Raw genomic sequence first — 140,162 nt, forward strand, 5'->3', positions numbered from 1 at the left:
ATGAAGACTCGATGATAACGTCTATGATGGCAGATTCAGCTACTGCCTGTTCTGTGATGCAGCCTCAGGGAGGCTCTTTGTGTTACTTAATATCTGCATCTGTAAGTCTGCCCCCTACTGGCAAACCTCACAACTACAGCGTTGTGGCTTTAAGTCCGTTTCTGGGAACTGAGTGTTTCTTGTGGGTGTTTTTCGAAAGAGTATTCAACATACACCCCAAATGGCTTAATTGCTGGAGGATGAACCATGTGGTTGTGATTTCTGTGCTCGATACCGTCCCCTGAGGAACATGAGTAGATTTTTGTGGTGAGCGGTATCCATGCAGCTTCTCACACATCATTAATGGCTTCTCAATAAAGCCCTGAGCACTGGAACCCTTTAAAAGACAGTGTGCTTACATAGGACCAGGAGAGAGAGTACAAGACGGCCCTGCCACTGCCCGAACGCAGTGAAAGATGGGGGGGGGTCAGAACAGCAGATCACGTCTGGGACCTACAGCTCAGCATGACCCCTAGCAGCCTGAATCGGGAGGGAGATCCAGAAAGGGAAGGCTGTAGCCTAGTCCAGGGGATGTAGAGAAAATGGTCTGGCGATGTGCTTTCAGCGTGGTGAAGAGACATTTGATTGATCCATCCATCCATCTTCCAGCTTCTTATCCTGCCCAGCGCCATGGGGCCATTTGATTAATGGTTTTCTTATATTGCTCAGTGTCATGGAATCTCAGTCGTGCCACTTTCAGACGGCCAGGATTTTCTGAATCTCCTTTACTTAGGAAACGATTTGAATGTAAAGTTTCAGACCAATCGGGTTAGCAGTTTGGGGAGTGGGGGGGGTCCTGCATTCGGCTGAACCACTTCTGGCTCCCATCGCTCAGCGACTTCCTCTGTGTTTTCTACAAGCCCTGAATGTAAAAGATAATTTAATTAAAGGTACATGAGCACAGGGGCAGAACATTAGCAGGAAATGACAATTCATTCAATTTGTCCAATGCAGCCACACACAGTCCCTGATGTATTACTGAAGTGGCTGCCATGGTAACCTTATCATCCCTTAAATATTTCCTGTTTATATATGTCACTGAGCGATTTAGCAAAAGCTGCCTGTCAATAAGACCAATTGCTCTGAATGGCCTTCAATTTAAATTCGTTTGGTCACATTAGTTATAGGGGATTTTTTTTTAATGTTACATTGTGTGACACGTTTATCTCAGTTTAGCGTAGAAATTGAACATTAAAATCTGTATTATCACTGCGTCCCCTCTTAAAGCTCCCCGAAGCTGTCCAGTAAATCTGAAGCTGGCGTCCAGACCTCCTGCACTGGCATCCTGAGCTGCTTCTAAGCATCTCACTCTGATGTTCTCAGTGGCCACGTTAATGTGCTTCGCTTACAGAAAGCCTGACGCTGACTGAAATTGCAGCATCCAGACTTAACGAAGTGGACCACTTGTCCACTGGTCTCTCTGCTGTGGAATTGCCAGACCATAAACACGTTTGTCTGTGTTGCGGCAGCCATGGCCTTGAGATAGCCAGACCCTGTTTCTTAGGAGGAGGTGATCTGCACAGGCGTGACGTGAGACTGGCAGGCATTTTCCTGTGAACATGAAGTTACATAAAAAGGATGAACTTGAGGAGTTACCAAGCATGGAAACATCAGCTTCCCCCAAGACTTCCTCAGTACAAAGAGTTACGCATTTCCCCTGGCCTTGGCTTGTGGGCCCGGCAGGCGGAGTGCAAAAAATATGTCTATTTATCACTTTGTTTGTTTGTTGTGCCACTCAACCATCAATCAGATTCAAGGTAGGATCTGAACCAGCAACATACAGGAATGTGTGTCCAAATGCCGTTCCCAGTGTTTCAATAAAGGGAACTCTAAATAAGAAGTGTTTCTGGGAGTGGGACAGCAGGATGGAACAGAGCAAAGTGAAACAGCCCAGAGTTTCTGTGTTACTGTGACTTCACCATACATGCCCAGCTGATACATGGACGTTACATGACACAGAAATGCTGGCAGGCCAGTGGTGCTCTGTGTCCATGTTCTAAGTTCATAGACTGATCTGTTGTTGAGTTTATCTTGTTCTCTTCCTTTAGATGTTCTAAGGGAGGCCAAGGGTTAGGGGCCTTGCTCAAGGACCGCCACAGAGGCTTAGCCCACCGACCACACACTGCCCTTAGCTGCCTAACTCTTGGCAGACGAAACCTGCTGAATTATTTTATATTAGTAAACTTGAGGTCCGTCACCTTGGTGGTAAACACTCCGCAGTACGACCTCCTCAGTCACCCTCCCAGCACTTTCTTTGTTGTAAAGAGAGACACCCTTGGAAATTAAGTCACGGTTAGCTGCTTTTGCACCCCGCCCCCCCGGAGTCTGCTCTGGGCTTTTGCAGCCTATGGGCTGAGAAAGATAACACAGAAATGACACATGGCTCCTTTGCAGGTCTGTCCTGTTTTGCTTTATAGCATAATAAAGTTTTATTTTACAGCACGGGCTGATAAGAGACGAGTTATTTTTATTTCCACAGCTGAATCTCTGAATCTGCTTCGGCGGACAGGTTATGGTCAGCAGCTGAAATAAACTCACTGGCTGTGAGTCTCATCAGTCAGAAGCGTTATTCAGACACATCATACAAGAGCTATAGAGTTATAGATGCTCGTGTTGACGGAGGCTTTGCTACATTATGTTACCAGCATGACAGCAGTGTCTGTGCATGCACTACCTGAGCACACGCAGCCCCAACTAGAGATTAGTGTCATTTCAGAACAATTTAAACAGAAATCAAAGTCACTAGCACAGAGTTTAATCATATGTAGGCCCATAGAACAATTTGCTAATGCTGATTGATTTGAATTTGATGAATGCATTAAATAATTAATATTAAGGCAAAAAACTGTAACAATGCCTGTTACTGTGAACAGCCTGTGATTTCAGACCAGTTGTAATCTTGAGGAGCTGCCTGTTTACGATCCAGCAGCCTGCCGTACTTCCGTCTGTAGGTCTGAAGACGGTAGTCGATTGTTTGTTGGTTTTAATGCAACGCTGTAATATTATACACGCTTTAAACAATGGAGAACAAAGCGGTGGCCTTAACGCTCATTTCCAAGGCTTTATGTCTCGTGCTTTGAACACGCGAGGAGAGTGAGAGACAAAGTGCGAACGCTTTATGTCAGCCCGCTTCGTTTGCGTTTGGAAGCTTTCTTAGATCTTGCATATATGTATATGTTTTAGAAATGACATAAGCATCAGAGCAAAAGCCCCAGTGGCGCAGTGAAGACGTGGAGCGAATCCGAACGGGCAGCCGCGACGCAGAGCAACAAGACGCCGATTCCGAAAACATAATGATCGCTTTGCACTGCGAAAGAAAATTGGCTTCGGAATAAAACAGCCACCCCTGGTTGCACTTGAAGCCGAAATGTATCGGTAGCGCTTGACAAGTGCAGGAACAAAAATTAGAGCATAGAAACATTTTGAAAGTCATGCTGTTAAATTGCCACTGGCTTATTCCAAATCGATCCGTGCAAGACTTTTAACAAGTTGGCGTGCGTAATATCTCAACAAATCCCTCCCATCTGGACAACTGACAGTGACAAAAAGGCTGTAGTCTTTTCCAGGCGGGAATAATAATGTAACTCGTCAGGTATCTTATATCGGCAGGACCTTCACACAGGCAACTGTTTTTCCAAATAATCTCCTTCCAAGAATGTCTGCAGCTTCTTTTCATTAAGAAGAAACAGCTGCGGCTTCAGTCTTTGCGGCGTCTTTGCGCTTATGATATATTGATAGTGAGTCCTGCTTTATTTCTCTGCGAGGCAAAGAACCATGCGAAGCGCAGTTAACCTCATGCCATTCCTCACATGGGAGTAAGCGCCTGCCCGTAAGTCCCGTCCGCCTGCTGCCAGTGTCTGCTCACACGCGACGTGGGTACCGAGCCAGTCACCGTCCGGTGCAGGGCCATGTCTCTGATCACAGCCCTCCCGACTTCACTATACCCAGGACACTTGATGGACACTTAAAGGCTGCAGTTCATTCAACCACCGCGCTAATTTAAAACAGACACAGTCTTAGTTTGATTAATGAGTGATGTGCAGATGTCGAAGTACAGCTGATGTAAACGCAGGGCGTATCTTTAAATACTGCGCGGTCACATTATGCGTTTCTTCGGTGCGGTTTCTAACTTTTAAATGAAAGATCAGTTTTCATAGTTTATGCGCAGCCAGTTTCGTTTTGGATGACTTCCCCGCCGATCGGGTGGCGTGTTTCGGCGTGTGTCTCTCTAGGCTATGAATCGGGGTAGCGCCAGTTTTTGATGGAAGAGGACGGTGCGCGGACCCGCCGGCGCTTGGCACTCATTTAGTTCGGTTATACTGCTTTTATTCGGCAGCACTTAAGTCCGATATGGGCTGGGTGGGGAGGGCTGAGGTGGGGAGGGAAGCCGGGACGAGCGGCGGGGAAGGGAGCTGGAGCGGAATGAGCTGGGAGCGGCACAAGCAGAGACGGGACGCCGGGGAGACGAACCGAGCAGCGGGGGGAAGCTCCGCGGGCGAGGGATTTTAAACAGCCCAGTAAGCTCACAAATGACAAGTTTAAAATGACGTGGGGACTGCCGCTCGTTATGAGTAGCATCAAATTGAAGTCTAAAGGCGACAAATCTAACAGTATTTGTTTATGCATGCCAGCATTTTGGGTGCAGTCGGTAATTTAAAAATATTGTCACTGGAACTGCATATTTATAAAACAAATTTTCAAGACCGACTTGGGTGTTTAATACTTAATAGGTACTTAATGTTTTGCTTATTATATATAAATTATTTGATCCATAATATTGCAAAATGAAAGGGCTCGCGCAGGTCGGCGTCACTGAGACCGGGACACCTCGCTGGGTCTGCGCCTCGCAGACGGAGCAACTCGTGGACGGAGCGCCTCGCGGAAAACGACCGAGCGCGCGCAAGGTAACGCGCTCCATGCATACATGTTTAATTAACTGAAAAGCCTGTTTAATTGCATTCCGCTAATTTTAATGTGTGGATGGATATTTTCAGACAAAATATCAATTTCAAAAGTAAGAAGAGTTAAAAATGCACTGGTATTTAATAATTAATGTTTCGTTGTGAACCTGTCTTGTGTTTAATGTACTTTCTGTGTATTAGATTTTTGTGTATAAATTCGGTACTTCCGAGGAATCCAAAAATGACGTAAATATAAACGGACCTTGGAAAACAGCCTCAGAGAATTTGTTGCGGATCAGAACATTTCTATCTATAATGAAAATGATTTGTAAATATTTTTCTCGTAGTGAAATTTTGCAGTAATAGTTACTTGATATGTTTACGGATGTACAGGAAATCAAAAGACATTAGTCGGTCAGTATTAGCAAAAGCAATGGCACTTATTTTATTCTGGTTAATTGGCTTTTCGTAAGTTGCGCGTTCGGTGGTATGACTGCTGTGTCGGGATCATTCTCCCTTTAGAGTGGGAATTGAGGTGGATACATTTCAGCTGTTTCATTAATCCCAAATATAAACCACCTTAATGTGTCTGTTAGCGTGCCCCGTTATCATACCTGCAAAATTAAGAGCTTAATTCCAGAGGTATTTAAATATATTTTGATGTAAAATTGTTTTGGTCAGTTTGTCACTCTTGTTATTAAATCATGAGGCAGTAATTTTGTTATAACTGTTTTTTTTTTTTAAGTTATATTTCAATACTTAATGACAGTTCAAGTAAGATACTCTTAATAAAGACAATAACTGAATTTTAACTTCATTGACACCCGGTAACACCTGTGGTGGAACAAGCAATTGTATTTTATAAAAAAATAACAAAGATAATATTAATTAGTTTTTTATTTGTTCTTATTCATGGAATTAACATTAGTCACTGGTGTCATAGATGTGGTGTAACACCGGTGACTGTAACACCGGTGACTGTAACACCGTTACTGTAACATCGGTGACTGTAACTCCAGCGACTGTAACACTTGTGACATTCTGATTAAAATAGAAGCTTTTAATTGCTGCCCCATGAGGATGAGCTGCAACTATTTAAAATCAATTATATAAAAGATATATGCGATTATTTTCACAAAAATTCCACTACCCAGCCCATACAGTGCATCAGATTTTGCTGCACAAGAAACAACATTATCAATAAATTTTATAAATAGAACAAGCAAGTATGGATTTACCTTCTCATTGCTTGAGATACTTCCTCTATGATGAGGTGGAACTGCTACAGTAAATGTAACATGTCTCCCCTTATCTGTGTCCCATAACTCCTGACAAATTTCATTTTTAAATGAGTGACATTTTAAAAAAGTAATAATGTATCTAGTAAAACTTGAACTCTGTAATAAGTAATGCTTTTTAAAAATAGTTTATTCAAAATGGTCTCTCTAATGTTGAAATCTGATTGTGTAATGGGCTGTTTTACAGGTGTGTTGGCAAACATGAAACATGTTAAAGGGGGAAAAATCCGACAAATCATAAGGGAAATGTGTTATTTAATCGTACCTTAACTTTGCATAATATTTTCAGCGTGTTTTTCTGCCGTGTCTCCTGTGTGTCTCTGCAGATGGGAAAGGAGCCGACGTGCATAAATCACTATATTTTTGTTAGGGGTCCGTGCTTGAACAATAGTGTCAGTAATTAACTTTTAAAAAAGAGAGTCACGCTTCAGAATGGCCTCCCCACGCCGCTGACGGCGTGTTTGCAGTTTCTCTCCCAGGTTGGCCTCTGCTGACTGTAAGCGGCTGTCCCTCCCATTGCAGACGAGTCGGCGTCCGCCATGCTCCGCAACGCCTCGGCCCCGGAGGAGTGCGCCGCTCCTGCTCCTCCCAACATCACATGCGTGCGGACGGACCTCTCCGTCATGATCTCGGTGGTCTCCATGACCGTCGGCATGCTCTCCAACACCTTGGCGCTCGTCATCCTGATCAAGGCGTACCGCCGCTTTCGCCTGAAGTCCAAGGCTTCCTTCCTGCTGCTTGCTAGCGGCCTGGTGGTCACCAACTTCTTGGGGCATCTCATCAATGGCTGCTTGGCTCTCTATGTTTATAGCTTCTGCATGGACTGGAAGAGCATCGACCCCCACAACGTCCTCTGCAGCTTCTTCGGGGCCTTCATGGTCTTCTTCGGCCTGAGCCCCCTGCTGTTAGGCAGCGGCATGGCGGTGGAGCGCTGTCTGGGTGTCACGCGGCCTATCTTCCACTCGGTGGCGCTCACATCCCGGCACACCAAGCAGCTGCTGGCGGCGCTCTGGTTCTTGGCCGCCGTGGTGGCCGCGCTGCCCATCCTGACACGCCGGCCTTACCGCGTCCAGCGTTCTCGCAGCTGGTGTTTCTTTGCCGAGGACAGCGGCCATTGGCTGGACCTTCTGCTGCCGCTGCTCTTCGCCTGCGTGGGGCTTCTGGCTCTCCTGGTGTCTGTTCTGTGCAACACGGTGACGGGCCTCACGCTGATGCGCTCCAGAATGCTCCGGCAGAGGCAGCGCCGTGGTCCCACGGCACACCACCTGGAGATGATCTGTCAGCTCGTGGCCATCATGCTGGTCTCCTGTGTCTGCTGGGGCCCCATCCTGGTGAGCAGCCACATTAATTCCCAAGCCTCACGCCTGTGAAGTCGGTCTGAACTCGGGCTCAGCTACAGTGCTGAATAGTTTGAAGGTTTTGGGTGACCCTGATTCCCCAGGGACGGAGTGGAGTAGCTGGTGGGGTCACTGTGTGACACCCTGAAGCACAAACCACCCCCCGATCAGCTGACAGGGGTCTCAGCTCTGAAAAGAAGGCCGACAGATTCCTTCCATGTAATTATCACCTTCCCAGAGAGTCGTATTCACACTATCAGGAGCGTCGTACGGGCTTTGAGGGCCGTGAATGAAAACGCGAGGACATTCGCGTGGAGAAATGACCAGCTGGAGATCAGCCGGAAAACAGCCACCCCTGCAGATGATATGACCTTCATGGTCCTCATCCCGCAAGCTCTGCCAAGCTGTAATTCTCGCCTGTTTTCAGAATAACGAGTTATAGCCTGTTAAAGATTTGAAATTATTTAATGATTAAGTAAAAAGGGGGTCTATGGAAAGGCCGTAAAAGTCTGTCTCTGAGATCAGCGCGTCGCAGACTAGCTGCCCAGGCAGACAGGAGGACACAGATGCTCCCTTTCGCCGAGATGCAGTTTGGCTTCCGTCGTCAGTCACATTCCTCAGTGTCGAGCTGACGTGTTGCCAGGCACGCTCTTCAGGGCATTGTGTTTACCCTCCGTTATTACTGTACTGCAGATCTAAAGGTAGATAAATACGGCACTGTACTGCAGTGCTGCGACATGCAGGCACGGACCGGGGAAACAGGGGCGGGAGTCGGGTGAATACGGGGTTTAATTGAGGGGAAACACACTCCGGAACACAGCACCGCCTTAATGGCCGCAGTCGGGAAACGTACTTAAGCGAGAGGATCGGACGAGCGGGACATGACACCTGCACCTCAGGCTGACAAGCTGCTGAAGCTACACAGTGTTTTCAGGAGCTTCTCGAAGCAGTGTGCCGTTCGTTATTACTAACCACTGTATGTAACACAAGTTATGTGACAGGATTTATGGCGTCCCGTTAGAAAGTACGAGTTGCCTCTAAGTGTTCTTAACTTGGGGACTGTCTGTTTGTACACACACACACACACACACACACACACACACACACTCACACACACACATATGTTTGTAATTATATCTTTGTGGGGACTCTCCATTCGTTCCTATGGGGAAACCTCTAATCCCACCATGACCTGAACCCCAACCCTGCCCTGACCTTAACCATAAGTAACCAAACTAATTACGAGACTTTTTATTTTTTTTATTACATTCACAGATCTTTGATAGCTTTTCATCACATTATTAGGGATATTTGGTCACCATAATGTAATATAAATCTAATTCTTTCACATACACACACACACACACACACACACACACACACACACACACACACATACATATATACACACACAAGTTCCTAAGTTCCCCTCCCTTTACATAGTGCTGCCCCCTGTTGGTTGTGTCTCCTTAGGTCAGCGTGGTCGTCCGCAGCGCCCAGACCGAGGGCCAGCAGGGCTGCGGCAGGATGCTACTGGCCGTGCGAATGGCCACCTGGAACCAGATCCTGGACCCGTGGGTTTACATTCTGCTGCGCAAGGCTGTCCTGAGGAAGCTGTTCCGCGTGGCACGTAGCTGCTGTGGTACCCACCTCCACATCCTCTCCAGCTGGAACTTCAGCACCGTCAAGGGCTCCATGCCCTCAAGCACCTGCCAGAGCTCCACCCCCGAGGGTGGGCAGGGCCTTGGCAAGGTCACCGTGATGGAGGTCACCGGGACCCCGCCACTGTGTGTCTGAATGTGGCCGGCGTGGGAACGCAGCGCCATGCCGGTCCGCTGGAGGCCTGCCTCGGCTGACACGGTGTGCCTGCGTGGATGGAAAGTCCCGGAGAAGTGTTCACCCTGTGCCAATGGGCGCAGGCCTCCATTTGTTGCATACCTCTGCATCACGTGACCAAAGAGGCCATGCCGAGTGTTAACCGTCCTGATGGGATGCAGAGCGAAGGCTGGTGGTCTCTGCGTGGGCGGTGTGGGAAGTCACACGAGATCCTGCTGTCCCTCTAAACCACGACCTCCCCTGCAGAGCCAAGGAGAGTCACTCTGGGACCCTCAGTCCTGGGCAGTGTGACATCCTGGGGGCAAAACAAGTACAAGCCATGGCAGAAACATCATGAGAGCTTGAAGACACGCTGGTTTCTGTGGGGGGAGAGAGGCACTGTGGTGACACTGGGCAGCGGCCACCTAGGCCCCCGCTGCCATCAGGCCCGGACCACGGTGCCCCCACATGAACAGCATGTCTGTCCTTAAAGCTGCCTTTATCCAGCCTTTTGCTCAGGATTGACGCCACAAACTTGGCTCCGCTCAGCCTGATATTCTCCGCTTTCAGTTGAGTTACTCGCCCGAGACCTGAGAGGATTATTGCCGCGTTTCTCTAAGCGTGGGGAATGCCCCCCCCCCACACTGGCACCCGCCATTCAGACCCTCGGTCACGACTGAACGATTTCAGATGCTTTATACAAAGTGACATACGCGTACTGTAGAGAGGGGGGTCAGTCAGGATCAGACCGCGGAGCGATTACAGGTTAGGGGCCTTGCTCAGCGGCCCAGTGGTGACATCACTCTGCTGACCCTGAGACTTGAACCGATGACCTTCTGGTCAGACACAATGTCCGAGAGCCACACAGTGCCCCAATTCCTTGTGCAAGTGTGGCATTATGGGACATTAAGGTAACATAACTTTGCTATCCCTTGATGAACCAAACTTATTTGGTTCATCAAGTTGTCAGTGAATCTATCAGTTTTGAACAGTAATACTGTGGAGGCGGCAAAGATGAATAAATACAGATTTATTTTGAAAGGGACAGTTTTACTCCAGTAAGAAGCTTAGATTTAATGCTGTACAAAGTGCTGCATGTTTCAGAAATGTCAGCTTTAATGTCAAAACTGTAAATAACATTCATAATGACACTTGTATGAAATGTTAGGTGTGCATTGGTGTAATTGCTAATTCTGAGGCATACTAATCAATTACCTCTCGTGTGTTTTCTGCAACCATGAATGAAACATTATAATAATATTGATTTAAAGTGACCGTTTGGCTCCTTGATGCTGAGGATGGAGTCACTCGCTGGTCGTTTCATCAGTTTTTTAAGAAGGGAGGAACTGAAAAGCTCCGGGATCCCTCATCTCCAAGTCATTTTCACTGGAAGTTTCACACGAATGTAAAGAGACGCATCTTTGCGTGTGGAGATTCAGGCTTGAAGTGTGCCGTGTCCGGGCCGTTTCCGGGTCCGTCGTCCGTGTGCATGTTTGTCTGTCCTGCCCTCTGCCTGCATTCCTGGGGCTCGCCACACACGCACTGTGAATGTACACATTATTCGCTATGCACATGTTCTCTAACGGAGAGACAGAGCTCTAATTAAACCTCTGCGGACTACTGTGTCCTGACATGTCCATCATTTTGATAAAACAAATGCAGCAGCATCATACTGACGTAACCTGCCGTGGGTTATTAGACGGAGTGATTTAAGGTAAACGGTCTTTTTCTTTTCAGCACCAGCCAGCTTCAGTCCAGCATTTGCTAATGAAGTATTACTTCTGTGTTTCGATATGATTCACTTTAGAGGTTCTGAATACACCTCTGACAGCACATTGGCAGCGTTAGCTGATACCGCGACTCATATTACATCGGGATTCAGAACATTTTAACGCCATCTTGTGGACACCCAAAGAACACCCAACCTAAGAGGCATAGCATACAGCCTACCTCAGATTAGTCTACAGTTGGGCAAAATCATTAACGCAAAGCCTAATATATATAAATTAGCTGAATATAATATAATTTATTGTAACTATGTAATTTATTGAATAACGTACTGAAAGAGGAAAACATTTTCACATCATAAAGTTGAAATATTGAGATAGGGTACAGCAGGAGCATCTGCGCTGTGTAGATTAGATATTAAGAGCTGAACGTAACATATTACAGAATACAATACACACTCTCACATACCAACATTAGGACATATATAACTTCAAGGCCATCTGTTGAAAACTTTATTGTAGACCTGACTGCATACATTATTGTAAAAATGCAATACAGAATGAGTCACATAGTGAAAAGGTTAGAAAGTGAAAATGAAAAGAAACATCACTGGTCATTTCATCCTTCTTTACTGTTTATAAAGACAGAACAGGAACATCTTTTTAATATTAGCAAGACAGTGTCCAGAAACATTTAGCAGTAACAGGCAAATATTTCAGTTTGTTAAACCCTACAGTCCCTTAGAGCAGATATTTCAGTTTGTTAAACCCTACAGTCCCTTAGAGCAGATATTTCAGTTTGTTAAACCCTACAGTCCCTTAGAGCAGATATTTCAGTTTGTTAAACCCTATAGTCCCTTAGAGCAGATATTTCTGTTTGTTAAACCCTACAGTCCCTTAGAGCAGATATTTCAGTTTGTTAAACCCTACAGTCCCTTAGAGCAGATATTTCAGTTTGTTAAACCCCACAGTCCCTTAGAGCAGATATTTCAGTTTGTTAAACCCTACAGTCCAGGAGAGCTACAGTCCAGTAGGTTTTCTATGCTACCTGGCTTTAGATGAGCTACACCCCTTCCTGGTATTTACCTGAGAACAGGTGTGACTCATCAGACGCCAGGTAGGACAGAAAACCTGCTGGACTGTAGCTGTCCTGGACCAGACATGGAGAGCCCTCGCTTAGGGTAAATTCCCAATTATCCTGATAGGAGCTGAAATGGCAGGACCCTCTGGTGTGAGGACTGGAGCTGTTCAGAAGGAAGGGTGCAAGCAGCTGGACACATCGTATGGTGTACACACACACACACACACACACACACACACACACAGTGTCATGCGTTTTCAATTCCTGTACAAATCAGCTGCATGTGAAGTTGATTTCGTCCTTTGAGAAGGGATGTACATACTGCCCTGGCATTTAAAGGAGACAAAAACAATTAAATATGCTAGTGAACGAAGAGGAGAAATGGCGGCAGCCTTCAGATGGACTAAAACCTGCTACTGAGCACAGAAATGTCACCCCCCTGTGTACTGAACACACTGTAGAAGCGGCTTCCCCAACATCAGCACTGACATGTGGACATTCAGAAAAGCAGTGCATTTATTTCCACTTTTTCTTGACTTTAGCATGTGCTTGTCTGCCACACCTTGGCAGGGGGGAGGGAGGGGCCCCTCCCTCCCCTCCAGACAGTCATAATGAACGTATCCAATGGGCAGTGGATATGGGAGCGGACCACAGCTACTGCAGCAGTTCAGAGGGGGCATGGCCAGCCCTCCCCAGCTCCGCCCCCACGACTTCACAGCTCATCGCCAAGGTGGGGGCGCCGATAGGCATCACCGGTCAGCTTCTCCTGAGCCTCCTTCATTCCAGACACGACTGCGGAAAACAGACAAGCCGATTAGGAAACACGGACCGCGATTTACTCTACCGAACACCGCGGCACACTGCACTTCATTACCCCCAGCCGGCATCCGAAATAACACATCATCTGTCGTTATTCAGTCACTGCTCCATTCTGTGTCATCAAATGTGCTCCTACCTTGATCAGCATTGCTGTAGAAATACTTATAGTTGGGATTCCCATTTTTGTTGGTGATTTCAGGCCGCACCTTCCCACTGGGATCTGGGAAAAGAAAAGCATAACTTAAGTTCAAGGGGATGTTATCCATCCGTCACTGCCGCCAGTGGGATGAAGGCTGATCACCAGGCACTGTGTGTGAGGTCGCCGGTCAATGTTTGACTTAAAACACGGGAAGGTAACACCACCGCCACCAAAAATCAACATATGCACATTGTCCGACTGACCTCCGTCATCCTCTCGTACACACCACCATTTTTCAGCACAACAGTGTTATTAGTTTTGCGATCTCAAGATTAAATACTGCGATATAACAGTGACAGAGCATAAAGGATCATTCCTGCTCCTGCATCACTCACATCCTCCCCGTACTCTGAGGGCCAGAGGGCACCAGCAACACAGACTCAGGTCTGGAGGCAGGTGAACATTTATTAGCGGTCAGCCCTGCACTTCAGCTTACCAAGGAAAAGGATTCTGGGAATGTAGCCACCATCGGGGCTGAACGCTTCGTCCTTTGGCTCCTCGTCATCCTATAGAGAAATATTTCTCATTTTAAAGCATTTTAACCTAAAGAAAACGATGCTCATTAACTCTTTAAGGGACAGCTGGGAAACGCCACAGCCAAAGATCACAACATGAATGAAAAGTCGGCACCATCTGGTGGGTCTGTAGAATAGTGTTATATAGTGTATAGGGGGGGGTGACTCACCACCAAGTTGACCATGATGAAGTTGTGGGACAGCTCGGAGATTTCTTTGGATTCAGCAAACTTGGGTTTCAGGGCTTCAAAGAGAAAAGTCAAATAAATAGCTAAAGAGAGTTTACAATAAGTCAAACACTAAAAACTGGTCAGCATTTTTTTCAGTTCAATTCAAATATGTTTGTATAGTGCATTTTCACAATACCACACTGTCTCAAAGCATTTCACATTATCCCTGCCCAAAGACCCCAGTGAGCAGCCAGAGGTGATGGTGGCAAGGAAAAACTCCCTAGAAGGAAGAAACCTTGGGAGGAACCAGACCCAAAGGGGGAGCCCGTCCTGCAGGGGGCAGCAGAGGAAGCCCTAACCCTAACCAGACCCAAAGGGGGAGCCCGTCCTCCAGGGGGCAGCAGAGGAAGCCCTAACCCTAACCAGACCCAAAGGGGGAGCCCATCCTCCAGGGGACAGCAAAGGAAGCCCTAACCCTAACCAGACCCAAAGGGGGAGCCTCTCCTCCAGGGGGCAGCAGAGGAAGCCCTAACCCTAACCAGACCCAAAGGGGGAGCCTCTCCTCCAGGGGGCAGCAGAGGAAGCCCTAACCCTAACCAGACCCAAAGGGGGAGCCCGTCCTCCAGGGGGAGGCAGAGGAAGCCCTAACCCTAACCAGACCCAAAGGGGGAGCCCATCCTGCAGGGGACAGCAAAGGAAGCCCTAACCCTAACCAGACCCAAAGGGGGAGCCCATCCTCCAGGGGGCGGCAGAGGAAGCCCTAACCAGACCCAAAGGGGGAGCCCATCCTCCAGGGGGCAGCAGAGAAGCCCTAACCCTAACCAGACCCAAAGGGGGAGCCCATCCTCCAGGGGACAGCAAAGGAAGCCCTAACCCTAACCAGACCCAAAGGGGGAGCCTCTCCTCCAGGGGGCAGCAGAGGAAGCCCTAACCCTAACCAGACTCAAAGGGGGAGCCCATCCTGCAGGGGGCAGCAGAGGGAGCCCTAACCCTAACCAGACCCAAAGGGGGAGCCCATCCTCCAGGGGGCGGCAGAGGAAGCCCTAACCCTAACCAGACCCAAAGGGGGAGCCCATCCTCCAGGGGGCGGCAGAGGAAGCCCTAACCAGACCCAAAGGGGGAGCCCGTCCTGCAGGGGACAGCAGAGGAAGCCCTAACCCTAACCAGACCCAAAGGGAGAGCCCATCCTCCAGGGGGCAGCAGAGGAAGCCCTAACCCTAGCCAGACTCAAAGGGCGAGCCCATCCTCCAGGGGGCAGCAGAGGGAGCCCTAACCCTAGCCAGACTCAAAGGGCGAGCCCATCCTCCAGGGGGCAGCAGAGGGAGCCCTAACCCTAACCAGACCCAAAGGGGGAGCCCATCCTCCAGGGGGCAGCAGAGGAAGCCCTAACCCTAACCAGACTCAAAGGGGGAGCCCGTCCTCCAGGGGGCAGCAGAGGAAGCCCTAACCCTAACCAGACCCAAAGGGGGAGCCCGTCCTGCAGGGGACAGCAGAGGAAGCCCTAACCCTAACCAGACCCAAAGGGAGAGCCCATCCTCCAGGGGGCAGCAGAGGGAGCCCTAACCCTAACCAGACCCAAAGGGGGAGCCCGTCCTGCAGGGGGCAGCAGAGGAAGCCCTAACTCTAACCAGACCCAAAGGGGGAGCCCATCCCAACAGCACCGGCAACAGAGGAAGGTCAAAATAGTCCAGTACAGTAAAATTGTGTATAATCCAGGCATAAATGTGGAAGGTCCAGCTGATTCGTCCCTCGTCTGCAGTGTAAGAACATGCATTTGAGGTCCTGACGTTGAGCTCACCTTTGCAGGCTCCACACCACGTCTTGTGGATAATGACCATCACTGGCAGGCCACTGTGGGAACAGAGCAGACAGACAGGCATCAGAGGGGGCAGTGGCAGCAGCAGCTGACCCCCCTGGGATGCAGAACAATTAACAGGCTAAATTTCTCTCCTGGTGACCAGCAAAGTGACCAGAGGAAACTGCAGGATTTCGGCAGAATACTGGAGCAGTGATGAGCAAAGCATATGGACAGGCACCCAGCTGGGCTGCAGTACCTCGCCTCAGCCTCCTTCTTCCCATCCTCCAGTGTTCTCCAGTGGATGTTCTCTCCAAATCCTGAGACGAAACAGAAAAAAAACATTGCACCAGATCACAACAGTACAATATGTCTCCTGTATCGCTCCTACAGACCACGGACAGCGCTTTTGACCGAATACATGTAAACAGCAGCCCGATCAAAACGATAACAGCAATGCTGTTCATTCATCGTTTGCAGAAATGCCCATTATGAAATGTGCATTATGAAAACAAGAATATTTCCTGAGCTGCAACCGGGAGTCGGCCGACTCTGCACATCGGAGACCCCAGAGCCTTAATGCTGGAGACCGGCCCTCTGGGGCGGTTCATAAATCACGAGAAGCAGGGTTGAAACATGCCATTAGCGATCCATTCGCCGGCATTAATGTCACAGCAAGAGGTGAACCAGATTCCACCGGCACATATTATTAAAAGCGAAATATTCCCCCGGGAAGAGGATATTATTATCCTCCGCATCCACGCCGGCATTCTGCAGCTCACCCACTTTGTATGATGACAATGTCAGATACCAACGGAATTACCGTGATGGTTGTCCCTTACCTCTCCCATTCCCTTCAGTGGCATCCTGAGCACAGGTTACGCTGAGAAACCCAACGAAGCACAACAGGGCGAAGTTAAAGAGAAGCTTCTGCATGGCGATCTTTGTTAATCTCTGCAATCTGAGCTACCACCTCTCACCTTCTGTCATTTTACATGGCTTCCAGGATCTTTCCACCCGGACGCGACGTCAAAGGGGGCGGGCCATAAAGGGATGCCAGACGGTAGCTTTTTAAATAGAAACCAAGTAATTGTTTTTATTATTGGTAGTAACAGACTGCGTTCTAGCGTGTGTTTATTTCACTGGCTTCTGATTAACACAATAAAGTCGTATAAATTAAAGTAGTTTAAGGCAATGAATGTGAATATCATACTTGTCGGACTAGAGCGCTATTTACATTATATATGTTAGATTTGGTGTAGTGGCGGTACAGTGGGCGGTGTCCACAGTCACAGAGCTGTTCACGTGACTTTCCGAATGAATGCAGTGAAGTATCGCGTTGTTCGGAACAACTAAATCGTATTCATAAAGATTCATAATTTAGTTCAATTTAGTCCTGCCTGTTTTATGTCAAATCGGTCCAGTAGGAACCAAAGCATCACGCCATAGGGAGCGTTTCTTCCCCACCGCAGCCCGCCTCAGCAATAAGGCCAGGAACACAAGCTGACTCTTAACCCTCACCCTGTACTGTAATTTTGCACGTCTATATAGCTATGCCATGCCTCATACTGTGAACCTTTTGCGCTGTTGCACATTCTTGATTTAAATGTACAGTTATTTATATATTTGAATCCATCATGTATACCATCTACCTCTGGCACATTCTTGCCGCCATCTTCCTCTTAGTGTGCTTTAACACCAGCAAATTACTCCTGTTGTATGCGCTATAGAGGTAAAAACCCTCCTTATCCTATACATTCGTTCCCACTGCTATATCATTATTTCACATTCTTCAGTCTATTTATATTATATTTGTGTGTGTATATACTCTATTCTGATCATGAATAGCAGATCTTGTATTTCGCAGATGGACCTACAACATCCTTGCAGTAGACGTAAAATGAGCCTCACCGAAATGCATAGGTTTAGTGAATGTCCCCTTTGCGTAGAGGGAAATCCTCAAAATGCTATTAACTGTTATAAAATATAAAGATCTGAAACATGGCGATGTATAATTGTCAGTTTATTCTTAAAAGAAGATACCTTTGGTGGACAGTATGTGGCAAGAACCTTGGACACCTTGCCCCGTTCAGTCTCAGCAGGGGCGCTGCTGTAGCACGTTCGAACTGTGTAAGTGGACTAGAACGTCACCAACAAAACATCCAGCAGCATAAACTGGTTTTGAAAAGGCCCTTTGGATAAAAGCGCCGAGTGCCGTCCTCGGTCAGCCTCCCGCCCCCTCCTGCTCCTGCGGACCAATCGTGGCTCCCGCTGCCGTCACGTGGCCCGTGACGCAGTTCTTCCTCAGCTCCGCCATCTTTGCTAGCTCGCCGCGTGTTGCTGCTGCTGCTATTGGTCCGGAGCGGTGAAGCTACAAGAGGAGAAGAGCTCGACCGCCCGCTTCGCCTTTGCCGGTAAAGGGGAATGGGGATGCAGTGCTGAAGGCCTGGTTGGGAAACGACGGCGCTCCGTTATTGCGGTTATCTCCAGGTGGTTAGTGGCTGGATTACCCAGCGCTGCTGTTAGTTACTCACGCCGTCCATGATAGCGCCGCGAGATGTTCGGGGCTCCGCGCCCTTACTCTCTGGTTTAGACAATAATTAGCACTGTCAGAAGGAACACTGCATCGTCATATTGGGCTAAAGTGCCCAAGAGTGGGACTTCCACGCTGCCGTGCTGCGCCACACCGTTCTGTGCTCCCCCCACGCTGACACCCTGTGCTTGCTGTCCGCCCCTTGTGTGTCCGGACGTGCCCCATGGCTAACTCCGGGCTGCCCATGCCAGCACCCAGATTTGCCCCACTTAGTAAGACGCCCTTGTTCGCTGGTCATCACGCACAGGACGGTTGTTGTCCAGGCTGGCTGCACTTGGCGTGGCCGAGGCCTGTGATGTCTCTGTGGGGTGCTACACGAAGGCAGCTCCATGTGCTTCGAACGGGCGATCCGTCCCGTAGTGTTGTACATGACATCGTCCACTAGCAAGGAGCTGGGAGCCAGTGGTGGATAGGTCATCGGCTGTAGCAGCCAGAGCCCTTGTGGACTTTGTGTGGCCACTTGTCTGACAGACAATCAATTGGGGTCCAGTCCACCTTTACTAGTATTAAAGTAGGATTTGTTTAGTGCCATATTCGTGACGCAATAGTTCGTGTGCAGTGAGAGTTTACAAGTGATGTTTACCATTCTCCTGTTTTAGGTGAACATGAATCAAGAGAAACTTGCCAAACTTCAAGCCCAGGTCCGGATAGGTGGTAAGGTACGTCAGCTTTCTATGCCCCCATTTGAAGATACAAACTATTTGAAGATACTACTATGCATTTCTAAAACTAATAACTGTTCAAAGGCATGTGACAGAATATCTCATTCATGAGTAAATTTTGTAAAATTAGTTAACAATGTTGCTTTGGTCCATATAACCCAGATGTTACCCATCTGGATAATGTGTTTGGTTGGGTAAATGTAGACTGTCTGGTTTGGCTGTGTTAATCCCTGCCTGTGATTGAGGAGAAGCCCCTCAATATATTTTGCTTCAGACGCTTGATGTGGAAAAACAGCTGCTGACAGGCAGGCAGCCCAAAGGACATTTCCCTACATCAGCACTCCTTTTATGGAGAGAGCGTTGACACAGTCAGTGACGCTTGCGAGACACAGATTGCAGTCGCCACGAGGTGCAGAAGGTTCCTGTCTCTGCATTGTCACCATGCGTCCAGTTAGCTGCCCTTCAGATGGAGCACTCTTGACCATTACAGTAGAAGTGTCAGGACCCCATGGGTGACAGCAGATGTAGTGATTTCTGGCTCCCTCTGGGTGGCACTGTCTTTTTTTCTTGGTACCTTGCTTTGGTCTGTGACATTGACTGTTTCCAGCAGCCTGGTGGCGAATGAGCTCCAAGCAGTTCTGTGTTTGACTTCTACGTGTGTTTTGGTTCTTAGGGGACAGCACGTAGAAAGAAGAAGGTTGTACACAGAACAGCGACCGCAGATGACAAAAAGCTTCAGAGTTCCCTAAAGAAACTGGCCGTGAACAACATAGCTGGCATTGAGGAGGTTAGTGAACGCCCTCACTATGTCACTTCCTGTTTGCATTTTCCTGTGAGGTTTAATAAAGGGGAACGGGGATGATCAGCATCAGAGTGCTGGGGGCGGCATGGTGGTGCAGTGGTTAGCACTGTTGCCTCACACCTCTGGGACCCGGGTTTGAGTCTCTGCCTGGGTTACATGTGTGCGGAGTTTGCATGTTCTCCCCATGTCGTCGTGGGGTACTCCGGTTTCCCCCCACAGTCCAAAAACATGCTGAGGCTAATTGGAGTTGCTAAATTGCCCATAGGAGTGCGTGTGTGAGTGAATGGTGTGTGAGTGAATGGTGTGTGAGTGAATGGTGTGTGAGTGAATGGTGTGTGTGTGTGTGTGTGCCCTGCCATGGGCTGGCCCCCCATCCTGGGTTGTTCCCTGCCTCGTGCCCATTGCTTCCGGGATAGGCTCCAGACCCCCCGCGACCCAGTAGGATAAGCAGTTTGGAAAATGGATGAATGGATGGGATGATCAGCATCAGAGTGCTGATATTGGAGAGCGTCTTTCCAACTTGGTTTTGTCTGGTCCAGGTGAACATGATCAAGGATGATGGGACGGTTATCCACTTCAACAACCCCAAGGTGCAGGCCTCGCTGTCAGCCAACACCTTCGCTGTCACCGGCCACGCCGAGACCAAGCAGCTGACTGACATGCTGCCTGGGATCCTCAGCCAGCTGGGCTCCGACAGCCTGACCAGCCTGCGGAAGCTTGCAGAGCAGTTCCCCCGGCAAGGTGGGGGGTCTGCCGGTGTCACGCGGGTGCTTGGAGCCTGGCCTTCCCATTCATAATCTCACCCAGATCCACTTGCAAATGGAATTCGGGTTTGTTTAGGAAATGGTCTTGTTCAGTGCCATAGAAGTGAGGGAAGCTTGGGGTTGAGAGCTATGCTCAAGGGTCCAGTAGAATACAATAGTTTCTCTTGCTAGGGGATTCGACCACTTTCTGGAGACCTTCTGAGCTCCCTGTTTCAGTAGCATGGAAATGTGGATCATCCCGGACCAGAAGGATATAATGTGTGCATAAAGAGTGTTCTGACTATTTTAATGTGGCCACAAATTTAATATATGTCTGCAGTGTATATTCCTCATGAGCAGAAATGCTGTCTCTACTAATGACTAGATCTGAGGCTCAGATCTAAGCTCTTTGTTTCTTTGCAGTTCTTGAGAACAAAGCTCCCAAATCAGAGGACATCGAGGAGGAGGATGATGATGTACCAGGTACATTCGGACCTTTTTTTGTTCCAACATATTCCTGGTCCTTGTTTATGTAAGAATCCTGTAAGTCTTTGTTCCCTTCTGTACAGTTAGCTTTGACGAAACATTGTTTATTTCCAGAAATGGCAGTATGAGGTACTTTACAGAGTGCCATCACATCATGATGTGGAGCGTGAGCGTTCTGCTAATTCCGGGTGTTTCTCTGTGTAATGCCCTTCATCCATCCTGCAGATCTTGTTGAAAACTTTGATGAGGCATCAAAGAACGAGGCGAACTGAATTTTCCCCGGAGACGAGGGCGTATCTCCGCTTCTGGGGGGTACTGCAGTCAAGATCTCTGTCCGGTGTTTTAACTAGAGGAAACCTGACAGCTCTTCATGAGAACCATCATCCAAGAGACCCGTTTTGTATTTTTTAACAGGTTGCCTGTGCAGGCATCTTCCGGAAAGGATGATTTGGGCACTTGGACCTTTTGGTTAAAAACGTTCCTTAAATAGCTGGCCCTGTCTATGGTGCAGTGGTGAGAGAAAATGCGAGTCTTATTTAAGTTCTTTTCTTCCCCTTTTTTTCTGTCTAAATCACAAAATAAAATGGATTGATTAACCTTTTGACACGGTGCTGTTTTTACTTTGCTCACTATAAAATAATTTTTTTTCCCAGAGGGATTTCAGTAGTTTCTTGGGTAAACACTTTAAAGTTGTTTTTCTACCCTATAAAGTTTGAAACGTATGGTTTTGTATGTGCAATGATAAATAAAGCATCACCCTTAACAAAAGAGGAAAGGGTTAGTGCTTGAATGCAGTGTTTCCAGTGAATGCAGTCTGGAATGGATTGGGAACAACAGTGGAACTGCATATATGGGCAGTATGTGATGTGTGGCGTGTGGATGGGGACTGTGTATGACAGCTCAGCTTGCTGGTAGGACGAGGAGTCCAGCACAGGACAGGGCTGCACCCTGGTTGGGATGCCAGTCCATTACCAGACACACACACCCATGGGATCACGCGCTATAGACGCACATTCGGCTGACTGCACAGTTTTGTACTGCAGAAGGAAGAAGGTTTAACGTGAATTCCTGAAGTGGAGAACCCCAACCGTGGATGGGTGACGCTGCTCATTGAGCCACCTAAAGTGGGCTTCGAGGATTTTCTTTCATTTCATTTGATCTATTACGTTTATTTGCTTGTCGTTTTTCTTTTTTCAACAAGGTAATGCTACTGTACAATAGACCACATGACCAATTAACCCGTGTAATAATTATTTATCATTACTATCATCCCACCGTTATTTGTTGCTCTTTCCTATATTTTTATCTTGCCATGTGTGACTGTACTATTACACCAGTGTATTGTTGCTGCTAGAAACAATTTCCTGGAGGAACCTTCCAGAGGAATCGATCAATCTATGTCTGTCTGTCTGCCATCTTCAGTCAAATGATATTTCATGATCAGTTTATTGTATCCAGATTTACGGATGTTACACCCAAGTATATAGATGAATATTTTGAGAAATTACGAGGTTAATTGTCTTTGTTAAGGGTACAGCAGCCTCCCCGGCTCTCATTACCCTTCACTGCATTAACGTCCTGCTGGTATTTCTAGTATGACTTGTGTACTTGTGTATCCCAATATTGAGCTACTTTTGATTGTTCTATTGGATCATAGATTTAACTGATGCGGTGTACTTACATTTTCTCCAGTCAAGGGGGCGCTGTCTGCTCTGCCGTCTAATCTGCGCGCTAATTAATCTGCGAGGCTGGAGAAAACGCGAAAGCGAGGAGGTTACGAAATTGCCGCCATTTTGGCTCAAGATTGGGTGGCGCGCGACTCTTCAGCCGCTACGTTTAGAGCCAAGATGGCGGCGGATTCGTAACCTTCTACACGCCAGTTGCCTTCACTCCAACTGAACGGCTTCTTTCCGCCGGAGCCCGGAGATATCGGAGTTAACAGCAAGGAGACTTGGATACGAATCGAAAGGGGGAAAAAGAGCGGTTGTGAAGAAGCTGTGAGCGATATCGCCAAGGCTGCCCCGCTGCAGGGCTCGCCGTGAAGCGCCGGACGCCCGTGCCGGAGTCGCATGATGAAGATGAGTGTTCCTCGGGTGAGCGCGCATGGACGACTTAGCTGTTTTGTCTCTAGTTAAAAATTTCTCGTCATTATTTTCATGCCGCACCGGTTTCCAGCCGCCAGGTTCTCGATAAGTTACGGTTAGTTATGTGCCGTTTCAAAATGGGGGATACTCATCACCCAAGTGATGTCCCACGGCCGGAGATGCAGCGCGGCGTTTGCGGGCGGTTCCGAAGCCGCATTACGGCTCGACATCTCAAGACCACGCCGGTTAAGGGTACCGGTTCGGCAGTAGAGAGCTCGGTATCGGGCAGTCCGCTTTGGCTCCCTAAGATTCCAGGCTGCACATGTTTCACTCGCTCCCTCATGCGAGGCAGTGGCTGCAGGGATGAGCCTCTGGTTCCCACCTCCTGTCCTCTGGTCTCCCTCCGTCCTCCGCTCCCTCTCTGGTCTCCCTCCGTCCTCCGCTCCCTCTCTGGTCTCCCTCCGTCCTCCGCTCTCTCTCTGGTCTCCCTCCTTCCTCCGCTCCCTCTCTGGTCTCCCTCTGTCCTCCGCTCCCTCTCTGGTCCACTGCTCCTTCTCTGGCCCCTCTCTGCTCCCTTTCCACCCTCTGCTACTTTTCAGTTCTCCCCCATATTGTACTCCTTGTCTGCTCCCTCCTGGGCCCTCTCTGCTCCCATCCATCCCTTTCTCCCTCTCTGTTCCCCCTCCACCCTCTACTCCCTCTCTGTTCCCCCTCCACCCTCTGCTCCCTCTCTGTTCCCCCTCTGCTCCCCCTCCACCCTCTGCTCCCTCTCTAACCCCTTACCCACGTATATTTTTCTTCCTGTACATCCTGTAAAGATGGTGCACACTGGAGCAAGAGGGTATCCTGGTCGTCTGTGATCAAGGCATGATTCACTAAGTGGTATCTTGTGCAGAATGTTTTCACACATCCATCCATTCATCCATCCATCCATCCATTTTCCAAACCGCTTATCCTACTGGGTCGCGGGGCGTCCGGAGCCTATCCCGGAAGCAATGGGCACGAGGCAGGGAACAACCCAGGATGGGGGGCCAGCCCATCGCAGGGCGCACACACACACACACACACACACACACACACACACACACACACACACACACACACACACCATTCACGCACACATTCACTGTTTTCACACAGAGTTAATTAATTTTTATAGATTGGCTCTGTCGCTGCCGAACCGTTGGTCTTTTGCCATTGTGTAACTTTGAAGTCCCTCACTGAATTCATGTCTCATAAATCACTTATTTCATTCCTGTCTGTCACATTATCAGAGGGCTAAATTTGATCCTGGTTTTTTCTGCCTGTATTTTCTTCTGGAAAACATTTATTTCCCAGGTTAAAGTTAAAGAAACTATGAAGCATGCCATGGTGGTGTTAAAGACCAGCATTTGACCCAGCTGTCCTCCGTTTTCTGCTTTCTGTCGCTTGCACTGCACTAATTGTGGAAACATTAGATGCTAGTGTGCCTGTTGGAACCTAACAATCGTGTGCGTGTTTGTAGAAGAGTAGAAAAGTTCACATTCATGCTTGGTTTCATTTCTTTATGCTATGCTAAGTAAAAAAAAGTTTCCTCATCATAAAGTGTCTTTTTCAGGATCACACTGGCCACCTTAGCTAGGACTCTCCCCTAGTTAGAGGAGTTCATGTAATATCCACTGTCTGTGGTAGTTCCTGTGTACACAGCCTGGTGTGCGGTGTCGTCTCACACTGGTGTCTTGCTCAGTATACTAGTATAAGCATGCATTTGGACTCGGAGCGTATTGAATTCTGAGAGTCTGGAACCTTCTGAAATTCCTACCCCCGCCCACTCGTTCCCATCTGCTTACCTGTCTTGCAGCACTTAAAAAGAGGGAGCTGTTTTCACATATGTCTGGAGAATCAGGTCCAGACATTTCCCAGAGTTGCCCTTTCACACATGTGACACACAATTGGAGAGTGTCCTTGTCAGATGGGTTCACATCTACTAGAAATACTCCAGGTTTTTTAGACAAGGGGTGGCGCTTGGGTAGAGCATGCAGGGAGCAGGACACGACGCCTGAAGTATGTTGCGGAAATCTGTGTTTTGTTTACAGCACTTCTGACAGAAGTCCCCAAATCACGTCGTCTCTCCAGCTAGCCATGTTCATTGGAGTCGTCTTTGTGTAAATGACCCATCTTTTTCATTCTTGCATGTTTTTATGCTTCTGTTTTTCTGCCAGTCGCATGATACAAATGCACTAACACGCCCACTTGCTCACGGTGAATTCTCTGGAATTCTCCCTCCTCCATTCACACTCGGGGGTCAATAAGAAATTATCGAGACTTTGTATTAGGGAGCTACCAGGGTAAAGTCCATTTAATGTCTGATATGACTGATTCAGACATTTGCGTTCACATAAACAGCCCCTCTGCAGAATATCTAGATAAGTTCAGGGTGGCAGTGCAGTTCTGAAAGGGGCGTAGGTGAGTCAGTGCATTTTCTGTTCACTGGGGATCCTTTTGCCTTTTGAGACTTTAACCTCCCATGCAGTCGAAGTGATGGTCTCAAGGCTGGGGCCCCAGGTTGCCAAGTCGTGGAGAGGCAGGTGACCAGCCTTCGCTGACGAGTCCGTTTACCTGGGGCGGTCGGCGGAAGGGCTGACTCCGAAGCAGCATCCGGCCCGCTTCGCTCAATCTTCTTGCCAGAGTCCCTGGGAGGAGATACCTGAGATGTTTGGGAGCTGTCAGCAAAATTTGCGTGGCCTCGACAGCCAGGCCTGCTGGTTTCCTCTCGCTGTATCTTATGTCCTGCTTTTTACTTGTCCATTCACATTACTTCCTGGTCAGAGCACTGCAGAGCTGCTGCGGGCATGTGCCCAGCGGCTCTCAGCTTCACATAGAAGCATAAGCTCTTTGTTTTCCCCTTTATTAATGATCCCCAACAGAGGGCCTCTCATCAGGCAGCCCTTGCACGTTTAAAATTGTGTTTCTGGTTCTATCATCTGTCCGTCAGCCATCTGCTTCTTGGACCTGCAGCGTAGGAGCTAATGAAGTAGGAGATGGGTCAGCATCTCACAAAGGCGAGCAGGAGGCTCTGCGGGCTCGCTGCCCTGCCCCAAAGCCGCGAGGTCGTGTAGCTGCCTTTCTAGGAGCGAGAAAATGTCGTTCGTAAGTGAAGGAAATCGCATTTCCCTTGGCAGGGATGCTGGGGTGGATTGGGAACAATAAGGGGAAGTGTGTCTCCTCCGTTGACGCTAAGGCCTGCTGCAGAGTCTGCAGTGCCATTTCAGAGGATAAGCAAGCGTAGCATCATGTGCTCTTCATGAACCCGCTTCCTTCATTCCTAGCTTGTAGCTTGAAACCTTTGCCTGCTTATGTTACTATTTATTTAGCAACACAGTTCCGGTTGTGTGTTTAGACTGCAGCACCGGTTCCCATGCCAGCATGTGGGCTCATTGTGTGTTGGTCACAAGTAAGAGACAAAGGATCAGCATCGATCCAGCCCCTTACCTGAGTTCCCTTACTAACATGGGTGTTTTTCATAGCGGTGGGCTTAGCATGACCACGCTGTAAATGCATTAGGCAGGAGAACACGATATCTATGCCTAGGTGTCATTTTAAGGTCACTCTCAGCATCATGTTTTATAGAGTCACATTTCACACAGGTACTTTCAGCCGAGTTCCTCACTAGCTTGTGCTGTTGGATTCAACTGGTCTGGTTAGTGTGTGTGTGTGTGTGTGTATTATATATATATAATATAATATATGCACATATATACATACACACACACACACACACTAACCAGACCAGTTGAAATAAATAAATAAATATATATTTGCTGTTTACAGTAAAAGGTTTCCACTCCTCTGTAAAAACTGGAATCTGGTATTTCCTGTCTGTGCGGCAAAGCAGCTATGATTGTTTCAAACAGTGTTGCACACGGCTGGGCTAAAAAACTAATTGAGGGTGAGATTTTGAATGCAAAGTCTGCCAGGAGTGGCGTTTAAGCCCGGTGAGCAGCTTAAGGACCACTGGGGTCGGCACACGCAGAATGAGATGCTGCTCCGAGGACGGCCCTCGTGTGTTTTCGAGGAGACCCACCGTCGATGCGCCACATTGGGCTTCAGTCAGCGTTCCTTCAGTCCGAGAGTTTCTGAGCCAGAGCACAGCGCAGGCCTTGTTAATAAATTATAGCTGAATGAACATCTGAGTAGGAACGGGAGAGACGACGGCTGCACCTGGACCTGGTGATCCTCACAGCAGACATGCAGTAGTGATGTGACAGGCTGTGGCTCCTCGTCGGTGTCCCTGTCAGGGGTCTGTTGGGAGGCGTTTTGTTAAAAGACGTGTGAAAAACTAGGGTGGACACTAGAAATAGCTACGCTGAGATGAGCTGCTAAAAATACATCACCTTCAATTATTTTGTGCTGCAATGTATAATTCAGGGTAAGCACAGAGTAATTAAATCTTAATATCTGTCGCTTTCCCTTGGGAGGAGGGGTTGAGCTGTCTTGATGTGTTCTGTGTGCGGCCTGAGGTTTGCCAGCAGGTCTCATTGCGTAGCTTTGGGATGTGAAATTTGGTCTTCAGCACGTTGTCCTGAGTGATGGGAATGTGCAGGACGCCTCGTGGTCATCGGGAGACGGAGAGCAGAGCAGGTTTCTGCGCTGAGCCTCGCAGTTGTGGCTCTTCCCCTGAGGCGGCTCATCGTGCAGGGTGGTGGCACGGTTTCCCTGAACGTCCTTGAGTACGCGTGACTCAGGGTCCGGTTTGGTCACTGAGTCAGTGCCTGTGATGTGCGGCAGTTAGTTGAATTTCAGCGCGGGGAGCCAAATTCGACGCTGCTGCAATCTGGTGGCCATTGCCTTCTTTACACTGACTTGTACTCTGTAATCAAGTTCTTTAATTACACACTGAACCCTAGCTGTGCCCAGCTGGTCAGCACTGGCTTCCTGTGGACTCGTGCATAGATTTATAGCAGCCTGGGAAGGAGAGTGCTGTTTGTGTTACAGTGAATGGCACAGAGCTGCTCCATCACTCACATTTGGTTGATGAAAGCCACTGATTAAAATAAAACCACGTAAAGTAATATGTGTCACTACTAGAAAATGTCTGTCCTAGCTAAAGTAGACTGTATGCATTTTTGTGTGTATTCTGCCCGTGTTCTCCGTCTCTCTCTGTTGTCTGCATTGAGTGTGTGTGAGAGGCCTCAGGTCTCTCTCTGCTCTCCATGCTGAGTGTGTGCTTGGTGCCATCAGTCCCTTTCCCTGCCCTCTGTGTCGAGTGTGTGTTAGGGTCCCTGGGTCTCTCTGCTCTCCATGCTGAGTGTGTGCTTGGTGCCATCAGTCCCTTTCCCTGTGCTCTGTGTCGGGTGTGTGTTAGGGTCCCTGGGTCTCTCTCTGCTCTCTGTGTTGAGTGCGTGTTCAGTGTCCTCTGGCCTACGCATTGCCTCGGATGTTGAAGGTCATCATTATTAATTTATGCTCCCAAGGGGAAGGTAGTAACATTTTTTTTTCCACTTGACTTCCAGCAACGCAATGAGGGGCTTTTGATATTCATTGACTCGCATATGTGAGCAAAATACTAAGTGAGGCTGACTGTCAACAGAGAAGATGCCTGTTTTGCTTGGAACATGCCAACATCCGGCGAATGTGACCTGTGCTTGCAAAGAAGCAAAGTCTAATCATGGTTGGAAAAAACATTTGTTTTTGGTTTTGGCTGTATGAGCGAGTTTTCTGTGCCGAATGTTCTAGAATCACCTCTTGCCATTGAAAGCAAAGTCTGTGAACAATGGTGGATCGGTTGTACGCACCTTATTAGGTGTTCATAGGTGCCCCTAAGGCCCGGGGAGGTGCCGTGCCCTGTACCACAACACTGGACATTTTGTGACTAAACTGTGGCCCTGACTGGCTAATTTTGGGGAGTTCGGAGCGGGGGCGGGGGGGGGGGGGATTGTGTGTCCCTGGTGAGGGGGATTAGGTCTGCACCCCCCTGTCATGCATCAGCTCTCCTACTGGTGGCAGTGCCTTCCTGCGTCCCGCTGTCTTCCCCCTCTGTTCTCGTTTTCCTCACCGTGAAGCCAGACTCTGCAGTTTTTTCCCCAGCTGTCCCCATCAGCAGAGTCACACGCGTTGCCTGTGTGGCCTGCTGCACTCTCTTCTGCGCGCACACTCATACTGGGGCCCTTCGCCTCCTCTTCCACTCATATCTTGTCTTCTGTCACAGGTACCGGCACCACATGTTTATGTGATTGGAAGGAGCAACTGCCCTTTGAGAAGTCCCCGAGCATTTGCCTGTGACTGCTGAATAGGACCTGTCGACAGGTGAGGGGCACTGCCAATCAAAACATTTAGCCAATCAGCAGGTAGACAGCAGCCTGATTTCCCCGGCTCCTCTGCACTCCTCTTGTCTTGTATGGTTGTAGTTTGAGCCTCATTCCGTGCCGCTGCTTTGTTTAGGCCTCAGTGTGCCGGTGTTTATCCTCGGCTCTCACATTTTGACCCTGCTTTTATGCGTTATGTAAGTTGTCCAAGGCTGCGTCATTTCTGGCCTTGGTTGTCCCACCCGCTCATGGCAGAGGCTGCCCTACCTCCCCCCCCGCCCATGGGCAGCGATCCCAGCTCAGTCCCGCTGGCGTGTGGCGTCATGGTGCCGCCCACTGAGGCCGCATCCTTGTCCTCTGTGGGGCGCCGAGGCTAGGCTCCTCAGGACATGCCTGACACAACCTCTTTGCACGATTCTGCAGTTTACCTGCTTCACCCAGAACTTTCTGGTGACTTGTGGACATTTTTCACTGGTCGCTATGACAGTAGGGGGTCGCAGTTGGTGTTAGAAAGTGCTTCACATTAATGTAAATGTTACCTATTAAGAGCTGGCAGTGATGACCTGAAGCAGTTCGATGGTCAGTGATGTTGTGGCGAGGTGCCCTGAGGAGATGCAGCTGCCGTAGAGGGGTGGCGTTATGCCAGTCTGATGCCCTGGGGCAACGATATGGCAGTGGAGGGGGGGCAGTCTGGACTCCAGGGCAGTGGGGGTCAATTTGAGGTCCTGGTCTCTGGTGTGTGAACCCAGGTGGGTGCACTGTTAGTCACTGTACCTTCCCCAAGCTGTGACAGCTGGCGTTTGGTCAGTCTGCTTCAAGAAGTGCGCAGTTCAGGGTGGAGGTGCTGCTCTAAAGGACCCCCCTCCCCTCGACTTCCCCAGGTCCGGACAGCACTCGGCAGGGTGGCGGCTCCTGACCCATGGAGAATTACTTTCAGGCAGAAGCCTTCAACCTGGACAAGGTGCTGGACGAGTTCGAGCAGAATGAAGGTGAGTGACTAGGGGCCTTGTTTTGAGTGGGGGTGTGTGGTTTGTTATTGGGGGGGGCGTGGCCTGCACAGGTTGTTATTGGGGGGGCGTGGCCTGTGTTCTTTAATTCCGCCGCCACCTCATCCTTCCCACAGCTGACTACCAGAGTCTAAAAACAGTGACTATTAAAGTGTACAGGAATAGTAGCTGTAGGGGGTCCCAGCACCTTGGATGTTGCTCTCTGGTGTTTCTTGCTCCTCCCCCTTTCTCTGAATCTCACACCACAGCGATTCGCGGTCTGTGGGCGTCTTCAGGGGCTTTGTTGGTGGGGAGGGGGGGGAGTGACCCACACAGCGTCGCTGGTGGGAGTGGGTCAGTGTGCAGTGGCCGCGTGGGAAGCCGTCTGGCTGGAGGTGGGCTCTGGGGCTCACTGACACGTGTACAGATTTGCCCGGAATGATGCCTTTGTGTGGAGGCTGCAGGCTGCTGCCAGCTCCATTGTGATGGGCTCTCTGGGTGAGATTTTCTATATTATTTATACATTTAGGGTGGTGGGGATTGGGGGTTATACATAATGGTTTGACCCCTCCTCCTGTGCTGAGGGTGTCTCAGTCTAGCTTTCAGAGCTGCTTTGCTGCATGCAACTCTGCTGCGATCTTTGTATTTCACTCAGTCCTTAATCTCAGTGTGTTTGAAGACTTGTGTGATTGCGTGATTCGCCTTGGTGGTTCCGTAGCATTTAATTCAGTAACTCCACGGATAAATGTCTCGGCAGGCTTTCAGGCGCTTTATTAACGGATGAAATGTTTCACGTCGATGTCATTTGGGAACAGCGAGAGCTCAGTACATGTGCAACCTGCCTTATTTAACTCTAACCCCCCCCCCCAGCAGCCTGTAAGGAGTCTCCAGAGCTGGAGGGGGCGCTCTGCAGTGTGCAAACCTACATATTAAAACAGTATTGAGAGCAGGTCAGTGGCAACAGAGTGTGGATTGGAAGGTATTGTGCGTGTGGTGTGTCTGTGTGTGGTGTGTGTGTGTCTGTGTGTGGTGTGTGTGTGTCTGTGTCTGTTAGTCTGTCTGCCTGATAGGATGCCCATCCTTGGCTGAGCACATTCAGATGTCAGCATGGTGGATTATCTCCTGGGTTAGGCCACTCAATTAGCAGGTCCAGAAGGTGGCGCCTTGCAGTGAGGGTGGAGGCCAGTGCCAGACTATATGGGCGATACCCGCCTCTGTTGTGAGACCTGCTTCTGATGGCATGGTGCCAGGAAGCTGGCCCAGGGTGCGCAGGACCCTGCGGGGATGGGTCTGCTGTAACCATGGACACAGCGCTCTGGGACCTTGCCTTCCTCTGCTCAGTGCAGGTCGCTTACAGGGGGCCCGGCTGCCTTTCTGACACAGCTGTGTCCGTTTGCTTATCAAATTGGGTGAATCCATATCACTCGGTTACTGCTGGGCTTTGCTCGGGTAGATCTGCTGGTTTGACTGCTCATACCGTGTAGCTGCAGGTTCTTAACTAAACCTGTTGATGTATGTGTGACCAGTCTAGGGTAGTTCTTCCGGAATTCTCTGCTGGGAGCCTGCTCCGCGTTCACCCGCCTGCTCACCCTGTCGTCCTGTAGATGAGGCGGACGCACCGACGCTGTCTGATGCCAAGTGGACCCAGATCCTGGCTCCTCCCACCCACCTGCTGAGCTTCAGTCCCGCCCTGGCGCACGCCGACCTGAGTCCGCTCAACCTCAAGCCCCCTCCCGAGAGCCCGGGGGGGCCAGCGGGAGACCTCGGCATGACCGGTGGCCCGGACCCCGCCGCTGATGAGCGGCCCCCGGCCCAGCCTAACATTGGCAAACTGGTAGGGGGCGACAGCCAGCTTGTGGGCAGCCTGGAAAATGGAGCCCCTCCCAGTCCTGCCCTCAACGGCTGCGCGGAGGGCTCTCTAAGCGATGATGGGCCCCATCAGGTGGATGACCCCCCCTGTTGCGCTGGGAGCCCCCCAGCTGATGATGCAGGCCCCCCAGAGAGCGCAGAGTCCTACTTTAAAGACAGTTATTTTTCTGTGGAAGATGGAGTAGGCAGCGGCGACCTGCCGAGTACCAGCGTGGGTCCATCCAAGCCCCCAGAGCACAGCAGCATCATCGGATCCCCGAAGGGGGAGCACAGCCTCGAGGTTCTGGCCCAGCCCGAGGCCCACGCAGATCCCGAAGGTCAGCCGGAGATGGTGACCAATGGGGGGACTGCTGAGAGTTCAGCAGCCAGTCAGAGTGAGGAGCTGGAAGGGGAATCCTCCACCTGTGCCGTCCCCAATGGCCTGGAAGCCCCGGAGCCAGGCCCTAGATGCTCCCGTGGCCCCCCCTCCAAGGAGGAGTTTGTGACTGAGGAGAAGGAGGTGGAGGAGAGCAAGCAGGAGTGCTCAGAACAGGCCCGTGGGCCAGAAGCGGGGGCCACTCTGGGCAGGGGAACTGGGCGCCAGCAGCCTGTCAGTGTGCCCTATGGGGGGGCCCGGCCAAAGCAGCCCACCGGCCTCAAGCTGCAGATCCCGCGCTCGCTGTTGGGCCATAACCAATCTCAGAGCCGTCCACAGAACCAGCTGGGCCCCCAGGGCAAAAACAAGAACCAGGATCCCCGGGGGCAGCCCGGGGAGGTGTCCTGCCCTCATGGCTACGGGGAGCAGCCCAGCTTGAATGGGGAGACGGCCTCCTCGGGCCCATCGGGTCCCGTGCCAGCCCCGGAGAGCCCAGATAATGACATACAGGCGGGACACTTAGGGGCACTGTCCAGAAAGCCCTTCAGCTCCCTGGGGGAGGTGGCCCCGGTGTGGGTGCCTGACTCCCAGGCCCCCTTCTGCATGAAGTGTGAGGCCAAGTTCACTTTCACCAAGAGGAGGCATCACTGTCGAGCGTGCGGGAAGGTGAGTCACCACTGCAGTTCACCACCGCGCCGTGTGAGGTAGAAAGAAACGTGGAGTTTGAAAATAAGTCTGGGATGTGTGTGTGTGTGTGTGTGTGTGTGTGTGTGTGTGTGTGTGTGTGTGTGTGTGTGTGTGTGTGTGTGTGTGTGTGTGTGTGTGTGTGTGTGTGTGTCCGTGTGTTCTGCGGTTCTGCAGATTCCCCTTCTGAACTTGTGCCTCATCCTCTGCCCCATTCCCAGAATTCCCGGCTATCCCGGTGGAAGGTGGCGATCACCTCTTGGACGCCTGACGTGTAGTTCAGTAGTTAGCGTACTATCTGCTGATGTGGGGGCCTGTTTGTGTCTGGGCTGGTGCCCACCCCCCTGTTGCCGTGGTAACCATGATGACGCTGGTCTCTCTGACGCCGCAGGTGTTCTGCGCAGCCTGCTGTAGCCTGAAGTGCCGGCTAATGTACATGGACCGGAAGGAGGCACGAGTCTGTGTCACCTGTCACTCTGCGCTGATGACTGGTGAGTACCCAGTGCCAATGCTCATCGTCCTCCTGGCCATGACTGGTTTTTATGCATAATAATTTAATAATCAGACGTTGCACGTAGTGTCTCCCAGACTGGGAGAAGCAGTATGGATGGATGGATCGTTGACGACTGTCTCGCCTTGACCCTGGCTGCCTCTGTCACTGTCAAGCTCAATCGTGGGAGAAAGGGTCAGGTGGAAGCGGCCAGACCCCCAACCCCAACAACCCCGCCGAATACTGCTCTACGGTGCCGCCGCTGCAGCAGGCACAGGCTTCGGGGGCCCTCAGCTCGCCCCCGCCCACTGTCATGGTGCCCGTGGGCGTGCTGAAGCACCCGGGCACGGAGGGTAAGCCGCCCGCCCTCGCATGGCCTTTATTTAACATGGCAGCTCGCACGCTGTGCCCATCGTGTGTGAGAAAGCCATGTGACCCTGTGCTCACGCCATCCTGCAGGCTTTTTGCCGGTCCAGGGTAACGGAGCAGACTAGAGCTTCACACGTCCCTCCCCCCCCCCCCCCCCCCCCCCCCCCCCCACATTCCCCCTCCCCAATAGGGAGCCTCCCACGGGAGCAGAGGAGGGTGTGGTTTGCAGATGGGATCCTGCCCAATGGGGAGGTGGCTGACTCCACCAAGGTAGCTGTTACCACCTCCCCTCCTTCTGGGCCTCTGCTGCTCTCTCAGGATACAGGCAAACCGGCCACAGCCGGCTCCTCGGAAGCCGCGCCACCACCAGCTGAGGTTAAGCCCCGAGCTGCCTGCCCACCTGCCTGTCATCTGTCTGCCTGTGTCGTTTGTCTGTCTGTGTATCTGCCTGTCTGTCTGTGTGCCTGCCTGCATGTCATCTGTCTGACTGTCTGTCTGTGTCTGCCTGTCTGTCTGTGTGTCTGCCTGCCTGTCATCTGTCTGTCTGACTGTCTGTCTGTCTGCCTGTCTGTGTGTCTGCCTGCCTGTCATCTGTCTGACTGTCTGTCTGTGTGTCTGCCTGCCTGCCTGTCTGCCTGCCTGTCATCTGTCTGACTGTCTGTCTGTGTGTCTGCCTGTCTGTCTGTGTGTCTGCCTGCCTGTCTGCCTGTGTGTCTGCCTGTCGTTTGTCTGTTTGTGTGTCTGCCTGTCTGTCTGTAGACCACTGGAGGTTCTGTTTGTGATGTCAGCGATGATGACGACGACTGCAGTGACCCTGGTCTGTTGGTCCCACCCCCTATCTTCGCAGATGGCTCCCCCCGCCCCCTCCCATGGCCTTGGAGCTCCCGTAGGAAGCCCAGTGGGCAGTTCAGTCAATCTGATTCCCGACGATGGACTCCCTCCCATCCTCATCTCCACCGGCGTCAAAGGAGGTACGCAGTGCCATGCCGCAGCAGCTCCTCCATCCAGGCCTTAATGATCTCCCTGTGTCCATCGCCATGGCTCTGGCTGCTGTCATATTTGTCTCTGTGTAGCGCTTAGGCATCCTCACCAGTGCGTGTCCTTGTTGGAGGTCTTCACCGTGACCTTTGACCCTTTTCATCCACACAGACTACGCCGTGGAGGAGCGGCCTTCTGAGATCCTCATGATGCAGCAGTTGGAGGACGGGACTCAGGATCCTCTGGTCTTTGTCCTTAACGCCAACCTGCTAGCCATGGTCAAATTGGTCAACTGTAAGTGGCCCATCTTCTCATTGACCTTCTCGTTCATCTCTGGTGCTTCGCGGGGTTAGTGGTGCTCCCTGAGTGGGTGGTTTTCACCTGGATACCTGTGGATTGTGGGAGATGGCAATGGGTTTCTTGACGTCTGCATTTGGAAACACAAAACTGAATATATGAAATATGTGAGTGGTTCACAGTGAAAACTGTGAATGATGGGACGCTTTTGGGAGATTTTTAATCAGACTTCATTTGTTGAAGTTCTCCATTGATGTTCCCAGCTTCGAGCAAAATCAGCCAATCATGAAATCTTGTAAGGTTCCAGCTTCTAGGACAAAGCTTAGAGTAGAGCTGGTGTGGCTGTCTTTTAGTTGGCTTGACGGTGAGCAGACTGGTGTCCCACCATCACCCAAGCTGAATATGTATACATCAGAAGTTTAAGGTATCTTGAGGTACGCAGTTTGGAGTGTGGTGGGGAAGCCTGCCTCCGACGTCTGAAGGTGCTTCCAGTTGTTTCACACCAGTGACGGAGGCCCTGGCGGGTGCAGATCTCACCTCAGCAGTACAGCTCATTATTCTTCTCCTGGGATATTTGGGAATTAACCCTCTGGAGTCGACGGCATCGTCGGTGATGCTGCGTATCTCTCTCGTGTATTTCAATTCATAACTCACTGAAATCTTATTGTAGAAACATGAAAAAAACACTGATTAATCCATCTTCTTTTCAAAACGTCTAATGTTGGAAGTATTAAAGTTTTTAAAATTAGGTTAAATTGGCAAAAAAATAAACCATCCCACCTTTCTTTGTTTTACCTGCATGGGGGCGTGTAGCCCCACCTTCACCTGAAGATCACTATTCGCATTATAAACAGCTGCATTACCGCGTATTCAAATCGCATTCGCATGGTAATTTGATGAACAACGCAACGGTGAGATGCGATCCAGATACATTCCCATCAGCGCCATAAAAGGGGGGGGGGATGTGGCCAAGTGTGAATGGCTCATACATACACATGAGAGCTCCTACATATTCAATGGCAGGAGGCCAGAAATAGTGACATGAGTTAGATTTTTCTTTATTTATCCAACTGAATGTTGCAACTACACCATTTAGTCATCAACATGTAGCCAAGACTTTGGTGATCAGATATCTGGGATCAAAACAAACTGACACCATCGCTTACTATGTACTTTTATAATGTTTCTGCAAGTGTTCCAGACTGCATTTTGAAATGTCTATATTCTGATGTCAAATTGCAAACCTTACCTAAATCTGACATACTTACAAAGTACATTAAAATATTTAATGCCAAAACAAATATATAAGAAATAATTTATTTGCCATGATTTGAGTTTATGATATTGAATGAAACGAGTGACCATGCCCCAGTGTAAGTGTGTTCCCTACCCCTAGAGCCCAGAGTGTTAAAGAACAGTCTGTGCTCTTCCAGGTGGATTTGTCTTTAGATGCATGAAGATCAGGTTCAGGAAATGCTCAGCAGGAGCTTCAAGGTAGTGGCAGGCACTAAGGAAGATGTGGCCATTGAAGGAAGTGCGGTGTGTATTCAGGGGTCTGTGCATTTGGAGCTATAGGAAGCCTCTGGAACTGCAGGAGTGATGGAATGGTGGAGCTGGACAGAGCAGGGCCTCCTGGAACTTCTAAGGAGCTTGTTGACTTGTTTCATTAACGATCTACTGTCACTGTTCACCTCATGTCCCCTTTTGAGGTGGCTGTTCCATGTACTAACTGGGTCACATGCTTCAGCAGCTCAGTGCCTCACGTAGACCTGACGTACTCCACGGTTCCCTCTCTCTGCCTCCCCCTACAGACGTAAACCGGAAGTGCTGGTGTGTGACGACAAAAGGGATGCACGCTGTGGGCCAAGCGGAGGTGGTGGTTCTGCTGCAGTGCCTCCCTGATGAGAAGAGCATCCCCAGGGACATTTTTAGCCACTTCGTGCAGCTCTACCGGGAAGCCCTGACAGGTGAGCGAGGCGTCTGGCTTCCTGCTCTGCGGTGCAGCTCTGATAACCCAGCAAGGTTCATCGGTCAAGATGGAAGAATGAAGGTGCATTTTTATGAAGAGGCAAGGTGGGGGCATAGCTGGGATGACGTGATATCGCGAATACAATAAGGTGATAACATGTAGGTACAAGAATCGATAATGTCGATAGTAATCTGCGGTAAAAATAGTTGATGACAAAATGTGTCATCGATTGGTTGCCTTTTTGTGGTTTGCTATGTAAATCTGTTACATAATTTTCAGTCCAGTACACACAATGAAACCATGGATATATTGCTTGACACATGTAGAACCTAAATTCACAAGATGTTCAAGATGGAAACATTATGGTGATTGTTGCTGGTCTTGTATATAGAGTACCAGTCAAAAATTTGGACACGCCGTGTCACCTGCAATGGAGAGTGATAGTGCTGCATCACATGACCTGGTCACCTGACCTAAACCCAGTCGAGATGATTTTGGAGGAGTTTGATCAGAGAGTGAAGGAAAAGCGGCCAATGAGTGTTCAGCATATGTGGGACCTCCTTCAGGGCAGCCCTGGGCCATTTTAACATGGATCTCAGAGTGTGAGTGTGTTTGTGCCTGTAATGGGCTGGCATCCTGTCCGGGGTGTCCCCCGGCCTCGAGCGGCAGCCTGCCTTGACCTACCTCCGGCGCCATGACCCATTCCCTGATGAGGCCCCTGGTGCGTGGTGGATGGGAGTGGATGTTGACTGCTCGGTTACACTCTTCTGCGTTTCTCTCGCTCTCCCCAGGAAACGTGGTGACCCACCTGGGCCACTCCTTCTTCACCCAGAGCTTCCTGGGCAGCCGGGAACATGGCGGTTTCCTCTACATCAGCCCCACCTTCCAGTCCCTGCAGGACCTGCTGCTGCCCAACCCACCCTACCTCTTCGGCATCCTCATCCAGAAATGGGAGACACCCTGGGCCAAGGTCTTCCCCATCCGGCTCATGCTGCGTCTGGGCGCTGAATACAGATGTGAGTCGGCTTGGGGGGGGGACGGTTAGGGCGTGGAGGGCCCTGAGCTTTCAGCCGCCACCTTCCCGGTCTTCTGCCTGACCCTTGATTGGGCAGCCTACACGTGTCAAACAATCTCGCGCCGTATTCAGGTCAAGCTGGCGCCTGTTTCCTCGAGCAAAATGAGCGTGTGCTGCAATAAACCGTCTGTCTCCTTGTGACCTACTTTGCTGAAATTGCATTGCATTTAAAGTCATTACAGCAGGCTCTTTGAAAGGACAAGCGGGGACTTGGGTCAGACCTGGAATTTTTGGCCTTTATGTTTTGTGTTAAGCGGTTAAATATGTGGGTCTGCTGATACAAGACCTCAGCTTGGCCCGAAGGTTGTTCTAGTTGGAGAACCAGTGTATCGGTCAAGCTTCTGAATCCTACATGAGTTGGGGAGATGTTCACCTGTCCAGACTGGGACCATGGTCAGTACGTGAAAGCGGATCGCAGAAGCTGGCTTCGTTTGCATGGTAGTTGTGTTACAGCAGTTCTGCTTCAGGTTGGGATGTTCTGCTCCTTCTTATCTTGGCCCTGTTTGCTTTTCTAGCCTCTTATCCCAGCTAACTGAAGGCGGGTGGTTGCTCTGTAGATCATGGCTGGGATTAAATGCCGCAGTTTCTCACGCAAGCTGCTGTCCACTGCGAAAGCCTCCTTCTGGACTCGCAACATGGAGACCATACTACGAACTAGCCTATCACTGTGTACTAGCCCGTTGCTATGACTTAGCCTGTCCCTGTACGCTAGCTCTCCGCTATGAGCTAATCCCTCACTATGCACTAGCCTGTCCCTGTACGCTAGCCCCTCACTATGCACTAGCTCATCCCTGTGCACTAGCCCCTCACTATGCACTAGCTCATCCCTGTGCACTAGCCCCTCACTATGCAGTAGCTCGTCCCTGTGCGCTAGCCCCTCACTATGCACTAGCTCATCCCTGTGCACTAGCCCCTCACTAAGCACTAGCCTGTCCCTGTACGCTAGCCCTTCGCTATGAGCTAACCCATCACTAAGCACTAGCTCGTCCCTGTGCGCTAGCCCTTCGCTACGAGCTAACCCATCACTACATCACTCCAGCGGGCCTGACATTGCCTGCTGACTGTGCCTAGTCTCTTTATGGTTTTACCTTATGAATATCTTGCAGTTGGTGTTCTAAGTCCTCTCACATTTTCAAAAATAATCAACAGTTAAAAATAATCTAAGTCTAAGTGAGAATAATGTTTTTTGTATCTGCCACAGTGAAGTATATGTGCTGTGTGTTAGGGCCACCACCGAGGGCCACCGCTATGTGATTTCCATCTCAGCAGCACGTTGCTGTGACGACCTGAGCAGGATTTGCACTCTCCTTACTCCGAGAATACCGTTTGGTGTCTGACTGTCTGCGTGGTTGCCATAGTGATCCACAGTCGTAGATGAGCGTAGATGTGTGTGCTGACTCCGGCTGCATTCCCCCCACCAGTCTACCCCTGCCCGCTGTTCAGCGTGCGATTCCGGAAGCCTCTCTTTGGTGAGACGGGCCACACCATCATGAACTTGCTGGCGGTGAGACCTCGCCCCTTTCTCCTGCTCGCCTGCCCCTCGCCCGCCTTCCTTCCCTCTCCTCTTCCTTTATTCTCACTCCTCTCTTCCTTCTTCTCCATCTCCTTCTGTCTCTCTCTGATCCCCTCTTCCCACCCACCTCCTCAGTGTGCGCTCGCCTCTCCATCCCGCAGATGGTACTGTCGTGTGCTCTCGCTTCTCCTCAGGCACGTTCTGGCGAGCTGCTCTCCCACTCGCCCAGGGCGCATGGTGCGCTGTGACGTGTCAGTAACGGAACCTTGCTTCTTCTCCCCATCTCTGGCCGCCCCCAATCCCAGGATTTCCGTAACTACCAGTACACCTTACCTGTGGTGACGGGGCTGGTGGTGGACTTGGAGGTGCGGAGAACCTGCATCAAGATCCCCAGCAATCGCTACAATGAGGTGGGCATCGCTTCCCCCCCCCCCTGTGTACACACTCACTTGTGTGTGTCTCAGTGAGAACTGGGCTTCTTATGAAGACAGCACGCTACCCTGGAATTCGCTGCCCAGCTGTCTTACTGCATTGTCATTATTTCAGACGTCCCTCTTTTTTGTCTTTTCGGTCAACATCGGTATTAGTTATTCAGTATTTGCCTTGTCAACCGTTTTGCATGGATGTTGTTTTTCATAGACTTGTGAATGTACAGGTTTAACATGGTACTATACTCTACTCCTGTGTGTGTGTCTGCGTGTGCATGCATGTGCGTGTGTGTGTGTGCGCGCGTGTGCTCATGTGTCTGTGTACATGCCTGTCCCCAGTTGATGAAAGCCATGAACAAGTCCAACGAGCACGTACTGGCCATCGGCGCCTGCTTCAACGAGCGAGCCGACTCCCACCTCGTCTGCGTGCAGAATGACGACGGCAACTACCAGACGCAGGCGATCAGCATTCACAACCAGCCCCGCAAAGGTGCGCCTAGCCGGGGGGTGGGGGGCCGGGGAGACCCGGCCTGTGACTTCCTCCGCTCCTAGCCCTGGACGCTACAGCAGCTGTTGGCTCAGCATCTCCTTCAGCTTTGTATGCTGAAGGCCTGAGGTGTCCTGGCTGGGTTGAGTCACTCTCCGTCTTGTGCTTTTATTCAGTGACTGGCGCCTGTTTCTTCGTGTTCAGCGGAGCCCTCAAAGTCTCTTCAGGATACCTGGCCAAATCCAGCATCGTGGAAGGTACGCGTGTCACCCACTGCTGTTTTTCCCGGTGCTCTTCCTGGTCCTGAGTAACCCCGGGCTTCCTCCCAGACGGCGTGATGGTGCAGATCACCGCGGAGACGATGGAGGCACTGCGCCAGGCCTTACGGGAGATGAAGGACTTCACCATCACCTGCGGGAAGGCCGACCAGCAGGAAAGCCAAGAGCACGTCCACATCCAGTGGTTAGAGGACGACCGCAACTTCAACAAAGGGTGAGCGGGCCTGGCCATGCCCGTGCGGGGGCTGCATGTTCTACCACAGGACCTGCAGCTTTAAGGGAGGGGGCACGTGTGGGCGAAAGCGACACAGGCATCCCCGAGCATTTTTCTTTGATAACCATGCATCTCCATGCTGTCGTATATAGTTTTCATCTGTAAATCTTACTTGAGCATATACCCCTGGAGATTTTATTCTGTCTGCATTTACATTTACGTCATTTGGCAGACATCCTCAGCCACAGCCTCGACTTGCATAAGTGCTTAGGAATCTCATCAGTGAACCCGGCTATGAATACGATCACTCTAAAATTCTGATTATTTATTTTAAAAATGAGTATAATCCTGGAAGTGCTAATCCAAGTGCTTCCGAAAGGGTTCGGTTTTTAGTTGTCATTTGAAGGCACACAGTAACTCGGCTCTTCAGACATCTAGGGGAAGATCACGCCACCACTTAGGTGCCAAAACAGAGGCAAGTGTAGATGCACGTCTACCTTGGCCCTTGAGAGATGGTGGGACCGGTTGAGCTGTGCTGGGGGGTTGCAGAGAGTGTGGTGCAGTGTGGGGTGAGAAGGTCTTTTAGGTAGGAGGGTGCTGCTCCATTTTCGGCTTTGTAAGCGAGCCTCCAAACCTGAATCTGATGCGGGCAGCAACAGGAAGTCAGTGGAGGGAGTGTAGCAATAGTCTGGTGTTGGAGAACTTGGGAAGGTTGAAAACGAGTCCAGCAGCTGCATTCGGGATCAGTTGCAGAGGAAGAATGGCGCTCAGAGGCAGACCTGCTAGGAGTGAGTTACAGTGGTCTAGTCTCAAGATGACAAGGGTTTGGAGAAGTACCTGAGTGGCCTGTGTGGAAAGCAATGGATGAAGCCTTCTGATGAGGAGGAGAATTCGACATAAGCGGGAAGGACTAGCAGTGCGAGAGGTGAAGGACAGGTGATTCTCTGTGGATATCCCGAGGTTACAGGCAGTGATCGAAGGACGGATCAGAGAGCTGCCCAGGGAGATCGCAAGATCATGGTGTGGGATGGATCAGCAGGGATGAATAGCAGCTCAGCTTTGCTGGGGTTGAGTTTCAGCTGATGAGCTGTCATCCATGATGAGATGCCATGTTCTCTGCCTGTCTATGTCCATGTGTAACAAATTGCTTTGCCATGGCCATTCTGACCAGCCAGAGAACATTTACCTCTGTTAACCTGGAAACGTGTCCTTCACCCAGGGTCATCAGCCCCATCGATGGGAGGTCCATGGAGTCCATCACCAGCGTCAAGATCTTCCATGGTTCAGAGTACAAGGCCAATGGGAAGGTCATCCGCTGGACTGAGGTACAGGCTCCGCCGGTCTCTGGGCTGTGTGGTGCTGTGATGAGAAGCAGTTTGCTTGCCTCATGTGAACTTCAGCTGGTTCCCTGTGTCCAAGACTCACAGACCTGTGACCTGTGTCTCGCAGGTGTTCTTCCTACAGAGTGATGACCAGTCCAGCGGACTCAGCGACCCAGCAGACCACAGCCGGCTGACGGAGAACATGGCACAGGCCTTCTGTGTGGCCCTCTGCCCCCACCTCAAACTGCTGAAGGAGGATGGCCTGGCCAAGCTGGGCCTGCGTGTCACTCTGGACTCCGACCAGGTGAGGGCGCTGCTTGTAGCACTGTCCCATACGGATAACAGCAGATGAAATAAAAGTTGAAAAGGTCTGTGTGCTGAGGAAGGGTCAGGGTGCAGGTAAAAAGCATGTACTTATCACACTGTCCTGTTTATTTATTTAGAAATGCATTAGCAAGAAAGCTTTAAAAAAGTCTTTGAGTCTAAATATAGCTACATGGTACTTGGCACGATCATAATTTATTTTGTTTAGTAGCTTACTTGATGGCCTTGAATTATTAACTGTATGGGTGATTTATTGTAACTGAACTGGATAGAATTTTTCACCATTTATTTGACAGCCACAAATAAATCCATGTAATGCAAGACATTTGACATTCCACACAAACTTATTGTAACTTTCCTACTCAGGGAAAGGCAGCTTGTAACTCTGCAGTGTCACATGACCTGAGCAGATTATTGGATCGGGGGGGGTGTCACATAACGAGGGCTGACATCTTCCCTGTACCGCACAGGTGGGATACCTGGCAGGCAGCAACGGGCAGCCACTACTGCCTCAGTACATGAATGACCTGGACAGCGGACTGGTGCCCGTCATCCACAGTGGGGCGTGTCAGATCAGCGAGGGTCCTGTCGTCATCGAACTTATCTTCTACATCCTGGAGAACATCTCCTAAAGGGATGAGCCCCCTTGCCCAGCTGCCTGTCTCCCCAGCCGCCTTCCTCATCCCCCTCGCTGCCTCCCTGCACTCTGCCCCCCACTGCATCGTGAGCCTCTTCCCTTTTGGAAGGAAGCACCCTGGACTCTCCTGCCGGGCCTCAGGTCACCATCCTACCCGCATCGGGCTTCCATGTGGCAGACAGATCCGCTTCCTACCCACAACCCCACTGCTGGCTAAAGTTGGCACATTGCACCCTGGGTAATCACACCTAGGCTGTAGCGGCCATGTGCTCACTGCCTGTCGGACTCGTTCACCAGAGCAGGTGGAGTGGGGGTGAGGAGCTGCCTCGCTTGTGCTGCTGGGGAATTCTTTCAGTTTGCAGAAATACTGCAAGGGGGGGTCGAGTGGGGGTAGGGGTCTGTTTAGTGTGATGTTTTATTTCAGTTGCGGTGCTCAGTGCCTGGGCTGTGATTTTCCTCACGGAGAACTGACTATCACCTTTATTTCATAATCACAGTGTGTTTTAATCAGCTCTGCAGCTGCGGATGGATGTCAGCCTCTGCTCACCTAAAGGTGGCGCTCTATGGCGGGACGTGGACCTGGGGATGGTAATTGGCCCTTAAAGTTTGCGGCCCGCTAACTGTGAACCTTAAGAGAAACACACATAGCTCAGAAGATGCAGTGGACTTTTAGAAGGACTGTCGATGGAATGAACGTTTCGAAGTGGAATAAACGGAGTCGATTACGCAGCTTTGATGCATCAGGACCATCCCAGAGGAGAGCGAGGCCTACCCTTTCTTCTATGCTCATCTCACGACCGGTGCACTTTAACAGGTGACTCTTGCACCACCTGCTGGCGGTTTTTAGCAGCACTCAGCGGTGTTGTGGCTCGCCGGCCACAAAAGGTGACGTTTGGAGCACAAGAGAGATGTCAGTGTTACGTATTTTTGGGTGTAAGGTGCCGGGTTACACAGGTTAAATGTCTTGGGTGTGTAAAGGTCAGGTGTTAATTAGCTTGGGCCTGGAAAATGCTGTGTCTGCATTTAGCATCTGTGTGACTTTTGTTTCCATGAAAAGGTTTTGCCAGTGTCAGACCTTCATCTTCATCTTAGCAGAGTGACCTTAGATGAGGGGGGCGTGGGAGCCTCCCTTCCGTTCTGCCCCTGCGTATTGTTGCTTTAGATATTACGTGGATAACAAGCCATCTTTTATGGTTGAGGTTGTGGCTTTATAAAGCAAGATTCAGGTTAGGTGTTAATTTTTGACGTCCTCAGACTGGCCCGTAGGCCTGAGCTCACTTGCCCACTGGACAATCAGGACCTGTCGGCATGTGTTTCGCACTCCAGCCCTGACCCACGCTGCTCCAGGTGTAAGCAGAGCACTGCTGTAGAGCGGGCAAGATCCTCTGCTCTTTGAGGAGCAGATTTGCCTCCCAACCTGGGTGTGCTGTGGGATATTGTGGTTAAATGTTGATCTGCATGGTGTGGGCCAGATGCCAGACGACCATATTTGGGCTGTTTACGGTCACTTCATAGATGTATGGATTATGAGTGAATGTGTGCAAGTCAGCCGCAGTGAACTTGGGACATGCAGTTACTGGCTGCCGTTTAGGCCAAACTCCCCTTAGACTACTTTACTTTCAGACAAACTGCACTAGTTTTAAGCTACAAGCAGTGTCTGGATTTCTGCTGTTTTCCATGAAGACTTACTCTTGAGGTTATGGGAGTGGTGAATCACTGCTGAATTCAAGAAATTGTGACATGAAGTCAGAAACGAAACCTGAAATGAATCAGTTCATGTTGAAACAGGCCGGGGCCTTTCTGGCTGAGTTTGTTTGGTTTGCTTTTAGGTGGAGAAGGTGGCTGATCTGCCATAAGTTGCCAGTCGGCGGGATGTGAGGGAATTAAAGGAAATGTTTACAGCAGCCTGACTGGGCCTCTGAGGGGTGAGTCTGTGTGAGTCAGAGTGGGTGACACACTTCCAGCCCAGTCCACCGCAGCAATTAACATTTCAGCAGAAAGAGCGAGAGATTCCCCAGGGATGCTCACTGTAGGTGGCTGTTTTGCCTGAATGTTTTTTTTTTTTTTATTAGCTCCCAGAATCCATTGCTGCTGCATGCATACAGGAACAAAGGCAATTTCCATGGTCAGTGATGCTCCCCTTCCCCAAACATGGAACAAGTGAAATTCCTCTGTACAAAAATTATATATAATGTTATATATACATAACCTGTGTAAATGGAACCAGCTGGGAAAAAGTACAGCTTCCCAGACAATAACACCAATCAACAGCTTAATGGGAAGAAAAAATAAGCATATTTAAAAGCCAAAAACTGTACATTTTTCTCCAATGTACACTACAATGTCAATAAGAGCAGTCTATTGAAAACTGTAGTATCTGTATAATAAAACTTATAGAAAACTGAAGAGCTTTACATTTTCTCTCCTCTGAGGTGTGTTTATTGCTTATTCTGTGCATGCAAACCTTTAATTAAAGAGAGACCTGCAAAAAGAGAAACTAACTTTTATTGCAATAAGTTTAAATCCAAGCCAGTACACAAGTTATACTAAAGTATCAAGGCCTCTGAAGAGTAGTGGTGGCAGAGCCGGGACAGCGGCCCGCTGGAGCTGATCCATGAGAGGTGTGGTCTGTACAGAGGGGGCTGTGGATGCCAGGTTAGGGGCGCACAGCGGCCCCGCGAGCCTCAGCCACCAGAGGGAGGCACAGTGCTCCAGGGGACATGCTCAAAGGCGAACTGAGGTACGGGAAGAACACGGTACCAACGTATTCCAGTCTCTTTACAGGTCAGCGATCAAACACGGTGCGCCCCCCCCCACCGGCTCGCTGCCTAGTCAGTCTGCCATGACTGACTTTCTATGCCAGGCTCACTGTGTCATTTTACGACATGTAAACTTTAAGGTGCTTCTTATTTAAATAAACCAAGAACTCCCAGAGAAAGATAGCGAGAGCTAAATGAAGACCTGTGATTATAAAGAGGCAAACTAAAGTCACGTGAAATCTCCTCCTGGAATGAAAACCAGCCTGCCTGACTGAATGGCACGATGCAGAAGGTACATCTCCCCCCACTTTGCCTCTGGGGGAGTGTCACAATCCCCAATGCTTTTTCCTGATAACATACGACCCAGGTTTTTGACACACCGTTCCTGGAATTTAAAATGGAACACTAAAGTGCACAGGTCTCCATTTCACCAGAATGCATGTGAACCATCCGAAAGTGCTGAACAGTGGATTCCCGGGACCGACTGTTGGCATCTGTATCTAGGTGGCAAGGTGCCTGCAAATAGGTGAGACTGTGATCAAACAGACCACTGCAGAAAGGCTGATGTTTGTGTGGCGGAGCCAATCGTACCGCATTGTTAACCTGCTCAATTGGTGGCTGAAGTGTACGTTATGGATATGTGTGTGTGTGTGTGTGTGCGCATGCGCTATTTTACTATGCATAGTATAGCGACAGTGATAACTTTGGTATTAGTGCCTAGGCATTTATCATGCTGACTTCCAACTTATCACCCTGATTCAGAAACAAATAGTGAGGTGAAGTCAGGTGTTTCCCCCATTCAGCCTGACCTGGAAGCCAGGCTGAAGGCATCTGCTGATTATCCAAAGTGCTGTTACACATCCAGTGAGACCCCCCCTGAGGAACTGGGGGCTGTGTTCCTCCTTCCAGGAGGGCCAGTGCACAGTGTGGGAAATGGTTCAGCCACCAAATTGCAGATCTCTGGTGGTGAGGCACTTGTTCACCTGGAAGAGGAATGTTTTATCAGGAAGAATAATGCCTTGTGCTTCAGTTTGTCACAGTGGAATCCAAGGAGATGGACAGCGCCTACCTTTCCTGACCGGCCATGTTTTTAAACAACGACCTAGAACAGAGAGGGGAACTGTTAGACCAGAGGATGTAGCACAGTGTGGTTCTCCAGAGCTGCAGTCACTCCCAGGTCTTTGCAGCTGTATATACTGCAGCTAGAGTTGGTACCTGAGGCTGATCCAGAATCAGCCAGTGCTCTGTAACAGTCTGTACATCCTGGCCACTGAGAGGCTCCCGTAGACGAACTCTGACCTCCAGCAGACCTCCTGTGGGCTTGCGACCCTCCATCACCTGGGCAACACAGGTCACAGTGTTTGAGGAGACTATTCCAGCCTTAACCTGCTTGAGGAACCACACAGGCCCCAAAAGCCAAAGCGTTTCTCTCTATCAAAATTGTTACCGGGGAAAAAAAAAGTAGACAGTTGCAGCTGTAAATGTGCAAAAGTCTGAAGCCTCCCTCCCCATGAACTGGCCTCCACGATCTCCCGCACCTCCCTCCCCATGAACTGGCCTCCACGATCTCCCGCACCTCCCTCCCCATGAACTGGCCTCCACGATCTCCCGCACCTCCCTCCCCATGAACTGGCCTCCACGATCTCCCGCACCTCCCTCCCCATGAACTGGCCTCCACGATCTCCCGCACCTCCCTCCCCATGAACTGGCCTCCACGATCTCCCGCACCTCCCTCCCCATGAACTGGCCTCCACGATCTCCCGCACCTCCCTCCCCATGAACTCGCCTCCACGATCTCCCGCACCTCCCTCCCCATGAACTCGCCTCCACGATCTCCCGCACCTCCCTCCCCATGAACTGGCCTCCACGATCTCCCGCACCTCCCTCCCCATGAACTGGCCTCCACGATCTCCCGCACCTCCCTCCCCATGAACTGGCCTCCACGATCTCCCGCACCTCCCTCCCCATGAACTCGCCTCCACGATCTCCCGCACCTCCCTCCCCATGAACTCGCCTCCACGATCTCCCGCACCTCCCTCCCCATGAACTCGCCTCCACGATCTCCCGCACCTCCCTCCCCATGAACTCGCCTCCACGATCTCCCGCACCTCCCTCCCCATGAACTCGCCTCCACGATCTCCCGCACCTCCCTCCCCATGAACTCGCCTCCACGATCTCCCGCACCTCCCTCCCCATGAACTCGCCTCCACGATCTCCCGCACCTCCCTCCCCATGAACTCGCCTCCACGATCTCCCGCACCTCCCTCCCCATGAACTCGCCTCCACGATCTCCCGCACCTCCCTCCCCATGAACTGGCCTCCACGATCTCCCTCCCCTCCCTCCCCATGAACTCACCTCCACAATCTCCCGCACCTCCCTCCCCATGAACTCGCCTCCACAATCTCCCGCACCTCCCTCCCCATGAACTCGCCTCCACCATCTCCCGCACCTCCCTCCCCATGAACTCGCCTCCACCATCTCCCGCACCTCCCTCCCCATGAACTCACCTCCACAATCTCCCGCACCTCCCTCCCCATGAACTCACCTCCACAATCTCCCGCACCTCCCTCCCCATGAACTCACCTCCACAATCTCCCGCACCTCACTCTCCATTTCCAGTTTCTCAAGCTTCAGAAGCGCTGTGCCCACGAGCTTGTCGCTCCTCAGGAATCCCCTGTGAGGTGAGAGCAGTTAGAGGCTGTGGGGGATGGCCTCGTAGCCCAAAAACACGCAGGCAGCTCCCAACATGAAGCACCATCTGGATGTTAGAGATCCAATCTGACCACTTTTATTTTTAAGACCACTCCCCCCCCACCACTATATCAGGTCGATACATTAGCTCAGTAGGTGGCACTGTAGCCTCACACTTCGAGGGTTATTGGTTCGAATCCCACCCCTGGCACAGACATGCTCTATAGTAGTAGTAGTATGTTACTGATCCTGAAGGAAATTCCAAGAGGCACAGTAGCATATGGGTGTGTCTTCAGACGGGCTGGTAAATCCTAAGAAGGGTGTTATGCCCTGTGTTGCCTGAGGGGGGAGCCTGGCTCACTGGATCAACTGCATGGAGGATAGATCAAGAGCTACCTACCTCCCTTTTGTGTGCCTGGGTATTTTTATGACAGAAAATCAGGTTAGGTTACTTGCTCAAAGGGACATGGCAGAACTCTACCTTCGACCAGCACTATTAACTTTCGGGTCCGTGTCCTACCTGCTGGCTTAGTGACCACCAGACTGCTGTCCTAGATTGTCAGAAGCTAGAGTCTCATTTATATTTACGGGGTCTAGGTCTGGTTTCGCCAGCAGGGTGGTGGTCTGAACTCACCCCTTGTGCAGCACCTCCAGTTTGAGACCTTTGGACTGGATGACTCTCCGGAAGCCTCTGTGGTTGCGGTTGATGTTGAGAGTAAAGCTCTGGTTATACTCTGCATGAAGCAGAAGAGCAGAAGGTGAGATGCCCCTGCAGTTCGCACACCTCATGTTCCCAGCCAAGCTTCCCCGTAGCCACTGAGAAACGTCAGAGCACGACACTCACTCAGTGTCTGCAGGATGTGCAGCAATGCCGGTGCTATGAGTTACCTGGACAGTTAGTGTTTTTAACCACAGCAGTTTTGTGTTTCTGAGGCTGCTCCTGTAAGAAAAAAAAAGTAAAAACAAAGAACCCTCTTGAGGTATCTCTCCGCAGAATCACCTGACCCTATAACAGCACACTCTGCACATGACAGGATGATGATTAAGTGTACAAACTGTGGCTACTACAGGTCAGTTACCCTACAGGTGAGCTGGCAGTGAGCAGAGCCTGTACCCTACTTCGTGAAGAGCGGTGCTCACCGTGCTGGGATACGGGAACTCAAACTTCACAAAGGCGTCCAGGTCATTGGGGGCGATGCCTGCAGATCAGGACCAGAGGGAGTGAGTGGAAACAGAGTGACGAATTGCATCTGCTCTGGTCACCAGAGGCAGTCGCTCTGCTCCCGCAGTCAGCGCTCGCTTGAGTCTCCCTGGACCCCTTAGACTATCCTCACAGATGTTGAGGTGTAGAGATGGGTGCTCTTACCGTGAGGAGCTGGTACATTCATTCCTTTCACAATCACAACCACCATCTCTGTGCTGCTGAGCTCGGGAAATATCCTGTGGAGAGAGAGTGAACCTTCGGAGTCTCCTTGGATGTTCTTCTAGAGGAAGAAATGGCTTCCTGAATGGTTTCGATTACAGGGGGTTAAATATGACCCCATGAGTCTTAAAAAGGAAGATTAAAGGAAGAGAGGATAAAAGGAGAGCAGAGATAGGAGGGCCTGCAGCATGGCCAGTGACCCCCACCTCACAGTCTTGTAGGTCCTGTCCTCAAAATGGTGTTTTGGGGGCTCCAGTCCCTGCACCTGTGCCAGCTTCAGGATCTCCAGATTTTTCTTACAACCTTCGGCCATCTTCTCAAACCTGAGAAGGAAACAGGAAGCCAACATGTAACCTCTGCAGCCCTAATCCTGCAGTGAGGACGCAGGAGACGAGATGCACGCTCTGCTGCCCGAGGTGAGTGTGCGGCATTCCGACCGCATGTATCCAAGGCACAACTCCTAGCTCCTCATCTGAGTGTTTCTGCTCCATCACCTTGGCCACAGCAGCTAGACAGCACCGTCACAGCAGAAGTGTCGCCATCTGCTGTGAGCATGCCCGGGGTTTTGTTAGCTCTCGCCATGGGCAGGGTCCTGCTGTATACGTACTTTGTGGTCTCCGTGATGTTTCCCATGTGGCTGAACTGTGTTGAGTACGTCAGGCATTTCTAAAAAGGGGAACAGCCAGTCAGATAGTTGGTATGATGAAAAGCCAGGGTTTAACTCTTCTGAAACCCTGATACAAATGTTCAGCCTCGTATCACGGTTCCAGGAGACAGAAGTACGATTCGCCCCGACAGGTGCAGCCCGCTGAGCTCTCATTACATTACTAATGTTACAAAAGTTACTTCTCATTTCACAATTAACACTATAAGCCATGTAAATCACAAAATGGTTTGGTATACAATTGTCCTAAATCATGTTTGCATATTTAATAATACATTTCAAAGCACATTCTGTTTTCCCTGCTGTACTGAAGCTGCAGTGAACGATGAACCCAAAACCATGTACCACACTGTGAATCTTTTGCATTGTTACACACCTACTGACCGGACAGCCTGAGGCACTGAACGGCTTCGCGTTAAGGTCTAGTAACCAAGGGCCTCAATTATGAAAAAAGTTTGTACATTCTAAAGGAAGAGGAAACGTTTCAATGGAAACTTGCCCTTCACACTGCCCTTTTTACATTTTCCTTCTTCTCTGAGGAGCAACATTTCTACCAAACGTGGGTGCTTGTCAAGCACTACAGAGGTACGGTCACCCCCACCTCATACTGCTGGTTCAGCAGCTTGAACAGCTGGGAGTACACCTCCTCTGTCTTCTCTGAGACCTGAACTTCACTGTGGTGCACCAGAATAAAGTCCTCATCCTCGTCTCCTGGGGGTGATGGCACCTGCAAAAGATGTGGGCAATTAGTAGAAGTTCTATCATCAGAGTCCCACCCTAGTGCAGCGGATGGGGCTACCTTGGCAAGGTCAACCGCCTTCCCACTCCTGGCTGCCTCGATGATGGGGTCGATGCTCTTAGCGACCCGCAGGAAGGTTTTAGCCTGCTCCATGTCTTTCTTCTGCTTGGCCTGCAGAGCTGCCTTCATGTACTGCTTCTTACGGCTCTCCAGGAAGTCCAGCTGCTGATCAGCTGTAGGGATCCAAGGAGACTTACAAACTAGAAACCATTCATCCAGTTAACGTGGAAAATCTCTTAAACCAGCAAGTAAGGGTGGCTGCTACAGTTCAATACCTTTGGATGAGGCAGGAGCCTGACCCTCCACAGAGGGCGACTGCATGGCACTGGGGACCTGCACAGATGGTGGCACAGCAAGCAAGGGCTTCTGGGGCTTCCCAGGTGTGGGTAGCTCGCTCTGGGATGGTTTAACAAAAAAACTTTAGACCAACGCTACATATCACGCTTGAGCTGCCTTGACCCCGGAGCAGCAAACTACCTCATCCTCATCTTCCGCCGACTCCTTCCCGTCATCTGCAGCAAGCTTGTTGGCCGCCTCCAGCACCGTTACCAAGCTTTGCTCAGATCCTCCCGCTACCTTCTCCAACCCAGGGATTGGTGGAAAGCCTGGAATCCGGAACCAAGTACCCAATCACTGGTAGGAATAATTCACCAAAAAAACAGCACAGCCCTTTACTGCACCAGTAATGGCAGAAAGCAAAATCCGTCGAGCCGAGACGCACCTGGTGGAACTGGAAGCTCCTCAAAGTTGACGGCTTTGCCTGCTTTGTGGGTACGTATGGCACTCTGGTATTGCTGTGGGGAGAGAGGTCAAAGGTCAAGCGGGGGAACTCCGGCGGCCCTGTGTGTGGCTTTGAGGTGATCGGCCTGGGCTAACCTTGGCTATGCGCTCATGCATGCGGGCCTTGCGGGAATCCCCGCTCTCCTTGGCTTGGGTATAGGCTTCCTGGTACTTGGCCATCCTTTGCTCCAGAGCCTCCAGGGTGTCCTTGGGCTGGGCTGGGGCAGCTGGAAGACAAGAAGAACATGCCCATCACGTGCTCCTTGAAGCGTGTGTGCTGGGCTGGCGTCTAGGCCAGTTGACATGCGTGGCTGACCTGCTGCGGCGGAGGCCGGCAGCGAGACCCGGGCTTCCTGTGAGGCAGAGGCTGCTTTCCCGGTGCCCGGCGGAGAGCCCGCGCTGGGGGTGTCTGCCGCTTCTGAATAAGGGACATGGCCATCGACCATTATTCCTCACAGCATCACATTCGAAGCATCAGCTTTTGTCTATAGATGGCTCATAGCTGAATTGCACTAATTTTTTCCCCAAACAAAAACTTAACACAATAAACAATATAATTACCAACATGACTATCTGACAAGCAGACAAACTTCAGGGTGTGCCAGTCAGCTTTAAACATACAACATGTAGGACATTTATGCTTTAAAACTTAATGTCGGCTCTGTGAAAATGCCAAGGAATTGCAGTGTGACAGAGGTTGTGAATATGAACTCATAAAACAGAGCTGATAAGCTACATTCAAATGTGGAAGTTCCGATAAGGCAATGAGGAAGCATTTCCGGAAAAAAAACACACACGCACACACAGGGCCTGGTGTCCTTCACCCATATGACAGGGCATGGAAAATACAGTGAGACCAGGCATCTGTAACTACCACTTACCTCCAGGGACGGGGGGCATGTTGCTGAGGTCGACTGGCTGCCCGTTCTCCAACGCTTCCAACACAGCGTCAAATCTCTGGACAAAAAACACAACAAGATCCTTGTCTTAACTCCTACATGCACAGCATGCCTGAGATAGTTTGGGAAATCTCTGGTAGGAGAGGATGCAGCTGGGTCCAGGCAACAAGCAGAGGACTGGCTTTGTGTCTGTGCCCCCCCCCCCAAGCCCCCCAATCTCTTGACCTGATTTGAGGACAATTCCAAACATCTCAGCAGTCTTTTCTCTGACAGCAGTTCTACAGTGGTACTGGATTCCGCATGCTCTGCCCATGTTTCTGTACGCCAGACATGGTGCGAGCAGAGAGAGAAAAGCCATGTGTGTAAGTGACCCGAGATCATCTCCTGTCCTGGATTCTGTGGACCTGTCAGCTTAGTCTGCTGATTCGGGTCACAGAAACCAGCATGAGAGGCGAGACCAGGGCTGCACGAGGTGCCAAAAACGGACGGTAGCATCTGAAATAATGCCGAACTCCACCAAACGGCATTTACTGACTGATTAATTGGCATCATTGTCTGGACAGGTAACATCATCAGCCACCTTCTGAAGGTGTGAAGCATCGGCTGATGACATCGATCTCTCCTGCAAATTGAGTGATATTGTTCAAGTCGGAAAATTACTTCAGCCGTTAATCAGTTGAGTGTCGGGAGAGACCGCGACCCTTCAGGGATTTGACTCCCCCTGCACCATCGGAAGCACACTGGCGGAGGCCTCGCTGTACCTTTCCCGTCTTCAGGAGGGCTCTGGCCTGCTCCGTGTCCCCGCTCTGTTTGGCTTTCAAAGCTGCCAGCTTGTATTCCCTCTGCCGTTCCAGCAGCATGGCCTTGGTGGCTTCCAGTTCCCCGCCTGTGGATGCAGAAGGCAGGACTGCAATGCCCTATATTCACAAACCAAACGTCTCTGTGCAGGCCCCTTAAACGACTACTAACCTGCCTGGACACCAGCAGGCTCCCTGGCCATGACACCCAGCTCCGGCTGGCTTTCCGAACTGCTCTCTACTGGCTTTTCCTGACTGGGCCCAGTTGCCGTGGAAACGAGCAGCGTCTGCTGCATGGGGGCAGTCGCTTCTGGTGGCTCTGGAGGTGCCCTCGTGGGGGCAGCACCACAAGCCCCGCTGACCACTGGAGGAGGTATTTCAGATTCGTTGACCTTGCTCCCCTTCTTCACGGCTGTGAGCATCGTCTCCAGGGACTATAAGCCAGTGAGGGAAGTGACGTCAGTCACACCCAAATGGAAGAACCCTCCCGCCCCCCCCCCCCCCCCCCTCCTCCCTCCTCATTGGATGGGGCACACCTACCTTGAGGCCTCTCTCATACCGTCGAGCCTTTGAGGCCTCCCCAGATGCATTGGCATTGGCCACTGCAGTCTGGTACATTTGTATTCTCTCAGCCAAGGTGTGCTCCAAACTTCCAGGGGCCGCGGAATCCTTAACCTTCCGCAGAGAGGAGGAAACACTTTAACTGCCAGTAACAGCCGAGAGTCAACACAAAGTCCACCACGAGTACGCAATTCACTCTGAAGCTCCGGCGGGCTCCGCGGGACGAAGGCAGGATTAAGGCAGCTGTGCCGAAGCAGCTGGTTTCAAAGCTAGATGTGAAAAATCTCACCTTCTCTCTCTTTCCTGAAATGAGAAAACGCTTCGTTCCATACATGCTGTAAGACTACGAAATAAAAATATCTACACTCAGGTTTATGTGGGGCTAAAATGGGAGAAGTGCCTCTGGGAGGGGCTGGAAAAGTAAAAGGAGAGACAAGGACCTCATTCATGCGCCTCCCACTCAGCCCAGGAAGAGGGGGGAAAAAAACACTGCCCACACCTTCAATCCAAAGGGCTTCACTTGGTAACAAATGAATACAGAATCAGCAAAAGCAACCATTTCTTTCCCTTCAGCCACGATGCTGCCAAACCCATGATGCTCCGTCAGACCCTGCCCCGTTCGGCACCTGCTGGGCGGATTCCCGTGTCAGTGCCGGAGTCGTGTGATCTTCATCCTCAGCTTCCTCATCACCCACAACCTCCTGTAACTCAGCCTGGGAGGGCGGCAGACAGACACCATGAGGTTCTGGATGCGCAGCAGTTCTGCTGAAGGTACTTCAGAACGGAAACCTACCAGCAGATCTTCATCGCCCTCCAGATCCTCGTCTTCCTCATCGTCCACATCTTTCATGCAGTCCTCCGCCATTTTTTCAATGTGTTCCATGGGTACAGGAGCTGCAGCATGATTCAAATCGGAAATCTTTAGTACAACTGTCCGAATAATAACACAGGTAAAGTCACCATTCAGGCCAGCGGGCTCCTCTCTCACCTTTGGCTTTCGGTTTAGCTGCTCCCGCTGCAGCACTCTTTCTCCCCACTAAAGCAGCAAACTCTGCTTCCAGCTCTGTGTCGTCCACATCGTCCTGCATGTCCATCATCTCCTCTGGGTCCATGAAAAGCCCCATCTGCCAAGGCGGTTTCCAAAACATCATCGGACATTATTAACACGCAGGTCACGTGACTGACTGAACTGCGCTTGTAACGGATATAACGAAAGACCTGTCCATGGAGAATGCGTTATAGCTGGTCTGAAAAAGGAGCATTCACCCTGGTTCCGGTAAAATATCAGCCAGTTCCATATGACACTCCTGCCTTTCATTATAAATGGTATTTGCATGTTTTGTGAAGCTAATGAATAAGGACTTCCGACAACAATGCCCACCTGTTTGGCCGCTGCGGCACCTCGGCCTTTGGCCCCAGGAGCTCTCGCTTTCTTCCGGCTCAGCATGACGTCCGGCTGCCGCCCACTCTCCAACGGAGAACACGGTACCTGGGATGTCCGGAAGGTCGGATTACATTAAGGCTAGGGCAGCTATATCAGCGGGGACAGAACCGCGGAGCTGGTACCGCACGGCCCCTGGCTTACCTGGAGGTCCACAGCTGTGCCATCAGACCGTTGCCTGTATTGTTAGACACTGCCCCGGCCCATTAAACCGGCAGCTGTAACTACGAAGCCAACTTTAAACGACGAGCTCACGTCGCAAGAGCAGTGTCAGACTGTCTGCAAGGTTTCGGAACTTTGCCGGGGCGTAAATAAAGGCGCGGCGTCACTGTTACCCAACCCGTGTTACTACGGTTATTGGCACAGCGTTTACCCCGTAAAGTGTTTTTGAGGCGCCGGTCAAAGTTATACACGTGAGCGACGGTACCTGTGAGCACGTCCGGGACGCGCAAGCTGAATCCAGCAGGCGAAGACCGACACCTGAAGCCGCCGGGCCGCTACCTCCACACAGCTCTAGCGGAGCGCGAGAACAGCGCTACGCGGAAGCACGTGACACGCCCTCGAGAGCGCGCCGCCGCACGGAGCACTATGTCACGTGGCTTGCAGTTCTTTTTATTATAATAGTATAAACGAGAATGAGCAAAAGGGGTGTCATCCGGCTGAAATGACACGCTCATATAGCCCGTCATTCCTGTTTTATGTGTGCTTAATAAACAACTGCATCGGAGCAGTTCTATGGCAATACTAAAATGCACGTCATTTTAAATGTTTATCCACACGGATACTATATAAGGAAACAGAACTTTATGTGACAGTTATTCCCTAGTCTGGCCAGGTATAATGTACAAATGAAGATTATAATGAAGATTATAATGAAGATTTGTACAAATGATAAATATTTGTACATAGAAAAATGAACTACGCAACCGAGCAAAACATGCGTGAATATTGGAAAATGACTTAATAACTAAAGTATTGTACACTATTGTACTATCATCCTACACATCAAAGAATTGTGGTGAAGACCGTGCTCTTTTTGCTATAGTATTCCTTTTACACCTTATAAACAACCAACAGACCAATTCGGAAACGCGTCACACTACGGAAAGCGTTTGGGAGGCGGGTCTAAAAGAATTACCCAGTCATATCGAATAATCATATACCGCTGCTAAGCAACCTCACGAGACGGTTTTTAAAATTAACCAATCAGAACGCGAAACCGGCGGTTTAAAAATGGCCATTGAGTATCCGTTGCACAGCTTCTTTTGAAACTTATAGTGGAGACGTGGTTGAAGGGTTTTGTGCAAGTTTTTAAACAAGTCATCTCGTGGGTTTTGGTGTGTGAAACCTGACAGAGTGTGATTTGGAATTCATTCTTGGAAGTCGTTATCTCTGCCGCAAATAACCTTTTTCGTGTGGGAAGGCTCTTGCAAGGCGTTCTGTTGAATATTTCATCCTCGTAAGGTATGTCATCTTTTAGGTAGCGTATTTATTTGCTACTATGAATTCTCCGCTTTTCTTAATATTTTCTTACCATGGCGACGGTTCTGTTAGGTTCGTTTTCAGGGTTGCCAACTCGCGTCTGGCGTGACACTCGCGCTTCGCTTTCAGACTCGCTGTCATGCAAGGAATATTTCCACTATTGCTTTAAGAACAGTAAAATTAGTAAGACTGTATATTTTGTGTTTTTTATTTCATTTGATATATATAATATATAATTACACCCCCCCCCCCCCCCCCCCCCCGATTGCTCTGTTCTTGAGAGCAAGCTGACCGCGAAGGGCGGCCCTCCTTAGCAGCACCCAGGGAACTGGGAATCAATATTCTGTTATAAAGCTAAAACTTACCCACTGCTCTTGATGTAGTTAAACTTGCAACGTGGTAAAACCGTTACGTTCATGTAAACACGTGTGCAAACTTGTCTGGAATTGTCACGCCAGCCAGCTGGCTGGAGCTGGCAGCCTCGTCACGGTGCACCGTGTGACCCTGTTCCCACTTAGCCCTGTGGCCCGGCCGGCTGAATGGCTCAGTTCGTGTTTGAGAACGACATGCACAGCCTGTTGAAGCTGGACATGCCGATCACGAACGCGCCCATGGCTCGCTGGCAGCGGAAGTCGGCATCTACCAACACCAGCGTCCTGTCACCGAGCAAGTCGATGAACAGGTCCCTCAGCAAATCAAAGACTCCCAATAAGACGCCAGGTAATGCTATCACTCTGAAGTGATGGATGCTAGCATACTGGGTGTCTGCCCCCTGGTCTCTGTTGGGATCGTATGGAAGATTTGCCTCAAGTGCTTTCAGGGGTGTGGGAGTCTTAAGGGTTGTGTGTTGTACATAGCTGGAATTTGTTCTAATTCTCCTGCAGGCAAGAACGGTAAACTGCAGTGCACACCCTCCAAAGTGGGCGGTGACCGCTACATTCCCAGCAGAAACAACAAGCAGATGGATGTCGCCAGTTTCTTGCTCTCGAAGGACAATGAGCCTGCAGATCCCAATGCGTCTACAGTGAGTGCATTGGGCTTTGTGTGAGTGACACACACACACACACACACACATCACTAAAGCAGAATCTTCCCTTGCAGGAGATGCAGAAGGCTTGGTCTGTGAACCTCAATGGTTATGATGTCGAGGAGGCAAAAATCCTGCATTTGGGAGGAAAGCCCTTGAATGCCCCAGAAGGTAGTGTTGAACTTGAGCTTTTCTTTTAATGGAAATCCAGAACTGTTTCTCCCCATCCCTTCCACACACACACACACAATTACCATGCTTGCAGGTTATCAGAATAATCTGCGAGTCCTCTACAGCCAGGTCACCACCCCGGTGTCTATGAAAAAGAGCAGATACATTTCCACTGTACCTGACCGAATTCTTGACGCCCCAGATCTGAGGAATGACTTCTGTAAGTGTTCTGGCCTGTGCTATAGCTTAAGTGGCTGCCACGCATTAGCTGATTTGTCAAGAATTCAGTGCAGATGAAGATGTGGTGATCTTGACTTAATTCACAGACCTGAACTTGCTGGACTGGAGCAGCCAGAACCTCCTGGCTGTGGCCCTGCACAACAGCGTGTACCTGTGGGATGCCAGTCAGGGGGACATCACTCTGCTTATGAAGATGGAGCAGGAGCAGGATTACATCTGCTCAGTCAGCTGGATCAAAGAGGGAAATTACCTGGCTATAGGCACAAGTGATGGCAAAGTTCAGGTGGGTGTGGAGCTGTGGGTGTGGCGCTGTGGCTGCCCATGTTTCCTGGTGAATAAGCACTAATGTGCTCTGGTCCACAGCTCTGGGATGTGGAGAAGCAGAAGCGTCTACGCAGTATGGCCAGCCACACAGCACGCGTGTGCTCCCTCAGCTGGAATAACCACATCCTGTCCAGGTACCCGACTTCCTGAGCAGTGCCCGCTGTGGCAGATGAATGCCGATGCTGCCGCAGAGGGAACGTGCATTGGAGCTCTGTGGTTCAGCTTGGTGCTACGTAACCTCTGGGGATTTTTCACATTCGGCAATGTCACCCATAACTGACATCGCCCACATGACCTAGCAATGCATATGCTGCAAGCTGTTTGGTTTTAATTGCTTTCCAAGGGGTATCACATTCAGTTCTTGTTAGAATTGACGACTTATCAAAGCAAATTGTGTGTTTTCTAATCACATTCAGGTTAATGCTAGTTAGTCTTTAGCTAGTGAAATTCAAAACTTTGTTCCAATGGGAACGAATTGCTTGATTCCCATTTCTGATATCTGGTCCTCTGCTCATTAGTCAAAATGGCATTTGTCAATTTTTTTTTTCCAAGTTCTAACTTGATCTACAAACGAACTGACACACCAGCAAGCCATACAATCCTTCTGTAGATGTATTCCTAGCTTGAATTCATGTGCAATTTTTTTATCTTGTTAGTGGCTCCAGGTCTGGCCACATCCACCACCATGATGTCAGGATGCCTGACCACCACATCTTCACATTGACTGGCCATTCCCAGGAGGTCTGTGGACTGAAGTGGTCACCAGATGGCAAGTACCTGGCAAGTGGCGGGAACGACAACTTGGTGTATGTGTGGCCAGGAGTGACAGAAGGTGGAAATCAGGGAGCCATCAACTGCTTCACCAGCCACCAAGGGGCTGTTAAGGTAAGCTTCTCCTGAGGATCTCCTGGAGGCGCCATAGAGTTGCTTTTGCATAAACTTTATCCATTTTAGGCTTTGGCCTGGTGTCCATGGCAACACAACATCCTTGCTTCGGGAGGGGGCACCAGTGACAGGCATATCCGCATTTGGAACACTCACACTGGGACTTGCACTAATTCCTTGGACACACAGTCTCAGGTAATGAATTGGCACTTATGAGAGAGAACTTGGTGTAAGTACGTTGCAGGAGATTTATCTTGTGCTCCCCTAGATTTCATCTTTGGTGTTTGCACCAAACCACAAGGAACTTGTGTCTGGTCATGGCTTCGCGTGTGATGGCCTGGTGATCTGGAAGTATCCGTCCATGACTAAAGTGGCAGAGTTTCTGGGTATGTTTGCGACCATTTGGACAGTCAAACATCAGATGAATATGGTGCCAACTTGTACAACCATGGGTCAGTACTGTTACAACTAAAGCCTGCTTTTACGTGTGTCCTGACTTCTAGGACACGAAGCAAGAGTTCTGAACCTGGCCCTGAGTCCTGACTGTTCCACCGTCGCTTCAGTGGCTGCTGATGAAACTGTTCGCTTGTGGAAGTGCTTTGAACTCGACCCCTTAACAAAGAAGGCAAAAGAGAAGATGGCGAAGTCGACCAACAGCATCATTCACCAGGGGATTAGATAACTAAATGGCTGTTCTCTGAATGTTGTGACTCCCTCTCAAATTTTAAATTTTCAGTAAATAAAGATTTGACTTCCAGTGCCATTTGATTACCCGCTTAAGATTGTAAAGACCTAATACTGATGCCAAAGCTCACTTTCAGGGCTGGCTTAAAAGCCTTTTCCCAGCGGGCTGTAAAGTCAGAAGTAACTGACTAAAATGGAAGGTGGTGTAAATTGCCCTCCATAAATTGGTTAATGGCATGCAGCAGTGTACAGCTTCATAGTCCTTGCTTGTACTCGTTCCAGTAGCAGACCCCCCCCCCCCAACTCTCACTTGCTTTTAAAATGGCCGTTATGCCCTTTCTCCATTGCTCCAAATTTTTAATTTTTTTGTGCCTGAAATGTTACTATGACCTTGTTCCTGTCAGTTATGGCGTTACTCCCTACTACTCGTACCACTGCTCATCCTATTACCTGAAACTATACTGTCGCCTACCTTTACTCTGCATTTACACTTATCTTGTGGTTTGGTCTGAATTAGGATTTTGTCATTTTTACCTGCTCTACTGTCTGCAGGAGAATGCACTCCTTCCTGTTTATCACCACTTCCTAACTTGGAGGCTTTGACCAGGGATACTGTGAAAGTGATGGGGGGGAAAAACCATTTTGTATGTAACCCGTGTGTGAGCAGCGGATAACTAGCACCTGGGGAGTTTATCTGTGTCATTGTTAGGTTTTCTGTGTCAAAACATACTTTGACCAAACGGAACTGTAAAAATTTGAAAAGTTGACACTAAAATTCTGGTGGTGAAAGCAAGCTTGCTGCCAAGGGCAGCCCTTAGGAGCTGGGAGTTAGGGGCTGGCAGATGTACCCAGATGAGGCTTGGACTTGTGACCTGATTACAGGCACAGACACTTAACCGCAAGGGGGAAACCACTTGTCCCCCAAACTTACACTCACTGCCAAAGGGGATCTTAAATTTATGTCAAGAACTATCAAATGCGACCTGGCTATTAAAGTGATTTTTCATGGCAGATGTTCAAAGGGTCTGTATGTGTATGGCATGGTGCTGTAAGTACTGGTGCCTCACACCTCTGGGATCTGGGTTCAAATCTCTACTAGGGTTGTGTGTCTTTGTCTTATGGATGAAAGCATGAATATTTGACTCAATGAAAAACAATAGTATTGAGCTAGCATCGGAAATTCATCGCAGAGTCTCAAAGCACTTATGTAAGTCGCTCTGGCTAAGGGTGTCTGCCAAATCCTGTAAATGTAAATGACACTATTGATGACGTGGAGAAAACTGTTTATGACACTTACCTCCCTGAACCTACTTTCAGTTTAGGGAGCTGGGGGTTAGGGGCCTGGCCGATGTACCCAGGTGAGGCTTGAACCAGCAACCTTTTGATTACAGGCACAGACACTTAGGCATGTGCCACCACCCACTCAAAAGCAAACTAGTAGAGAATGCTACCTGAGCTTTGAATGGTATTTAATGGCCGATTTTCAAAGGGTCTGTGTGCGTGTGGCACGGTGGTGGAATGGTGAGCACTGTTGCCTCACACCTGGGTTCAAGTCCCTTCCATGGCACAGTGTGAGAATATTCTACATTCTGGCCAGCGGAGTCAAACCCACAGCCATGTATTTTCCAGGGAGTTGCAGTACCTTTGAACTTAGTAGCGTAACATTCACAGTCGTCGTGACTAAGCCCAGGAGCGCCCCATCACTTTTGTTTCATAAATCATTAGTGTCGCGGCCTGTTTACACAAAGCGTCCAACAATGTCACACTGTGGGTGGTTATACAATTTGTAATATTTATGACTAGGCTTAAGCTGAAGTAACATACTCTATTTAAATTCGCCTACAGACTTCAAGGCTTAAAGCACATGCCTTATTTTAAAATTGGGTTTATTTCAAATTATTGCATTTAACTTATACAGTAGCAAAATGTCTCGACAGCACTTTCCCACTGGCTTTGATAAACTTTATTTACAATTATGTTCAAGTTTCAGTAGGAACTGTACAACTCATCTCCTCCCACAGCCATCATACTCGCCAGAAAGCAGGGTCAAAGGTGGTAGGAGAGTGTCAAGGCGGGAGTTAGAGGCCCCTCTGACTCCCTGGTGTAGGGACAGAAACCGCTAAATTGCTACAGAGGACTTCGGAGGTGGTCTCTTCATATGTCACACTCCAACAGCGCCCCCGTTGGACAGACAAGGGGAACATCTTTTTCTTAATCCAATCAGCTTTTTTTTTTTTTTTTTTTCTCCTTTTTTTCCAAGAAAAATTTCAGAACAAACATTTTTGAATCCATATTGGTCGAGGTTCCTTTGAGACACTAGACTTCCTTCACTTTGCCGTTCTGAGCGGACCCGTTTCCATGAGCCAGAGTACCGTTCTCTAGGTGCTTGCTGCCGGCTGCCATGGGACTTTCGGCCTTGACGCCGTTCTGGTGCGACACCGGCTTGGGCAGCCGCTTGCCCCTGATGTAGGCCTGGATCCAGAAGTTGGAGAAGAGCACAAAGAAGACGGTACCATAGATCCAGATGAGGTGGATGAAGAGAGGGACTTGGTAGTCACACTTCTTCATGAAGTAGTACTGGGAGACGTGAACAGACACCAGTACAAACTGGATCTGAGGTGGAGAGAGAGGTGTGAGTATCTCAAACATCTGAAGCAGCATCTGCATGGTAAAACCCTCAGGTCGGGTCCAAAGGCTAAACATCCTGCAACGAACGGAACCTGAAATGCAGCATTCACTCTGTAAAATCTTAACTTTTCACATCTATCAGTGTCAACTGCAAGTTTATGGTTACATACCAGTTGAATTGCTGTCATGTACTTTTTCCACCAGAGGAATTTCTGGAAACGGGGACCGGCGGCAGAAAGACCGTAGTAGAAGTACATAATGACATGGACCGCCGCGTTTACCATGGCATGGAAGGAGCCCATTCCCCCTGCAGTAAGTATTAAAAACATGCAAATAGTATAGTTCTCACATTCAGATGAGCAGCCCTGACTGTCTCTGGCCTTCTGGGTGGACAGCAGGAAAAGAGGTGACCAGGGACCTGCAGGCCCCCCAGGTCTGGGGGACAGAGGCCTGGACTTCAGCCAGCAGAATGTCAATCATTCCTGGAAGTGAATTTGGAATTTTTCTACCCATTATAAATTGCAGGATGAATAAAGACCAGGCCTCATGGGAGGGAGGGGGGTGACCCGGCTGCAGACAAGGGGATGGTGTTAGTATCCCATTGGTCAGCAGAGTCATTACAGGTGAGGGGGTGTGGGATTTAGGAAGTCCAAAGCTGCTCTGACTTTTCAACTCACTAAACAGGTTTAGCCACTTAACACCAACCCAAACAAGACCGTTTCCAAGGATACGGCATGGTGAGGTAGATTCCAACGCTGTTATGCCACAAGTTACTCAGTTGGAAAAGAGTTAAAATTTGGAACAGCAGTCGGCATCTACCCTTTGCTAATATAGTCTTTGCTTACCTGAGAGAGCCACTTCATTACAACCCTGATTCTTAACATAATCAGAGTAATTAAAGGAACAGTCATGCAAAACGTGCTCATGCATGGGAGGCAGAAGCAAAAGCTGTACAGCTTCAGACATGCTGCTTGTGTAACAAGACCAACGCTTTTAGCATGCGATTGACATTTCCATCCATCCATTTTCTGCAACTGCTTGTCCTATTCAGGGTTGCGAGGAGTCCAGAGCCTATGGGCACAAGGCAGGGAACAACCCAGGATGGGGCGCCAACCCATCGCAGGGCACAAGGCAGGGAACAACCCAGGATGGGGCGCCAACCCATCGCAGGGCACAAGGCAGGGAACAACCCAGGATGGGGCGTCAACCCATCGCAGGGCACAAGGCAGGGAACAACCCAGGATGGGGCGTCAACCCATCGCAGGGCACAAGGCAGGGAACAACCCAGGATGGGGCGTCAACCCATCGCAGGGCACAAGGCAGGGAACAACCCAGGATGGGGCACCAACCCATCGCAGGGCACAAGGCAGGGAACAACCCAGGATGGGGCGCCAACCCATCGCAGGGCACAAGGCAGGGAACAACCCAGGATGGGGCGTCAACCCATCGCAGGGCACAAGGCAGGGAACAACCCAGGATGGGGCGTCAACCCATCGCAGGGCACAAGGCAGGGAACAACCCAGGATGGGATTGGCAACTCCAATTTATCTCAGCATGTTTTTGGACTGTGGGGGGGAAATAGTATACGGCAGAAATGCCATCACGACATGGGGAGGACACGCACACGCAGAAGGGTGTGTCCGGGGGTGTGAGGCGACTGCTTACCACTGCACCACCCTGACTGACATTTATACAGTTACTCTCCCGGAGAATTCTGGGTTTTTTGGCAGTGCCTCTCTGGAGATCCTGCAGTCTTTGGGTTGCAAGCCCATGCCCCAACCACTCAGCTAACCAGCACTTCCCAACCATCCCGGTTCACAGCACTAAAACTTACCAGGTGCCAAGGTGACCCCCCACCACCAGGTCCAGGGCATAAAGGAATGATGGAAGATGTGCAGGAATGTGATCTGGCTGTGCTTCTTGCGCAGTACAAAGAACACCTGAGAAAATGCAACCCGAACAGTCACCACTGGGGGGCAGCACACAGCAAGACCCAAACTCTATATGTCAACATATATAGGACCTAAGAATGATGTTCTAAGATTAATACATACCGTGTCCATAAGTTCAATGAATTTTGAAAAATAAAACAACCAGGCCACTCGAACCATCTGCATGGGGGGAGGGGGAGAGAAGTAGATCATGCATTTTACTACAGTCCGACCCAAACACTGTAGAAGGTGAATCATAAAGCCAAAATGACAAACACGTGCCACTTACTCTGAGTGCCTCAGGACTGTCTGAATAATCACAAATGTCACATCTCCAGGTGTAGGTGGTTGCCCATCCAGACATCATGAACTAGGAAGGGAGACGTTAATCATGCATATCTGTACTGCCGACTCACTCGGTCCAGATGCCTGTGATGTGCAAGATGTCGTCACGCTCGGCCGTTTAATCGCAACGATGGAAATGCTCGTCTATGTTCACATATAACCCACTGTCGACTAGCTGTGAGATCTAAAATTCTCAGAAAGACGTCATGTCCTTTACACAATTCTGCAAACTGGAAGATTTACATTTCAGCCAGTTTATATATAAAAAAAAAAAAAAAAAAAAAAAAAACTGGAGCAGAGTAACGCGGACACTGTACCGTTGAGTCGGAGGCAGTGTTCACGCGGCGGGGTCTGTCAGGGTCTCACCTCGTACACAATAAATGCGTTGAGAACCACCATTGAAAAGTTATAGATTATCATGGCCGACGTGAGCTGGAACGGCTTGCGGTTGGCCATCAGGCGAGGCCCAGCGTAGAGCACAAAGAGCAGGTACCCCAAGAGGATGAGGGTCATCTGCACAGGGCTCTGCATCAGGGGGTAGTCCTTCACCCGGCCATCTGGGAGCAGGTGAGTCAAATAAATCAGCAGTTCCTCCACAATCCACAACAGAGAAGTAGCAGCCAGTGACTAGAACAGGAGTCATACCAGTTCTCCGTAGAAGGTACTCGTAGAACTTCATAATGTTGGATCCCACTTCAAGTAGCATTTTGAAGGCAGTCTAGGACACACAGGACAGTCTGAAACCCTGAAACAAGGAGTGAGGAGAGGTCGAGTTAATGCATCACCAGAGGATGTCGTCAGAGAGCATTAAACGTTGCTTTACAAGGCAGGAGGCATCCAGCACGTCCACAAGCTAATCAAGTGTCAAAACAGGCGCCAGTTACAGGTATCAGGTTCTGTACACAAAGCCAGTGCAGACCAAGCCCTTCTCTGGGTTTGGCAAAGAGCGAGCCCCTTGAACACTTCCTACAAATGGCAGAGGAACGGATCAAAGTCCTGTGTCACACCGAAAATGACCAAAGTCACAGGAACGAGACCGTCGCAGCAGCACAAGCAAACCTCATCCTGCGAGAACAGAAAGGATCACACTGGCAGAATGAGGAGGAATATCTTAGCGACAGACCATCCAGTGAGTGCAGAGGGCACTGCATGTCAGCCATCATGCAACTCTGAGCTAATCTTACAATCATTATTTGATAATTACTCACGACTGAGTAGCAAGTCATAACCCAACCAGTTTAAATTTCAGACTGATACCTTATCAGAAGAGTGAATTGCCTCCCAAAAGGCAGTTAGATCTTTGTGTTAAAAGTGTACATCAGCACAGCTGCTACCACAGCAAAACAAATACTATCCCCACGTAATGGGATCAGCGAGCAGCCTAACCCAACCCAGAGGGAAGCAGGTATGCAGGCGTGTCTGATTCACTGTGGTGGTTAGAAAAAGCAGCCAAGCTCAAGGGCTGGGGCTCATAGTGGGCAGAGCCTGGATTACGGCAAGACCACTTAAGCGTCTCAAACTGCAGTCCCATAGGCCTACTGGTAACAAGCTGGAATATTCCATGCAATCAGAGTCCAGCCCAAAACGGCAGAGCGCACTAAAAGACGTACCGCTGTGTCTCAACAGGCCTGGCCGGTCGCCTCTCGCCTACACCATAGTAACCTGGCAACTCCAGAAGTTGACAGACGGGTTCACCGGCAAAATATCATAAACTGCTGGAAAATATTGTCTCAACCGAGTCCATGATTGTGGAAAAGCTGGCCCAGTTTAAGAAGCCAGGTCACTTCCCAGTTCTTTGCTGAGGCCAGATTTACACACACAAGGAGTATGGCGACGTGGGGGGGTGGCCACAGGTCAGAAAGCACAGCGGGGGGAGCCGCCCAAGGTAAACAGGAGTAACGGCACACTTGGGAGGACCGTCGCAGGGCAGGAAGACTCCATGTCAGAGGTAGGGCCCCCTGCTGGGCATCCTAGGCGTTGCGTTCTGCCTGCAGAAGCTGTGCGTCACTGAGCGTGCAACAGAAGAGGGTGGTCAAACTGAGCTCCAACACATCCCACACTCATCATCTCGGCACCGGACACCACCTGCCCTCTCCCCATCTGAGAAACGAGCACGATACTCACTGAAACGTGTGGAAAGCTGGTGCTGCCTGGCATGTGCCAAGCCCCCCTCCAAAAAACAATATGTGGGCAGGTCCACAAGGCCTGCAATGGATCAGCAGTTAATCCATGCAGATGGACAGGAGGAGCAGGTCCTTGGACACTGGGCAGCTTTGTGTCGAGGGAATAGCCGGCCGTCTTGTCCACCCTCACACCCAGCGCAACACGTCCAGGGGGAGAATTGGCGGGGGGGGGGTACATGGCCTCGCCCCACTCAATGGGCCAGTAAGAGCATCCCCAAGGATTACATCTACAGAGAGGACATGGCACACACTGGAGCAGGTGATGCAGATGTAAGGAGACAAGGCAGCATTTGAAGCTGAAGATCACAGCGCCACCAACAGGCCTGGATGTAAAAGTCCCAAAGAAAATTCTACTTGTCTCCTGGGATGGTTAAGAGGCACCACAGACCATTAATCTGGATGAGGTGTGACACTGCGGGGTTACAGTACAGCTAACAGTGAAATCTCATCAGTGATGCTGCCTGTAGTTCCAACGTCAAACTCCAAGTCGCGTCCCGCTGGTCTGACCCTCCAAAGCTGCACTAACTAGGAAGCGAGCAGGGAAAATGGAGCACGACTGTGCGTGCTGGCCAGAGACACTGCCACGGCCGTAACGATACACAGCCGGCCCTGCGAGGAACACGGCGTCATTATGCAGGAATCCAAGGAGTGGCTGCAAGTCAGCTGACCCTCACACAGCTCTCATTAGAGGCTCGAGTTCAGAACGCCCCGCTGGGAGGACGCGCTCTGCTCCTGCCCAAGGCACAGGCCCAGATCCCAAGCGGCAGCTCGCAGAGGCACTAACCGCTATAGGCGCCACAGCAGAGCAGACAGCTGCGGCACGTGGGAAATGTGCAGCCCTATAAACTCAGAAACCCTCCTGCAGCAGCACACGGATGTAACACGCGAGAGTGACTCACTGATCCATCACGAGCCCATTGAGGCGCCACCCTGAGCAGCTCGGCCCCCACGACCAGCAGACGCGCTGAACGCCGGCTTTCTGTGACACAGGCAATGAACCCATCCGACAAGTTTACACTATCCACAGCGGCGGAAAGAGACTGTCAATGAATCACTAGCGACACACACACACACAGAGTCAGAGTAACATATTCCAGAAATGGCCACCCAACTTAGAATAAAACCTGCACTAAGCAGAAACTGCTTCAGACACCCGAACCACAAAACCAGCTGCTAGTTACAAGCTACTGAATAATCTGAAAGGAACAGGCTGCCAAAGGTCTGGGCGGTGATGCCAGAAAGGGCAGCTCTCCAAAGCCACACTCACCTCCGTATTCCCTTCTGCTCTAGAGCCCCAGTGCTGCGAGAGGCTGCTCTCCTGTGCCGACTGTCCACAGAGAAAGAGAGAGTGACTCTGACTGGTACTGTCGCCCTCTGAGCCTCCACCCTGCCTAACACAAAGTGGATGAATAACTAGTTCAGAGAGAAAGAAAGAGAGGGGGAGAGGAGAGAGAGAGAGGGAGAGAGAGAAACGGAAGGGAGGAGTGCAAGAGAATGTGTGCGAGTGACGGAAAGGGCGCAGCAAACAAAAAGGCCATGGCACCCTCCCCAATTTAAACATGCATGCAGAGTGGGCAGACTGACCCCCGCCCACTCCATCGCCGGGTCTAGAGCTCAAGCCCCACCCCACTGCTGATACCCCACCCCCGCTCAGCAGAGATTGGCTTGTGCTTATATAGGTAGAGAGTGTTCTGCCCACTTGGCTTTCAGAGACGGGAGGGGTAACAACTCAGCAGCAAGAAATCAGCAGCAAACGTTATCATGAAGAGCTCCATTGTTTGGGAACAGCCAGATTTGTTGAGGAGGGGAAAAACGGCAACGAGACAAATATCGCTTTCACGGGAGCCGGGAAAACGTTACACTGCACTCCCGCTGACAAACGTATAGAAAGTTACCCATCGTTCGGAGGACTGGTGTTTACTGTAGCTGACGGGGTTCAGGGTGATAGTCAGACACCCAACAATTAACTGAAGACATGAACATTAACGCTCAGCACAGATGTGCAGATACGCCCAGCCCGGCCTGTCTGCTTTGGTTTAAATCACCACCAAACGGAAGCCGGCCATTGTGCAGCGTGAGGTGCTCCGCAGAGCGAGCAGGGGCACGAGAGAAAGATGTTGCAGCAGAAGATGGGTTTCACTAGAAGCCAGCGGAACCGGTCTGACTTGACCCTCCCGCATAACCAGAGGGTGAACCGCAGAGGCCCGGGATGACACAGCCCTGCCTGCCGAGTGGGGAGCCCCGAGCAGAAACGGCAGCTATCCAGGGGCCCGAGAGAAGCCCCCTTGAAACCAGTGTGGGGGCCCATTCACACTGCTGCAGTAATGCCCCCCCCAAGCCAAATCAGGTACGAAAAACATTTCCGTTTTAACGGCAATGAAGTTCCACCTGACAAAACACCCACACACTGCTTCTCAAATTAGAAACATGCAGTTTATTTCAACATGGAGAAATATCCCAGCGTCAACAGCAGCCTGAGTGCTTCTCAGCCCGGGCCGGTTTAACTTGCTGCCACTTCAAATAAGTTAGATTCACATTTGTGCACGAGGAAGGCTTCCCCCCCCCACGCGACAGCGCGATAAATCAGCCATAAAACCTTTCGCAAATCACTGAACGGCAGCTCAGGCAGATTTAGGCCACAAATCTGGCGTCACACTTAAGAGCAGCGTGAACACGGCCCAGCATTTAGGGGCGCGGACGGGGGCACCGATCCGGACATGAACCAGCAGCACATGGTTCCGACCGAGAAGCAGCCCTGATACACCTGGAAACATCAAGCAGGAAGGGATACTGACGGCGCTTCATTCCGATGGGTGTAATCACTCACGGCGGCCTGCAGGACACAAAACCAGCCCTTATATAAACATTCATACATACTCTTCGATCCAGAGGAAGGAGAACAGGACAGACCAACAGTACCAGCTACCGCCACTTGGCACATTAACCTGTGGAGTCCCCCCACCCCCCCGCACGTGCTGCAATTTCCTTCTGGTAGAAACACAGGCAGCATATCAGGGGCCACCTACAATGATGGGGGGGGGGGGGTAAATGAGGCGTTACCCCCCCTGAAATACAGGGCTTCCTCTCAGGGGGGCAAGCAAACTGCATCCTTAACACTTTATGGTGGGTCACCTGACAGGCGATTCAGCCCCAGACGCCCAAGCTGCCCCCCAGCCTGGCTACGCCGAGGTACCCCAAGTGGTAGGAATGCAGCCGGGCTGCTCCCTCTAAGCCTTCCCCAGACAAGGGGGGGGGCAGCTGAAGACAGAGGGAACGGTTCCCGAATGAAACCGCCCAGACTGGGCCAGCCGCTCTGCTGAATACCGCGGCACCAGGTTCCAGCCGCACCCTAGGCTTCCCGAGACCCCCCCGCTTTCAGATGGGAATTCACACCCCCACCACACAGACACACCTAAGCATATGGGAGTGACACCCTGGGAGGTGCCTGAACAGCTGAGGAGCCTCACTGCAGCAGAAGGTTCCGCCCCACCAGCAGGTCCTCCTGGGTTGTCCCCCTGCCTCTTTGGATCCATACACAACCGTGCAGAACAGAGACGGTCACCATTTACTAAGACTTAACACTCTCCAGTTACCAGGGCCTTTGTGCTCTGGGCCACCTTGTAAGACTATCCCAGGCGGCTCCACACAGCATTCCTGGATAACTGGAAGGCGGGGTGGAGGCCGTCTGACTCACCCGCCAACCGCAGAGAAAACGCACTTCCTTACGTGCAACACTGGTCAAAGGGCACAAAAACAGGACCCTAGCAGGCTGCAGCCTATAGGGGGCGCTCACCAACCTAATCCTTCAGCCACCTGATGCAGGTCCTCTGCTAGGATATGGGTGCAGTACAGTCTCGAAAACCATACCATCCATCACAGACCAGTGTTCCCAATTCCAGTCCAGCACCCATCAGCCTGGTTAGCAGACTAGGAATGGGAAGGGCCGGGTTGAATTTCAGCGAGTAAACGGTCTGCAGTGACACCGTCACAGATACTGAACCACATCAACACACAGACGTGGCAGATCAGACTGACTGCAGGTGTGATCGGCCGACTGCCCGCACAACACACAAGCCCCCCAAAAAAGGGTTTCACACTTATCAAAGCTGGCGGTCTCACTTTACCACAGGGTCGTATACTGTGACCCACTGCAACATCAAAGAAATCGCATTCTCCCTTTTTAACATTTCCACACATTTGCAATAGATGTCAACATACCTCACATTTCAAAGTTCTGCTTTCAAGCACAGAGTCTTGGGCAACCTAGAGCCTCAATCCGCCCACAACACCAAGGGGTGGGGGGGGGAAGACACATGCACTCATACTCTCTGACCTGCTTGTGCTTCAGCAAGTCAACTGAAACTTCAACCATGACGACAGAGCCTGCCATCTGCTACCCCCCATCCTGCACCGGGGCAGCCCGCGTTGACTCCCGCCCTGGGCTGGAGGCTCACTGGTACAAAGACGTTATATTTGAGTCCAGCTGAGCCATAGCTTCCAGCATTCGTCTTTCACAGAGAGCAACCTGTTCCTTCACGGGTTTAAATGTGCTGGCCGTTGTGGTTTCTGACTAAATTAAATAAAGTAAATCCGTCTCCATTCCTGTTTAATGGGAAAACTGGGGGAACTGGGAGCTGAAGGCTGGACCTCGTGACCACAGATATCCAACTGATCTAATTTCCCCATTTCCAGCTAAATGAAAAGCATGCAAGATCCCACACAGAGGTGGCGGGGAAATACCCACACTGGCCGCGCAGCAGACAGCCAACCTCCACACGGCAGCAGCAAAGGCTGTTCAGGTCCAAACCAGGTATCGCCGGGCCACAAATTAACTGCCTGGTCATCACATTCAGGGAATTCTCGGCATCGTACCACATGACACCGCCAATTAAATAACCTTACGCTCATTTAGCATTAACAAACACAACCACTGTGTTCAGCTGTACAGTATTTCCGTACCCAACACCCCAACACAGCAGCGTGTTTGGGCCATAAGCTGCCAGACGGATGGGTCAGCGCTGCCCTGCAGAGTGCCACGAGCCCCCCCACGAGACCCCCACGCACTAAGGGCCCTTTCACAGAATGCCGCTGGAGCTGTCCGAGGAAACAAAGTGTTCATTTACCTCCCCCCCCCCTTTTTTTTTTAATTAAAGGGGCATTTGGAATAACCATGCATCTCGCTGTGTGGATGAAGCCTGCCCCCACCCCCCAAACGGGACAACAGAAGACAAAGGATTCTTGGTGTCTGTGACCTTGCTGACAGGCGTCAAAATGCAGTGGGAAGCATCAGAATACAGATGCCTTAGTTTTAGCTTAACGCTAAAAACGCTGAAGTGGGACCAGCTTCTCTGCAAACACACGGGCCTCGGATCAAACCCAGCAGCAGTGAGCCTCCCCCAAGTCAGCTACCATCCGGTACCAGACACTCAGTACTCACACAAACTACCCTATTTATAGATCTGGGGCGGCTGTGACATACTCCGCCGAACAGTACAAGGTGGACACCGTGGCAGTGTTTATATTCCAGTGTCATGCCACACTTTCACTAGGGGGCAGCAGCCTTACGCAACATGCCGCACATCTTGCTAAAGGCACCACAGTGACAAGTGTCACCATACAAGAGTGGCACATTGACACCAAACGAGGCCCTTCCCTCCAAGCCATCACAGAGCGCGAATCAGGCAGCCTTTCATACATACATGCAACAGTCGAGCTAAATCAACCCGTTCCATGAGTTCAAAATCTAGTGTCAATTTAAAACTGGCTTAACACTGCACTAGCTGACAATTCAGAAATGCTTAACAGGAACCTAAACAAGCTAGCAGAAGGGAATGCATTTTATGGCAACCACATCTGACGTGCAAGTGCGCCACCTTATGGTTGGGAGGGTTAGGTGTTTGAACTCCACTGCAGCCCGATGGATTGGCAGCCAGAGCCTTGGATTCAAGGCTTCAAATCCAGACACCGAGAGCACATCAGCAACCAGCCATCAACCTTCTGTGTGACTGGCCTCTCGCTCATGCAGACTGGACGCCATGTAAGCCAGTATACAAAGTAACCAGGAACTGAAAGTGTAAGTGACCTCCAGGTCATCTCTAATCAAAGATGAAAGGCAGCAGGAACAATCCGAGTGAAACCGCCCAGAGCTCAGCGGCTGAAGCTGGAGAAAGAAAACCAAAGTTACAGGAAGAGCAAACAAGCCCAAAGAAACCCCCTCCTTTCAGGCAGAGCTCAGCAGTCACACATCCTGCAGGCTGCCCACCCACCCCAGGCAAACACGGGCTCCGCCTGCCGACAGACTGCTGCCCAGCTACGGCTACAGGAAGCAGCGGCTCAGCCTCTACTCAATGTGCTGCTTCTGCTTTAAGGAGTTAACCGACATTTATGTATTCCTGTGCAGAACACTTGTCTGGACAGTATTTTGATTTATATATATTTATATATATATTTTTTTTTTTTGGGGGGGGGGGGGGAGTTGAGCCAAGATGCCCGCAGATCAGAATTACTATTAAAAAGAAACGCAGTGCATTTATATCCTCATGTGCCCCCCGTTTGCCATTAGTTTAAACTTAAATGAACGTTAAAATCCGTCAAAAAAAAGACCTATTCAAGGTCACGCGCTTTTAAAGCGTCCCGACCTTAAATGACGCAAAATGCGCACAGCTGCACTTCAGAAACGCCGGATCGTAACGCGCAGAGATGCGCCCGCAACGCAACGCAACGCAACGCCAATGACGCTGCAAGCAACAGCTTTCCGCTGCTGTGGAAAATAACATACAAAAAACGCAATTAAATGATAGACCGTTTTCTTTTTTGCGTACCGACTACTAAATAAAGCTACGAAAGTTGAGGGGAGGAAAAACAAAAACTTTTATCAGTCCAAAGTGATTGAATTTACATAATAAAGCAGCTTTAAACAAATATACAAATACTGAGCAAGCGGCGTGACGGCAGCAGCGGCCGGTTTCCGCGGCCGCTCAGGCTGTTTAAAGGGACGCAGGTCGCTCCATTTTGGGGCGAACAAGCCGCGACTGGCGGCATTGAAACAGGCGAAGCTGCCCGAAACGCTTCAGCGCTACAATTCATGCTTTAGTGGCGGAAAAAAAAGCGGAAGCGGGATACCCACCTCAGAGGCACATACAGGGCAGGGAAGGCTGAAGAGGAAATAACATGAAGCCCGCTCGCTTTTTCTGACGTGCAGCCTCCTCCCACATCCGAGAAGCCACCATTCCGGGGCTTATGAGCGCGCAGAGCCGGCCCTTCGGCGAAGGCGGGTCCGGCCCACGCCAAGCTGCACCCGGAGACGCCTTTCCCAGTATTATGGGCTCCATCGTTCCCTAAACGGACCTGTCAGTACAGTCATAAAGGAGCAACATGTGTGCGATGACAGGAATGAAGGAGGCGTCGGACTCCCCACCTCCACATCCTTACGGGCATCTCTCCAGTTTCTGTAGCCTGCAGTTTTACTGCGTAATAATATCCGTCGATTTGCCTTCCTCTGGATGTCGGCTAAGACCATCCGAACACTGTACTATTCTCATGTTAAAACTTATTAGATCATAACCTGGACTTATGTTGATATTTGTTATCATTTTTCAAACTTTTGAAAAAAATGTATAATTCATGAATCGTACCGTAAACAGATGTCTTTAGTTCCAGACGTGCCTTTGATGGCATTACAGTAACTGGCAGCCGACCGCACGATCACCATGGCTTTGGATATTGGGCCTAATCCCAGCTTAAGATGTTCTAATTGATTTCTGCGTTATTGGCATTATTTAACACGCGAGAATTAGTTTTAAGAAATATATTAATCCATTTAATGTAATTATTATGGAAGATTGCCACCCCAAATTAATTAACCCTTACATTACTTGTGATTTTTACAGGGAGCTGCACTAGGAAGGCGCACTGCCAAAAGCAACAAGCACAGATATGATCACCAAACAAGATAAGATAAAGTGTTTTGTTGGTAAATCGATCATCACAGTTGTTTCATAACACTATCTGGAATTCTAAATAACCATCTAATCAGTCTACCTTTCATCTCCACAGTCTGTCTTCCCCACACAACCTGGACGTAACAATGTATATTTCGAATGTTGCGTCAAAGGCTTTGCCTGACGTGGCTCCTTAAATGATGAAGTGTGAGTCCAGATATTCGGGCTTGTCCATGTCAGGGAGGATGATGTCTAACGTCCTGAACTAACACTTATACTGTATGGGCTGCGTTTAATGTGCCTAACAAGCGTTTCTCTCTCCAGCATCCTGCAGCACCTATTATGAAACCGTTTGAAGGAGTTACAGGATGATCCAAGAAGACAATGTAGAGAAGAATGAGAAGGGAGCGATCATCCCTCGCATGAGGCAAAGGAGGAGAAGAGCAAGTCAAAACCGTAACGCTTTCCTCTTCTCTGTTTGTTCTGTGTCCTGCGAGCTGAGGAGGAGGCTTCCATATGGAAGAGCACAGCATTAGACATGGTGTCTGAAGGGCAGGGTGCCGTCTTGGATGGGTGGGCAGTGTGGGTTGTCTGGCCACCTGTAAGACAGAATCGTCTGCACTGTGTCCGGTGCCACAGAACAGGTGTGATCCAGACCAAAAATGTATGTTGTGACTCCCCATGCAGAAGCATGGTTTGTTCTTGTGAATGTGTAGCAATTCGTTTATCCTTTATGTTCCATAAAAGCATTTCTGTCCTGTTCTATAATATCATCTCTTCCAATACATTCTGTTCTGTTATATTATACGTTGCATTGATTAGTTTGCCTCATCATATACATTGTACTGTTTTTCATGTGCTTATAATAAAGGTATTTGTATCCATCCATCTATCTATTTCCCAAACCGCTTATCCTACTGGGTCGCGGGGGGGCCGGAGCCTATCCCGGAAGCAATGGGCACGAGGCAGGGAACAACCCAGGATGGGGGGCCAGCCCATCGCAGGGCACACTCACACACCAGTCACTCGCACATGCACACCTACGGGCTATTTAGCAACTCCAATTAGCCTCAGCATGTTTTTGGACTGTGGGGGGAAACCGGAGTACCCGGAGGAAACCCCACGACGACATGGGGAGAGCATGCAAACTCCACACACATGTGACCCAGGCGGAGACTCAAACCCAGGTCCCAGAGGTGTGAGGCAACAGTGCTAACCACTGCACCACCATGCCGCCCCCTATATAATACACACTAATGATAATAATAATAACAATAATAATAATATACATAATACTAATCATGTCTGAGGCCAGTGGGGAGGGATTTCGGAGGAGGGACCAGCAATCAAGGTAAGACTTTAGACCAACCTGGTGGCCCAAGGTTTGAGATGTAAATGTTGGCTTGCAGGCACCGTGGTGTGGCCCCGAACCTGCTACTTCTCCAGGAGAAACCAGGGCCGTGTGACCGGACAGCAAACTCACAGAAACAGGGAGTTTACAGGAGAATTCCAGTCCAAACACCCCTCTTTTCACGCAGTGATGAAATCTGAAAATGAGGGTGCCAGTAAGAGGTTCCGGTGGATGTTAGTGCGTGACTCGGCGTCTGTTCTCAGCCACTGTCTCCTGGATGTTTCCGTTATTGCATTAGACATTAGACTTGACCCCTGCACAGTCTGCTCTTGCTCTAAGTCACCGCTAATTACATAGTTCACAGCAGCATTGGTGAGACTGATTAAGCTTTAGAAGAAACGGAAGACATGTAAGGAAATGTATAAGATGCACCGCTGCGCAACAGCAAATGAGCGGAAAGTTAGAACATAACGGCCAGTGAGTGTCCGCTGGCGCACATGCTGACCGATCCGCCAGTCCTGTGGGGCAGCTTAGACCCCAAAAGCTAAACACTGTGTCATAAAAGCACTTTTCACTGGTGGGGGGGAATCTCGCTCTTAATAACAAACAGCGGGGATCCCCAGCGGGCTCGCTACAACACAGTGCTGATATATTGTTCAGAAATTAATCCCTGGTTTGACACTGGGCATTTCACTGATGCAGGAATGAACTTGTCGACGATGTGCCGATGTGGGCATTGGCTCCATCCTTTATCTGTAAGCGAAAATGAATTCAGATTTTAATTCAGATTTTAAGTGCATATTTATATGATCACAGCAGAGATGAAACATCAAACTCACAGTTTTTGGTTTGCGTATAAACAGCCTGCTGTTGCCGTTATGGTCAAACCGGTTGAATTCCTCATTATTTCTGCACAGCAGATAGCTCACCTGATGGGGGGGAGTGAAAGAAGGTTGGAAAGAGGTGATTGAGAAACTGCCAAGGAGAACATTTGTCGTAGGTGGAGACCAGGACCAGCTTGTGAGGTGAATATAATTCATGTGTATTTTATCCATCGCTAGGTTCCAGGCCTCCTACCAGCTGGGTTAGGATGGATGCAGAGCTTCCTGTTAAAACCTGTGTGACCCTGGCCATAATCATCATTGGTGGGCGAATGAGAACTTTTTACATTATGCTAACAAATAAAGGAAGTGGTCTCCTTCATATGCATCCCAAGCTTAAAGTTCGCCTGGCTGTAAAATGCTCAGACCACTGGAAACTGAGATCATTCTTTCCAGTCAGGAAATGGAAAAATAGTTGGGCGAAACATTGCAATTCCTGAAGTTTACCTGTAGGAGGAGCTACGTGTGAAGTATTCGATAGTATTGAGCCTTGTAGTGAATTGTTTCTCTGTACGCTTTAGAGTGTAATTTAATTAAAAAAAAATACCAAGATATTATCATATAAAAATTACTGAAGGTCGATGCAAATGAATACATGTCGTTATTCAGTTCTATCTGGTGACCGTAATTGGAAGCGATTTTCAGCACTGGGGAAAAATTAAGTATTTTTTTTATTTTAAAAGAGACGTTCACAACAAGGAACGAGGTCATAAAAAATATCACATTTCATGTCGGTCTTGTATTAGTTCTACTATTGTTTTCGCTGGTGAAGAGCCATTTAGATTTACAACATATCGTAATCGCAGAAATTCCATGAAAACCTGTTTTGGCTGTTGGTGTCTCAGCGGTTGGGTCAGAACGGCCTGTAGATGTTCGCCGTAAATTAGCCCGGCTTAGTCATTACTTTCATTCCTGACTGAGGGAGTGGTGTCTTTCCGTAATGCCAAGTACCTGAAACATAAAATATGCGGGTAAAGAAAATTCTGATATTATGTAAGATATTATAAAATAATGAAAGTACAATCCTCAATAATAAAAAATGTAATTGAGTGGTTGCCGTCGATACAGAATTTCAAACTTGTTACAACCACAAAATCCTTCTTAAACATATCAGCGGGAGCTTAATTCCCCGCATTTTTTCCATTATAATCCTCAAACACAATGAGTTTCTGTTACTTGTAGTTTTAACCACTGGGGGGCAGCATTGCACAGACGTCCTTCATGTGGTTTTAACTCGAACCGTGCACAATACGGAGACTGACCAGCGCCGAGTGTCCGACCACTTCCAGTTCTGGGTTATGATCTGGGTGGTTTCTTCCCAGTACTGTTAAACACCTCACATCAAGATTCAAGATTCCACTATTTGACACATACATAGTTATTCAACATGTGGTTATACACCTGCTCGCTCCAAATTGGTGTACAGTATGCATATAATTAAGTACCATAACCTTGTATGTTAAAGTGCAGTGTGCAGTTGTTTTGAGCACTGCGTCGTAGTGGGAGGTGCGTGAGCGCCAGCAGATGATTCCATGTAATGAGCCTTGGTTTGTGCGGTGAGAATCCTCCATGCAGTTCAGACATCGTCCACAAGGGGACCGGTTAAAAGGTACAATTTGCTCAGCCCTGCAGCCTCAGGAAGGTCGTCTATAACCACGTTTTGATGTTTTGCTCTCTCGCGTTGGTCTTTTTTCACAGGATGATTGGCGTGCTGCTTCAGCCCTGATATTAGCATCAGCGAGCAGCTCACCTGTTAGTGACCGAGTGCTTCACACACCTCGGTGTATCTTCGGCTTGGACCTAAAGGGCCCCTAGACCCTAAAGGGCCCTTGGACCCTAAAGGTGTGATTCAGAGGCTCTCGCTGGCTGTCACTGTCAACCAGAACTGATTGTAACTTCTCCAGCTCACCCAGCTGCCTCGGAGCTGTGTTTCTTACTGGTGCAGGTTCGTGTAATGGTAGTAGGACCACAGATGGACGGCAGGGTAACAGCCAATCTTCTGGGCACCCCCCCCCCCCGCGGTGGAATACAACTCAGCGAGCTACGTGTGTTGACAAGGCCTCGCAGAACGCACAGTGTCTGTATTTATGTGTGCGTTTTGTTGTGTGTATGTATGCGTTTGTATGTGTGTTAATGAGCTTGTGTATCTGTTTATGTGTGTGTATGTATTTATATGTGTGTTTGTATATGTGCATTTATGTGTGTATATGTCTGTGGTTGTGTTTGTAGATGTGTTGTAAGGACATCCGGCCCGATAAATGAACTTCTCCTTAATGCCAGACGGATGTAAGAGCAGCGATTCTCCACAGAAGCTCAGCCTTTGATGCAGTAATTGAGGCCGTATGATTTAGCTGTTTGGGGAAACAAACTAATGATTTTAATTTGCCTGGGGGTGCAGCGAAATGCGGGACCTGGTAAATGATGGTAAATGACGGACAAAGAGGCAAGCGGTCGGGGGGAGAGGGGGCTGCTGCACCTCCAGATTCAGCACCAAACATGTCTCAGCAACAGACGGGCTGCATGCGATCTGCCGAATCATGCTTGCGCAGACGCATACAAAGCAGACTGTGCATCGGACGTGTGTGTGTGTCTGCGTGCATGTGTGTGTGTGCGTGTGTGTGTCTGCGTGCGTGTGTGTGTGCGTGTGTGTGTGTCTGCGTGCGTGTGTGTGTGTGCGTGTGTGTGTCTGCGTGCGTGTGTGTGTGTGTGCGTGTGTGTGTGTGTGCGTGTGCGTGTGTGCGTGTGTGCGTGTGCGTGTGTGTGTGTGTGCATGTGTGTGTCATCTCACACTGCTGTCTGCCTGCTTCTCCAGCTGCGTTACGCACCTGCCACAGTGCTCTGCTGACAGCTTTCTGCTGGACTGCAACAACTTTAAACCGAGTCTCACTATTAAACCAACAGTCCCCATGCTGTGCTCCTGTCAAAGCCTCGTGGATGTAATACTTCTGACGCGAGGTGGGTCTGTTCATGAAGCAGGACTGGGCAGCATTTCTGTATTGTTTACACAGCGCACTTGTCCCTCAATTCTGTAATTGGATTTAAAATATGGAAATCGGAAGACACGCTTCAGTAAGCGAAGCAGCGGAAATCCAGTACATCATTTGGTCTTAGCCTCACATGCTAATTAGGAATTACTTTTAATCTTCCCTTTCCTTTTCCCTCACGCCAAATCTTTAAATTGGTTTGGCTCTCCTTGCCCGCCTTCCCCCGGCCTCCTTTCTTTGATATGCGAGAGCTTCTGAGGGCTCACACTGTCTGGCTTTGTGGCTCAGTCTCCCCACCAAAGCTCGTCTTCTGGGTCAGTCTTCGGCTGTGAATAAACTGACAGTAAAAGTCCCTCCCAAACCCCCTTTTCTCTGAGAATAAAATCTAAGTTTTGGCTCCGCTGAGCCTTGTTAAGTCCAGCCCCCCCTTCTTGTGTCCCCTCCCCAGAAAAGCACGAGGGGAGGTGCTGAACTTCACCCATATCCCCAGCGAGAACCGACACAGGTCACGTGATGTCGGGTGACATGCCAGGGGCATGGCAGAGGAAGCCTCTGACCTGAGGATATTTTTGTCCTTCAGGCTGAGACAGTAAAGGCCAGAATGTCCTCGCTGGCCTTGGAGGAACTTTCAGAGAAGGACGCCGTTCTTGGCCTTGGATGAGTTGACCCATGTTTTCCAGGAATCTGTCTGCATTGTGGGATTGCGGCCACATCATAAGAAAAGCTGCAAAATAGTCCTGAGGGAGATCATTCACACATCAGAGGTGCTACACTGTCATAGCATGGGATGAGCCTGTTCACATGAACAATGTCATCCATCCCCATAGCTAGAACAATGCTGGATGGTGAATGCAGGCCGTGTTATTCTCCAGGTGTCCCTGTAGGGGGCAGTGCACACACAAAATGCCTCCCGTTAGGAGATGCAAGCGGAGCTGACTTGGGGCTGGCCCCCCTCAGATGTAAACTTCAGCATTTCTAGCATTACAGGCAGATATCTCAGTCTCTTTTACTTTAAACAGTACAACTGGCAGAAAATGCACCTTTTCCATTGTATGAAATGTATAATTAAGCAAGACACTTTAGCCAATCTGCATTAATGAAGCAATCAGTATTAAGTAGTAGCAGTTGTTTAGCACAATAATGCAGCCCATGAAGTCAAACAGCAAACCTAGTTATTCAGTAAATGAGCCATAATATCGGTGGCAAGAGCATGCAGACTCATTCGTATTTAAACTGACATCTACATCTGATTGGAGATTCATCGTTATATTAGCGTAAGATATCTGTGAGCAATGAGCCACAATGGCTGCCTGGGTGACCGTCTCATATTCTGGTGAAGGACACATCATGCAGAAAGTTGTAACTTTAAATGAGCTTGTTGCTCTGTGTCCTGACAGTCCTGGTTATCCATAGTGTCCCTCCTGACAGTCCTGGTTATCCTTAGTGTCCCTCCTGACAGTCCTGGTTATCCTTAGTGTCCCTCCTGACAGTCCTGGTTATCCTTAGTGTCCCTCCTGACAGTCCTGGTTATCCTTAGTGTCCCTCCTGACAGTCCTGGTTATCCTTAGTGTCCCTCCTGACAGTCCTGGTTATCCTTAGTGTCCCTCCTGACAGTCCTGGTTATCCTTAGTGTCCCCTCCTGACAGTCCTGGTTATCCTTAGTGTCCCTCCTGACAGTCCTGGTTATCCTTAGTGTCCCTCCTGACAGCCCTGGTTATCCTTAGTGTCCCTCCTGACAGTCCTGGTTATCCTTAGTGTCCCTCCTGACAGTCCTGGTTATCCTTAGTGTCCCTCCTGACAGTCCTGGTTATCCTTAGTGTCCCTCCTGACAGTCCTGGTTATCCTTAGTGTCCCTCCTGACAGCCCTGGTTATCCTTAGTGTCCCTCCTGACAGCCCTGGTTATCCTTAGTGTCCCTCCTGACAGTCCTGGTTATCCTTAGTGTTCCTCCTGACAGCCCTGTTATCCTTAGTGTCCCTCCTGATAGTCCTGGTTATCCTTAGTGTCCCTCCTGACAGTCCTGGTTATCCTTAGTATCCCTCCTGACAGTCCTGGTTATCCTTAGTGTCCCTCCTGACAGTCCTGGTTATCCTTAGTATCCCTCCTGACAGTCCTGGTTATCCTTAGTGTCCCTCCTGACAGTCCTGGTTATCCTTAGTGTCCCTCCTGACAGCCCTGGTTATTCTTAGTGTCCCTCCTGACAGTCCTGGTTATCCTTAGTGTCCCTCCTGACAGCCCTGGTTATCCTTAGTGTCCCTCCTGACAGTCCTGGTTATCCTTAGTGTCCCTCCTGACAGTCCTGGTTATCCTTAGTGTCCTCCTGACAGTCCTGGTTATCCTTAGTGTCCCTCCTGACAGTCCTGGTTATCCTTAGTGTCCCTCCTGACAGTCCTGGTTATCCTTAGTGTCCCTCCTGACAGTCCTGGTTATCCTTAGTGTCCCTCCTGACAGCCCTGGTTATCCTTAGTGTCCCTCCTGACAGTCCTGGTTATCCTTAGTGTCCCTCCTGACAGTCCTGGTTATCCTTAGTGTCCCTCCTGATAGTCCTGGTTATCCTTAGTGTCCCTCCTGACAGTCCTGGTTAATCTTAGTATCCCTCCTGACAGTCCTGGTTATCCTTAGTGTCCCTCCTGACAGTCCTGGTTATCCTTAGTGTCCCTCCTGACAGCCCTGGTTATCCTTAGTGTCCCTCCTGACAGTCCTGGTTATCCTAACTGTCCCACCTGACAGCCCTGGTTATCCTTAGTATCCCTCCTGACAGTCCTGGTTATCCTTAGTGTCCCTCCTGACAGTCCTGGTTATTCTTAGTGTCCCTCCTGACAGCCCTGGTTATCCTTAGTGTCCCTCCTGACAGTGCTGGTTATCCTAACTGTCCCACCTGACAGCCCTGGTTATCCTTAGTGTCCCTCCTGACAGTCCTGGTTATCACGGCTGTCCTGGTTATCTTTACTGTCCTACCTGACTATCCTGGTTATCCTAACTGTCCCACCTGATTGTCCTGGTTATCCTAACGTGTCCCACCTGATTGTCCTGGTTATCCTTAGTGTCCCTCCTGACAGCCCTGGTTATCCTTAGTGTCCCTCCTGACAGTCCTGGTTATCACGGCTTGTCCTGGTTATCTTTACTGTCCTACCTGACTATCCTGGTTATCCTAACTGTCCCATCTGATTGTCCTGGTTATCCTGATAGTCCTTCCTTACTGTCCCTCATTCGTCCCTCATCTTCGATTCCTTCTCCTCCCTCCCTGAATTTCCCCACCCAGGTCGAATGAGGGCTAATTAAACATTAAGGCTGACATTTGAATGGAATCATTACACTGACAGCACATGACATGAGAGTAATTAAAAATAATGATGCAGGTTGGCATTTATGGTGCAGGGGGGGTCTCTTTATCACCCCTCCCTTTGCTGATTGTATTTGTCATATACGCTACATAGCGAAGTGTAATTAGGGTTTATTATGTACCAGCCATTGTGTGTCCGTCTCATGCAGGAGTAAAAAGACACTAAAGAGACGCCTGGTCACTTTAGCCTCGCAGCTCAGTGTCGGAGGGGGGTGCTGAATTATTAAAGCGGGGGCCTTAGCTTGACTCGTCAAAAAGCATTTCCCTCATGCAGGCCAGCTGAGAGAGTGAGACGGCATCTCACCATCCCACAAAGTCTGGCAGGCTATGAAAAGCACTAATATTGTATTCTGAGACTTTGCTATATGCTAGAATTCCTCGGATTTCACAAACCGAATGATGAAATCTGGGTTCTTTTTAATGGAAACAGATGACAATCAGAGAGATTTAAGTTCATGAGCGTCTGAACGCGTGAGCGGCCAGCCCGCTGAGGAAGGGCCCCGCACACCCTGCTCTGCGTAAGGGAGCCATTCTGCTTTAGCGGAATGAGTGCTTGGGTCCTTTGCCAAGTCTCTAAAACCTTAGATGACATTGTTTTAGTTTCCCTGACAACAGCAGCATTTGGGTCTGAGGCAGTATAGGAAATGTTACAAATATTTGGGGGAGGGCAACTTATGTCCCCACTGTCCAAAAAATGGCAGCATTTGCACAATTTTAGGGGAACTTAAAAAATTTATTAATGCATAAAGTTTCTGTTTTCTGTTTTTCTGTATCTGTGCAGGAACCGTCTGTATCTGTGCAGGAACCGTCTGTATCTGTGCAGGAACCGAACTATTCAGCCCTTTGTATGTGTAATGCATTAGATAAGATTATAGATGAAGTGAAAACTTCATCACAGCCTTTTAAAAGAACCACTTTACTGTCTTTTTTAAAACATCCTCTTTAGAAAGTGTTTAAGGTCTATTAAACATATTTGGGAAAATGAAAGGAGGTGGTTTACAACTAAATGCAAACTGGGCCCCTTCAAGAAAACATATTGCAAATGACATTATTTTTGACCTGTAAGACATTCAATAATGTTTAAGATGAAATAAAACAAGCGTCATTTTTTTCTCACTCTCTGGTCAAACCCCACCAAGTTCCCCATGAGAAACTTACTGAACAGTCTCATTTTAGCTGTGGATTCTGGGAGTCTGGACGACATCATGACCGGAGCCTTGCTTACAACCAGGAAGGAATATTATTGGCCTCCATAAAATCTTTTAACACAAATTTTATCACACAATAAAGGTATGTCAATATACAGTAAGCAGAATTATGTCATATTATATCTTATTTAGAAAAAAACTGATCTACTGTGAAAATTCAATATACTGCTCAGGGGGGGCAACACAGAAACGCAACAGATCAGGGGCAAACAACCACAATGACCAACTGAGGAAGCAGGGCAAGCACAAGCACATATATACATGGGCAGCGAGGCTAACAAGGGCAGGTGTGGGCTGTTAACAAGCTCAAGGAACACGAGCATGGGTGAGGGCAATCAACAGGGAGACCAGAACAACAAGGGTAACTAAGCAGTGGAACACTGTAAAACACCACCACAGAATTAACCCAAAAATCAAAAATAAATACAATCATAAAAACGTCAATTAAAAAGGGAGCATGGATAGCCAAGTGCCGGCTTAGCCCATTAAGCCAGACGGCGGCATGGGGAACAGGGGAGAACACACAGGAGCAAGAGCAAGATAGCGAAAAGAGGAGCAGGACAGGGAGCGACTGGCACAGCTGTTGATTGGTGGGTGGCAGACGGACCGTAGCCATGGCTACGGTCAGCTTAGGATGAACACCCTTATTAAAAAATGAAATTGGCCTCTGACAGGTATAGTAACAGCGTTACACAATAGTACATAGTTACAATTACATACAGTTTTGTTTGTATGTAGTGTTAGCAACAGAAATGGGAATTAAATATAATGAATAAAAATAAAATTATGGCTTAATGTGTGCGTGTTTATTGTCTTGGGGCCAGTCCATCCCCAAGGGCCGCCCTTCGTACACCCCTGAGGGCCCCACTGCATCCTCCCCCAACCTGGGGGGTGCTCCATGAAAGAGGATTCTTCAGTTAGCTGGACTTAAGCTAGACATCATCGTCCAGTAAGAATTCAGGGTTGATATAAGTAATGAGCGTCCAATAAGAGTTTAGTTAAGGAGTGTTCCTATTGGACAATCATGATTTCTAGCTTAGAAAATCCTAGCTTAGAAAATCCTACTTTGTGGAACCCCCCCCTGGAGCAGTGAGGAATCTGTGATCAAACTAGGCACTTAGAATACAGGAGGAATTTGAGACGAAAGTGACAAAAAGTGGAGCTAATTCAGATGAGCCAAGATGCTCAGAAGAATCATACAGCGCCTCAGAACCTGGTCATCATCATCACTGAGGCGCGGATTTTTATGAAGGGCGGAGCTTAACCTGCAGTGACCCTTAGTGGCCCGTTGCCATGGTAGCAGCTCCATGGCCAGAAGGCCACGAGATATCTGCTGCTTTGCTGACATGAATCTTCATGAAGGAGGTGTATGTCACGTAAGGCAGGAGAGGTGCTCCAGCTCCCAGGGGCACGAGGCTGCAGAGTTTCCCCTCAATACTTTGCTATTATTACTCTGTTTACTCAATTTGGCCAATTTTCACCTGGAAGAGCAGGTCAGGTGACTTGCTGTTCAAACCAGCGACCTCCTAACTGGCAGAATGAATCGAATCCAGTCCATGCCAGTCTGACACCCCATGAAAGCTGTTTCACACGGCTCTGGTCCGCTGAACTCCTGGCCGGAGAGGCGTTACTGTGGCAACGGGCTGATGTGGGTCACTGCAAGTGTGTGCTGGCACCCAGCCATGGGAGCTGAGGCAGAAACATGCACTCCACATGGTGGCTGCTCTTTGTGGGATAAACACCCACCTGAGCCGGGGATGGGATCTGGGTCCAGCTCCCCAGCACAAGCCTGGACGTCCTCCTGTCCCCCTGATGGTACCGCTGAGCACTAACATGAAACGTGATGCAATGCAGTGTAAACAGGACCCCTAGGGGTAAGCAGTGAAATGTTTGTTATCAGTGGTGAAGCTGGGTGAAGCCGACCTTCCAGACAGCTGAAACGTAGGAGATCCAGGATCTCTTGGTTCTCACACAACAGTAGCTAGTGACCTACACCCAACAGACATACACTACAGAACATTCCAGAATGCCCCCCCGGTTATGACATGATGACAGTATGTCATGTGCTTTTGCCTTAGCTTGGTTTGTATATATTCCCGCTTGCACCTTGTGGGGTAAAGTGGGGTAAACATAAAAATTACATGAGTGGTTTTGCTGCTGTGGGCTCACAAGTTATATGGAGGCAGCGGCAAATTTAATAAACAGGATTAATTAAGACATTAATCAATGCCAAGCGAGGTCATTTAAGGACTAGCTAGTCAATCAAGAACTTAGACATGGAAGCCGTCTATCTCAGGCGCTACAAACAACACTGTTCAAACTGCGAATGTGTATTTCCACTCCAGCATTAAGCTTCACAAGCCTGCCAACGATTCACAATCGTCGCAGGCAGATGGCCAATGAAAACCAGCAACAGTCCTTACATGGGGGGGGGGGGGGTAGGGGTGTTGAGCTGTAGACCAGAGAAATGGGTGAAATAAAACAAACTGTGAATAAAAACACCGGAGGGATTCCCACGCTCACAAAGCGTGAGGTACACATTTCATGGCTGTAAGGTTCTGATGAAAGACATGAATCTCACAGCAAAACCATAAGACATGATGGGTATAACTATATACACAGAAAGGGGGGGGGGTATTTTTTTTTACAGCGGTTAATAAAATTTTAAAATAGTCTCCATTTTCTTCAGCACAATCACCCCCTCGTTAGGCTCCCATTGTTTGCATAACCGGCTCAGACAGTCGGCAGCGGCAGTGGCCGCTATCAGCAGGTGAGGATGTGTGGGTGCATGCAAGAGAGGCACAAAGAGGCAATCACGCCAGCGCACAGCGCCCCCCACAGGCTGAATTAGGCATAAATGCAACTGAGTCATTAGCACAATCTGACTGATTACCTCTCAGAGAAACCCCAGGGCAGGAGGGCTAGCGGCTAACGTGCTGTTTACATATCAGAGACGACCCAGTTCCTCCCATCAGGAGGCAGACCGCCGCTGCTAATTGGATAATCCAATTTAGCTGGACTCATACAAGCTAATGCTAAGCAACATGGAATGGAGCCCGGCCGCAATCAGCTCAAAGCTCTGTCACTAGGGCATTGGGACCCACAGAAACCACAGGATGGACTTCCCTGTTGGCCACAGTGTCCCCGTCACTGCACTGGGGCATTGGGACACACACAGACCACAGGATGGGCTTCCCTGTCGGCCACAGTGTCCCTGTCACTGCACTGGGGCATTGGGACACACACAGACCACAGGATGGGCTTCCCTGTCGGCCACAGTGTCCCCGTCACTGCACTGGGGCATTGGGACACACACAGACCACAGGATGGGCTTCCCTGTCGGCCACAGTGTCCCCGTCACTGCACTGGGGCATTGGGACACACACAGACCACAGGATGGGCTTCCCTGTCGGCCACAGTGTCCCCGTCACTGCACTGGGGCATTGGGACACACACACAGACCACAGGATGGGCTTCCCTGTCGGCCACAGTGTCCCCATCACTGCACTAGGGCATTGGGACCCACACAGACCACAGGATGGGCTTCCCTGTCGGCCACAGTGTCCCCGTCACTGCACTGGGGCATTGGGACACACACAGACCACAGGATGGGCTTCCCTGTCGGCAACAGTGTTCCCGTCACTGCACTGGGGCATTGGGACACACACAGACCACAGGATGGGCTTCCCTGTCGGCCACAGTGTCCCCGTCACTGCACTGGGGCATTGGGACACACACTGACCACAGGATGGGCTTCCCTGTCGGCCACAGTGTCCCCGTCACTGCACTGGGGCATTGGGACACACACAGACCACAGGATGGGCTTCCCTGTCGGCCACAGTGTCCCCGTCACTGCACTAGGGCATTGGGACCAACACAGACCACAGGATGGGCTTCCCTGTCGGCCACAGTGTCCCCGTCACTGCACTGGGGCATTGGGACCCACACAGACCACAGGATGGGCTTCCCTGTCGGCCACAGTGTCCCCATCACTGCACTGGGGCATTGGGACACACACAGACCACAGGATGGGCTTCCCTGTCGGCCACAGTGTTCCCGTCACTGCACTGGGGCATTGGGACCCACACAGACCACAGGATGGGCTTCCCTGTCGGCCACAGTGTTCCCGTCACTGCACTGGGGCATTGGGACCCACACAGACCACAGGATGGGCTTCCCTGTCGGCCACAGTGTTCCCGTCACTGCACTGGGGCATTGGGACCCACACAGACCACAGGATGGGCTTCCCTGTCGGCCACAGTGTCCCCGTGCATCTTTGGGAAACAACGCGATGTTCATATAGCTGTCTAGCAATATATCTTATTGCTTTTTCAAGAATAGAATAATTTTTTTTTTATTGTGATATTGTTATATTGCTAAATTATGATTTTTTTTAAACAAATATGCACTTTCTATGCAGCTAAGTAGCCTTAAACATGTTCTTTTTCTGCCTAAGACTATGTACAGTACTGAGTATGTGTCTATTTTTCAAAGGAGATGGGACATGCGGAGCACAAAGCATTCCAGTGTACGTGTGCATATAGCAAATAAAGCCTCATTTCACATTCAGATATAGATGCTTTTTTGGGCAGCTGGGTTGCCAGTACGAAGGTGATCCCTTCCTGAGCTGATGCACAGTAAATTTCCCCTTACAGACATTAGAATGACCTTAATGAACCTTATATAAGGCACCATTCAAATGTGACCCATCTACGCCAGAGCAGAGCCACTGGGGGACGTGTTACTCATTTTCTCTGCTTTTTACTTCATTTATTACCCGCCTCTAGCGTAAATCTCATTCACCCGCATCCCGGACAGTTGCCATGGATACACCATCCCTATAGCAACTAAGAACCTTTTCTGGAGTGCCACAAGCCCAGCGGAAGGCAGGGCCCAAAGTCCATCATGAAATGGTCCTCAGCGTGCTGCTGACAGCTTCTCCTCTCAGTTCAGCCGCCTAAAGACGGCAGTCGGAGCAGCGTTCCCAGAGGCGTGGCATAAAGGTCAGATAAGACCTCAAGGCTCGGGGGGGGGGGGGGGGGTTCACGGCCAGTCCGCCTCATCAAATAGGGAGGATTTGCGCGTCGTGCTGTGTTTACTGCAGCAAACACGGCCGCAAGCGAGACAAAGGGGTTTCCCGGGAACCTGCAGTACATGACGTTTGCGGTGCCAGCTGCACTGTGGGCTGTGCAGTGCTTGCAGGTGAGGGGTAATGTGTAACCTCCCAGACCTCAGTGCACTGCAGCAGTGACCCCGCAGAGGGGAAAACAAATGTTTGAACTTCCATATCAGATTTCCGGCTATTCCACTGGGAAAAAACAGGTACAAATATAGTTAATTATACCGGGTTATGTTACCTGCCGCCATGTTTAACAAGGTTCTTTTGAGGCCAGGGCAAGATGATCATGAGGTTAATGTAGGATTAGTGCATCGCTAGGTTGTTGGTTTTGAATCCCGCACTGCAATCATATGGACTGGTGGGGCTTGAACAAAACAAATGGACCCATGATTGTCTGATCTTTATGTCTCTTGGGGCTGTGTAATGGTTACATTACAGAAGTGGTAATGCTGGCTGGGTGTGAGCGGAGCATGAACAGCCCCCTTGGTCTGTATCACGCATCAGCATCCACACCACTGTCATGCCTCCCGTTTATCTGTTTGCTGTCAGAATCCCATGCATGTGGATGACTAAACTGCCACGCCAAGCCTTGCAAAGCTCGTACAAGAGGGCAAGACAGCAGGAGAGAGAGTGGAGCACTCAGGGAGTCATTTCCAATTCCCCTGTGCATAGAGGTGGAACCATCGTGAACCATCAGGGCTTCACCTCCTGAAAAAGAAAAACATCTGTCTGTGGGGGGCTCTTGGTCCAGTGACAGAGAGGTGCAGTGTCTCAGTGACGGTGGCAACCAATGGTGTACTGGTCATAAGCCCAGCTGCCAAAGCATGGAGGCTGGAGCTAATGAAAATGTAGGCTGACAAACAGGCCAATTGAATATCAGTCTGGCAAATGAGCGAATCACAGAGCAAAGCAAGAAAATGAGCGAATCACAGAGCTGGCCTGAAAAAAAATACTAAAATTGCCTAGTAGGCCCAGCTTTGAGGTTGGTGAGGTCCTGGCTCCTTCCATGATTTTCATCTGGTGACTGACAGTGGGAGTGAGTCGAGGGCCTTCCACTTCCCAGAGAGGAGCGGGCGGGGAGAGAGCCCAGAATCTGATGGCCCTGCGATCAGATCTGCATGTTTAAAGATGCATGAGGAGGCTGGAGCGTGGAAGCGCCAAGGGCTCGGGGAGCAGCGGCACGTCCCTCGTCGGAGGCAAGGGCTCGGGGAGCAGCGGCACGTCCCTCGTCGGAGGCAAGGGCTCGGGGAGCAGCGGCACGTCCTACATCGGAGGCAAGGGCTCGGGGTAGCAGCGGCACGTCCCTCGTCGGAGGCAAAGGCTCGGGGAGCAGCGGCACGTCCCTCATCGGAGGCAAAGGCTCGGGGAGCAGCGGCACGTCCCTCGTCGGAGGCAAAGGCTCGGGGAGCAGCGGCACGTCCCTCGTCGGAGGCAAAGGCTCGGGGAGCAGCGGCACGTCCCTCGTCAGAGGCAAGGGCTCGGGGAGCAGCGGCACGTCCTCGTCGGAGGGCAAGGGCTCGGGAGGGTGGCTCGTGGGGTGGATGAACGCCATCAGCATTGGGGAGTTCCTGGCCTGCGGGTGGGCTCAGCCCTGCTCAGCATTGTGGCGGGGTGCATCATCATCGGCGTGTCCCGCGAGTGTGACGCCGACGCTGTGGGGGGCATCTTCCTGGGCGCCGGAGGTCTGGGTGGAGTGCGGGGTCAGGCTGGGGAGGCAGAACTGGGGGCTTCTGGAGGGGGTCGTCCAGTGTGTCCATACAAGCTGTCATTTGCACTGAAAGGTGACACTGCAGTACTGATAACACCTTCATTTTACTCATAGTCAAGTCAAGTCGTTTTTATTTATAAGCACATTTCAGACACACAGGAGACAAGGCCAGAGAAAATAAGTGTGTTTTTAACTTAACTTTACTAGCATGTAAAAGAAAACTATTCCAACGTTTGGATGCAGCTACAGAAAAGGCATGATCACCTGTCAGCTTAACTGTAAGATCTGGGTACATGAGGACCTGAGGGCATGGTGTGGACAGTAACCAGGAGTATATCGGCCAGGTAGCTTGGGGTCCAATCATGTAAGCCATGTAAAGAAAATAAAGATGACTTACTCGTAGTACCACCTTATGGAAGTAGGTGGTGCAGTCATTGAGGACTCGGGTAGTTTTAAATTGTATCTGTAGTTAAGTGAATATAAACATTCTTTCGTTGCACTGTGGAGTCTGCTGGAAATTCCAATGGGAGAGAAGCATTTAGAGAGTCTGTGTCCAGTGAGAGTGAGATGCTGCCTTCAGTGACAGTGAGAGGCTGCTTCCAGTGAGTGTGAGATGCTGCTTTCAGTGACAGGGAGAGGCTGCTTCCAGTGAGTGTGAGATGCTGTTTTCAGTGACAGTGAGTGTCTGCTTCATCAGTGAGTTGCTCCAGTAGCGCATCCACCTCCCGTTTGCAGACCTATGAGAGCGCCTCACAGTCTGTGCAGTTTTCCATGCAGGTGTCTTATAAGCAGGCTGATCATTTGATCCCCCCCCCCCCCCCCTCGTAATCTTAGGACATCAGAAGCAAGTGTATCCGGTCATTTATACCAGGCACCAAGAGTCAGAACATGATAGCCAGTCTGCCCCAGGTAGGAGGCTCATTACATCCATGCGAATCGCGATATTGCTTTGGAAATTATCACGATTATCCAAATAATCATATTTTCTAGACTGTAGGATATAGCAGGAAGTATCTTACTGAAAAAAAACCCCAGATAAAAAGTAGCATATGATCATAACATATGATCGGCTCTGGTTAGCACAGGATTCTGAGGCCATGGAGACACAGCAAGTTTGTACAAAAAAAGGCAGAAATGAGAGAGGGAAATGACTCACTGAGGAGGGCGGGCAGACGGGGTACGGTTTGGTCACATGACTCACTGAGGAGGGGCGGGGCAGAGCGGGTACGGTTTGGTCACATGACTCACATGAGGAGGGCGGGGCAGAGCGGGTACGGTTTGGTCACATGACTCACTGAGGAGGGCGGGGCAGAGCGGTACGGTTTGGTCACATGACTCACTGAGGAGGGCGGGGCAGAGTGGGTACGGTTTGGTCACATGACTCTCATGAGGAGGACGGGGCAGAGCGGGTATGGTTTGGTCACATGACTCACATGAGGAGGGCGGGGCAGAGCGGGTACGGTTTGGTCACATGACTCACATGAAGAGGGCGGGGCAGAGCAGGTATGGTTTGGTCACATGACTCACTGAGGAGGGCGAGGCAGAGCGGGTACGGTTTAGACTTTGCTGAGTCCTGACAATTGCTCTGCTCCATGATTAACATGAACTTGCCCCTATGTTTCGCCCCAGGCCTACTCATCGCCGTCTACCCCTTCATCCGTGCCTGGCTCAACTTCCACCACATTCTACCTTCTCTTGGTAAGTCTCCCCTCCCCATCCCGCTGTGAGGGTGGGAAATGGGCACCATTGTGGCTCGCTTATGGTCATTACAGAACAAATGTCTGGGTTGAATAACAAAGGCCAGGACGTGTTAGCAAACAGCGACGTTAAGTGGACTGACCAATCAGAGGGGGTGGAGGGCTGGACTGTGGCTTCATTGTAGCGCTATGAATGTCCACAGATTTTATAGCATCTCTTTGCCTGGCTGATGATGATTAGAGATACCTTAGAAATGCCTTCAGAACTCACAGTTGGAAACATGCAAACAGGAAAGTCAGCAAACAAAATCACAGCATGATTTATTGCTGGTGAGCGTCATCGGGAAATAATGAATCATTAGACGTGACCAATTACAGGCAGATGTATGGGAAGCAGAACCCCGTTATGATGCAGCTGCCACATAAATAATTTACGGTGAATATTTACCGTGGGAAATCATGATGTCACCGCGACAGTTCCGGGGGGGGGGGGGGCAGAATCATCTCATCAACACACAGAGGATGCATTTCCCCCAGTACTGCTATCTGCAGAAAGCCACTTACAGTGGACCGTCCGCATGCTAGACGTGTGGATCTCAGCCACGGGCATTTCAGTCCATGGAAGCTGTCAGCGTGGGCACATGGGGCCAGCGGAATAAGGGCCCCCCGAAACCCCCGCGGGCTGCTTCCCCCAAGTCCTCTGCAATGTACAGCCCACCATGTTGCCATAGCAACGAAGCACAGATCTGCACTCCGCTTGGCCCTTCCTGAGGGAAAGGCTACAGGGCTCCCCAGGAGAGCCTTTACCTGGCTGTAGGTCTGACGTACCGCGGTACACTTACAAACAAGCACCTCAGAATAATCAAAAAGACAGAACGTTAGAAAAGAGAGTGACAGCACTCCGGCCTGGGGGGTGTAGGGCTTTAATGCATTATGAAGTGTCGATTCCCCCCCAGATTGTCAAACTGCAGAGGACAAATCTTCTCAAATGGATGCAGATTATGAAAGTGTACAGACCTTGATCCTAAGTCACTTTCGGCTTTTGCTACGGAACTGAGTGAGCCCGCACAGTGTTTCAGTGTGTGTCTGACTCCTTGAGGTGTAGCACAGTGACTCAGTGTGTGTCTGACTCCTTGAGGTGTAGCACAGTGTCTCAGTGTGTGTCTGACTCCTTGAGGTGTAGCACAGTGACTCAGTGTGTGTCTGACTCCTTGAGGTGTAGCACAGTGACTCAGTGTGTGTCTGACTCCTTGAGGTGTAGCACAGTGACTCAGTGTGTGTCTGACTCCTTGAGGTGTAGCACAGTGACTCAGTTTGTGTCTGACTCCTTGAGGTTGTAGCACAGTGACTCAGTGTGTGTCTGACTTGTTGGGGTGCTCACAGTGACTCGGTGCATGTCTGGCCACACAGTGACTTGATGCGTGTCTGACTCCTTGGGGTGCAGCACAGTGACTCGGTGCATGTCTGAAGTTTTGATGCTCCCCATTCTATGCCAGTGCTGGACCTCAGCTGATAATTTACCCATAATGCCTCACCAGTGGCCTCTCCCCCAGGGCACCTCAGAGTCCATCCCATGGCACCGACCCCAGCAGCTGAGCAGCCAGCAGATGCCATGAAGAGGGAGGGTGAGTGTATAGCTGGGGGGGGGTCACTGCGGTCTGACAGGTTTACGCTAAGCTAGCATTAGTGCTCAGGACGGCCGCCTCTGTATGTGTCGCTAGGGCTCGCCATGTCACTCACTGTCGGCTGTGCTTCTTCTGCGGCCGCGACAGAACGAACAGCAATTGCTAAACAAACGTGGAGGAGATAAAGGGCTTCCCGGCCGCCGCTGGCAGTGCACATGTTCCACATAAGAGAAACACGTGTGGATTCAAGGTGCTGGGCTCTTAACCCCAGGCTGCAGGTGGGAACTGGGCAGACTGAGGTCAGAGTTCTGCCCGAGTCCGGGCATCGGACATTGGGTTTCAGAATGATTACAGCCAGTGTCCAGCACAGGGTCAGCAGTGAGTCACACTGTCCTTAGCTGCCCAGTTTATTCACCACAGAGGTCTCCAGCCATGGCCTGAAACCTGTCAAATCCCTGACCTGCGCTGGTGCAATATGATAGAATTTTCTGGACAAAGAGGTTGTCCCAGGCTTGGGGAGGCTGCTGACGGAGGGCGGCGTGGAGGTCAGATGCGAGCTGGTATGAGCTATAAGCTCTCCAGGGATGCTTGGGGCTGATGGCGGGGGGGGTCTCAGCCCGGCGGAGCCCATGACCCACGCACCCAGATCCGAGGATTTGTCGTCTTTCCCAGCGACTCAAAGCCAGCTGAACCAGGAGCGATCCAAGGGCCGACTGGGAACGGAAGTGCCAGCGACTGCAGCCCAGCGGAGGAGGGGGTAAGCGCGTCCCCCAGGGCCCTGGATGCCCACTGCCTGCACCAGCTGATGTGTCCAAAGAGATGCTTATAGTCTCTAATGTGGCTGGAAATGGCAGCTTCTTACCTCTGTGTAATGGTGCGTGTTTTATTACCATGTACAGGGACCACCATCATCTCCAACCTGCTAGATATTAAAAACACTGCAGTAGGCAGTCAAGGAAAAATTACGATGTTGGTGAGCCTGGGTGGGTTTCTAATTTCTCACGATCTCCAGAGCTTCTGCCACCTCTCAGAGGCAGTGTGGTGTTCATCAGGAGCCATTCCGCTTGCTTGCCGCCAGTCATACATACTCTTGCTTGAATCAAATTCTTGTTTTGACACATCTGAGGCTCTAACATCTCCTTAATGTTCAATCAGCTTCTGCTGCCTCCTCCCCCCCCCCATGCCCCTCCCAGTCTCGGCCACATGGTCCAGATCAACGACTGCATGGCATCGGCGGCGAGCAGCCAGTCCTCACTTTCCATAGGATGTTTTCAGAATGGTGCACATTTCCACCTGCATTTATTATTAATGCAACAGCTTAGCTCACCTGTCAATTTGCTTTGTGCAAACAAGCTGTGTTCTGAAGGGCTGTTTTCTCGGAACGGAGGCAGGAAGCGATAGAGAGGGTCATGAACCCGATAAGGTAGCCAGGAATACCAAACCATGTTCCATTCGGCGTTTATGGCACAAGCATTAGTCTGAATGTAATCAGGTTACAATCTGACCTTCTCATCTGCTGATGGCATAGGAGGCTCACTGCGTCCGGCCGCGTCATGATGTTACATTCCTGCCCTCTCTGATGGAAGAAATCATTGTTTCTCAGTTTATTTCAGATCATTCAAATGAGCATCATCGGCAATTTTCTGTGCAGCATTTGTGTGAAGCAGATCAATCCAAGATACGTGCAAACAGCAGTTAGTAGTGCAAACAGAAGTTACTAGTGCAAACGCAGTTACTAGTGCAAACAGCAGCTACTAGTGCAAACAGAAGTTACTAGTGCAAACAGCAGTTACTAGTGCAAACAGAAGTTACTAGTGCAAACAGCAGTTCCTAGTGCAAACAGAAGTTACTAGTGCAAACAGCAGTTACTAGTGCAAACAGCAGTTAGTAGTGCAACAGCAGTTACTAGTGCAAACAACAGTTAGTAGTGCAACAGCAGTTAGTAGTTGATACAGCTATACTGGTGAGTAGTGCAGGTTAGGGTTTTGATAACATTCACGTAACATTCGCCAGGGATCGGACATGATAATAAAAAACACCATGGTGTCAGTCTGCACTACAAAGGATTGGCCTGCCAGGACCCACCCCCTCCGTGGTGAAAAAAGGATGTAAGATGAAAACTACATCTATCATTTACTAACTTGAATGACGTCAAAAGTCAGAATCAAAACCATACAGTAATATTAAAGCATTATTACTAAGGGGGTACAAGTATTAAATACATCAGTGAAAGTATATAACATCATTTATGGTTTACATATAATATCTTGGGGGGCGGCATGGTGATGCAGTGGTTAGCACTGTTGCCTCACACCTCTGGGACCCAGGTTCGAGTCCCCGCCTGGGTCGCATGTGTGCGGAGTTTGCATGTTCTCCCCCATGTCCTCGTGGGGTTTTCCTCCGGTACTCCGTTTCCCCCCACAGTCCAAAAACATGCTGAGCTAATTGGAGTTACTAAATTGCCCATAGGTGTGGCATGTGTGAGTGACTTGTGTGTGAGTGTGCCCTGCGATGGCTGGCCCCCCATCCTGGGTTGTTCCTGCCTCGTGCCCATTGCTTCCGGGATAGGCTCCGGACCCCCCGCGACCCAGTAGGATAAGCAGTTTGGAAAATGGATGGATATAACGTGTTACAGTTGTTTTGTTTAAAGATTAACAGATTAACTAGTTAACTTGCACGTAAGATGACAAATTTTTAAGGTTACCCTAAACTAAGCAATATTACTGCATGAAAGCTGCATAGATTATGATCAGTTCTGCATCCTGCTCATTGCAACCATCCAATCGTCTGCTGTGGATGCTGTTGCCATGGTTACCAAGCCCCGCCTCTCTAATTCAGGGTGGTCTGACGTGTCTATTGCAATCTGTTGAGGAAAAGCCATCGTGAAGTAGCCCCCTGCAAACCCACACGCACACACACACCCCTCCCCCCTCATAAAGTGCAGCTTAAAAAGCACATTAAGGACGGATGACAGGTAACTGATTAAACGTGTCTGCATTATCTCCCTGAGTGCAATAACCCGACACGCATCAGCTCTGCTCCAAACCGATTCTCTTTTCTTTCAGGCCTTCCTCTGATGTCCCGGATATTATCGCCCGGCGGAAGTTCAAGCAGCCTTCTGATCTAGATGACCCATAATCCCTCATTCCCCCCCCCCCCCCCCCCACCCCTAACAGCCATCTTACTACACAGCAGACAGTGAGAATCCCCCATGGATATGTTTTACTCTTGAGTTGCATTAATTTTATTTCATAAGGACAGTTTTGGGGATGTGATTGATCTCATTCAGCTACACTGCTTTGCATAGTGTCACCAGGAGCCCTGCGGCACTCTGATGTCACTCTGTCCTCCTTCACATGTGCTTCTGTGTTGCTAATATTATGGGTTTCAGTAGTAACACCGACCAAAGTACCAGCTCCATACTGATGCTATTTAGAAAGGGACGTGACTGTGGGTGTAACGGCCAGGTGTCCCGGTACTTTTGTCCATAATGTGCATGTGGGAATCGCTTAAAACTCCACACACTAGAGAGATGAGTCGCTCCTCTCACAGACTGGGCCTGGATTAACAGAGTAGGAAGTACTGTGATGCACAAATGACACAAAAAAATGAGACCAGAAAGAGTGAGCAGTGATGTCATGTGATGCGAATGTCATCTAAGCCCATCTGAGGAGAAACTCCAGACAAATCCAGGTGGGCTTTGGGTGGGGGTCATGTTAAGCACTGGGTAACGTGGTGAAAACATGCTGTACAAATAAAACTGAACTGAACTGGCCATGACATCACCAGAAGCAACACACAATTAATAAAAAAAGGCAAAGCTGTGAATGCTGTGCTAATAACAAGGTGTCTGAAGAGAATAAACCTTAAAATATCTCAGTACTATAATTTGATCTATGATCGATGATGATGATGATGATGATGATTTGATGATGGAGGGCGGAGGCACAGTGGTTAGCGTTGTGGTCTCACACCTCTCTGACCAGGGTTCGAACTCGTATATTCTCCCCAAGGGGATTCTTCCCGGTACTCCAGTTCCCCCCCAGGCAATACCAAACTACCAATAGGTGCGTACGTGTGAGTGCGCCCTGCGATGGGTTGGCGCCCCATCCTGGGTTGTTCCCTGCCTTGTGCCCTGCGATGGGTTGGCGCCCCATCCTGGGTTGTTCCCTGCTTTGTGCCCTGCGATGGGCCGGCACCCCATCCTGGGTTGTTCCCTGCCTTGTGCCCTGCGATGGGTCGGCACCCCATCCTGGGTTGTTCCTTGCCTTGTGCCCTGTGATGGGTTGGCGCCCCATCCTGGGTTGTTCCCTGCTTTCTGCCCTGTGATGGGTTGGTGCCCCATCCTGGGTTGTTCCCTGCTTTGTGCCCTGCGATGGGTCGGCACCCCATCCTGGGTTGTTCCTTGCCTTGTGCCCTGTGATGGGTTGGCGCCCCATCCTGGGTTGTTCCCTGCTTTCTGCCCTGTGATGGGTTGGTGCCCCATCCTGGGTTGTTCCCTGCTTTGTGCCCTGCGATGGGTCGGCACCCCATCCTGGGTTGTTCCCTGCTTTGTGCCCTGCGATGGGTCGGCACCCCATCCTGGGTTGTTCCCTGCTTTGTGCCCTGCGATGGGTCGGCACCCCATCCTGGGTTGTTCCCTGCCTCGTGCCCTATGATGGGTTGGCGCCCCATCCTGGGTTGTTTCCTGCCTTGCACCCTTCAGGATGGGCTCCAGGCCTTATTTGATGGTGGTGCCAGATGCAGCCACTAGACAAGCAAATCAGCACAACGGAAGCACTGATTGCCACATCTCACTTTCCGAGACACTGGTGTAGATCCATGTTAGCGCAGCATTCAGAGTCTGGCTTAAAATAAACAGTGAATAGCAGCCTGGCGGGAAGAGGAATGGGGGGGGGGTCATTATGTTTATCTGGCCACAATGTGCTGGATGGTTGGCAAAAGGAGAGAGTGTCAGGAGGGTGGGGAGAAAAGGAGACCCGACAGGAAATGAGGAGTGAAGGACACAGCGTCCAGACGCACCAGGACTCAATGGGGGGGCAAATGAGGGACTGATTAGGATGGGGCCGCTTGCTTCACCCTTTCATTCTGTACATTTCCTCTTTATGTCTGTTACTGGTGATTAGTTTGTTTCCTTATTATACATTAGCAGCCATGTAACTATGTGATCTGACAATAAAGTTATGGGTTCAAACCTGGGTCTGAATTCAGAGAGAGGAAGAGAGTTTACAATCCGAGCCGAACCTGTCCTCTGTGAAGACGGTCAGAGTCAATGTGACCGGCGAGATTCACCCCCAAACACGACAGAGCGGATTTACCATCAGAGTCATCCGATGAGTGGTCCAATCCCCACGCCACCGGCGCATGACAATTACAGGGACGCTGGCTATACAGTCTGACTTGGGATGATGTCATCGAAACCTGTGACAGGAAACAGGAAGGAAAGGAGACTGAGCATCTCAGCAGCAGCAGCCTGTCATGCGGGGGCAGGATCAGACCACTCACTGGCGGCGTGTCATGTGATAACAGGCATGCTTGTGGGGGGGTGCAGTCTCTCCGGTTTTGATGGGCAGTTACCCAACACCCCCCCCTCAACATCAGGGCAACATCACTTCAAAGACGCACCCTCCCCCCCAAATGTATTGTTGCCCAGATGTTGGGGGGGGGTGCAGTGTGCAGTGTATCCCCCCACCTTCACAGGCTGCGGCAGAGTGGGGAGTGAGGTGGGGGGGCAGGCACTGCCGTGGCAGATGGGTGTCATGAGAGCCCTGTCAATATGCATGTCAGTTCAGTCAGCTGCATGTCACACTGTGCGAGACCAGCCCTGCTTTGTATACAGTAGTATTTTCACAAGACTCTTCGTGGGATTCATGATTAAGTATCGCAAATTACATATTCAAAATAAAGTAATGCAATTAGTTTAGTTTTTTCCATTATCATTTTAAGGGAATACATACGATTGGTTATTTTTGCGGTTGTTTTTTTCTCTTTCCATTATTCTTCGGGTTGTAAATAGTCTGCAGTGCTCTTGTGACTCTGAGAAGCCACGACCGGCTCTGTTCAGCACCAGGCACTGTCCGCCGGAGCCGGAACCGAAGCCGGAGCCGAAGCCGGAGCTGGAACCGAAGCCGAAGTCACTCCCGGGGCCGGCAGAGGGTAGCAGAGTCCTTATTTCTGTTTTTACTATTTTAATCAATTAATCAATTCATTTATTTAAAGAATAAGAAGACCGCCTTTCCAAAACCATGGGATTTCTTAACATTAAAGTAAAAGTACCAACATGTGCGTGTAGCAGAGTAATAATTTAATATTTAATATAGGTGATATATTTAGACAGGAAGGCAGAGCTTGAAGGACTCGCTGTCACATGGCGCTCAGGCTGGGGCTGTATCTGGAGTACGAGCTGAAGGGAAATGAACGGAGCGCGTCCGCCGAGCCGCTTCGGCGAGACTCCTGCTGATCGGCCCGACCTGCAGCTTCAATAGACGCGTTTTCACACCGAGTTCCGCAGCTGATGCTTTGAAAGCGGACAGAGCGCAGGACAGGCTCCGGGTTTGCCGGGGCATTGTATTTCAGAGCCTCCCAGGAGCATACGGAGCCGCCGGCCTTTGGAGCTACGCCGGTATAGCGGTAAGAGCGTCCGGATCGGCCAGCCCGGCTGGCAGCGCACCGCAGGATGTCACTCTGTGGGACGCCGTGCGATGCGCATCGGGCTAAATGAGGGCAACCTCTGCAGACACATCGGCATGCGGTGCCTGTTCCGTCTGCGCACTCCGCCAAAATCACGCTCGGTGACCGCGGCCATAAAGCGGCTCTAACGTGCAAAACTTGATGTACGGTGTCGTGTTTATATGGATTTTTTAATACTGCAAAACCGCGAACGGTTACGAAAATCAATGGGCAGCACAAAGCTGTTCATTTTGCGCTGACAAATCCTAACACTGGATATCTGAATACTGAGTGCTGAAATACGCGCTTTACTCGGCTTTGCATTATCGTGCGCTTTCGGCGACACGCTTCAGTCTGTAATCGTGTGGGCATCTCCTCAGCGATCAGCCCGTACGGTTTGTGGACTTACTAAAGTATTTGGATTTTTAGCCCAAATGTAAATTAACAGTCTTCCTTAAATATTAGTTTTCAACTGCTTTTCGCAGAAACAATAGGGTGACTGAATGGTCCAACTCGGGTGACACACGACAGCCTGCGCTCAAAACAATCCATCCATCAATCCAGCTGCATGAAAGGCTGATAAATACGGACCCGCCAGACACCAGGCAGCGGGCGACTGTTTACGGAGTCAGAAACATGGACAGACAGGAAAAGAGCTTTAAGTGCGAAAGATTAACCGCATAAAACCTAGCAGCATGAAAAGAGCGGGTTGGCTGATGCCGGTCGGATGTCTGTCTCCAGTCCGCCCTGGACCGTGACAACGGGACCATGACAAATTTCTAAAATATATTCTGGAAATTGCTATATATATTTATACTGTATTACATTTGTTTAAATATTAAAAGTCAAACATACACTATTTCGAAACACCACATTCTGGCTTACATTAAATTTCCACGAACACTTAGCTCATCTTCGGGAGCGAAGCGTCACACCGGAGCGGGGGGGGCAGAGTGTGTGTAACATCTAAATTAAGTCAAATTAAAAATTAGCTGGAGCAGATTTACAGTGAATACGGCTTCATGTCAGGTCACTGTGTACATTATAAAAGGATTAACTCTGTGAGGCAAGCAGACATGAAGAGGAACACTGAAAATTAATTTAATAGTATCAGACTAAGCGCTTTCCAATGCATTAGATATTAGATTTCTTGGAAATGTTAGTCCATGAAAATACTAAGACTGCACAGCATTAATAGATGGGAATGTTATGGATGCACCCACAATTAGCAGCCGGAGTCACACCATGAGGCCATGCCTGACCCCCAGCACCAAGGTGAACCCCCCCCTCCCCTTCCTCAAGCTGTCTGAGTGACAAGGGGCCTGGGCCAGCTGACACAATGAGACGGACTCCTGTCCTGCAGGGCAGGGAGCCTGCGTGTCGCTTCTAGAAGGTTTCTGCTAAGCAGGACTCGGTGGCAGGCGGGGGAGGGAAGGTGTTCCTGGAACTTTCCCTAAAGCGACTTGGCTGACTGGAACCTTCTGCTGGTTGTTGCTTTGATGATGACACAGACTTTTGTGCGTCCAGTAGGTAAAAGTGCACTGAGCACCAGGAAACAGTGGATGCTGCTTGTTGTCTTCAAGGTGTCGAGGGCTCTGGGATATTTCATGCGAGCTGACAGCTGCCGAGGACAGTAAGGACTCCACATGTCACTCTGTTCTGAGGCCTCGCCGGCCACCCAGACGCAGCTGGGAACCACCTGAGCTGTGCATCACACCTCAGATCTGAATCCGACATCCCAGTCGGAGGATTTTTCACTCCAAAACGGTCCAAGCCGCTGCCTTGCAGACTGCCTCACACTGCCAAAGAATGAGCTCAGAGGGATCGATGTCGGGGCCAGTCGAGGGCTTCATCAGAGACTCGGAGCTGCCTTCTCCAGGCCTTAATGGCGTTGCGATGTGTAGAAACTGTCACATGCTGCAGTTCAAACGAAGGGATTGGGAATTCAGGTTAGCAAGACAGCTCAAATCAGAATGAAACAAACGAGGATCCAAATTGCAGTGATAGCGCTGGACGGAAATGAAGCGAAGGGCAGAAAGCTCGGTGCGCGTAATCACTGCGTGGGGAGGGGGTGGGGAGTCGCAGTGATGTCATCCAGACAAGCTTACGATGAAACTTCTCCTGGCATAAGATGTTATCGCTTATCTTGCTGCACACAGGAAACTCAACTGTTAGTGAAACCAATTGTTGAATGCACAGTCCAGTCACGTGACCTTTACTGAATGTGCGATCTAGTCATGTGATCAAGGCTAAATGTGTGGTCCAGTCACGTGACCACTGCTAAATGTGTGGTCCAGTCACGTGACCACTGCTAAATGCTGCAGGGCACTAACTCCTCTGGGGGTCTTTGGCTGACATGGGGCTCCTAAGTGGGCCATTTGAGTGAACGGGAATTAATAATGATGGAACATCAGTAGCATGCTAATCAAAGTGCAGTGTGTCAGTGGTAACACTTACCCATGGAGGTGGGGGGCGAGAGTGCTGCTGGTAAGATTCACTGATGGGGGAGGGGGTATATGCTACACATTATAATATTCCAAATAAAATGGTTAATATTATCGGTTTTCAGTGGACATGGGGGCAGTGTGTAGCTCGGCAGGCTGGGACACTCTGTGTCTATGATTGAAAGGTTGCCGGTGCGAGGCCCTTGTGCGAGGCCCTTGAGCGAGGCCCTTGAGCGAGGCCCTTGAGCAAGGCCCTTAACCCCCAGCTCTGTGGGCGCTGCTGCGGGCGGCTGCCCTTCGCTGCCCTCTGCTGCCAAGCTTCTCCCACCTACGTGTGTCTGTGTCACGGAGAGCAAGCTGGGAGAGGCGAAAAGAGGATTCCCCAATGGGGATTAGTGAAGTATTATTATTATGTCATTGTTTTGTTACTAAAAAAAGTGCAGATAAACAGGCACCCCCTAGAGTGTGGGGCCCAGGGTTGTTCGCCCCCTCCACCAGCCTAAAATTCCACCCTTGCTCTGCTGTATTTGTAGACGTGGACCAATGGCAACACCTGTGCTGAATATGTGGACCAATTGCATGACTTCTGTTGAATATCTGGACTAATCACATAACCTGTGCTGAATATGCGGACCAGTCGCATGACCTCTGCTGAATGTGTGGTTGAACTGCGCAACCTCTGCTGGGACATAAAATTGCATATTCAGCGGGAAGGAGCGCTGTACGTTCAGACCTTCAGAGAAGCCACCAGAGAAAGAGCCACACGTCCTTTAACTTCCACTAGAAGGCACTGCAGGCAGAATTACATCTATTTTTATATAGCTGCCTTCCCAGAGTACTTAACTCTACAAACAGACAGTCTCTCCTGGTTTTTATTTACTGGATTACTGGATATCTGTGTCAAAGACGATTATTTTTACACCTTTATACCTATAAAGTATGTCATGTTATACTTGGGGGCGTCTCTCAGGCACATGTGTTACAATAGCGCCCCTCTGGGAGCAACCTTGAGAAGCGCATGGCCACCGTGCCACGGGCTGGCAGTGGGGAGGGGGGGGGGGGGCTGGCAGGATGTCCTCACAACGTGCAGAAACCTCTGCTGATGCCAGTGGCTTTGGCAGTGACCCTGCGGACGGGCCAGAGTGCTGGCCGTCCAACAGGCCAACAGCAGCAACTTTCATGACCGTGAATGTCAAAGTGGCAGCTGAGAGTGACACATTCTGCATGTGGGGGGGGGGGGATGCATTCCAGCCTGCACATTAGCCAGATCTTGCAGCTACTACCTGACGTTACCAACATCTCCCTGGCCGGTACCGCGCTCTGACCTACCTGACACACGCCACGTTCCACGTTTCATAATGGCTGACGTGTCATGCGGCACCTTAACGCTGTGTTTTTCTGTGCCAGGTGCCCCCATGCTCAGCCCGGGGGGCCTGCTGCCCGCCGTCCCGCCCCCGAGGTAGAGGAAGCTCCCCCCCCCCGCTGCGCCTCCCACACCGAGAGCGATGATGTTCACGGACAGGAGCTCGAGCACCTCTGTGCCCAAGAAGCCCCCGAAAAAGAAGACGCGGCCGCAGGGGCTGCCGTCACCGGCGCTGTGCTGCGCATGTGGCCTCTGCATCATGCTGGCAGGCATCAACATCACGCTGGTGGGCGCCTTCGCGTTCGGCACGCTGCTGCCCGGCAGCAACCCCGCCATCGTCATCGGGCCTGTGCTGCTGCTGGTGGCCTTCACCTTCTTCGGCGCGTGCTGTGTGTGCAGCCGGCGCCCCCCCGCCCAAGGCTCACGCAAGCTCAAGGGGGGGGGCGGTGGTCTGGGGCTGACACGGACGGGCGGTGCCACCTTCGAGATTGAGACCAGCGAGCACACTCTGCAGGACACCACCGCCGTGCAACTCAGCCCCACCAACTCACTGGGCTCGTCCCGCGCCTCCAGCCCCCCCCCCGATGCCCTGAGCCTGGCCGCTGGCCCGGGACTCCCGGAGCTGACCCTGGACCCAAACCTCGCCCCCGACCCGCGGGCCTGCAAGCTCTTCACCATGGAAGGCAACGGCCTCACCTCCGCCTGCTACTCCAGCTCCATGGCTGGGGGGGGGTGCGTCCGGCTCAATTTGCCATGTGACCCAGCTGCCACCTAGCAGGGGGGTGGGGCACTCGGGACCATGATGCACCTGGGCCTGTGGACCTGCCAGCTACCCATGGAAATATCTACAAGAAGCTTTCTGCGGCTGGCCCTCCATGCCCACCAGCCCACATGACGTTACAGGCTGTAGGCCACGCCCACAAAGCTCCACACCCTTTCTACCGGCCTCCCACCTGGCCGAAGTGGGGGTGGTTCAGAGCTGTAAGGAAAACACTGAGACCCCCAGCCGGTGGTCCATCACCTCCACTCACCTCCTGATAAGATTCAGCTTTGGAGAAGTGCTGCCGCTCTGAAGCAGCTTCACAGCTTCACAGCTTCACAGCTTCGCAGATCCCAGACGACACAGTCCAACCTGATGCAGAGATAAGGCCGCAACTGTTAATATGCAGAACATTATGCTCCAACTGAACGTGTGACACCTTTCCGATACTATGGTGGCGTTTTATAATCACTGTGTTTGCAGCTATGTAACATTTCTATGGTCCAGTACATGCACATGCCTACTGCTCCCTAGTGCCAGACAGCTGTGGGCAGCTGAATGTAAAGTAGCTTCTTCTACGGATGTATTTTCACTCAGAATGACAGCCCGGACATCAGTGATCTCTTAATAATGATAGAAACGTCTGAGGCTGCCAGTGGGCCTCCATGTTTGTGTTCTGAGTCCGTATGTGTTGGTTGCAAGACATTCATGGGGCTGTTCTGCCCCAGATGGTCATTATTCAGTATCAGGGCCTCCCCCCCCCAGTAAATATGGCCCCTAATAGGAGAACAGACACTGACTGTTGAGATCTGTATGTTTTGCACATATACAGCATATTGGCTTCAGTCACCTGCTGCAGTTATTCTGCATTGCCGTCTTTACCGATTGGGTTTATTAATCACCATTTTTAGGTGGAAACGTCATTAACCATAAAGCTGAACTGCCAAACAAGTAACTGCCCTCCGAGTTAAATACGCGGTAATAAGAAGTGGCTGCGTGTGTAACCCGAGATACGCAGCATCACAGAGAGCAGCTCACAGCGACTCCTGTGAACCCAGACGCCAGATCACAGGCGCGGGAGACGACCTGCGGGACCAGAGCCTGTGGCTCCACTGGGAGAGTCAGGGCTGGGAAATAGCTGGTAAGGAGGCCCCCCCATCCCGGCTCCCCATCTGTCTGTCCCTAACGAGTCAGTTTTTCCCAAAGGAAGGAATGGAACGAGTGATAAGATGCCAAGGAATGGCTGAGGTGTGTCGGCGTGGAGGGAGGAAGACGGCGGGCGAGACCCCGCCCTCCTGAGACCCCGCCCTCCTGAGACCCCGCCCTCCTGAGACCCCGCACTCCTGAGACCCCGCCCTCCTGAGACCTCGCACTCCTATGACCCCGCCCTCCTGAGACCCCGCCCTCCTGAGACCCCGCCCTCCTGAGACCCCGCACTCCTGAGACCCCGCCCTCCTGAGACCCCGCACTCCTATGACCCCGCCCTCCTGAGACCCCGCCCTCCTGCTGCCGTACAGTCTGATGTAGATAGAACCTTCTAGCATGACGGAAACATGTGTTTCGGACACCATCTCTGCTTTTATATTTTGTGAGGCGGTGAGTCTCTTTTGTCCTCTTTTGTCCTTTTGGCTCACAGACATTCTCTGTGTTTTTCGTGTTTTTGTGAATTGACTGAAAAGCAGCACAGTGACAGGCAGCAGATCTTAGCTCCTGAAGGTGAGAGGCACCCATGTTAGCGGCCAAGGTCGGCATCCATGTAGCATGCTGCGTTTAGACTGAATGGTGTGTCCAGATAAGGCGCCCCCTTCAGGCAGCGGGGATGCATCTCCCAACAGCAGCCGGCAACTTTCCTGCGACTGCGTCTCACCCTGGACTTTGGGGGGGCAGCTGCTGAAATATCACGTGACCTGTAGCTTCACCAATCACTGAGCTGCAGCCTTAGCCAATCATCGGGCTGCCCAGACTTCAGCACTCTCCCCAGTTAACTGCCCCCATTTGGGGACACAATGTGCCAATTGTCTAGGTCCAGTGACTTAAGTGGATGGTATTTTCATCTACAAAAGAACCATCCAGTAAAAATAATGAGAAGAAAAGGCCCATAATGTGCTTTAAATTGCCACCAAAGGCAGGTCTGGGAGGAAAGGAGCATTTTAAACTAAGGAAGGAGGGAAATCACATTAAGCAGCTCGCAGGAGCGGCCTTGCGTCTCAGGCTGCCGCGTGATGTCTGACGCTAAACGCACCTCCTGCTTCTCCCCAGCATTCGCACATTTTAAGTGTTTTTTTCTTGTGAGACATCATATTTTGTTGGGGGGGGGGGGGGGATCGATTCCTGCAGGGTCTTGGAGAAGCATTATTCAATCTCCTCTCCAAGGTTCTCAGGGTTACTTTAAGTTTGGCTCACTAGGGGATTTAAGCTGTAAAAGCCAGAGATGATCTAGAGCATCTCAAAACCAAAAAGTAAAAAGAAAATTCTGCTTCTGATCTGACTGAAGCGTTTTATTGTCCCCATTGTTGAAATTCCAGGAGTAATAATTTAAAATAAATTAGATGCCACATATAAGCCTGATTATATCCTCCAGCTTGCAGTTTCCAGACAAACCTGGGCTAGAAAGGTTCTGGGTTTATATCATCTTACGCAGACAAACTTCTCCCAAACCCCACTGCAGATGATGATTATAATGGTTATGATGGTTATAATGGTCAGGCACCCGGAGAGGTGTGACCTGAAGCCGTAGCATGGCTGTGTGTAGCTTAGCGTGCGCTCAAAGCGCCTGTGAGTACATGACCAGGATGCTTAGAGTTTGGCCACCAGCAGGGGGCGCTGAGGGTGTGCCGCTGGCTGGCTGGCTGGCTGGCTGGTTGGCTGGCTGGCTGCGCTGTCCAGGAGGTGTTTCCTGTGCCTTTAGCGGCAGCCAATCGGGCATCTCCCACGCTCGCTGTGCCATTCTAATTATTTGCTCAGCTGAACGCGGTACTCTGCCGCGGGCTGGCGAGCTGGGCCGGGCCGGGCCGTGATGTGCGTTTCTGAGAGAGGCTGGTGCAGTGTGGCGCTCTGGATGCGTATAGAAAGCTCTGGCGGCTCGGTGTGGGTCAGAGCCCCTGCTAACTCAGTTAGCGCCCGCGAGCCTCTCACACAGATGTTCTCGCACCTTCAGCTGGAGGTCGTTCGCTGTGTTTTCACACTGTCTCCCATGTCTGCTGAAGGCGCTGTCAGAGCGCAGCTCTCTGCCCTGCACTGGCTAACCCTCACTGCAGGGGTGTACAGGCAACAGCAGCTCACCTCACAACCACAACCTTTTACTCCACCTCTCCAGCCTGTGATGATCAGGCCCACAAAAGCTTCCCCCAATTGGTGTTTTTTTACGTTAGGAAAGCGTCTGACCTTTAAAGCTTTTTGACATCCTACAACTGCATGGAGAACCGGTGACCGAGGTCTCAGGGGAAATGTCACGAGGGCTACTCAAACGTGTGTGTGTGTGTGTGTGTGTGTGTGCCTGCATGCACAGACCCCACGGGAACAGAGTTTACTGTCACAGATATTGTGGGGACATGCCAACAAGACACTGCTTTAAAAAGTGCCAAAACATTTCATGTATAAATTTTAGAATTTTGTGGGCCATTGATTACAAGTGCTGACAGTGGGAAGCCTCTGCGAGCTCTTCACATCTGTGTCTGTCCGTCTGTCCACAAACAGCCAAACTGCGGCCAGTGTAAGCAGCTGTGTTACTCTTACTGTGGCCCACTGTGTTATATATGTGTTATATGGACTGTTCTTCTCTGTCGTTTCTAAATCCTCTTTGGATTTCTCAGTTATATTTGACTAATTTGACAGTTTCTATAGCGGGAGATGTAAGGGAAAGCACTGGAAAGCTGTGATTGATTTTTTTTATGCTGTGTAACATGAACTTTGAGCAGTTACTGTGTATTATGTTCCCTGTTGCTTTAAATGTGTTCATGTGTGTGTAAGCAGTTTACCGTGTGTAACTACACAATATCTACCTGTGATGTGTTGATATCCAAACTCAGCTGAGCTATCAGCGAAAAGCCTCTGTGCTTTAGAAGGTCTCATGAATAAACACAGAGAGAAATGCCACGTGTAACTGCTGTCAGACCTCAGTTCTTATGGAGGAATAAAGGGGGCTTGACAGACACACAGGAACAGAGAATCACCGAGAGACACAGACACACAGGAACAGAGAATCACCGAGAGACACAGACAGAGATATACTGTGAGACACCAACACGGGAACAGAAACACACAGACAAAGTAACAGAGACACTGACACAGGAAGAGAGACACAGACACGGGAACAGAAACACAGACAAAGTAACAGAGACACCGACACAGGAAGAGAGACACAGACATGGGAACAGAAACACACAGACAAAGTAACAGAGACACTGACACAGGAAGAGAGACACAGACGCGGGAACAGAAACACACAGACAAAGTAACAGAGACACTGACACAGGAAGAGAGACACAGACATGGGAACAGAAACACACAGACAAAGTAACAGAGACACCGACACAGGAAGAGAGACACAGACATGGGAACAGAAACACACAAAGTAACAGAGACACTGACACAGGAAGAGAGACACAGACATGGGAACAGAAACACACAAAGTAACAGAGACACTGACACAGGAACAGAAACATACAGACAAAGTAACATATACACACACAGATACACACAGGAACAAAGATACACCGACAGAGAAAGACACACACAAACACACACAGAGATACACCGACAGAGAAAGACACACACAAACACACACAGAGATACACCGACAGAGAAAGACACACACAAACTCACAGAGAGATACACCGACAGAGAAAGACACACACAAACACACAGAGAGATACACTGAGAGACACAGACAGAAATACAGACACACACATCCAAGGTAGCTGGTCCACCTGCCAGATGCTGGTTAACACCCTGATCTAAGCGTGTTGTTACAGCTCCTCAATGTGACAAGTGACACGTCACTGAGGGAGAAGGATTCAGGCTGATTCCAGAGTGGAATTAGAACAGAACAGGATGGGACGAGTGGAAAGAGACAGAAAAACACACAGAAAAAATAGAGTACAGCAAACTGTGGCAGGTGGTGATGGCGACACTGTGTGAGGTCACACTGCAGCCGCTGGGGTGGCAGACAGAACCACCTCATACCTGAAACGGGCCCGGAAACCCAGCACCGTCTGGAGCCTAGCAGACCGAGCTGAGTGCGGGACGCAGGAACCGCTGACCCTCTGGCTGTCAGCTGACAGGCCACAGCGCTGACAGTGCCGCTAAACGTGGCTTCTAGCAAGAATTAAAAAGCCATGACATCACAACAGCTCACTGCTGACTGCCAACACTGGAACTGCCAGTGGAAATACGACTGAAGGACAATATTCATGATGACAGTGAGTGTCCAGCCGTCTGCCTTTACCGTGAATGCTTGGGGGGCACTGGTCTCTTTTCGGAAACTCCCTCCTCACTGCATCCACTGCATGTCTGTGAGGAAGCATAACCATCCGGGAGGAGCTCTCTGATTGGGTTTAATCACTTTACTCCATACAGCAAGTAGTTATCACAGGATGTAGAATAACAGGAGAGGGTGACAAGCTGATCAATGACATGGTCACAGTCTGACTGCACATCCTGCTTTTATAAAAGCCCCCACTGGTGTCGTGGGCTGGGGACGGTGGATCACATTGGAGCTTCACCCCCCGGTGCCATCAGACAGGCTGCTTAGGCATTCTCGCCTTCTCATGCCCTTACAGGAGCGTTCAGTCATCCGAAGAACCCAATCGGTATGTGGCGTAATTGGTTAGGAGTTAGTGCCTGTGATCAGAAGGTTGTGGGTTCCCATCCCATGCTTGACATGTTGCAATTAGACCCCTAAGTGTCCCTCTGTGAGGGTGTGACTAGATATGCAAAAAGAAGTGTTACAAATCACCTGTACACATGCCATGATCTGCAGCAGAATTGAACTGTGCAGATGTTTCTGGGTTTTGACCAGCTTTACTGATGCAGAATCACATTTCACAATAAAACTACTTTCTGGCGAGAAGTGAAAGGGTCTCTTAGCTTGTGCTCTGTCTCATGGGGCCGAACTGGCCACACACAGCATTCAGGGGGCCGCAGGCTGCCTTGTGGGCTGACCCAGCTGCCCAGGCCACGTGCCCCAGGCGTGATCCTCGGACCCCTGGTGTCTGTACCATTTCAGTACTCAGTCACTGAACATTCGACTGTTTAGCTGAATAAAACAGACAGCGGCTGGTCGCACAACAACACACTCCCATACGCAATGGCAAAAATAACAGGGGGTCGCGATTAGTGTTACTAGACAACAGCACGTCAGAAAGTGTGCTGGGCGCGTGCTCAGTAACGGCAGCGCGTGACCCAGCGTCCGGGACGGGGACCTGAATCAGCACGTGTGAAAGAGACCTGCCATAGCATGGACAGCTGATGCGCAGCTAGTCCAACACTCAAGTCTAGCATATTTGTGTATATTGCATTTATTCATATAAATATGTATAAAATGTAACTTATTAGTCTTTGAAAACTTGTGACAGCAAGGAGCCAAATCTGCTCCTCGAATCACGAAAAAATACTGCGTGCGTTATGTATCGTTGTACTGTGGCTCCCCCTGCTGTTTGATGTTAAAATGACACGCCCTATTCTCCACAGCACTCTTCAGTTCCAGCAGGATTACCGGGATGCTTCTACGTTCCTGTAATGAATTTTCCTTATTATGCCCCTGAAGGACGCACACGCTTAACAGCTGTAAGGATGTCAGCGGTGGCTGGTATCCGCGATCCTCTGAGACGCGGCTTGCTGCCGTTTCAGGGCACTGCGGTAATCTGCCGGCAAGCATGGAGCAGTAATCATCACATTATGGTTATTATCAAATCCCCCCTGAACCGAGGACTGAAATCGGAGACACGGGATAATTACGACATAGTAAATGAACCGAGCCGACCCAATTAATGCCACTGCCTCGATTTGGGGGGGGAGTTAATGACCTCCCACCCAGTAAAGGGACCCGTCAGGGCTGCCGCGATGCACCTAAAGCACAGAATTTTGTGAGGCCATAGCAGCGGGCAGTATACCCTCGGCCGCATGGCTTACAGACGGGACCCCACAACCGTGTGCTGCCTGGAAGCGCTTGGACGGTGGATATGTACAACTGGCATTGTGAACTCAGTGATATGCAAGACATAAGATTATTTTGCGTATATACTTTAAGAAATAAGTGTACGACCACGTGATGTCTTCTGTGTGACGTGTGTCACTCATTAATTCTAACCATCACGGGCGAACCTGACCCGTAGGGGTGTACGCGGGTCACAGAATCGCTGCCCAAATTATTTTAGGTGGATGGGAAATAATGTGATTAGAGGGGTCTGTCACTCATACAATTTGTAGGAAGCAGACGCTGGGTCAGGACGCAGAGCCACTTGCGTTTTTTTCATCTCACTGTGATTAAGTTTCTTATGCGGTTGCGGATGTAATTTCATCCCAGCTGCTAACCTCCTTCCAGGCACTAGAGGGCGCTAAGCTATTCCTAATGAAGAAGAAGTGGTCTGAAGTTTACATGAAGTTTACACTGGTGAGAAGCAGAATTCCTGCTCACAGAAAAAGTGCGCACGGGCAGCGGAGGATTCCTACCCTAATGAAATGTAATCCTAATTCCAGTGATTTGATCTATGTGCCTCAGGTAAATTCCAGTTACAAACTATGCAGAAATCTTCAAGTCCACCTAGATCTTCATGTTGCTTGATAATAAATGGCAATTATTTATTTATTGAAAATTAAAAATTATTATTAATTTTTATTAATATTATCGTTATATGGATGCGTTTTAACAATGAGACGCTAGATCTCGCCTCATTCCTTACGAACAAATGAGTCTTTTGAAAAGGGTTAGGCGACATTTCCCCATTAAAAACGCCCCAGGGACTCACAGCAAAGAGGAGTTTCTGCTTTTTTCGTGACACTATATTCGCTGTGTCTGCTCATGAAACCCCAGCATTTAACAAAGAGAACTGAAAGTCCTTTTCATACCGAAGGGAAACAAGGTCCATCTCAAACTAAATTAAAAGACAAAATACATTAAAAGAAGATGGCAGTGGTCTGTGAGCAGTTTACCTGGAGGCGGAGCGTGTCTCAGTTATGTTCCGAGCCACCTGAAAACAGGCTTCCCAGAGGAGCTCAGTGCCGCTCCAGCTGTGGTACATTAGAACAGAACAACGGCAAGGTTACCGCAGTGTCTTTGACGGGCCGCGGCTCCCATCGCAGTGCGCACCAGCGGCCTGCAAGCATCCCTTCCATTATTTCCTCCGTAATGTGTTTTCTCGGGGTGAGCCAGCGCCCCGAGACGGGCCGTTTGGCATCGGCGCGGTGTAGCATCGAATCAGCGAGCGGAGTGTCCCTCTGCGTCTCCGTGACTTTGTCTGTCTCTTGTTTTACGGCCGTCAGTTTTCCAGTGTCCCTCCAGTGTAACTATTGATAAGAATAATTATGGTGGGGGGGGGGGGGGGGGTTAATAAACAGATAACATGTGCATATCGCGACGCACGGGAAGCAGGAAGAAGCCTTTCGGGAGCACATTCTTACCTGCCATTATTTTCAAATGGTTTATATCCATTATGTCTTATGACATGAGACTCCAATATTTACATTCTCAAAATCGTTTTTTCCACTACAGGCAAAGTACCTCCACCACGACCAGAATAAGTAGTTATAAGATGGATGGATGGAGAGTTCGGTGGGTGGGTGGATGGATGGATGTGAGGCACCATCAACCTTATGTTGTGTAATAAGTAATTTCATCTGAGGACCAAGTAATCTTATTTATGTCCAGTAGTGTGGTAACCTAACCTGCCAAAGCAACTTAAAGCATGACCAGTTCCAAGCCGATCTACGGGAACTAGAGGTCAAGACAGAATATCCAGCAATAAAGAGCAGCCAGCTGAAGATTTATGCTGGTCTAGGAAATTCCTTAAGAATCCGTTAACCCTCCAAGGGGTAAGTTAAAGAGCAGAGACACTGTGGTGTGCAGCAGGTGAGGAGAGGGTCTCCACTCTAAACAGGCAGAATATAGCCTGGATGCCATTAGTGAATTTCTGAGGAACAGCCAAGACTGAACGTCAGGATTTCCCAAGAAAACCTTCAAAGCAAAAGATTGAAGCTGCATGATGACAAGATGAATCTGGAGGTGGCTGCCACGTGAGTGGAGGAGGCAGGAGAGAGCTTCTGGAGGTGGGTGGAGGAGGCAGGAGAGAGCTTCTGGAGGTGGGTGGAGGAGGCAGGAGAGAGCTTCTGGAGGTGGGTGGAGGAGGTAGGAGAGAGCTTCTGGAGGTGGGTGGAGGAGTCAGGAGAGAGCTTATGGAGGCTGATGGAAGAGGCAGGAGAGAGCTTCTGGAGGTGGGTGGAGGAGGCAGGGGAGATCTTATGGAGGTGGGTGGAGGAGGCAGGAGAGAGCTTCTGGAGGTGGGTGGAGGAGTCAGGAGAGAGCTTCTGGAGGTGGGTGGAGGAGGCAGGAGAGAGCTTCTGGAGGTGGGTGGAGGAGGCAGGAGAGAGCTTCTGGAGGCGGGTGGAGGAGGCAGGAGAGATCGTCTGGAGGCGGGTGGAGGAGGCAGGAGAGATCTTATGGAGGTGGGTGGAGGAGGCAGGAGAGAGCTTCTGGAGGTGGGTGGAGGAGGCAGGAGAGAGCTTCTGGAGGTGGGTGGAGGAGGCAGGAGAGATCTTATGGAGGTGGGTGGAGGAGGCAGGAGAGAGCTTCGTCTCGCCACAATAATCCTCATCTGTTTCGTGACAGCAGCTACTTTAAGAGGAAGCAGGTCAGGCAGTGACAGATGCATGGGGGGTCCGACGTCCTGCTCCAGCGTCCTCCTCTAATGGCCTGATTGCTCAATTAATTTCCCGCCTCATTCTGCCCCCCTCCCTTTTAATGTGAAAATAGTCATATTTCGTCCCAGATTAGTATAGATAGAGGCTGACAGTCCGTACTGCTCAAGGTATTTGGGCGACGTAATTCATTCATAAAGCCGCAATGGACACATCTATCATTGCACTTTCTTACCCGTCACTGCTCTCCCCCCTCCCCTGCTGGCTCCAGCCTCTTAAGGGGCTGTGGGGGGCTGGGAGCCGGGGGGGGGGGGGGGGGGGGTAGCTCACGGCTGCTGATGTATTAGCTGCATATGCAAGCCATGAATTATCAAGTGAAAGGAGTCAATTATCCACTCCACAAACGAGTGCCCAGGCCAGCGTGGCCCGGGGCCCCAACTCGTATTTACGGAATCATTTCCCGGGAAGTGGATGGAGGGATCTGGGGACGGTTGAGTGGCAAGAAGGGACACAGGCTACTCCCCCCCCCATATTGCCCATCCGCCCCGACAGCCAGCTCCCCCTCTACCCAGCTCCTGTCCCCCTCCCCCCTTTACCCAGCTCCCTCCTGTCCCTGGCCACCACCTAGACCTGGGGAGGATCAGCACCAAACCCATAACGAAATAATCCATATTGCCCCCCACCCCCCACCGATGGCCAAGCAGGGCAATCGGCAGCCATTTTGCGGCAGATCCCTCGGTGGCCCAGCATCCAATGAAATGGGGCCCCGACTGACCGGGGGCCGACTAATGGAGTGGGAGACGCCCGGCCCCGCGAAATAGACCCCCCCCCCCATCCTCTCTTCTCCCCGCTCTGAGTCCCAGGCCAACTTGCCTTGTCATTTTCCTTCCCACCACTGATTTCTCTAACCTCTTTTTTGTGCAAGATGGGGGTGGACGAGACCCCCCCGGACACAGCGGCTGGCGGCGGCCCGGCCTGCTGACTGACACAGCTGACACTTAGGGAAATGAGGTCATTAGATGGAATTACAGGAGGCTTTGATAGCTTGGTAATGGGTTTTAATGATAGAGTTTAACACGCGCCCCCCCGCCCCCCCAAGGGACGGCCCCCACGCACGGGCCGACAGGTCGTTTAATAACGGCGCAGGGACCTTCGCTCCGGCGGCGGTGGCAGAATGGGCGGGACCACGGCGCCTAGGACAGGCGCTAAAAATAAAGTGCCTGAGCTGTGGATGGCTGGGGCGTCATGGAGGGACAGGAGCAGCACGGTGGCAGCCTGACGGCTGACCTGATTTTTTGTGTCTCCTCTCCTCCCAACAGTAGACTTAGATTCCCTCTGAGCGGTGCCGGGCACACGCACTTCCAGTCACGCGTGACACATGCGTGCATGTCTCCACACACGCCTGCACCCTCACGGATCCATCCCTGGGAGCGGAAGTGGAGTCTGTTCCTGGAATTCGGTGGGAGTCGGGGAGCGTGAGCTGCAGAAGCCAGCCTCTCTACAGCCACCTTTCAAGGATGTGTGTGTGTGTGTGTGTGTGTGTGTGTGTGTGTGCGCGCGCGCGCGAGCGGGTATACCTATCCTTACACAATGTCCCCATAACGTGATAAATATCCGTTTTTTTCCCTTATGGGGACTGATTTCCTGGTCCCCAAAAGGGAGAACTCTATTTTATAAAATCAGTGACTGCTATGAAAAAACTAAAAATGCAAAAACTCTTAAGGTAAGGGTGGGGGTTAAGGTTGTCATAGTTAGCGTTAGCATTTTTCCCATAGAAGTGAATGAGCGGGCCCATAAGGATAGGTATACCCTGCATGTGTGTGTGTGTTTGTGTGTGTGTGTGTGTGTGTGTGTGTACGCGTGCATATACGCTACATGTGGAGATATGGGTCATACATACCATCCATATATAATTATATATGTGTGTAATATATGACTGACACCAGTGCTGATGCCCCCACCCCCCGGCATTGCCGCAGATCACTCCGCCATGACGGCCGTCCACCCGCCCGGGTCCCTCAGCCTTTTAAATCCTTAAGTTTTGAGGATTAAAATGAAAACAAAGTCGGTAAAGATCCTTCCGTTAAAGGATGATAAGTGACGTGAAGGAAAAGCCCCTTCGCATGGCGTTGGGGGGATTAGCGCAGGGATGTTAGCATGGCGCTAAGAGGAAGTGACATGGGCTACAGCCTGGAACGGGCCACGCCTCCTCACAGACGGTGACGCACGCGGTGCCGCGTGGTCCGAGCGCATGGTGTGACCCATTTCGAAAAATAGACCGATATTTTCCCCCTTTATGATTTGGCCTGCCATCCAGTAAGAGGCTCTGGGACGTGAAGGCCCCTCGCTCCAGCCCCCCCGCCATCAACCTGTCCCCCGCCGGCCAATCCCAAGGATTTCCCGCTTCGCAGATGAGAAAGGCTAACAATACAAATCAAGTTCCGGATCCCGCAAAGGCCGTCCGCGGCCGAGTCTCTCACCGCGAGGCAGCTACGGCTCCACAATGCAGGAAATTACTCCAGAGGACGGGGGGGCAGGTCAGGGACAGAGCTGTCGGATGATACAGATTGTGATACAGAGAATGAAAGCCCCCGCATGTGAAGCCCATGACTTAATGAGCTCCTTGCAGATATCACATGGTGCGGGGGGGGGGCAAAATAGGAAAGGCTCTTCTTTTTGGGAGGGGGACACACAGCTCAGGCCCAGGTCTGTGGGAGGATTCTGGGTAAATACCGCAGTGATGGTGCTACTCTTGTCGCACTCAGACACTAAGATTCGTTCACGTCCAGGCTGTGCTCTCATCCTGCCTCTGCCACCTCTTCCTGACCTCAAAGCGTCACGCGAAAATGTGCTGAAAGCGTCCAGAGTCTCGTCTACGTCGTATTGGTGCGGGAGACACTTTTCTCCGAAGCGGCACACATTTCTGACAATGCCGGGTCAGACAGTCCCTGCAGCAGCTACGGGTTAAGAGCCTTGTGAAATCACTCTGCTGACCCTGGGATTTGAACCAGTGACCTTCCGGACACAGACACAGTGTCCTAACCCGCTGAGCCACACTCCCCCTCTGTTAGAGGGAGCCGGACATAGCTCCCAGGTGGGGCCCCCCGCACAAAGTGAGGACCCCGTTGTCCGGCAGCAGGTAGTAACTGCAGCTGTCACCTTGGCAGCAAAGAGCCAGTCTTCACTTCTGGAAATTGCACTTCCTACTGGAAGGCGGCCCCAGTGCCAGACCAGGCTCGGTTGAGGTTGCGACTCTCCTTGGTTTGGGTCACACTGCATCATCTGTGAGGTCCAACAGAACCGCCTAAAGATACAGAGCTAAATCACTCCAACCCTTCCTGAACACACTGGCACGCTTCTGAGCCTGTGAGTGCAGTGAATAAGCAAGAACAAAACCTGTCACACGAGGCAAAATGGGTCTCGTCCAAGTTGTCATTCCTCCTCCAGGCACTAACTGTCTCTGCCACGAATTCGAAACCAAACCAGATGGATGGAATGAGGTTGAGTTGAGTTTCCTCTGCGTGCTCAACTACCCAGAGGTTTCCTAACCCTAACCCTAACCCCCCTTCTGAATAAGATCAACCCCCTCCCTATCAGCAATGTTAACCGAGTCATAACGCAGAGGTTAACAAACAATTCAGCAATTCCAGTGAATTTTCATTTGTATGTATTTCGGAGACACTTTTGTCAAAAGCAGGGTCTGACTCACAGTCGTGGGATTTGAACCAGCGACCTTCCAATCACAGACACAGCAGCCTAACCTGCTGAACCACGGTAATAACACGGTGATACCACTGACCTCCCAGGCGTCTCTACATGTGCGGTGGTCAGTGGTCTTTCCCCCTGAGTGAGCGTCACTTTCATCTTCTCACTGAGCACCACATTCAGCTGGCCGCATGTAGGGACATTTCCAGCGTCTTGGTGCGGTAAACCATAAGGTGGGCGCATTACTGCTCTGCAGCTGCATCGGAAAATGCGAATGCGGCATGCGTCCGGTCGGAGGATGGGGGAGCCGACGGGCCGGCGTGATTCGGCCCTCCGCTGGGGGGACACGCTTTTATTCCTCATATATGCTGTTCAGAAACAGAATAACAGGTTGCATCTGTAGGCAGATGCTTCCATTCCCGCCTTTCGCTCTGCGAACATAAAGCGCTCATTGAGTGCGACCGAGGACTGTGGGAGAGCGGCTCGCGTTTGAGGAGGTGCGCAGGATCGCGGGCGGCGCGTAACTGGCAGGTAAATTGCTGGTTAAGTGCAGAACGCAGCCTTTTAACAAGAGACTACAGGCTGCGGCAAATCCCCTCAGTCTCTAATCTGAATACAAAAGGCTGCCTGAGGATTAAATTTGACCCCTGAATATGCTGTTTGTTCCCATCCCAGGGCCCGATTAGCCAGGATGAGAGCGGGACGGTTTGCATTTCCTTTTGTGTTCCTCGGCAGTATTTAGAAACAACAGCGCCCACAAAGCAGGCTCCTTAGACCCTAATTTCCCTACAACAAAAGCAGCCCCCCCAGCCACCATTTCAGCCCACTGCTGCTTGTCGGCTCAGGTAGGAACAATAGCGAGGGAGGCGTCCCTAAGGACTGATTATCTAAAGGAGGTTCGAGCGCAGAGACGGGCTGCTATGGGCCACAGCTGCCAGCTCCCTGCCATCAGCAATCAGGGACATGAGCCCACGCTGGTCCCGAGCAGCAACCCACAACCAGCGCAGCGGGAACCGGAATGTTACCAGATCGAGTCCTATAACGGCACTTGAGGCACCAGAATCGTGTCAATAAAAGGAGGCTGTAAAATTTGAGGGACTTTGAATGAAAGTGTCAACGAAGCAGCAGAATAATAGTGAGGAATGGGAACTAAGGGCCAACGAAGCAGCGGAATAATGGTGAGGAATGGGAACTAAGGGCCAACGAAGCAGCGGAATAATGGTGAGGAATGGGAACTAAGGGCCAACGAAGCAGCGGAATAATGGTGAGGAATGGGAACTAAGGGCCAACGAAGCAGCGGAATAATGGTGAGGAATGGGAACTAAGGGCCAACGAAGCAGCGGAATAATGGTGAGGAATGGGAACTAAGGGCCAACGAAGCAGCGGAATAATGGTGAGGAATGGGAACTAAGGGCCAACGAAGCAGCGGAATAATGGTGAGGAATGGGAACTAAGGGCCAACGAAGCAGCGGAATAATGGTGAGGAATGGGAACTAAGGGCCAACGAAGCAGCGGAATAATGGTGAGGAATGGGAACTAAGGGCCAACGAAGCAGCGGAATAATGGTGAGGAATGGGAACTAAGGGCCAACGAAGCAGCGGAATAATGGTGAGGAATGGGAACTAAGGGCCAACGAAGCAGCGGAATAATGGTGAGGAATGGGAACTAAGGGCCAACGAAGCAGCGGAATAATGGTGAGGAATGGGAACTAAGGGCCAACGAAGCAGCGGAATAATGGTGAGGAATGGGAACTAAAGGCGAACGAAGCAGCGGAATAATGGTGAGGAATGGGAACTAAGGGCCAACGAAGCAGCGGAATAATGGTGAGGAATGGGAACTAAGGGCCAACGAAGCAGCGGAATAATGGTGAGGAATGGGAACTAAGGGCCAACGAAGCAGCGGAATAATGGTGAGGAATGGGAACTAAGGGCCAACGAAGCAGCGGAATAATGGTGAGGAATGGGAACTAAGGGCCAACGAAGCAGCGGAATAATGGTGAGGAATGGGAACTAAGGGCCAACGAAGCAGCGGAATAATGGTGAGGAATGGGAACTAAGGGCCAACGAAGCAGCGGAATAATGGTGAGGAATGGGAACTAAGGGCCAACGAAGCAGCGGAATAATGGTGAGGAATGGGAACTAAGGGCCAACGAAGCAGCGGAATAATGGTGAGGAATGGGAATTAAGGGCCATTCGGGTCGCAGGGACACGGTGACGTCAACAGGGGGCGCAGGGTGTCCAACGGTGCCCAAGGTCAGCAAGGAACAGAGAGGTCACATGGGATGGTCGGGTGGCAGGCTGGGGTCTCCATCACCCATCACGGCCCCCCACCCTCAGCCCACTCGCCATTACCACATCCTGGGGCCAGCGGTGTCTGCCGAACCCCTCCATCAACTGAAGGAAGATGGAGCACCCTGCAGGTAGGGGAGGGCTGCAATTACCCAAGGTGAGGGCTTCCAGGGCAGAGCGCCCAGGACTGAGAGGCTTAGAGCACATATCCAGTGCTAAGCTGTCAAACGCGCCGGCTGTAATGGTTTGTTTAGCCACGGAGGCCGGGCCGGGGGCCGCTGAGAGCCATATTTTAGCAGGTATCGATCAGCCCCCCCCCACAAGCCCAACTGCTGCCAGCAGCCATCCTGCTTCTGTCCCTGATCCTGTAAAGTAATAACTGTACTCATGTCAGGGAGGTAATTATCATTGATTCACTGTAAGGGTGACAAATTTTCACAGTCATGGTGCGTGATTCATGGCCTGGTGTCGCTGGCCGGACCAGAGCCGAGCCGGTTACTGGGTTTACCGGCTCGCCGTTCCTGGGTCCGGCAGGGTCCCCTCTGCTCGTTAGCCCTTTCTGGGGGCACAGGGGATGGCTCTGCTAGTCATGCTTTTGATCCAACAGTCACACCCTCAAGCTCGGGTTCAAACTGCCCTGTGTAATGAGCACATGGCCCATTGCGAACACGCAAGCCGAGGGACATCAGACAGCAACACTTTGTCGGTCTTCAGTCGTCCCAAACTGCCCGTTCTGTCCCTCCCTGTCACTGTGACGTCTTCGGAGACTGAATTCCACATCGCGGAAAAAAATCAGCCTTTTGACAGGTCAAAAAATCATCTGGACAGGGCAACGCCAGGTATATTGGAACATTTATCAAAGGAAAAATAGGCGCTGTCACGAAAGCCGTGTAATTGTACCTACACAGGTGGGACGGCTTCACTGCATCTGCGAAGTCCCTCAGACGGGGACCTGGAGCCCCCCCCCCGAACGAGGCCGCTCCTCCCTCCCCTGGGGGGTGCTCCGGCCGCGGCGCTGGGCTCGCCCAACCCCACCGGGTCTCTGTTTTTCTCCACTCCACCCACCAAGCTGAAAGCTTAACCGCCCTTATTTAATCATTCCGTTCGACTGGCTTAATAATCCACGGCGCGTAATTACGAGGTGGCCGTGTCCCCAGGGGCCACCGGCTGCGGTGGTAATTCCCATCGAGGGGAGCTTCCATTGGGTCATGGGTTGAAACTGAAATACAGAAATAGTCCAGTATGTGTCCCAGAAAAGGACCATTACCACCATAGCAAACAGCATCTCCTTCAGGCCCCTGCGCGTTTATGAATGATGCTGGAATTATAACACACTTGCCCAGAACTCCATACGCGTGTGGTTTCCACCTGTAGGCAGGCTCTGAAGACATCCTTGCTGTTTGCTCTGGGTCTTTGAGGCCTGAAATGGTGATCCCTCGTGCCACTAGGCCGCGCGGAGCCCCAGCCTTTCCTGCGGATGGGGTCTCTGGATGAATCTCTCATCTGTGCACAGCGGGCACCGCCCTCCCCCAGAAAGGGCACAGCGTTTGAACTTCTTGTTCCCGGCCTAGACCCACTTCCAGAGCTTAGCTGTGCCAGCCACCTCTGCGCCCCCCCCCCTCACCATGACCCCTTGCCGAGAGCTGATGGATGACTGATCACCAGGGTGGCCAGGAAGATTTATTACTGTTTATCCACCTCTCAGTGGTCACCTGCGGCGTGAGTGTGTGTGCGGGTGTGTATGCACAGAAGGGCAACATCGATACACATCGATACACAGGCAACCTTCAATGGAACATGACTGGGTTTGGGATTTCCCACAATGCACGCTGCCAGACAGCTGTTTCAGAACGGCACCGGGTCCCCGTCTAGAGATCCATCTAAGAGGTGAACGAAGCTGAACTCCAAGACACAGACCACTGAGAGACCTTCAGCCTCGCTGAATGACCATCTACAGCTAGCCTGCAGTCTGTAGATGAGGCTGAAGGTCAGTAATGTTCATATTACACATTCATCCATAGAACAAACTGCATATGAACTCAACAGCTCGCATCTCACCCTTCAGGATCTCATATCACAAGGACCATCTTCATGTTAAGGTGATAGCTTCCGATACACTGTTCCTTAACCACTGCGGCATCTGCTGCTCCTGTGCTGCCATCGTCCATGAGATGGAGGCTCACATGAAGCAGTGCAATGTTTCCTAATCTGGTCCTCAGGGGCCCAGTCAGTCTAGGATTTTTGCTCCCTCAGAGCTCACTACCAGACAGTCCACATTTTTGCACCCTCAGAGCTCACTACCAGACAGTCCACATTTTTGCACCCTCAGAGCTCACTACCAGACAGTCCACATTTTTGCTCCCCGAGGACCAGATTGCCATAGTGTGTTTCCCATCTTAAAACAGCAAAATGGGTTTGAGAGTTTACTGGGAGCATAAAATTTAGTCATTCAACCCCTGAAAGACGACTTTCACTGCAGGGCTGTAAAAAGTACAAGGTCCCGACTGAGCTGCTGATATAAAATCCTTAAATGTGCCCAAAGTCCAATAATTAAGCAGGAATCACTGTGTCCCCTTAATAGCACCGAGGCGCACAGCTTGTCCTCGCGTACAGAGAGTGAAGTGGCATGGTGGCCCTTAATGCCTGCACTTCAAACTGACTGCTTTATCTCCCAGAGTGCCGCTCTGACATGTTCAACCAACCAAATAAACCAACATGACAATTTCTATTAGCTGGGAGAGCGCTGAGATAAGGGAGACTGCGGCTGGCGTCCGGGAGAGACCCTATACCCTTGTGCGGTGCCAGATGGCCCCCGTTGATCAGCGGGGACCGTGGGATGCCTTCCTGTGTGTCTCAGTGCCTCCTCTGGCCTCTCCCTTATAAATCTGAAGGCTGAAGCAGCTACATCCCCCTCATAACCTTCCCTGGGTTCCACGACTGAGCGAGGGGCGGGGGTGGGGGGGGGCAGGCAATCAGTCCTCTCTTTGCGAGCGAGCGCTGGAGCAGAGAGACGTGTCACCCGCTACCCAAACCCCATTTCCTCTGATTAAGTCCTCCAAAAATATTCCATTTGTCAGTGCCAGACCCCGGCACAGCCAGCTGCCTGTGTCTGTTGACTGTCGTCCCTCCGATTTACATCGGCCACTGACAGCGTCGCGGCCCGCTAATGTCCTTCTGCCGCCTAGGTGCCCGCTCTCCATCCTCACCACGCACTACAGCCTATTTTTCTTTGATTTGTCCTCATTGCAAGGTTGGCTGGCATGATTTCCAAAGGAAAAAGGCGGGGGGGGGGGGGGGGGAGAGTAACAGACAAGCAGGCCTTCCGATACTGTCATGGCCCCTCTCAATGTCATAAATTTCAATTTCCAATCTCCCCGCTCCTACCTTCCACGCCCCCACCCACCCTCTCCAGCACACCTATTACCCATTACGTAGGCTGCGCTTTTGCAGCCTTACAAATAGAATGCAATTTCGACCCTCGCGTTGCGCAAATGAAACTCGAATGAAAGATCATTAATATTTCGTTTAAAACCCCTGAATGAATTTCTGCATCTCTCTGTCCTGTTTTCCCCTTTCGTCTCGTCGTCCCGCTTTCTCACTTTCACCTATGTGCCATTTGAACATTTGTTTCTATGACTACTAAAGACCAGCCCTCGGCATCTCGGCCAACACCCCCCACCTCCCCAGCACCCAAAACCATGGCACGCAATCCGACACTCGCGCTGCTCGGCTGCGGGACGTGCGTTTCAGAGCACAGGGTGATGACATTATCCGGCAATGTTCCATTTTATAATTCATAAAAAAATAATAATAAAAGAGATAGAAAGGGAGGAGGGCAGCCTGGTACCGGGCCGTCCCATTCTGGGCTCCACGCTGCAGCAGCCATTTAAATAACGAGGCGCAGAGTATCGCTGCAGGCCGGGCCCCGCTGACGGCTTTGGCCACTGTCATTAGCATCATCTCACGGGCTGAAGCACCACAGCAGAGAGGGACTGAGCCCCGACATGCCCCCACGTCTGCAAAGGGACATCGCGCATCACACAGCACATATCCTACATTATCCATTATACCGTACAACACAAAGAGCACAGCATATAGATCCATCGAATTAACCTTAATAGGTTTGGAAAATGCTAATAAAAATAAAAGAATCAAAAAGACATGAGAATGTGGTGAGAAATGCTGGTGCTTTATTTTAATGATATATAATGTAAATACACCCACACACACACACACACACACCCCCACACACACACACACACATACTGGGTCAAATCGCTTTAGATAAAAGCATCTGTTCAATAGATGTTCTGTATCCTGCGGATCGTAATTCCCGCTTAATCATCTTCCAAATCCTCCCCGGGCCGAGTCTCGTCTCACGGACCGGGATCCTTAACTGGCATCCCACTGGTCTCCATGGGCCTTGTTTGTGCACATGACCCTTGAAATAACACAAAGAAGCTGGTTGCAAAAAAAAGTTGGTTTTAGGGAAAGTTTCTGCATAAAGAATAACAAGAAGTGTAGGACTGCCTTAGTGCTCTGCTCTTAGGACAGGGGATCTTGCCCCACTGCGCCATCGGTAGTGGGTGTGGGGTCCGTACTTAAGGGTATTACGAAGCACACTAATGAGGGGCTAATGCCACAACGCCTGTGCCACACTCATGGTGGATCCTTCAGAAAGTTAATGTTAATTGGGACGGCTTCCAGAGCTCGTTACTTTGGTGATGCAGACGTGGCATATGATCGCCTGAGAAGGACGGGTGTTTTACAAAGACTTGTTCTGGAAGTTGTACTTAAGGGTGTGAAACAGTACAGCGGGGGGGGCGGGCGGCTCGAAAAAGAAATAAAGCAAAGAAAGAAACGCAGAGAGAGTGAGCCGCCGCAAAAGGTAATTTGGAAATCAATCAGGAGGCGTTAGCCCTGCAGGCGGGGGGTGGGGGGGCACAGCGTTTGCCGCCTGCTAACCTGCCTCTCGCCCGGCACGCGCCCGCGTACTCACTGCTCACCGGAGCGGCGCCGCCCGCCCGTCGTCTCGCAGCACGCTCCTTAACCAAACTTTACCCGCCTCCCTCGCCAAATGCCTCATCTGCATGTCATTAGTGTCTCGTTAGTTCGCCAGCCAGCCAGCCTCTTTCTCTGCCCTTTTCTAAACTCCCCTTACTTGCTCCCATTTTCGCTTCATGGCAGGAGGGGAGATGGGGGGGGGGCTCGAGGGCACGGGCCATGTGTCCAGAATTCCCCATGCCCGGCCCCCAAGTGGCCAAACAAAGCAGACTTCTGGCCCCCATGCTGTCGACCCACCACACAGCCAGGTGGTACGGTCCACATGCACCCCATTTGCCAAGTTGTGTGGGGGAACATTGGAACCCCCCCCCCCCCCAAAACACACACACACACACAGCCTCACATACTACTCAGAGCCCCCCTGCTCCCAGCTCTAATCACCCAACAGCGGGGTCGACCTCAGCCAATTAAAGCGCAGCTCGACCACTGCTGTGCCAGGGAGAGAGAAGGGCCCACACAAACGTGCGGGTATGCACCCCCAGCCCACCCAGGGGGACGGCTAATTGATTGAAGAGGGACAGTGAGTATCTTGGCCAGACTCGTTAACCCGCCAGCCTGCCACGTCCCACAGCGCTTCGCTCCGACTTGTTTACAGGTCACGTCCTGAAGTGTCACCTGCGAGCCAGACCTCAGTATCCCTGTGAGCACAGTGGAGTACAACATCACAGTATGATTACTGATACTTGCAAAAAATGGTTTATTGACATTCATAAATCAACTGGAATGTGTTTTCTTTGTGGGGACCGCTCATTCATTTCTGTGGGAAAAATGCTAATGTTAACTATGACAACCTTAACCCCAGCCCAGCCCTAACCATAACCAAAAGTAACCAAACAAAATACAAGATTTTTTGCATTTTTCTTTTTTTTAATTGCAGTCACTGATTTTTAGAAAATTGAGTTTTCCCTTAAGGTTAAAAAAAATAGGTACTCATCACGTTGTGAAGACATTTGGTCCCCACAAGGTAAGGTATATCTGCACCACATATACACACAGACAAATACACACACACAGACACAGAGAGTGAGACACACACACACAGAGTGAGAGACACACACAGACACAGACACATGCAGAGTGAAGCCTGGAGCCCAAGCAGAGGGTCAGCCACATATCCGGCTCGCCAGAGCAATTTTCAAGGGGTTAAGGGCTTTGCTGAAGGGCCCCATAGAGATGTAGTTACTCCACCAACTCTGGAATTCAAACCAGTAAACTTCCAGTCACAGCCACAAAGGCCTAACCCAGCGTCTGTCAAACTTACCGGTAGGAACCCTCTCATGGACCAGCAAGAACCCTCCCATGGACCGGCAGGAACCGTCTCATGGACCGGCAGGAACCCTCCCATGGACCAGCACCATAGTTTGAGAAACACTAACCTAACCCACAGAGTCACACCCCAGTAAGGTTATTAAATAAACAAACAGAAAGCTTGATGTTTCAGATTCCATACGCAGTGCCCTGTCAGTGAGCTGTGATGACTGTGACGTCTCTGATCAGCACAGGCTGAAGCTGAGCAAGCTACCTGATGGAAGCTTCCTTCTGCTGGCCAGGGCTCCTGTGCACATAAAGCCGAAATCTCCGCCCCGTTGGCCGTACACACAAACTCTCGTCCACTCGCGGGCCGGGTGGAGTGCGTGGCAGATGACATGGAAACATCCGGAAAGAACGGCGTAACTGCCTGTGTGACCTGAAGAGATTCTCAGGGATGAAGCAACAGGAAAATATACGGGAATAGATGCTGAACAAACACTCCCTCAAACAGATTTCAATGTGTTTACATATAACACGGCGAAATATTTTAACGATAATTCTCTTCATATTCTGAGAAAACCATTCCTTGCATTCTAACAGTCTAAGTGCTTTTAAATAAAGGTGCATTCTCATTAGTTAAGGGAATGCCCAGCTGCCTTACTCCCATGTGGGGGGGGGGGTGATTTTTCGGACCTGTCTCTCTCATAATTCCCGGTTATCACACCCGCCCCCCACGCAGCTTCAGGTGGTACTAGCTGGGCACACATGTTCAGGCTGCTTTGGTCAGCTTTTCATTAGAATATTCAGCTAATGTCACTGAGCCACTGTTTACAGAGTAATCTGCCCTCCTTCATGGCACAGGAGGGGTGGGAGATAAATGGACAGGGGGGCAGAGAGAGTCTGTGACCTGCCCCCTCTTTTAAAGCCATTTCAAAGCACACTGTGCTACGCACACACGCAGCACGCTTCAGAGGGGAATGAATTTTCAATCTCCTTTCTATCATTTTCAATATCATTAGTCCAAACCACTCCATTTTGCATGCTTGCCAACCAAAGCCCTCGAGAGAAGGGGAGGAGGAGGAGGAGAGTGAGAGAGATAGAGAGAGAGACAGAGGGAGAGAGAGGCTCCAAGGTGGCACACATTATATATTATCCATCCCTTACTGTCACAACACGAAAATGAACGGAGCGAAAAATCAAAGAAGTGCAGATATAATATTAGCGGTGTGTTATCACCTCGAATCGGACGGCCCCTCCCAGCCCTATCCCCCCCCCACGTAATCATCTCCTGACAGGAGTGGGCCGGGGCGGGCCTGCTCGATGACTCGACTCGATCACCTGTGACAGTTTTGATTTGATGTCACTTTCGCTGTCCGCGCTATTTGTTTGAACGGTTAAGAGGTAATTGTGTGACATTAGCATGGCGTCGGCGGCTGAGGCTGCCTCTGCGAGCGCGCTGGACCGCGCCGGACGCAGCGCCACGCACGCCCGTTATAAATGGCTCCTATTTCCCAAAGCACTCCATTCCATTGTGGAAGCGGTGTCGCCGCGGGGAGGGGGAGTGTGGGGGGCGGGGGAGGTGGGGAGGGAGAGGAGGCCGGCCGGCCGTCCCGAGGGAAGCCGCAATGTGGAGAGACTCACCTCCAGGTTCCCTGGCCCGCTTCCAAACGGGCCCGGCGGCACCCCTGGGCCGCGCGCCATGTGAGGGTCGTCGCGAAAGGGACTTATTCTCTGCAAAGTGACCACATTTTTCCGCCTAATTCAGCACAGACAGCAAAATAAATGAAGCGTGTCGAGCGCTGCGGCTTTGTTTCCAGATCCCGCCGCACGCTCATTGTGCTCCCGCCGCTCGCCGGCAGGTATGTGCGAAAGATCACGCAGCTCGCGGGACAGCTGCGCCACTTCGGACACGGCCGTAGTCCGAACGAGCCGAGGACTGCAGCTTTTCACACGATGAACGGTGAACTACAGCGACAGCTATGTGTGTGTCCGCACGCCATCCACGCGCCGAGCTCCAAAGCAGGGGGCTCCTCTGCCAAGATGTGCCTGCTGGAGCATCAGCTCTGAAACTTCAGGATGGATGATTAATGCTGACCCCCCCCCCCCCCCCCAACCAGGTCAGAGCCCCGAACCCTCGGGCCTCTGTCTGTGAACGGGTACTGGCCCAGTGTAGTTTGCAGGCCTGTGATCAGCCCACCCCCGGGATATTAAACACTACACATGGCGTGTGAACAAACGCCCCCCTAAAAGGCTCTTAAAGACCCCTAATGAGTTGCTGTAATTAGCCATCACAGAGTGAATCTTTTGTCTCCCAGTTTGTTTGCTGGCTTAATTTGTCTGGTATGGATTAGCAGGACCCCAACCCCCCCAATCTGCCCGCTTCGCTGTGCGAGGTGCCTGATGGCAGTTAGATCATCTCAGGCTATGTCCACCATGCTACGCTCAGACGAAAATTATCTCCATCCACGCCTGTTCACATTCTACCATTTTCATACACAGTGAAAGCAGCAAAAACGTAGGATGTAGCTATTAGCCTGCATTGGGCATATGTATATTGACAATGGTCGGTAAGTTAGCTTCTTTTTGTGCAAACGCACAGCAGTCACACTATGGAACATGGTATTACAGATCACAACATAGACTGCATACAGGTCAGCAACATAGACTGCATAAAAGTCAGCAACATAGACTGCATACAGGTCAGCAACATAGACTTCATACAGGTCAGCAACATAGACTGCATACAGGTCAGCAACATAGACTGCATACAGGTTAGCAACATAGACTGCATACAGGTCAGCAACAGGGAAAGCGCCGTTGTAAGCAGCTCCTCCGTATCCATCCATATTTGAATACTGCTTCCTTCCATGTTTGGTGACCAGGTTACTAATCAGACAGGGTAGTATGAAGGAAAGGTGAAAATGGAGTCATTTCTGCATTGTTAAACAAAAACAGAGCAGTGTGGCTATAAGCTCAGGCACATAGTAAAATTAGGAATCTGAACCCCCCCCCCCCATAGATCAGATGCACAGCCAGTAACGAAAATCACAAGTCTGAACTAACTTCGAAATCCGCTTCTGTCCCCGAATTCGCGAAATCTACTGGGGGGGGGGGGGGGGGGTGTAGCCTGGAACTTCTGCAGGCATCACTGTGGGCCTCACTTTGGCCTCTTGCTGTGCCGCTTCTGTCCTGCAGACCTGAAGGCCCTTTAGTTTTTCATGTTATTTATATTAACAACAGAAAAGAACGACAAAACTAGGATTCAGACGCAAGCGACAATGAGGAGAAGATCCCACACATCTCCTGGCCTTTCCAGAAGAACTTCACGGACTGTGCTGCACACAAATAGATTCTCTGCGGTTCCCACAATCTGGCGTCCTGCCAACTGTGAGGGCTACACCTATCCATCAAATCATCGATTTGGAGACCCTCTGCTTGGGAGGAAATTTCACCTCCTTAAAGTTTGCTAAACACCCACTGAGGTTCCTGCGACCTGCTGAGGGCAGGACATGCGCGTCCTCCTCCCCCTCCGTCCATCTTTCTCATAAGAGAGTGACACCTGAGATGAGCGTTTACTCAGATGGGGTGACTGGGCAGCGTGTTTGGATGGTGTGCATGGTGTAAATGACAGGCAGTGCCAAAAGCGGCCACAGGATGGCGCTGATCTTAATGGGAGTCTAACAGCGTCACTCCACAAACTTAGGCAAGTTAAGTGAATGCCAAATGTCTCTGAAGGATCTCCCCTGTGTCCGCAGTGAGGAAGCGGAGAGTAAACCCGCTCCAACAAATCTGATAAGACTGCCGGCTATTGTGAGACGATTTCACACAGAAGGACGATCGGAGATCCTCCATCTGAGAGCCTCCGCTCCTCCAGCAGCTTGGAATGCTACCAATAATCTCCAATCCTCCTTTCTCCTTAAAAGAAAGAAAGCCTGCGGGACTGAGCCTCAATGCCACAAAGCTGACCGGGAGCCTTACACCTCCCCTTAGCATGCAGCGTGCTGGGGTGCTAGGAATACTGTGAAGAGAGGGACTGCGGACCTGTCCGAGATAGAAGTTGCCCCCCCGGCGGTTGTTGCCCTTCCCACCCTGGGACAGAGGCGAGGGCGACGGTGAGTCGTGCATCGGGCTCATCCCTTTGTTTCTTATCTCAATCCCGGATTTGTGGAGATACAAAGCTGATTAAGCCACAAAGCATATGGGCAGATAAAGGGCACTTAGGTAATGTGCTTAGACAGCCTCTCTGGCAGCGCAAAGACAGCCGCTTTCTCTGCTGCTCTAAATACGGTTGTTATTCATCTCTCTGCAAAACTGCTCTGTTGAACAGAAGGCGCATTTTGGGGGGGACTGGTGTGAAAGAGAATAGAAAGAGAAAGGAAAGAGATGGGAAAGAGAAGGCTCTGTCAAAGAAGCCCGAGGGGCATGAGAAACCCATACCTATACACACCATACCTATACCTACCATACCTATACACACCATACCTATACACACCATACCTATACCTACCATACCTATACACACCATACCTATACCTACCATACCTATACCTACCACACCTATACCTACCACACCTATACCTACCATACCTATACACACCATACCTATACCTACCACACCTATACACACCATACCTATACCTACCATACCTATACCTACCATACCTATACCTACCACACCTATACCTACCATACCTATACCTACCACACCTATACCTACCATACCTATACACACCATACCTATACCTACCATACCTATACACACCATACCTATACCTACCATACCTATACACACCATACCTATACCTAGCATACCTATACCTGCCATACCTATAAATACCATACCTATCACACCAATATACACCATACCTATACACACCATACCTATACCTACCATACCTATACACACCATACCTATACCTACCATACCTATACACACCATACCTATACCTACCATACCTATACACACCATACCTATACCTACCATACCTATACCTACCATACCTATACACACCATACCTATACCTACCATACCTATACACACCATACCTATACCTACCATACCTATACACACCATACCTATACCTGCCATACCTATAAATACCATATCTATCACACCAATATACACCATACCTATACACACCATACCTATACCTACCATACCTATACACACCATACCTATACACACCATACCTATACCTACCATACCTATACCTACCACACCTATACCTACCATACCTATACCTACCACACCTATACCTACCATACCTATACACACCATACCTATACCTACCACACCTATACACACCATACCTATACCTACCATACCTATACCTACCACACCTATACCTACCACACCTATACCTACCATACCTATACACACCATACCTATACACACCATACCTATACACACCATACCTATACCTACCATACCTATACACACCATACCTATACCTAGCATACCTATACCTGCCATACCTATAAATACCATACCTATCACACCAATATACACCATACCTATACACACCATACCTATACCTACCATACCTATACACACCATACCTATACCTACCATACCTATACACACACCATACCTATACCTACCATACCTATACACACCATACCTATACCTACCATACCTATACACACCATACCTATACCTACCATACCTATACCTACCATACCTATACACACCATACCTATACCTACCATACCTATACACACCATACCTATACCTACCATACCTATACACACCATACCTATACCTACCATACCTATACCTGCCATACCTATAAATACCATACCTATCACACCAATATACACCATACCTATACACACCATACCTATACCTACCATACCTATACACACCATACCTATACCTACCATACCTATACACACCATACCTATACACACCATACCTATACCTACCATACCTATACACACACCATACCTATACCTACCATACCTATACCTACCATACCTATACCTACCATACCTATACCTACCATACCTATACACACCATACCTATACCTACCATACCTATACCTACCATACCTATACACACCATACCTATACCTACCATACCTATACCTACCATACCTATACACACCATACCTATACCTACCATACCTATACACACCATACCTATACCTACCATACCTATACCTACCATACCTATACACACCATACCTATACCTACCATACCTATACCTACCATACCTATACACACCATACCTATACCTACCATACCTATACCTACCATACCTATACACACCATACCTATACCTACCACACCATACCTATACCTACCATACCTATACACACCATACCTATACACACCATACCTATACCTAGCATACCTATACCTGCCATACCTATAAATACCATACCTATACACACACCATACCTATACCTACCATACCTATACACACCATACCTATACCTACCATACCTATACACACACCATACCTATACCTACCATACCTATACCTACCATACCTATACACACCATAACTATACCTACCATACCTATACACACCATACCTATACCTACCATACCTATACCTACATTACCTATCATACCTATACCTACCATACCTATACACACACCTATACACACCATGCCTATACCTACCATACCTATACACACCATACCTATACCTACCATACCTATACCTACCATACCTATCATACCTATACCTACCATACCTATACACACCATACCTATACCTACCACACCTATACACACCATACCTATACCTACCATACCTATACACACCATACCTATACACACCATACCTATACCTAGCATACCTATACCTGCCATACCTATAAATACCATACCTATACCTACCACACCAATATACACCATACCTATACACACCATGCCTATACCTACCATACCTATACACACCATACCTATACCTACCATACCTATACACACCATACCTATACCTACCATACCTATACACACACCTATACACACCATACCTATACCTACCATACCTATACCTACCATACCTATACACACACCATACCTATACCCACACCATACCTATACACACCACACCTATACACACCACACCTATACACTCCATACCTATACCTACCATACCTATACCCACACCATACCTATCATACCTATACCTACCATACCTATACCCACACCATACCTATACACACATACCTATACCTACCATACCTATACCCACACCATACCTATACCCACACCATACCTATACAAGCTATACCGTTACATGCCATTTTTTGCAAGTTTTTGGAGGAGTAGCATGTCCTGTCCCTTTATGTAAATTGTAAAAAATATATTTAACAATATATTAAATACTCTTTAATTACTATTACAGATGGGTATGTGCGGTCTTATTTCGAAAAGATAAAAATGTCATAGGTAATGTTTTCTCAAATTTATTTTATCATTGTCGGAGCAACAGTGTAATTTCAAATAAAAGGCAGGGTTTCCAACTTTGGTCAGCTGGCTGGAGTTAGACTTTCAGTTCGAGAAAAGTCTGCACACGCATTCACATGTATGTAGCCGGTTTATTATCTTTTAAATAGCTTGTAGGGTTTGCAAAGTACCCCAACGCTTTTGATGTCGCCTTTGTAGTTATATAATAACGCTTTTGTAGTTTTATAATGGAATAATATATATTTGCCGCAAGATTTCTTGGGTGAGCATCAGTCTGAAAGCTTCAGAGTCACACCAGATGCGTGAGAATTGGCAACCCTGAAAACGTACGTTTTTCTCAACCGAGTTGATCTGTTTGTAGCATTTTATAAAATACTGCGTTTGACAACTTTCCAGCTTTGCGATTCCAGGACAGAGCAGTCACTATGACGGCGACATTACGGCTTTTTGGCTGAGGGTGTTAGATTCGCTGCTGTTATTAACACTAACGGCACATTAATGCAAACAAAAGGGCTGCATACGCCGACGTACGTCTCGCTTGGAGGTTAAAGGTTTTTGATGATATGTGCTGATTTACCGAATATATTTACTTTTTAATTCGCTACTATATATGTAACCAGGTTTGTTTAATGTGTACAATTGCACAAAATCTGTTTATTTTGAATTTGTTAATCTGCTGTTGCAACACTTCGTCGGAGTGCGTTTGATATCAAATTCCCACAACGCAAATAAACCGGTTACATATACTATTTAAGGACCAGTCTTTAGATTATAAATGAAGCTTTGAAGAAATTGAAATGCTTTATTTTAATATAAATAAGCCGTTGCATAATTAAAATGTTGAATTCTCGCAGTATTAACAGTATAGTGTTAATTTATATCGTGGTGGAAAATCACACTGGTAATAACTACGACATCCTAACCTACACACACCATACCTATACAGACGTGGACACATTTGTTGGTACCCTTACAGCTCATTGAAACAATGCTTCATTTCTCCTGAAAAGTAATTCAGTTAAAAGCAGTCACTTTCTGATCACACCATCCATTGCATTTTGAACAATAATGGGCTCCATGGATGAAGACCCAGGAGGGCTCCACTACTGACAGAAAAACGTAAAAAAGCCAGAGTGGAATTCGTCAGAATGCATGTTGACAAACCGCAAAGTTTCTGGGAGAAAGTCCTTTGCACTGATGAGACTGGAGCTTTTTGGCCAGTCACATCAGCTCTATGTTTACAGATGAAAAAATTAAGCTTTAACAGAACACCACACCTACTGTGACACATGGAGGGGGGGGGGTCGGGTTTGTTTTGGGGCTGCTTTGCTGCATCTGGCACTGGGAACCTTGAATCTGTACAGGGAACAATTAAATCTCAATACTACCAAGGCGTCCTGGAGCGAAACATACTGCCCAGTGTCAGGAAGCTCAGCCCCAGTCACATGGGTCCTCCAGCAGGATAATGACCCAAAACATACAGCTAAAAGCACCCAGGAATGGCTGAGGAAAAAAAACTGGACTATTCTTAAATGGCCCTCCATGAGCCCAGATCTTAATCCTGTTGAACATCCATTGAAAGATCTAAAAATTGCACTATGGAGACGCCGCCCTTCAAACCTGAGACAGCTTGAGCAGTTTGTCAGGCAGGGTGGGTCAGACTGCCTGTTGGCAGATGCAGACGCCTCACTGTGAAGGGCAGTGATCGCTGGTTGGCAGTGACTGCTGCAAAAGGTGGTGCCACAAAATATATAATTAAAGGTGCCATCTTCTTTGTGCCACTTTCATTTTTTTAATTATATAAAATATTAATCTGAATCTATAATCAAAAGCAAAGTCTGATTTGTGTTAAATAGGAATATACAATAATGGATGCCATTAAACTTTGGTCAGTTTCAAGTTATTTCAGAGATCGTTGTATTTTTTGGGGAAGGGTACCAACAAATTTGTCCACATCTATACACACCAATCCTATACCAATACACATCATACCTATACACACCAATCCTATACTAATACACAACATACCTATACACACCAAACCTATACCTGCCATACTTATACACCCCAAACCTATACCAATACACACCACACCTATACAAACCTATACCAATACACACCATACCTATACAAACATACCAATACACACCATACCTATACAAACCTATACCAATACATACCATACATATACACACCAAACCTATTCCAATACACACCATACCTATACACAACTTACCTATACACACTATACCTATACCTATCAAACCTATACCTACCATACCTAACCCTATACACACCATACCTATACACACCATACCTATACACACTATACCTACCATACCTATACACACCATACCTATACACACTATACCTACCATACTTATACCTACCATACCTATACACAACATACCTATACCTACCATACCTATACCTATCAAACCTATACCTACCACAGCTAACCCTATACACACCATACCTATACACACTATGCCTACCATACCAATACACTCCATACCTATACACACCCTGCATGGACCAGCACCTGAGCGGGTAGAGGGCTGCTCGTATTTGGGACCTGGGATCGATTCATTAGTTAATTTTGACTCATCATTAGTCAATTTTGACTTATTGTCCTGCATAATTTTGTTTTAAGCTCCAGTGCATTAAGACTGTGTGGAGCGACAGCCTCCGGTGCAGGTGATGCGCTATTTCAAAAACTACCATCATACAGTATAGAGCATTTAGGTGCCCTGTGAGTGGAGTGACCATGAGAAACTGCATCCACCGCATCGTATATCACTGCATTTCCATCTGCGCTCTGGGAATCATCCGTCACACAGGACTAAACAAACCCAGAAGTCATGAAGTGTGTGAGATTTTGGAGGTCTGAGTACAAAAGCCTACAGTAGGAAGCTTTAACATTTCAAAGAAACCTCAAGATTTCTTGACACATATAAGAATTTTTTTGCATACATGTATGTTCCTTTAATGACATGGGGGTTAGTGACTGTTTATATGCAAAAAGACACCAGGCGCTTCTCACCAACAGAAACTCCTAGTCGACGCCTCCCCTTGTCACCTGACTGAAGTGAGCGCGTACACAGAGTGTTTTCGGCCCCTGCTGTTTCCTCATATGCTAATAGCCCT

The 140,162-nt window shown here is 50.1% G+C and overlaps 9 protein-coding genes and 1 long non-coding RNA gene across 22 annotated transcripts; 7 read left to right on the forward strand and 3 right to left on the reverse strand.

The window, feature by feature from the left end:
* Positions 1-3,354: 3,354 nt before the first annotated feature.
* Positions 3,355-11,010, forward strand: ptgfr (prostaglandin F receptor (FP)). 3 transcript variants are annotated; one of them, XM_048990042.1, is made up of 4 exons: positions 3,355-3,868; positions 4,831-4,943; positions 6,761-7,569; positions 9,049-11,010. In XM_048990042.1, the coding sequence occupies exons 3-4, from the start codon at positions 6,778-6,780 to the stop codon at positions 9,370-9,372; spliced, it is 1,116 nt and encodes a 371-aa protein (XP_048845999.1). In that variant the 5' UTR covers positions 3,355-3,868; positions 4,831-4,943; positions 6,761-6,777; the 3' UTR covers positions 9,373-11,010. The 3 variants fall into 3 exon arrangements, with proteins under 3 accessions (XP_048845999.1, XP_048845998.1, XP_048845996.1); XM_048990041.1 differs by having other exon boundaries at positions 4,842-4,943; XM_048990039.1 differs by lacking the exon at positions 3,355-3,868 and adding an exon at positions 4,454-4,556.
* A 606-nt stretch (positions 11,011-11,616) lies between these two features.
* On the reverse strand, positions 11,617-16,732 carry txndc12 (thioredoxin domain containing 12 (endoplasmic reticulum)). Its single transcript, XM_048989772.1, has 7 exons — positions 16,539-16,732; positions 15,956-16,016; positions 15,700-15,752; positions 13,902-13,975; positions 13,653-13,722; positions 13,154-13,237; positions 11,617-12,990 (listed from the first exon to the last, which is right to left on the reverse strand). The coding sequence occupies exons 1-7, from the start codon at positions 16,630-16,632 to the stop codon at positions 12,911-12,913; spliced, it is 516 nt and encodes a 171-aa protein (XP_048845729.1). The 5' UTR covers positions 16,633-16,732; the 3' UTR covers positions 11,617-12,910.
* Positions 16,733-17,958: 1,226 nt separating this feature from the next.
* Positions 17,959-21,583, forward strand: btf3l4 (basic transcription factor 3-like 4). The gene is made up of 6 exons (XM_048989769.1): positions 17,959-18,110; positions 18,889-18,948; positions 19,625-19,738; positions 20,293-20,494; positions 20,920-20,979; positions 21,208-21,583. The coding sequence occupies exons 2-6, from the start codon at positions 18,895-18,897 to the stop codon at positions 21,252-21,254; spliced, it is 477 nt and encodes a 158-aa protein (XP_048845726.1). The 5' UTR covers positions 17,959-18,110; positions 18,889-18,894; the 3' UTR covers positions 21,255-21,583.
* A 1,233-nt stretch (positions 21,584-22,816) lies between these two features.
* zfyve9a (zinc finger, FYVE domain containing 9a) lies at positions 22,817-46,031 on the forward strand. Of its 7 annotated transcripts, none has more exons than XR_007384436.1 (20): positions 22,817-23,075; positions 29,254-29,351; positions 30,232-30,339; positions 31,941-33,226; positions 33,636-33,735; positions 33,911-34,087; positions 34,294-34,478; positions 34,951-35,074; positions 35,253-35,375; positions 37,190-37,345; positions 38,139-38,363; positions 39,844-39,926; positions 40,241-40,345; positions 40,703-40,853; positions 41,027-41,107; positions 41,180-41,342; positions 42,562-42,667; positions 42,792-42,968; positions 43,459-45,550; positions 45,698-46,031. XR_007384436.1 is itself a non-coding variant. In XM_048989757.1 (20 exons), exons 5-20 carry the CDS (start codon positions 32,105-32,107, stop codon positions 43,618-43,620), a joined length of 3,240 nt encoding a protein of 1,079 aa, XP_048845714.1. In that variant the 5' UTR covers positions 22,817-23,075; positions 29,254-29,351; positions 30,232-30,339; positions 31,207-31,286; positions 31,941-32,104; the 3' UTR covers positions 43,621-46,031. The 7 variants fall into 7 exon arrangements, 6 of the variants coding, with proteins under 6 accessions (XP_048845714.1, XP_048845716.1, XP_048845715.1 ...); XM_048989757.1 differs by adding an exon at positions 31,207-31,286 and having other exon boundaries at positions 43,459-46,031; XM_048989759.1 differs by adding an exon at positions 31,210-31,286 and having other exon boundaries at positions 43,459-46,031.
* Positions 46,032-46,112: 81 nt separating this feature from the next.
* cc2d1b (coiled-coil and C2 domain containing 1B) lies at positions 46,113-56,997 on the reverse strand. 2 transcript variants are annotated; one of them, XM_048989761.1, is made up of 26 exons: positions 56,868-56,997; positions 56,381-56,488; positions 55,988-56,123; positions 55,793-55,893; positions 55,626-55,712; positions 54,979-55,113; positions 54,611-54,872; positions 54,403-54,527; positions 53,624-53,699; positions 53,059-53,160; positions 52,839-52,969; positions 52,684-52,756; positions 52,440-52,567; positions 52,238-52,358; positions 51,963-52,135; positions 51,765-51,890; positions 51,107-51,165; positions 50,706-50,822; positions 50,443-50,516; positions 50,217-50,275; positions 49,965-50,016; positions 49,711-49,810; positions 48,969-49,059; positions 47,600-47,722; positions 47,454-47,486; positions 46,113-47,367 (listed from the first exon to the last, which is right to left on the reverse strand). In XM_048989761.1, the coding sequence occupies exons 2-25, from the start codon at positions 56,444-56,446 to the stop codon at positions 47,475-47,477; spliced, it is 2,529 nt and encodes an 842-aa protein (XP_048845718.1). In that variant the 5' UTR covers positions 56,447-56,488; positions 56,868-56,997; the 3' UTR covers positions 46,113-47,367; positions 47,454-47,474. The 2 variants fall into 2 exon arrangements, with proteins under 2 accessions (XP_048845718.1, XP_048845719.1); XM_048989762.1 differs by lacking the exon at positions 56,868-56,997 and adding an exon at positions 56,585-56,801.
* A 682-nt stretch (positions 56,998-57,679) lies between these two features.
* Positions 57,680-61,332, forward strand: cdc20 (cell division cycle 20 homolog). Its single transcript, XM_048989764.1, has 11 exons — positions 57,680-57,904; positions 58,441-58,642; positions 58,807-58,946; positions 59,024-59,120; positions 59,215-59,340; positions 59,447-59,643; positions 59,724-59,818; positions 60,341-60,569; positions 60,639-60,764; positions 60,838-60,955; positions 61,073-61,332. Exons 2-11 carry the CDS (start codon positions 58,462-58,464, stop codon positions 61,249-61,251), a joined length of 1,488 nt encoding a protein of 495 aa, XP_048845721.1. The 5' UTR covers positions 57,680-57,904; positions 58,441-58,461; the 3' UTR covers positions 61,252-61,332.
* A 1,790-nt stretch (positions 61,333-63,122) lies between these two features.
* elovl1a (ELOVL fatty acid elongase 1a) lies at positions 63,123-75,596 on the reverse strand. Of its 4 annotated transcripts, none has more exons than XM_048989766.1 (8): positions 75,467-75,596; positions 66,803-66,902; positions 66,524-66,714; positions 66,102-66,182; positions 65,936-65,992; positions 65,716-65,821; positions 64,052-64,191; positions 63,123-63,866 (listed from the first exon to the last, which is right to left on the reverse strand). In XM_048989766.1, the coding sequence occupies exons 2-8, from the start codon at positions 66,861-66,863 to the stop codon at positions 63,570-63,572; spliced, it is 933 nt and encodes a 310-aa protein (XP_048845723.1). In that variant the 5' UTR covers positions 66,864-66,902; positions 75,467-75,596; the 3' UTR covers positions 63,123-63,569. The 4 variants fall into 4 exon arrangements, with proteins under 4 accessions (XP_048845723.1, XP_048845722.1, XP_048845725.1 ...); XM_048989765.1 differs by lacking the exon at positions 75,467-75,596 and adding an exon at positions 69,608-69,869; XM_048989768.1 differs by lacking the exon at positions 75,467-75,596 and adding an exon at positions 69,608-69,866 and having other exon boundaries at positions 64,052-64,188.
* A 75-nt stretch (positions 75,597-75,671) lies between these two features.
* On the forward strand, positions 75,672-77,168 carry LOC125716924 (uncharacterized). The gene is made up of 3 exons (XR_007384437.1): positions 75,672-75,810; positions 76,230-76,312; positions 76,605-77,168. It is a non-coding gene; the product is annotated as an uncharacterized LOC125716924 (long non-coding RNA).
* Positions 77,169-92,706: 15,538 nt separating this feature from the next.
* kncn (kinocilin) lies at positions 92,707-96,956 on the forward strand. The gene is given in 5 exon segments (XM_048990085.1): positions 92,707-92,731; positions 92,734-92,853; positions 94,503-94,571; positions 96,124-96,195; positions 96,868-96,956. Coding segments are annotated over 5 exon segments (375 nt in total).
* Positions 96,957-106,813: 9,857 nt separating this feature from the next.
* tmem275a (transmembrane protein 275a) lies at positions 106,814-108,663 on the forward strand. The gene has a single exon (XM_048989528.1). It carries the CDS (start codon positions 106,814-106,816, stop codon positions 107,444-107,446), a length of 633 nt encoding a protein of 210 aa, XP_048845485.1. The 3' UTR covers positions 107,447-108,663.
* Positions 108,664-140,162: the final 31,499 nt, after the last annotated feature.

The sequence above is a fragment of the Brienomyrus brachyistius genome, chromosome 21 (genome assembly GCF_023856365.1).
Source record: "Brienomyrus brachyistius isolate T26 chromosome 21, BBRACH_0.4, whole genome shotgun sequence".
Classification (NCBI taxonomy): Eukaryota; Metazoa; Chordata; class Actinopteri; order Osteoglossiformes; family Mormyridae; genus Brienomyrus; species Brienomyrus brachyistius.

Excerpts from the sequence above, each read along its gene's own strand:
- cdc20 (XM_048989764.1), top strand. The coding sequence starts at position 58,462 with ATGGCTCAGTTCGTGTTTGAGAACGACATGCACAGCCTGTTGAAGCTG. Across the intron at positions 58,643-58,806 it reads GACTCCCAATAAGACGCCAG|GCAAGAACGGTAAACTGCAG; the intron begins GTAATGCTATCA and ends ATTCTCCTGCAG. Across the intron at positions 59,644-59,723 it reads CAAGTGATGGCAAAGTTCAG|CTCTGGGATGTGGAGAAGCA; the intron begins GTGGGTGTGGAG and ends TCTGGTCCACAG.
- tmem275a (XM_048989528.1), top strand. The coding sequence starts at position 106,814 with ATGATGTTCACGGACAGGAGCTCGAGCACCTCTGTGCCCAAGAAGCCC.
- zfyve9a (XM_048989755.1), top strand. The coding sequence starts at position 30,270 with ATGGAGAATTACTTTCAGGCAGAAGCCTTCAACCTGGACAAGGTGCTG. Across the intron at positions 39,927-40,240 it reads CCATCATGAACTTGCTGGCG|GATTTCCGTAACTACCAGTA; the intron begins GTGAGACCTCGC and ends CCCCAATCCCAG. Across the intron at positions 42,969-43,458 it reads TCACTCTGGACTCCGACCAG|GTGGGATACCTGGCAGGCAG; the intron begins GTGAGGGCGCTG and ends TGTACCGCACAG.
- txndc12 (XM_048989772.1), bottom strand. The coding sequence starts at position 16,632 with ATGCAGAAGCTTCTCTTTAACTTCGCCCTGTTGTGCTTCGTTGGGTTT. Across the intron at positions 16,017-16,538 it reads CACTGAAGGGAATGGGAGAG|GATTTGGAGAGAACATCCAC; the intron begins GTAAGGGACAAC and ends GTTTCGTCTCAG. Across the intron at positions 13,238-13,652 it reads TCCCAGAATCCTTTTCCTTG|ATCCCAGTGGGAAGGTGCGG; the intron begins GTAAGCTGAAGT and ends TTCTTTTCCCAG.
- btf3l4 (XM_048989769.1), top strand. The coding sequence starts at position 18,895 with ATGAATCAAGAGAAACTTGCCAAACTTCAAGCCCAGGTCCGGATAGGT. Across the intron at positions 19,739-20,292 it reads ACATAGCTGGCATTGAGGAG|GTGAACATGATCAAGGATGA; the intron begins GTTAGTGAACGC and ends TGTCTGGTCCAG. Across the intron at positions 20,495-20,919 it reads AGAGCAGTTCCCCCGGCAAG|TTCTTGAGAACAAAGCTCCC; the intron begins GTGGGGGGTCTG and ends GTTTCTTTGCAG.
- ptgfr (XM_048990042.1), top strand. The coding sequence starts at position 6,778 with ATGCTCCGCAACGCCTCGGCCCCGGAGGAGTGCGCCGCTCCTGCTCCT. Across the intron at positions 7,570-9,048 it reads TCTGCTGGGGCCCCATCCTG|GTCAGCGTGGTCGTCCGCAG; the intron begins GTGAGCAGCCAC and ends GTGTCTCCTTAG.
- cc2d1b (XM_048989761.1), bottom strand. The coding sequence starts at position 56,446 with ATGCTGAGCCGGAAGAAAGCGAGAGCTCCTGGGGCCAAAGGCCGAGGT. Across the intron at positions 55,894-55,987 it reads AGCTAAACCGAAAGCCAAAG|CTCCTGTACCCATGGAACAC; the intron begins GTGAGAGAGGAG and ends ATCATGCTGCAG. Across the intron at positions 52,970-53,058 it reads GCCGGCCTCCGCCGCAGCAG|CTGCCCCAGCCCAGCCCAAG; the intron begins GTCAGCCACGCA and ends CTTGTCTTCCAG.
- elovl1a (XM_048989766.1), bottom strand. The coding sequence starts at position 66,863 with ATGCTACTTGAAGTGGGATCCAACATTATGAAGTTCTACGAGTACCTT. Across the intron at positions 66,715-66,802 it reads GTACCTTCTACGGAGAACTG|ATGGCCGGGTGAAGGACTAC; the intron begins GTATGACTCCTG and ends ACCTGCTCCCAG. Across the intron at positions 65,822-65,935 it reads TCATTGAACTTATGGACACG|GTGTTCTTTGTACTGCGCAA; the intron begins GTATGTATTAAT and ends GCATTTTCTCAG.